This window comes from Enhydra lutris, unplaced genomic scaffold (assembly GCF_002288905.1).
Source record: "Enhydra lutris kenyoni isolate GAN:26980312 unplaced genomic scaffold, ASM228890v2 scaffoldscaffold27, whole genome shotgun sequence".
Taxonomy (NCBI): domain Eukaryota; kingdom Metazoa; phylum Chordata; class Mammalia; order Carnivora; family Mustelidae; genus Enhydra; species Enhydra lutris.
Window position 1 is genome coordinate 18,097,304 of NW_019154111.1, and position 144,179 is coordinate 18,241,482.

At 36.8% G+C, this 144,179-nt stretch overlaps 1 protein-coding gene and 1 pseudogene across 1 annotated transcript; both read left to right on the forward strand.

The window, feature by feature from the left end:
• Nucleotides 1-22,641: 22,641 nt before the first annotated feature.
• LOC111151994 (solute carrier family 13 member 1) lies at nt 22,642-111,365 on the forward strand. Its single transcript, XM_022510247.1, has 15 exons — nt 22,642-22,740; nt 44,584-44,712; nt 52,752-52,888; nt 55,567-55,754; nt 56,341-56,389; nt 56,471-56,519; nt 81,268-81,419; nt 93,875-93,994; nt 98,417-98,515; nt 98,926-99,027; nt 102,104-102,210; nt 104,775-104,884; nt 107,878-108,039; nt 109,426-109,563; nt 111,228-111,365. Exons 1-15 carry the CDS (start codon nt 22,642-22,644, stop codon nt 111,363-111,365), a joined length of 1,779 nt encoding a protein of 592 aa, XP_022365955.1.
• LOC111151995 lies at nt 85,757-86,853 on the forward strand (annotated as a pseudogene).
• Nucleotides 111,366-144,179: the final 32,814 nt, after the last annotated feature.

Sequence of the window (144,179 nt, forward strand, 5' to 3'; positions counted from 1 at the left end):
TTTTATTTAGAACAGCCAAAACTTGGCAATAATCCATTTGTCCACCAACTGATGGCTAGATAAACAAAACGTGGTATATGGTATATCCATAAATCAATTACTATTCAGAGGTTAAAAAAGAAGAAACTATTGATATATGCAAAATATGGATAAAGCCTCATTGACCAAATCAATATAATTTTTAGTCATAGAGTTTTTGAAAAACTGAACTTCATTCCTTTTTTTTTCTCCTCTAAACACTATCCTGTTCAGCTACTCTACATTTATTGCCAAAAAGAAAATACTATCATTGTCCTACTGGCATATGTTTACCTTATAAATACTTTTGGAAATATCTATATATGACTGAAATACTATTGTACTATCCAAGACGAGGAAAAAAAAATCTTGAATTTTGTCAACAGTAGGTTACTGTAGATTTTTTTTCATTCAACAGAGAATGCCTTCATGTAATACTTAGAAGTCATTATCTGTATTACAGCATTTCCTTACCACCCATATCTGATGTAAGAGTGGTCTTGTGTTGATATATACTTTCTTCTACCCCAATGACACACATTCATCTAACCATTCATTCAAAACGTTTTTTGAGTACTCTCTAAAATATTCAGTTCTATGCTAGATCCAGAGAATAAATCTTATTTCAAAGGCCTGAGCCTCCTGGCAAAGATAAGACATGCCAATACTTGATAAGGATATAATATAATTGTTGGTGTTTGTCAACTCTGACTTCATAATAGCATCATCAGGGAGACGTTTCAAGAAATGATGATACTGAGTTCCAACTGAGAGATTCTAGTTCAATTGGTCTGAGGGAGTGCCTGGACATCGGTATTTTTTTTTTCAACAACATATAAGTAAGTTTAGTAGTGTCTATAATGGAGGAAAGTACAGGGCACTGTGGGAGCATTTGGGAGTTACTTAGGATCCAAAATAAATATCTGGTGGAATTGCTTCACTCAATGAGAGAAAGAATATCTATTTAAATCAGTAGGAAGTTTCTCCTAACCAGGGGCATAAGAATGTGGCAAAACAGGAAGGCCCTTCATACAGCAAACACTTACTGAGTAATGTCCCTATCACAGGCACTGTCCAAACACCTAAGAAATAGGTCCCAGTAACCAAACAGAAGTCACTCCTGCTCTTACAGAAATTATAGTATGATGGTAAATACTGACATTTTACTATTAATTGTGGAATTGATAAATTACAATCCCGAAAAATGCTATTAAAACCCAGGATCTATGAGGGTTTAGCTAGATAGACTCAGTTCACCTGGGTGGCCAAGAAGATATCGAAGGACTGATATTTATGTTGAAATTTGAAGGATGGACAGATGGCGGTCAGCACTAATGGGAATGTAGAGAATTGCTAGCAGAGAAAGTAACTGTGAAAAGCCCTGATGTGGAATGCATGGTCAGTGGGTGGCCAAAGAACAGGATGAAATAGGGTTATGGAGGAGAGTATTTCTTCAGTGTGGCAGATTACCCAGGATTTAGTAGGCTATGCGGAGTCCTGAGTGTAACACATCCCTTCTGTTCCAGTGCAGCCTCAGCATCAGCAACACATCAGTGTGTGCGACTCTCAGCAGTTGACAAAATATTTCCACAAATATCTCATGTCCTCAGAACAGTCCTGTCTCTTAGATGATGTTCAAAGAAGCTAGTTGACTTGCTTAACTTCATATAGCTTAAAATCCATCTGTAGTACCCAAGGCTGGTGACTCCAAGCCTGAGCCTATTTCCATCACATCACAGCAAATATTTTTTTTTAAATAAATGATTTATATATATATATATATACACACACATATATATATATATATGTGTATATATATATATATATATATATATATATATATATATATATAGTAGGCAGCTAAGTAAGGATTGCTCTGGTAAGTTTCAAATCACTTGTCTAGATTTTACGACAGTACCAAGATGATGTCACGAGCACTTTGTGATTTGTTGTTTTTATAAGAATGATGGAATCAAAAGACAAAGGACAGATTTAACAGTAGCTAGGCAGACCTGTCTAGATGAAAGGAATTTATCAAGATAGATCTTTGTTCAGAGTTAGGAGGGCCTTATTTACTCAGTAACTGCTTTCAGGAAGAAGTGAATGCCTACACTCCCTAGGACTAAATATAAAGAAAAGAGAGGCTTCTCTCTGCCCAAATTCCACAGATGAAAGAGAAAGAGCTTTGGCTTGTCAGACAGAGATTCCAAGGAACCTGTGGGAGCTCTGAGGAAGGAGCCAACAGATATGGTCTTTGTACTGCTCTAGGGTGTTGGTCTGGCCAGGAGGGAAGCTATGACTGCCTAGGTTGCCTCCACATGGCCCAGGAACATGTTCACTGGCCTCCATTTAGATGATAGCAGTAGATCAGAGCCACCACCTCCCCAAAGTGACACTCCCAAGGAATTTACCTAGTGCCTTCCTGAGTGGAAAAGATTCATGGTAGACATGGAACAATCCAATACATCCTTCTTGGCACTTTTGTTTGTAGTCCAGACTGATTACATTGTAGTAGCTATTACCACAAAAAAGATTCAGAGAGAATCTGTAATGTCTGAGTAATTCAGACATTAAATTGGGACACAAACTATGTATTTAAATAAGTAAACCCCTACGTAGACAGAGCTAAATGCCAGAAAAAGTAACATCTGATAATTTGCTGACAATGTCAACTCTTCAATATTTGTCTCTGTATCCTAGATTTGCAAAAATTTAATACTTACATATTCCAGAGAATGGAAGTCAGGTAGTTTTGACTTTGGGTGGACATCTCAATTCCTTGAACATAACCAAATGTTTTATAAATACATGATTATCTTATTTGGTCAGTATTATTAGAAAGCAAAATATTTGAAAAGCAAATTTCTAGATTACTAAAAATAAGCTCTTCAAATATCAATATATATATTCCCCTATTTTTACTTTTTGCCATCCTTTAGTATAATTGCCCTTTGTTTTCCCCAGTTGTAAAGATGCGTATTTTCCCTGTCCCTCCATGCAGGCTCCCCGTGGCCCTTTATTTCTCCAGATCTCTTGTCCAACTTGTCTTCTGGTTTAATAGATTCCACCCCCTTAAAGTTTACATATTTAATCTTGGTTCCTCTTCCATTTCCACTGTTGGTGTCAAAGTTCATGTATGACCTGAACTACTGCAAAATGCTTTAAATTCTTCTCATGGTTGCCTGCTTCTAACTCTATTGTCATTAACTCTATTGTCAGGTAGATGGCTAACTGCCATGACAAAGCAGCACCTTGGGGCCAGGCTTGGTGTGCTTGGAGCATTTCCAACATTTTACAATCAGCCTTCCCAAGGTAAATCCCAGAAATCTACTTTTCTCTGGCTTCTTGGTAGCAAGAACACAGGTATGAGACCTGGCTCCTTTACTTAGGTTCATCCATGCAACACTTGGATTCCGAAGTGTGTAAATGGAGAAAGGAAGTGCTACATATATTTCATTTTGCTGGCAATTGTGGCAGGAAGTCTGGTTATGGAAACAGAATCACTGTAGCATTCAGTGGCAATAGCATCTCAGATGGCGATGTCCAATGGAGCCAGTCCTGCGCATGATTTGGGGTGTCATTCTTCTAAGTAGTCTAGAGTCTAGTTCTTTAGTTCTCCCAGAGGTTCCATGAATCACCCCAGTATTCTTTCAATAAAGTCCATTCTTTTTCTTACCCCTTATAAGCCCAGAGTAATCTTTCTGAAAGGTGAACCCAGTCATTGCCCTCCCCTACTGCCTACAGAATGAAGTCCAGATTCTTTACCTTGGAATTCCAGGTTCATCACCATTTAGGTTCCACCAGCTTTTCCAGCCTCTTATTCTGCCATTCTCCCCACACAGACACTGATCCAGGCACATCAAACAATATACAAGATCCCCTGTGTGGCGTTGTTTTTAGGTCTATACCATTTGATTGGAATGTTCCTAATTCCACTTCTGTCTGTCCAGTAAACACCATCCCTTTCCTTCATGTCTTAATTCACCGTGACCTTTATTCCCTACAATCCCCTTGACAGAGTTGTTCATTTCCCCTCTTTATTTCAAGTTGTGTCCTTCGTATCTCTGTTTTAATACTCATCACATTGCAGAAATTGTTTAGACATTGGTCTTACCTACCCAGGCTGTATGCCTTTTAAAGGTAAAAATTAGGTGCTATTTATCCGTGTATACCTACTTCCAGCATAGTCCCTAATGCTTGATATGAGCTTTATATATCATGCATGAGTAGATCATGAATTTACCTAGTCCTTTTTTTTTAATCATTTTTTAAATTTATTTTCAGCATAACAGTATTCATTGTTTTTGTACCATACCCAGTGCTCCATGCAATCCGTGCCCTCTCTAATACCCACCACCTGGTTCCCCCAACCTCCTACCGCCCGACCTCTTCAAACCCTTTAGATTGTTTTTCAGAGTCCATAGTCTCTCATTGTTCACCTCCCCTTCCAATTTCCCCCAACTCCCTTACCTAGTCCTTTTAATTCATCCAGCTTCACCTCTTGCAATACCTGACCCACACCCCACCCACTCCAGCCAGGTGCTTTCCTAAGCATCTCTACTACTGGGGGCACCTGACATCTTTGTTGCTTTCTGCAAAATCCTTCCTTTCAATGTTCTCTGGGAAACATTTACAGTTAACAAACCTGTTCAGTTATTTCATTTATAGTAAGCATTTCTAGCCCCTTTTCTAATCCCCCAATAGACTGAACACTCCCTCTTATGTGTTTAAACTGTCCCCTGAGAGGTTTTCATCAGAGTCTCTAAAATACTTTCTTGCCTTTATTCACAAATCTGTTTCTCTTTACTATGCTGTAAGCTTTTGGAGGACAGGGATGACATCTTCTTAATCTTCATATCCCAGATGAAGAACAAAATACCTGGTAAATGAAAGAAGCTTAATAAAACTTTGACAAATTCCTTGAATGTTGTTACCATGTATTTTCTAGTGAAAGATGTATTTTGGCCTTTCTTTTTCTTGGTCTTCCATCTCTTTCTTTTCTCTTGTTTTTCCCCTACTACTCTTTTACTAAAAAGTTATGTTTCCTAAGGAAGTGGGATTTAAGATTTAGTTTTAGGGAATGGATGCATGGATGGATGGATGGGTGGTTGGATAGATGGATGGAAACATAGATACATAGATAGATGGACGAATAGATTGACACATAGATAGGATAACATAATAGACAAAAAAATATTATTTTAAAAATTACAAGACACTGAAAGTTAATGACTGGTGAAATTAAAACCAGCAGTTAAGAAATTAGAAAATTCAACAATTAAAATTTTAAAAGTATAAGACCCTATCCTAACTCATCCTAAAACCTGTGGCCAAAATTGGCAATCTTAAATGCTCATCTCTTTAAGTTCTTTTTATGCTTTAAATCTTCCAATGACCCAAATCTTAGCAAAACCTATAGGAGTTTAAGTATAAGGAGTTTAAGTGCCTCTCTTCAAACCTGGGGAGCTGATAAGGGGATGATTCTTTTCAATCAAAAGTAGCAAGCACTCACAGTTTTCGTTGCAAAGTATGCCCTAGAGGCAGGATATGTGGGATTTGGCTGGAGGTACTCGGGTATGGGATGCGCAAAGGGAAGAGGCACAGTCGGTGGAGATGGAGACAAGCAATCCTAGTAGCCACACATGGAGAATGAGAGAAGGTATGGGTGAAATGCAGCCACAAAAGCTGGGTGGGAAGGAACCAGAACTGAAATGTGAGTTCAACAGTTTACAGAAGTATGTGGTGAATGGGGATCTACTTAGTCATTGGAAAATTCAAGATTGGTGAAAGGGAAAAAAGTTAAGGCCCACTGCCACTTGCAGACTTCCAGTGGCCCTCAGAGGAGTTCCAGTACCCCCTACGGCAAGTGGGGAACTAAGAGAGAGCATGCAGTCATCTGTTGTTAGAAGGCAGTTAATATCTTACCCACAGATCAAATGAACTAAAGAATGCCACCAGTGAAAAGAGAAAGGTAAAGAAATGCATTAGAAATGACAAAGTGGGGCGCCTGGGTGGCTCAGTGGGTTAAAGCCTCTGCCTTCGGCTCAGGTCATGATCCCAGGGTCCTGGGATCGAGCCCCGCATTGGGCTCTCTGCTCAGCGGGGAGCCTGCTTCCCTCTCTCTCTCTGCCTGCCTCTCTGCCTGCTTGTGATCTCTGTCAAATAAATAAATAAAATCTTTAAAAAAAAAAAAAAGAAATGACAAAGCAAATAACACACATTAGATGAAATAAAAGCAACAGAAATTCAATCAACAGACACAGATTAAAGCAAACAAACAAACATGTTTTAAAAAGTTTTAAATTGAGTTGACCGTTTACTGGTCTCTCCTCCCTCTGTCTTTGCTTTGGAGAGTGTACCTGTCCTGTGCCAAAGCAGTTGATTCCTGTAGCAACCATTTCCTTGGGCTGATAAGTTGTCTACTGTGGGTCCTTCTAGCAGAAGCAACACTAACAGGCACCAGAGCTCACTGCCAGGTGCCCTCAGCTGGGCTGCACACGGGGTGAGGGTCAGAGGGCCTTGTCGCAAACCACCATTGCCGGGCTTTTTGGGTTCCAATTTCTACAGTGGTGTTTTTGCAGAGTTCTAAAGACAGCCCCCAAAGAGTTCATTTGGGCATCTGCTAAGATTTCAGTCTAAAATCAGTCAAGGTAAATGATTCTATAGCTGGGATTTCAGTTTATGTTCTCCCTTATCTCCCCCTTCCTCCTTTCTCTTTTTGTTAAGCTGAGTGACTTAGGCATTGATCTTTCCTCTCTCTAAAGCTGCTGGTGAGATGGTGATTTCATAGATCACCTCATTCAGATTCTCCCACAGGGGCCAGTTTCAAAGCACTGACCCTGATCTATAATCAAATTCACTGTGTGAGTCTGTCTCCTTGAAGTAGCAGAATCCTGCTGATACTATAGTAAATACTGCCCCTCTGGAAGGGAACATTGTGTTTTAGGTCCTGAATTGTCCCATAGAAGTTGTCAGGATGGCAAACATTGGGCAAGATCAGCACTGAAAATTTTTCCCTACGAAAAAGTAGATTATTTTGTTACTCTTCACTCTCGTTCTTAGCCAAAAGGCTGAAAAGTGATTGTTACTTGTAATGCATATTATTTATACTCTAAATGTATATTATTTGTCAGTAAGGAATGGACATAGGATATACTGTCAGACTGTTTGTATCTTACATTATAATGAGATGTTAAATTACAGTGGGATGGAGGGTGACAAAAGCATTATCTTAGCATGACCATGGTTTGAGTCAGCTTTTATCCATTAAGCTCAGTTGCTCATCTTGGATATAAGGATTTGAACTAGAAGACTCAACTGTCCCAACTTCAGTTTGGCTTCTGTATGTTTAACTGCTGGAATAATAAATGCATCTGCTAGTGCATTCCCAAGCATAACTCATGGTAAGCTCATTTTATATTCCCCAGGTTGCTTAGCAACGATATACAATAAACTGTGCTTCTCTTGGGATACAAGGATGACATTGACCTCTCAATTAGACCTGACTTTGACTTTCTTTCTTAATTAATGGTGACAGTTTTTTCTCTGAGTCATCCACACTCTGGGATATGTGGCTAGCTAGGTGTAGATCTATCCTAAGGGTCATAGGACAGAGTTTTTAGTTGGAGGAACTATAAACAGGATTATATTCATGCTTCAAATTCTCTGAGTAGCATACTGAATCAGTTGCCCACATTTAGGTATCAGGAAATTTCACATAAAGGTTTATGTTACTGAAGTGTTTTGTTTTGTTTTTTTAATCAGAGAAATCTGATAGCCTGGGACCTGTAGCATTTCATGCCCACAGACTGGCCCTGAGGATGGCTGCTCCTCCAGTGGGCCATCTACTTTTGATTTTACCAAAGTTCTCTGCTTGCTCTTCCCTTTCATATTTGACGGTCTTGAACCCAAAGGCATTTGAGTTTGCAGTCCCTGCTTAAGGGAAGGACACTCTGCTTTATTAAGGTAATTCCTCCTCTGTGATGTAGGAGGCATGAATTTCCCAGTTACTTTCACCACAACTGCACTTTATTTTCTTAATGAGATGAAGCTCTGTGGCCAGTGAATCAGCAAGTCTGTCAGAATCATAAGTAAAATCTCTCTCTAACAGAGACCATCTTGGCACTCCAACTATTTTCTGACGCTCAAAAATAGATTACTTTAAGGGTTTAAAATTCTTAGTGAAATTTTCAGTTAATCTTAAGATTCTGAGAGCTCTCAGGATTTCTAAAATCCTCTGTACCACGAACGAATCGACTCAGGTCAATCTCCATTCCTTGTGTCACATCATTCATTCCCTTTGACCAGAACCCTCTCCCCAGACCCTGCAAAGATCCTAAATCTTTGTTTTTAGACTCCACTTAACTCTCAGTTTGTGCCATGGTTAAGGGCACCACATGATGCAATTTTTCTGGGACATCTCCAGAATGGCATCCCTTTTATTCTCAAAAGTGTCCAGATTTGAGCAATAAAATAGATAGCTACCCCAGCTACCTCAATCCATAATATCTGTATTGGTGATTATTGTAACACAGAATGGTCCATGTCTAGGATTTAACAATTATAATTTTCTTTTTTAATAGTAGTCTTCTCTGAGTGTGAAGAGTTATTTTTATCAACATCAAATTGAATGGACACCGCTAACTACCTACCTCCCATAGAAGGCAAATTTCTTTCTAATAACAATAATTTACCTCATATTTGTTTAGTTCATCACTTCTGAGAATGTACTTTGGGGACTCCTGTGAGTCTACAAAATTATTTTCATAATCAAACAAAGACATTATTTGCTTTTTCTTCTCTCACCAATATACAGTGTCATTTTCCAGAGGCAACATGACATGATATGGCAATAGATCGAATGTGGAGTCCAACTGTTTTCAGTCTTTAAAGAGGTTTGCAAAAATGTGAGACAATACCATTATTCTCATAGTTTTTTTGAAGAGGAAATTTAGGCTTCTTTTTTTTTTTTTTGAAGATTTTTTTATTTATTTGACAGACAGAGATCACAAGTATGCAGAGAGGCAGGGAGAGAGAGAGGAGGAAGCAGGCTCCCCGCCAAGCAGAGAGCCCAATGCAGAGCTCCATCCCAGGACCCTGGGATCATGACCTGAGCCAAAGGCAGAGGCTTAAACCCACTGAACCACCCAGGCGCCCCTGAAATTTAGGCTTCTTAAAATATATATTGATGTTCGCCCTTAATGGGGTTTTTATTTTGGGTTTTAAACAAATTGCTAAACATTAAAATTTTTCTCAGCATGTCTCAGTTTTATTTTCTGATGGCATATGAGGAACTGTTTAGGTAAACGTATAGAGGAGCTCTGAGACTGAATGTTTGAGAACTGCTGACAAAGTGCTTTTGTACTTTTCAAACAATTTCACATTTATTAAGTAATTTTGAGTCATTTTGTCTTTTCTTAAATTGAGATGTGATTTCACATGCTGTAATACTCACTCCTAAAGTGTGCAGTTCAGTGGTTTTTCGTATATTCACAAGTTGTGCAGTTATCACCACTATCTGATTTCAGCATATTTTCATAACCAAAAGAGAAACCCCAGACCCATTCATAATTAATCCCAATTCTCTCCTTCCCCTAGCCCCTGGCAACCAGTTATCTACTTTCTGTTTCTATGAATTTGCCTATCCTAGGCATTTCATCTATATGTTACTGTGTAATATGTAGCCTTTTATGTCTAGCTTCTTTTATTTAGCATGTTATTCAGGTTTATCCATGTTGTAGCGTGTATCAGGATTTCATTCTATTTTATGGCTTAATAATATTCCATTTTATGGATATACCAATTTTGTTTATCCATTCATCATTTGGTGGATATTTAGAATGTCTCCATTTTTAAAAAATCCTGTTAAAAAATGCTCTTGTAGACATTCATATATGAGTTTTTGTGTGCAGACATGTTTTTGTTTCACTAGGGTATACACCTCAATGTGGAATTGGTAAATCATATGACAAATCCATGTTTAAAATCTGAGGAACTTCCAAACTGTTTTTCAAAGCTGTTGCACAATTTTACATTCACACCAATCATGTATAGGGTTCAGTTCCTCTATATCCTTGCCAACATTTGTTATTATCTGCCTTTTTAAATTGTAGACACCCTAGTGAGTTTGAAGTAATATTCCATTTTGGTTTGATTTGCATTTCTTTGGTGGCCAGTAATCTTGAACAGCTTTTCATATGCATATTGGCCATTTGTGTATCTTCTTTATAGAAATGTCTGTTGAAATCTCTTGCCCATTTTAAATTGTATTATTTGTGTTTTTATTATTGAATTGTAATTTAAAAAATATATTCTAGGTACTGTGCCCTTATCAGATATATGATTTTTAAATGTTTTCTCTCATTTTGTGTGCTGTGTTTTCACTTTCTTGATAGTGTCTTTGGAGCACAGAATTTTTAATTTTGATGAAATCCAGTTTGTCTAGTTTTTCTTTGGTTACTTGTGGTTTTGATATCAAGTCTAAAGAAAACAATGCCAGATGTGTTAGTGAAAAGATACAAATTTCCAGTTATAAAACAAATAAGCCATGAGCATGTTATGCACTGCATTGTGACTATAGTTAATAATACTATATTGTACATTTAAAAGTTACTAAGAGAATAGTTCTTAAAAGTTCTCATCACAAGGAAGAAAAAAAATTGTAACTGTGTGGTGTTGGATTTTAACTAGATTCCTAGTGCTATTTCTCAACAGATACAAATATTCCAAACCATTATGCTATACACCTGAAGCCAACGTAATAGGTCAATTACATCTCAATTAAAAGAATAAACTAGATAAAGCCAACAACAACAACACAATTGAATGAATGAGTAAATGAATGAAAATAAATAAACCAATGCCAAATCTAAGGTCACAAATTTTTAAATCAATGTTTCTTCTAAGAGTTTTATAGTTTTAGCTCTTACATTTAGTTCTTTGATCTATTTTAAATTAATTTTTGTATATAGTGTCAGGCAGGGGTGCAACTTCATTTTTTTGCGTATGGATATACAGTTTTCCCAGCATTTACTGAAATGACTCTTCTTTCCCCATTGAATTATCGTCCTCACCTTCATCAAAGTAGTTTTACCTTTACCTCAATTTTTATTACTTTTAAGTCAGTCTTAACTAATTGTGCCTTTCACTCAAGTTCAAAGTGCACATTCCCCGACAGAGCACTGGCTGCCAGATAATTAGTGAAAACATGTGACAATGAAGTGAATCCTGAGAGACAGTTTACTCAATGTCTATGAAACATCTTCCAGGATGAGTGAGCACAGAAAGCTGCTGGGTCTATGAAAAGATGAATGTAAAATCCTCTTGGTGTTTCCTTTATATTATACAGATTGGGTTTCTTGAAGTTCTATATAGCAGTAGGTTTGCTCAAAGCTGTTTTAGGTAGCAAATCTCTTGGCTATTTTTTTGGATTGACTTGCATAGTTTCTTTGATATAGTTAAAAGTTGTTTTTTTTTTTTCACTTTTAGGAGAAGCAGCATCAAAAGTGAAAATCTGTAAATTATTCTAGAAAGTTTTGAGAATTCTACATTTTTGAAAGAAAAATTTTTACATACATACTGAAAAGAAATTCTTTGACTATAAATCAGTTCTAGAAATATAGAATGTAAGACCTGTGAGTTCATATAAATCCTTGATTTTTAAAGGGAGAATAATGAAGCCTACAAAGCAAATTTATTTATTTGGGAAATGTCTACAGAGAAGTATTAAGGCAATAAGGAAAGATGGTAGGAGACTATAGCAAAGGGTTTGAAGAAGTTGGAAAATGGAAGGAACTTTAAAACTTGCAGTAATAATCCAGATACAATACATATTTGATAGAATCTATCTACTTAGTAAACAACTGGAGTGCTTCTCCCAGTGTAAAAGAGTTGACCTATCAGCCATCATAATAATACATTTACTAAGCCAACAGAAATAGGCGGCAAGGTTAAGATGATAAGAGTTACCATGAGGCTGTCAGACTAAGGGAGTATCACAGTAAGAGATGAAAATCAAGTAATTGTTTTCTAAGAAAGTATGGTATGAGAGAATAGCAGAGAATTACCCTGAATGTTTTAGATATGGAGAGAGTCTTGAGGTTGAGGGTGATTAAATTGGCCATTGACAGACAAATTTTATACATGGCCAAATCTTAGAATAATGCTCTAAGTTGAATAAAAATAAGATACAGAGAATATGGGTTTTGGATAGAGGATACCCTTTCCCCTCTGGCAACCACCAGTTTATTCTCCATATTGATGAGCCTGTTTCTATTCCTTGTTTGTTTGTTCATTTGTTTTTTTTTTGTTTTTTTTTTTAGATTCTACATGTAAGTGAAATCACATGGTATTTGTCTTTTTCTGACTTATTTCACTTACCATAATACCCTCCAGATTCCTCCATGTTGTTGCAAATGGTAAGATCTCATTCTTTTTTCATGGTTGAGTAATAGTCCATTGTATATATGTATAAATATATAAATATAGATATGTGTGTGTGTGTATATATATATATACACACACACACACCACATCTTCCTTATTCACTCATCTGTCAGTGAAAATTTAGGTTGCTGCCATATGTTGGCTATTGTAAATATAATGCTATAATAAACATGGGGTACATACTATCTTTTCAAATTAGTGTTCACATTTTCTTTGGGTAAATAGCAAGTAGTAGAATTACTGGATTATATAGTATTTCTATTTTTAATTTTTTTGAGGTACCTGCTTGGGTCTTTATAATTTCAGGTGATGCCTCCTTCCCCTGAGGGGAAGGTCTGAGATCCATTCACTCTCTTAACCTTGGTCCTTCCCATTCCTGACCCTCTCCTTCTCCAGGGGCCTCTGCCAAGACCCCCAGGTGGCTGATAGCGACCCGGGAGATAACATCCTGATAAAAGAAAAGAGAGGAAGGAGTAGCCATGAGGAAAAATGCTAGTGGTTTCTAACACTGCTAATTGTATCAATTCCACATGGGCTCTCTTGGAGTTTATAGAATCATATACATTCACACATATATAATACTAATAACTTTCTTTTCTAGAAAATATGAACATTTCTAATATTTGAGTAATTAGATGGATAGTCCTTCTTTCTTTGAAGAAAACCATGATATAATAAGAATAATTACTAATACTTCTTATCCAGACAAAAGCATATTTCAAAGTATAAAGGATGAACTGTTTAGTGAAGCTGAGAGTAATTTATGCCTTAGAAAAAATGGTTTATGTCCTTTTTGGCATTTATGCTAGCCAAGGAGTGGAGGGTAGACATAATCGGATGTGTAACAGAAACTTCTGGAAAGGTAGATTTCAAAATACTTTAAAGAACTGTGGATTTGTGCTTAAAGATAGGAGACAGGACAATACCATCCTGATTGTCAACAAGGCAAAAGACGTTGCTATTAAGTGTACACCAGTTAGTGAGATGTCAGTCTTGGGAGAGGTTCTAGAATGGACTATATTTTACTAGAAGTACATGTCTACTAAAAGAAGACAGTTCAGTAGACCTGAGTAAATGAGTATCCAAGAGCTGCTTTCTAATGCAAGAATGTCAACTTAGTATTGGAGAAAGGAATCTGTTGAATACACTATTGATAATTTTAGATAAAAATATGGAGGGTACTGTCATTAAATATGCATATAGCATGTATGTGATGAATGACAGAAATCATGGCAAATCAAAACGTGTAAAAAATCTAACAAGATAGAAATTCATAGGGAAATTTTTCCATGTTTTTTAGTGTGACAACATAGGGATTCCTAAGCTATAGCTCACAGAAAAATATTTTGAACATTCATTGGATAGTAAGCTCAACGTGTTTCAGCAATGTAATAGGGCAATGCAAAACAAACTCTGCAGGGCAGCTTGCATTTCTGTAAGAACCACATGAGAACTGTTCCTCTCTGCTCAACAGCGTCTGCAGTAGAGCTACAGGTAATAGAGTTCAGTACCTCTATCGGTCAGGGAGAGAGAAAAAACTAGTTCATGTTTTAATCTGAGATGAGTGCCCAGGATAGTGGAAAGACTTAAAGTTTGAGACCTGAGGAACAGTAGAAGCGAATGGACAAAAGAAGACTTCAAAAATATAAAGACTGTCATTTGCAAGAGTAGCAGATTTCCACCTCCCCAACTCCAGCCCAACAATCCCAAAAAGCAATATTTAAAAAGTAGATGGAAGGTACAGGAAGACAGATTTTGGCTTAATCTCAGGGAAATCTCAGGGGGAAAAAAATCCAACAGAGAAGTGAGGGGTTATTTAAATATGGAATGAGGGATGACTTATCCATGGTTAGAGCCCCTCAAGAATAGGTTAGGGGTGCCTGGCTGGCTCAGTCAGAAGAGCTTGTGACTCTTGCTCTCAGGGTTGTGAGTTTGAGCCCCACGTTGGACATAGAGATTACATACATACATACATAAATTAGGAAAAAAAAGAGAAAGGGCTAAAAAACCAAACAAATGGTGTTTTCAGCACCAATGTGTCACAGGGGCCTAAACAACTTTCCCAAACCAGAGATACTGTGAGGAAAACCACATTAGGTCAAGACTCCTGCTGTAAGAATTTCTAATCAGTTATTTTAGGGATTATGAACATGGAGATTGTTGTGAAAGATAACAGAGCCTTAGAATTAGTTCCCCTCCCACAGCTCATGTCTTATGCTCTAAGCCATGAGGAGTTCTTGGTCACGTGCGTGGCATCTTCCCCATTTGATGGTTAGCTCTCTTGTGGAGGTACCGTATCTTATTCGCATCAATTGCCTCACTTAGAAGGATCCATTTTATTAGCCTCATTTCTTTTAAAATCTCCCAGAATTTAAACTACTCACTACTGTCATTTTATATCATGTTTATCCAGGCCAAAAGTATAAATTAAGCTGTGTCCTCATGGTCTGTAAATTAATATGGTTTAACTGCACAATCATATAAATCAAGAAGAAAATACTGTTCTGAAAATGTACCCCTGTGAATCTGTAGTTGAAGAAAATGGATGAAAATGTAAGCATAAATAACTTGTCAGAATAAATGTTGGTATGTTTTTTCGTAAGGTCTTAAGTTGTCACAAGGCACACATTAACTTCTTATAAACAATGAGTTTCCTCTAGAAGAGACCATTTTGAGCCCAAAGCTGCCAAACTCAAATAATAAAAGCCATGTGGTGAAGAACAGAGAATGCTGTAGCTATGCCAACAGAAAATTACTGCAAGAGGGCAGACTGGCTAACTTCCTGTTCATGTTAATGACATATTGTGAAATATTCTACACTTAGGTAAAAAATAACTTCCAAGGAGGATGGATCAGCTTGACAGTAAGCTGGATCATGTCAGTGCCACTTACTACACTTAAAATGAATCACTGTTAGGAACTATATTAACCTTTTCTCTCTTCACTGTCATCAAGGACAGGAGATGTTCCAAGCTCAAATGGGCAATATTTTTGGTGGTGAAATGGCAGGAGAAATACCAATGTTTTTTTCTGAGAGAGAAAAAACAGACATAATGGCTGTAAGCCATAGTGAATCCATAGCAGAACTGAGATTACGAGGGCAAAATTTTTACCTCACTGGTTTCTTTAAAGTGATCTCTGTGTCAATGCCCAAAAGCAGTTTCTGACTGCCTGCTTTGAACCATAGGAAATCCTGCCTTTACAAGAGGACTGAACCCTGGGATCAGCTGGGATCATGTGGTCTGTTTCTGTGGCTCCTCAGCTTCCATTGCTGGGATTCCTAGAATCGATCAAAAGCAATCATCTCTTTAACTAGAACCCCTTAAACTCTGGTCCGCTTTCCCATCCAGATGCTGGCAATACCTGCTGCCTCCAGGAGTCCTGGGTTCACGTCTGAATACCCTGTGGGTCATCACGAGGGTGACAACACTGTCTCGTGTGCAGATGGCTGGAACATGACTGTTAACGTAAGGTGATTGGGCAGGGGAGCGAGAGATGGGCAGGGAGCAGAAGTAAACAGAGTTCTAGACAATTCACCTTTCTTTTCTACTGGTACGCCAAGTATTCCAGAATGTCCTTTCTCCTCTTCGTATCTTCTCCACATTTCCTCTTCCTCCCTCGACCCTCAAATGTGTCTCTTTCATCTCCCAGAGAGCCCAAGATAAAGATATGGTCAGCCTCCGCCAAAGGGAAACATTCCTCCCACCCCAGTAGAGGGTGTGACCAGTTGTGTCTGGGCTGCAGGACTAAGGTGTTCCGGCAACTGCCTTTTTTTTTTTTTTTTTTTGCTGGAAATAGGTCCCCTTTTGGAATGTGCTTTGCTTCTCAGTTTGTGGGAGTTCGGGTCCTCACCTCATAGGACACAGTTCAATCCTCCCTGTTCAGTCAGCCGTTTACTTCATGGCATTGGAGGAATGATTACTGAAGTTGTGGTTAATAATCAGTGGACGAATTTAGGTGTTTAGGAGTTGTGGAGGAATATAGAATCTCCAGGGAAGATTTTCCTTCCCGCATAATCACTTAATCCTTTATATAAGGAAACAAAATTTAAACCTGATACAGTTCATTGGTATGGGCCTGGAAATTTTACTGTATACATCGTCTGTATGTTTCACTTTCATCAAGAGAACTCATCTTAAAGAATGGAAAAGTGGGCCAGAGGAAATAAAAAATTTTAAAAATTACTGAGGAAACTGACCACTAGTGCTAGTTAGGAGGGAAAAAATTATCTGAGTTTTCATAGTGTCTAACAAGGTTTGGGGGCACAGCTCACATTCAGCACTCAGAGAGTAAACCCTTCACAGTGCAATGTCTAGAAGTTATGGAATTTATAACGTAACCAGAATATATAAATGGAGATGCAGCATGAGTGAGTGTCAGAATTAGGGACTTGTCGAAGCTTAGAAACAAAGGAGAAAAATTTGAGGAGAAAAATCTGACTTCTAGTGTTTGACCCGGTGGTCTCAACAATAGTAATTGACTAAAATGCCATGCTCTTTGGACTCAAAAAATTCAAAAATAGGAACACACAGTAAAAAGCATTCCAACTTTTTATCCTAGTCAAAGTATATACTGAATATACACACCTTCTTATGTGAGTATTTATGGGCACATTTGCAATGGAGCAAATATCCCCCCATTAAACAAGCCACATCTCTCTGCAAACCTAATACTCTATTGAAGAACAGCTCTTATTTTTTTTCAAATTTAAATTCTTTTAGCCAACACATAGTACATCATCAGTTCTGGATGTAGTGTTCAACAGTTCATCAGTTCACCCAGTGCTCCTCTTGTCAACCATACTCTGTATGAGCAATGAGGCTAATTGGTTCCCATTTATATGTATTTGTAGGTAAGTTTAGAGAAAGGATTTTGTAGCTTTTTTTTTTTTTTAAGAACTGAATATGTGTACTTAGAAAATACAGGGGAAATATGTGGCCTCCTCTATAAAGCAAACTGAACCACAGATCTTGAATTGGAGAACAGAAGTGCCTATTTCCTACTTTTGTGATTCATCAGGGTGACTCCTTAATTTGGCCTCCTTACTCTATCAGTTAGAGATATTTTTCACAGAATGTTCACTTGTCCCTAGCACCTTGTTAGGGACATAAAATTGAGTAAATAATGTCCCCTATAGTCAGAGAGTTTGTAGTCTTACTGAAGATTTAAGATTGACATGTATTATTAAAATTGTAATTAGTGTAAATCAGTTTACTCCAGGCTGACTGTATCTTACAAATACCAAGTCAATGATTCTTAAATATTAGTATATATGAAAACTACATAGGGAGCCAACTAAACATGAAGCCGTGTTTTGACCCAACAGGGCAGGGAATCTGTACCTTCACCCAGCACTCCAGATTATTTGGATGTATTTGGCTCAATGAGACTCTTGGGTAGGTGTCTGGAAAGACAGGAATTGTCAATATGGATCTAAAGAAGACAGCAGATTTGAGATGAGTCTAGAAGTCACACTTCAAGGATTGGTGGGATTTAAATATAGAGAAGGGAAGCATATTCTTGGAAGAGGGAAAGGCCGGAAGAAAAGTACAAATTTGGGAGCAAACATGGCATAAGAAAGAGATATCCAGAAAACAACGCTGAGAGAAGCATGTGGAGAGCCACATAAAAGCTGGTTTCCACTCCCCTCCTGTTGATTGTCTTGTAATTGACTTAACCTGGACAGTCTAACTTCTTTATGAAGGTACTTAGAGTACATACAGAAGGAATCTTTCTTTTTCTTTATGCTTATGCTTGGACCCAAATTTCACGTTATGTTCAATCATAAGGCTCAAGGAACATAAAAAAGCAAACCCTAGAGCTTCAATTTCTAAGCCAACCAATTCATGTGTGTATATAAAAATTCTAGATCTGATGATTTAGTGTTTAGTGTCATATTCATAGTCATTATGGCAGACATATGGCATAGTACCAAAAAAAAATCATTGCCTTAGGAACCAGAAAGATAACAGATAACTTCAAAAATGAATTAACCCCAATCTTGGTCCAAGAGTTTCCACTTTAGAAGTGGGATATTTCTATGCTATGTATATCCTCTTCCAAAAGTCTCTTAGGACTTGGTGAGTTCCAAATATTTGTTCATAAATGGTTCCCCTGTAAGTTTAATGGACCAGGTACTTAATTTCCGAGTAAATAAGAGGAAATATTACAGAACATGCTTTGTACAATACAGCACCACTACTGAGGATGGCTTGGGGTTTTGTAATCGAAGGTTCCGACTTAAAGCAGAAATATGTGGCATAGATTGCCACAGCAAAGAAGTGTCCAATTAAAATGAGAGAGTTAGGAGACAGGACAGAAAGCAGCCCAACAGGACCAGCAACACATTCTCCACCAAGTTTGAAATAAAGAAAGAACCAGAAAGAACTGGGTTTGCATCATTATTATATCATGTAGTACCTGGGACATTTTACTTGGCCTCTTTGAATTTTAGTTTCCAAATTATAGAAGAGAAGTAATTATAACAATACTTATAATACCAATACCTTGTATTGGGTTTTGAAGCTTAAATGTGGTGGCGTCAACTCCCTGGCACATGGTGAATAACTGTGAATGAGTGACTAATGTTTCTAACACTTTTATATTTATAAAGGACATGTTTTAAGTGAGTTAACCCATGATTGTGCATTGGTGTAATTCATTTTAGGTCAAATATGTCAAACATAGCACAGCTGTGAGAGAGCTGTGAGAGAGCTGTAAGAGAGATTTATGTTTTTCTGTAGCAAGAAGAGGTGCACTCTGACCATTGTAGACCTGGTTAACAGTATGTTGTGATTTGAAGGACACCCTAAGATATGTTTCTAAGGGGCCCCAAATCTCCCATTGAGAGTGTCATTCTCTGGTGACCCTTGGAGAGGTATGCAGCTCACATCAGCCCTTCATGCTTAGCGTGTAGTAGCCTATCAGGTCTCTGCTCTATGTGACAGAGAAACAAGAGATTGGCTGGACATAAAGGAAAGGTGGGCCCATTTTGTAGTAAGGGGCACCCATAAAAAACTGAGCTAGCTAGAGCCTTGGGCCACAATAGGAGGGTCCTACAAGCCTTACTCTGGTGAGAAAAGTACCAGAACAGTGAAAACAGAGCAAAGAAAGGAGGCACCAACAAATGTCAGGAGTTTTCCCTTTAGTCTCTGTCCGGTTTGAGTGCCACTGTTCCCTCATTTCTGTTAAATGTCACACAAATGCCTTTTCATTTTGGGGGTCATCTCATAAAGTAAAATCCTCTAAGATAAGAAAGTGAGACTCAAATGGTCTCACCAGGCGGCCTAACGAAATTTAAGAACAGAAGTAGTTTCTTAAAAAAAAAAAAGTCATGCAATGAACTGTACAGAGTGTTGAAAGAAAGAACTATTGAAACAGTTTTGAGTAACTCTGTTTGTTTAGTGTGTGTGTGTGTGTGTGTGTGTGTGTGTGTGTGTGTGTGTTCAGAAAAGATTTATTTATTTATTTAAGTAGGGAAGGGGCAGAGGGAGAGAGAGAAACCTCAAAGAGACTCCAAGTTGAGTGTGGAGATCAACGCAAGGCTTCATCCCACCACCCTGAGATCATGACCTGAGCCAAAACCAACAGTCTGGCACTTAACTGACCAGGCCACCCAGGTTGTGCATTTACACCCTCATTAGCAAAGTATGAGAGTTCCTGTTGTACCACACCCTCAGCAATATTTCCTTGACAGATTTATTCTTTTTCATTTTAGGCTTTCTGGTGGAGGTGTTGTGGTATCTCTTTGAAGTTTTATATTCCTGAGAAGTAATTACGTTCCACACACTTCCATGTGCTTATTGGCCAGCTTGAGATCCTCTTTTGGGAAAGGGCTGTTAAAGGCATTTCCCCACTTCTTAAATCTCATACTCTGTCTTTTTAAGATTGACTTGTAGATATCCCATAAATATTTGTGACACAGGTCCTTTGTCGGACACATACCTTGTAAATATTGCCTCCTACTCTGTGATGTGTTTCTCATTCTTTAAATGAAGTCATCTGATGGACAGAAATTCTTGATTTAATTGAAGTCCAATGTACCACTGGTTTATATTTTTAGTTAGTGCCCATTGGGTCAAATTTCAGAAATTTTTGCCAAAGTTATGAAGATTTTCTTGTACATTTTCTTCTAGAAGCCTTAGTGTTTTTGCTTTCATAATTTCCCATCTCAGATTAAAGTTTATGTATAATATGAGATAGGAGGTCACTGCTCCTCTCCCCCCACGTTGATATCCTATTACTCCAGTACCGTTTATTGAGAGGATCATCATTTCTTGCCTGAATTGCATGGGTGCCTGCATGTGTAGGTCAGTTTCTATAATCTCTCTTCTGTTCCATTGGTTTATTTGTCTTTCTTTGCGCCAATACCAAAATGCCCCAATTAGTGACTTTTTGTAGTAAGTCTTGAAATCTGGTAATGGAAGTCCTGATTTTGTTCTTCAAGGTTGTGTGGACCATTCTTGGTCCTTTGCCCTTCCACATACTTTTTAGAAGCACTTTGTCAACTTACACAAAGACACACACACACACACACACACACACACACACACACACACCCCTGTTGGGATTAACTGGTATTGTGTTGAATCTGTAGATTAAGTTCGGGGAGAAGCATACCTTAACGATATTAAGCTTTCCTGTTTGTAATCACAGTGTATTAATGTGTTTTTTAATACTTTTTATTATTATTGCTCACTATTCATTACTATTGTTTGTAAGTACCCTTTCTTTTTTTTACCTAACAAATTCAAGATGTAATGTGCCTTTCTGGTTTGGAGACTTTTCTTTCTGCTTACTCTCCTGATTTTCCTGAGTCACTATCTGTGATGTATCTTTAGAAATTTAGACATTTAGAAGGAAAAAAAATGCTTTCTCATCTACATTAATAATACAGTGTGTTGGTGAAAGAATTATCTTCTTTTATAGGAAAAGAAAGCAGAGTTACATTAGTGTGGAATTAGAAATAAGGTCTAAATGCTAACAATAGATCACATCAAAGTAAGGTATTTATACCAAGAGAAATTGACTATAAATTATAGAAAGAAATGTGTTCTGTTTATACCTAGGGCTAGGTACTTAGTAGTTGTTTAGTTGAAGTATATTGGGTTATTAATTTATGAAGTAATGAGAAACAAACCAGTCTTTAGTGCTGAGCAATATTAAAATACATCCTCCATATAGAATCGTACCCATCTTCACACATGTGCTTACACACAGATACACACGCACCCACACACACACACACCCCTTAGATGGCCCCAGTGACTCATCTCTGTGCAGATTCCCTGTTGATTATCTAGTCAATATCAGCACAATAATATCAACTCAGTCCTGAAAGAGTGGAACAGGGGAGTGCTTATATAAGGCTTTATGATAATTTTTGGTTTTCTATCAAAATAAACTACAGGGTTCAAGAAACACACAGAACTTTGCTTTTAAACAGTAGATAAACCATTTTCAACTGAATATGGTACTGAGGAGAAAAATGCTGCTTGACCTCAGAAGTAGTATATATCTTTTGAATGAGTGCAGAGAATTCCTGAATGAGAGAGGTCAGGGGCTCTTCTCTGAGCCAAACTTCATGTAGGCGGTGTAGAGGGCTACCTCAACACATTATCTGAGAAGCCCTAGAAGAATCCATCTGTACCAAAACCCTTACCTTTCACATGTCCATACACTGAAATTCCTATTATTGGAATTGCTATTTCAATTCACACACTGAAAATGCACTTTCTTAGGAAGGGCATTGGAGGCATCCAGTAGAGATTGCCTGAGGCACCACCAAAGTATAGAGCCCAGAAGTCAGGGGACATCAGAAGGGGCAGAGGGGCCTCACTGTGGGCAAACTCAATGAACCTCACAATTTTGCCTTCTGCTAGATATGGCCAGTCAATAGTCTAGTTAATGTGAACAAATTAAATAGGGAAAGAACTGTTGTTATCTTTCAAAAGCTACAGTAGCAATTGGCATGTAATTTCTTGCAAACACTCTTGGGCTTATCTCTCCACGTTAATTGTGACAGTAAAACAATAAAAATCAAGATTTAATTTTAACTCATGTTGATCAGTCTGGGTCAGTAAATGATGATGATGGGCTGGAGAAATATTAATCCACATTGGTTATTTAACATCTGCCTTATTTTGAGGAGAGTACTTTCAAAGTCTCCTACTCAGGACAATGAAAGTCCTTACTTATATTTTAGTTTATCGCCAGTTTCTCCTTATAGTTTTCACTCTCTTGGTTTTACTGCCATTGCCAGTCATCGTTCGCACCAAGGTAAGTGAACCTGGAGAATAGGCTGGTGGGTTTCCTGATTTATTTAATTGTTCTTTATTGTTTCTATGTAATTGCCTTGTTCAGAGGTGTGTGTGGGGATGCCACTTTGAGTTGGAAATCAGGATGGTCATACATTGTGTTTTGTCCTTTTTTCTCCTTTTTAGTGGTTAATGTTGGTTGATTCTCAATGTGACTAACTAGAATAATTAAATAATGTATTCAGTCAGAATTGTTCTCTGTCTGGCAACTGGATGAGAGGAAGATCAAAGAAGTACAATCCTTGAGATCTTGTCATTCTGGTTAATCAGTCTCCAAGAAGGATCCTGGGTTAGCACAATCCCTTCTCCCAAGCCCATGCAGTGATATGTTACTGGGGGAAGAGCTACAAAAACAATTGGGAGACCCAGCGTCTAGCACAGACTAATTTACTTGTCAGTTCCATGGCTTGGTGTGGGCCACCAAGCCTCCTAGAAATATATTTTCCTTACGGGATGAGAAAGCATTGAAAGCATGAAGTAATTTTCCTTGGTTAATCAGGAAATTTTAAAAACTATTGCACCATGTTCTGATCATTTGAGATTTTATTTCATTTTGGTATACTTATAAGCATTTTTCTGTTTGCTTTTAAGTGTAGTCAGTTTACTAAGTCCAGAACATTAAACCCAGGACATTTTTAATCCCATGCTAAAATGATTTGAATCAGGAAACATTTAATGAGCACCTTCTTTATGTCAGGCGTGATGAGTGTCAGTTGGTAAGAGGACAACCACTAGAGTTAGACTTTCTGCTTTAGGTCCCAGGTATACCACTTATAAGCTGAGTGAGTTGGGCAAATTAGTGAACTTCTCTATGGTTCTATTTTGTCATGCGTAAGATTGGGATACTAACAGACTTGCTGTGAGAATTAAATGCATAAGCACTCATCAAACACTCTCTTGGAGCAGTGGCTGGCACACAGTAAGGAGGGCCGCAAGAGTCTCCCTAAATGTGTTGACCCACACCTGGTGCAATTCCCACCACCCCATGATGCCTTTCTGACGCTCTTCTATAGCAAGTATTAATCAAGGTTTTACCAGTCTGAGTTAAAATAGAATCACAGTAATTATGATAGGCTGGATCCTCAAAAGTCTGCCCTCAAAAGTCTGCCACTACCCTTGGAACCTCTGACAGAAATTCATGTGAGCTAATGAATAGTCCTTTTTGATTCTACCAAGGTCTCCTCTGCCTGCAACGCTGGAGAAGGGACTGACGTCTGCTGCCTCTGGCTATGGGTTGTCTGCTGCTGAGGCCAACCATCTAGCTCTAGCAGCTTCCCTGACTGGGGCTGTCCTCACACTGATGTTTCACAATTCCCTGTTGAGGAAGGAAAGGACTCCCCATCCTTTTTGTTGTCAAAGATTGTTCTGAACCCTCAAAGCCTTAAAGAATTTCTAGTGAAAACAATAGGCACAGTCCATTGTTTTGGTTTGGTTGGTGTTGTTTTTCAAATTTTGTGTGATTAATCTTTCCCTCTCCTCCTTTCCCCTCCCCCTCCAGCTACTTCCGAAGACTCCTACATGAGTCTCTGGTGGCCACTAGATGACAAATTTGAGTCACAGACACAGGGCTCTGATCTGAACGCTCAACCCAAAACCCCTTCAGAGACTTGTTACTGCATGATGGCCTTCTCTTTTAACTCCCCTGTTCCTGTGGGTTCCCTAGACCTGGCTGAATTCTACCATTCTACTATGAGTACATCCTAGTTCTTACCTGGAACTCTGCTATATTTTAATATTTCTGGGTTAGTTTCACCGTAAGTCCTTATTTACGGCAGAGAAAATCAGAAATTAAGCTAGTCAGTACAAACCTAGTCTCTGACCACATATCATCTGTGCTGCTCCTTTGATGCACATTTTAATGTCACTTGCATGACACTTTGATTATGTTCCATAATTTTCAGAGAAAGTTAATATAAATTCTTTGAAAGGAAGAACAACTAAATAAATAAAAAGCAGTGGTTTCAGTGCATGATTCATTAATCAGAAAGTGTATTCTTGCTAAGAAATGCAGTCATTGATTTTTTTCCCCCCCAAGGTGGTATGACAAGAGTACATTAGGTCTGTGGAGAAACCAGGGACCTGGCATCAAGTTGCATTTGATGAACTGTGTTCCTCTTTCCTTTTCCTCTAATCAACTCATTTGTTAAAACTCAATCAATGTTAATCTGAGGGGTTTTTTCCTAGTACAATAACATGATTTCATTTTTGGCTACTTCAAATGCATATTTAATCATTCAATCAACTGCTAAATAAACTCGAAGAATACTATTTTAACTCTTGCTTACAATGAAAGCAAAACTTTTTTTTTTTTTTTTTTTTCAAAGAATACGGGCCTTTGGAGGGTATGAACTTGAAGTAGAGTCTACTTTGACATGGTTCCAAATCAATCTATTGTAACTTTCAGGTTACTGAACTGGAGAACTCAATGCTTCTAAACACTCAGTAATAGAACAACTAAAGAATTCAAACAAAACAAAAAATCAATTTTGCTTTATAAAAACACAGTAAGTCTACATGATGTAGAATGAACAATGAATTATTGACTTTTTTTTTTCCATTTTTCTACTGATTTTTGAGTTGTTTCTATAGACTGGCTTTAACCCTTACTTTAATTCCATCTCAGTTCATAAATGTGATATCAATGATGAGAAACCCCCGGTGGTTTGCAATGTGATATGCAAAGTGAAGGAGAAGGGATTCCCTTTGCAGAGCAAACCCTCTGTTCTAGGCGTTCTGCCAGCTGCTTTATTCAAATGATCTTACTTAACCTTTAGTACAAACCATTAAGACAATCACACATGTTCCATCATTCGCATTTTACATTTGAAAATTGATGCTCAAAGATATATGACCCAACAAAGATCACATAGGTGCTGCAGAAACTGGATTTAAACACAGATTCTGTCAGAACTCCAAATTCATGCTTTTTTTAAAAAAGATTTTATTTATTTATTTGACAGAGATCACAAGTAGGCAGAGAGGCAGGCAGAGAGGGAGAGAGGAGGAAGCAGACTCGCTGCTGAGCAGAGAGCCACATGCGGGCCTCAATCCCAGAACCCTGAGATCATGACCCGAGCTGAAGGCAGAGGCTTTAACCCACTGAGCCACCCAGGCACCCCCAGATTCATACTTCAACAGCAGTTATGTTTTAGTCTTTTCTATATCTGTGTTTTTGAAAATTTATCCTCTATTTTGAAGCAGTATATAAAGTGTAGCTTGATAGTCATTATCAACAACTCAGGTATTTCTCTTTGTGAAAAAACTTTAGACAGGTCAAACCACAGATGAGGTGCATCTTAATCATTTCCTCAGTTGACCTCGTGCTATTCAATGTCTTCAAGGCAGAACACTGCAATGATTCTAACCACTGGGGACAGGCCTGTGAGGACTGAAGTAGCAGTCTTACATGTCATTTGCTGAATGTCCCAGAATCCCAGCTATACAAGTAGGTCATGTCAGCTTGTCAAAATATGCTGCCCCTTCCCTTCACAACTGTGCCCAGATGTTCACCTAGAGCCACAGCATCAGGTTGGCATCTTAATATCTTCTAGTTGGAAGAAATTTTAAGACTGTGTTTTTCAATGGTTTTATGGAAATTTTATAGCAAAGAATATGTCAAACAGAAGCTCAAATTTAATTTTATGAATTAGGTATAATTATTAGTCCAATTTTGCAGATTAGAAACAGAGACAAACAGCAAATAGCTTACCAAAATGCGGCTGTATAGATGTTTCCAATCAACATCTGACTCTAGAGCTGTGATTTCAACCACAACTGAATATCTGTGTCTTTATAGCTTCCACAGTATTATAATAAGTATACTCCTAATACATTGGGATAAATGTCACTTTACTAAAGGAATCCTATTTTTATTATTACTTGACTCTGAAACATTAGAAATGCTGTCTTTTTAACTGTCACATAAACAAAGAGGTATTCTTAGTCTTTCTCCAATTAGTAATTAGTGATCAATAAAACAAGCCTGTAACATAATTCCTACTTATGTAAATATTTGCATGTAATTAATAATTACACTGAATTTTCTCATTTCCATATCTCAGAGAGGAAATTTATTAAATATTCCCAGATAAAAAATTAAAATTGGGCACATGCCATAGTTCCAGTGATAGCCTCTGTGCAACTTTGTTCTTTTATTACTATTTCTAATATCTTGTTAATTTTTACTTTTCTCATTACTCTGTACTATTTCCTTACTCATTTTTCCAATTCTTGACTTTTCTTTGTATTTCTGTTAATAAAACAAAGAGACAAAAAGAAGGCCAGAGTGTTTTAAGGAGCAGTAAGTGGAGAAAATTGAGCAATAATATTTTCTCTGTGTGGAGTGCATTTCTTCTAGGTACATCTCACTCTGTCTAGCTTATTTCTAGTTTATGTCTAATTAGAATCCCCCTTTTGTTTTAGATTTTCTTTTATTTTTTTATTTATTTGAGAAAGAGAGCACACATGTGAGGATAACTGAGGGGAGAAGGGGAGGAAGAGAGAGAGGGAGAGAAAATCTGAAGCAGACTCTGCCCTGAGAGTAGAGCCCCACACCCAGTCTATTTCATGACCTTGAAATCTTGACCTGAGCCAAAAGTAAGAGTCCCACAATTAACCGGCTTAACTGACTGAGCCACTCAGATGCCTTTTTGAGATAAGGAGAAGGGAAATAGACACACAGATATTGAGCAGCATGCCCTAGTTGATTGGTTGCAAAACCAAAACCAGATTTCAGTTATCTCTCAGATACTTCAGGGTTTCTCCGCAAAATATTTTGCACCAAGAAAGACTTGAAGAGCAAAGAGATTGGGAGAGTCAACAGAGCAGAGCAGAGTGTGCTGGCACAGCACAGGTTAGGGAGGGAGGAACTACAGCATTAAGGACCAGCTGTATTTCTGCAGCTGTCATGTTCTACCTATGCTTCCTTCACAATATATTCATCTGCTATACCATGAGTTTCAAAGTTATGATAGAAATTATAATAAATAGAAGAAATGATATGTAATGAGAGACTTGTGGTGCCAAATCATAAAAAAAAAAATACAGGAGAAATATCATGCTCATAAAGAAATGCAACCTTATAAGTGATAAAGAATGTGCTAGAAGAAGGGAGGTGGTATGTTGGGAAGTTTCATAAAGAAAATGAAAATGAAGGGGGAAGAATTTAAAATGACTACAATTAAAAGAAGAGGAAAGGGAGGAATTCCAAGAAAACATAATGAACTTTGAAAGGGACAAGTCAAATAAACATATTAATAGAAATAATTGATATTGTTTTAAATGGTTTAAAATATGGTAGAGATTTAAGATAAGGGGGGAAATACTGTAAACTCCAAGAAAGTAAGCATTTTAGTCACAAAAGAGTATCAGAATGATGGAGGGCAAAAAAGAAAAAAGAAAAAATAGAAATCATGCTGATAATAATGTGGTAGATGAACTAAACCAGGAAATCCAAATTTGATATATATTCCTTCATGAGTATTTTATGAGATGAGAACTTGCTTAGCCCAAACTATTGTGCTCAATGAACTGTGGGATTCAAACGTAAGTTTAAGTTAACATTTCTGCTGTCAAGTAGCTTGCACAGTTTCTGAAAAGTCAGTATACACTGTCGCAAACATTAATCACAAAATAAGGTTGTATATAAATAAGTGCCAAATGGTTTAAGCAAATCATTTGTGTCTAGACATGTAATTAAAAGGTAGATAAATCTCTGGGGATTCATCTATCTCCAGTCCCTCCATGCCCGCAATGACACACAGTCCCATTGGCCCACCATCTGCCTCTCCTACTTTCTTTGTCTCAGAGAACCTGCTAGCCTTCACCCCATTCCTAGCCTGAAACCTGTGTGTCATCTCAGATACTGCAAATCATCAGGCTATGTTGCCTCACCTCCTAAATCCCACCCCCCCCCATCTGCTTCTTCATCTCCATTCCTGGCACTGCTTCCCTTGATGCTGTCCCATCTCTCTTTCCCATGGACCATTTCACAGTCTTTTTTCCCTAAAGTCTCCTGCCAGAGCACTATTTTTAAAATGCCAACCTGGTCCTATTGTACCCCTGGTCAGACTTCTCCAGTGATTCTTTTTTGCCTACAGGGGGAAAATATCTATATAAAACATGTATACACTGATGGATCTTCAAGATTTTGCCATTTATTTTTCCTAAAAGCCCTCCCCCAAGCTCCCAGTACCTGTCTCCCACATTCATGGTTTCCACATTAGCGATATTTCACCATTTGCAGTCCCTGGGTTACTATTGACTATTCATGGCTATTCTTGCCTCTCGGTCTCGGCACATGCTGTACCCTTGTCCTGGAATTCTCTCTCCTCTTGCTCTGCCCTTCTTGAGAAAGGCAGTTCCGGCAGTGACACAAACTGAGGATCCTCCTCAATGCCCTCATTGCATCATGGATACCTCAGTCTGCATTATAGTGTGTATTCCATTTTGCTTTCATGATTCCCCACTCCGGACACAAAAGCCTTAAGAACATACTGCCAGGGCGCCTGGGTGGCTCAGTGGTTAAAGCCTTTGCCTTTGGCTCAGGTCATGATCTCAGGGTCCTGGGATCGAGTCCCGCATCGGGCTCTCTGCTCAGCAGGGAGCCTGCCTCCTTCTCCTGTCTCTCTCTGCCTGCCTCTCTGCCTACTTGTGATCTGTCTGTCAAATTAAAAAAAAAAAAAAAATCTTAAAAAAAAAAAAAGAACATACTGCCAGTCACACAGAAGATAGTTGATAACTATGCTGAATGAATGACTGATGATTTCCCATGGCAGAAGGAAGGTGGGGGGCTTAAGCCAGATCTTGGAGGAAAGATAGGATGTGGGAGAAAGAAGATGATGATAGGAAAGAACTTCAGATAGAGTGACAAGTGTGGCAAAAGGACAGAACAAGAACACTGGTGTAAGAGAAGGGTGTCTCTTTTTTTCCTTCCATGGTACATTTTTATACCTAGCTTGATAACAACAAGGATGTGAATATCCACTGTTAGCTTCATAGCAACCATTAGAAATACTCAGTATCATCCCCATCTTACAGATGAACAAACAGAGACTTAATGAAAGAGGTTAAGCAATTTGCCCAATCACACAGTCTATAAAGGGAGTAAGAGGATTTACATGCAAGTCCATCTGAGGGGCGCCTGCATGGCACAGTGAGTTAAACCATTGCCTTCGGCTCTGGTCGTGGTCTAAGGGTCCTGGGATCGAGCCCCGCATCAGGCTCTCTGCTCAGCAGGGAGCCTGCTTCCCCCTCTCTCTCTGCCTGCCTCTCTGCCTACTTGTGACTTGCTCTCTGTCAAATAAAAAAACAAAAAAATCTTAAAAAAAAAAAAAGGAAGTCCATCTAACTCCCACGCCCATTGAGGACACAGCTTCTTTAATGGTATTTATATCAGATCCTTAAAAGCTTGCTCACAGTTTGCCTTACTCCATTGTTTCTGGGTTTTTGGTTACAAAAGCATAAGTTGAGGTGAAGTTTCCATCTGCCTGGATTGCAGGGTAGCTGTGACCCATGGTAGACAGATAGTAGGAGCAAGCCAGACTTCGGTTGTCTAAGCTGCTGAGATTTAGGGACTTTTAGCCACAGCATAGCCTCAGCTGCCCCGATTTCTCTTGCATATTCGGAAAAACTCCCTCAGTGATGCTGTCATGCTACCCCTCGCCTATTTCCCCATCTGCAAGGTTAACAAGACTCTTATCAAGAGTTTTAAATGTTACCTGGGGATTGGCTGCCCCAGATTCACCTGAGCTGCTTGTTTAAAATCCCCAGCTCTGGATGTGAAGCCCAAGACCGTGCACACTGAACAGACTCCTCATGATTCTGAAGCAAATAAACCACAGACTGCATTTTGATCACCCTCTAATGTTCTCAGGTTGGAGAACTAGGTGAACTCTGGGGTCATTTCTAGTTCCGCTGTGTGCACAGGGGGTAAAGCACTGTGTGCTAATTAGTTGCAGAGATTAAATGGAAAGAAGGAGTTAAATGTTCTCAGGTAATTGGCATAGTGGCTCCACCAGTTGCCTTTCCCTGCTATCCATTTGGGCTAAAAACTAATGAGAAATACTAGTCATTTTTCCTTGACTTTGTAAGTTGAGCTCCTCCTTACTCTTTCTCTTCTGAAAGGAGAATATTTCTAATCATTTTAAGCCTTGCAATTAATATGGATTGAGTCTTGAGAAATCACTGCAGCAGAAGGGGTAGGTGTATCACAAACTCTGCAAAGCCCTTTACAGGCTCTGTCAAATAATAATAGTGTTTTTCTTGTAGCACCCAGATTTAAAATGCATGATTTTTCTCCTTTCTTAATTGCTCTGCGTTCTCTTTAGAAAATCAATTGCAGTGAGTGAGGTCTGTGATTGGTCCTGCTTTTCTCAAGCTGTGCTGAGAGATCATACCCACATGCGTACTAATTCATCTGCCAAATTACTCCCTAATATCAGTCAGAGTGTCATTAAAAAATGGAGGGAAGGGGTAAAAAAACTATATTTTACAGCCTAATTTTTATTTCAATTCCATCTGGAGGTATAATTTGAAAGAGAACCAAGGTGATTTTTAAATATAATCAGCCATACTTCCCAAGACAATTTGACAGTCGGAATTTGTGGGGGAGAAGCTATTATCCAAATTGCCTAGTCATAGCTTCATTTGCCTTCCTACCTCTGCAGCAAGTACCCTGGCTGCACTTGGTTGAGGTGGTTAAGACAAGATATGACGGTGTTATTGTTAAATGGGGCCTGGGGGAGTATGAAAGTGTCAACTGTGAGGAAGTAATCGATGCAGGAAAAGTTTTAGCTCCAATTCTTGTTTACTGGCAACAGAGATGAGAGCTCCAGGAAAATTGGAGAGACATTCACCCACTGGGGTGAGGGTTCAGATATCCAGTACCAGCAAGTAGAAGAGAAAACAGAAGAGAAAACAAGGCAAAGAAAAGAGGTTCCTATGCTGAAGAATTTTATGTTTAGGATAGCGATTAAGACTTTTGTATAGGGATCAAGACATAAATAGAAACAACTGTAGGAATAACACTGAAAAACTGTGAGAAGAAAACAGTTATTCAACAAATGTTACTGAGTGCTTACTACGTGCCAGGTGGCTGCTTTAAGTGCTGGGAATAGAGCAGTAAATAACAAAATATATGCTTTCATGGCATTTTTGCTTGGATTGAAGGCCGGCTCTACCACATACTAGCAATGTGATCATCGATCTCTACTTGAACATGGAATTATAATACCCACCTAGATGAATGTTGGTGTAGACTAAAAAGGATAAGTCATGTAGAACACCAAGTATTGTATCTGGTGTGTAGTAGACATTCATAAATGTTATTTTCCCATCCTTTTACTTATTTATAAGTCAGAAAAACAGATTTGTCTATTTATTTGTTAGATTTCTTCACCTTTTAAATAAGTTCTTCTATCTATAAGGTTTATGATTAGCAGTATAGATGAAGTTCAAACAATTAGGATACTTCTACCCTAAACGTTCTCCACTTTAAACACAAAGCAAATATATGTTTCTGTAGGCCAGAATGGGTCAGACAAGCAAATAAGGGCAGTGAAGGTGAGAACCTATGCTTGAAAATTCTCCCACCTCATCCTGAGGTCAGTCAGATTCAATGACCCAAATAAGGGCGAGAGAGTAGTTTTCTTGCTACAAAAAAGAAAAAGCTACAGACAACTGTCGGTGGTAATATTCATCAAGATAGGCACTTTCCAGACTCTCCACCAGGACCTGACTCAAGCTAATGGATCCAGCTAGATGATTGGATTTGCACTGTCCTGGTAGGACAGGACCTCAGGCTACCAAGATAAGACATTCCAGATGGGAAGCTAGGGCAACTGTAAAGCTTCTAGATGAGGAATAAAGAATACAGAAAGAACAAACACAAAAATAAAACAACTACCACTCAATCTCAACATGCAAGAAGATAATTAAGAAAGACTGAAAATAGTGAAACTATGGAAAGAGCCCACATGTCCATCAACACATGAATGGATAAGAAAGATGCCATACACACACACACACACACACACACACACACATCCATGCATACAATGGAATACATCTCAGCCATCAAAAAAATGAAATCTTGCTTTTGCAACAACCTGGATGGAACTAGAGGGTATTATGCTAAGTGAACTAAGACAGTCAGAGAAAGACAACTATCATATTTCTCACTCATTTGTGGAATTTAAGAAACAAAACAGAGGATAATAGGGGAAGGGAGGGAAAAACAAAACAAGACAAAATCAGAGAAGGAGACAAACCATACGAGACTCTTAATCATAGGAAACAAACAGGGTTGCTGCAGGGGAGGTGGGTGTAGGGATGGTGTAACTGGGTGATGGACATTAAGGAAGACACGTGATTAATGAGCACTCGGTATTATATAAGACTGATGTGGGGCGCCTGGGTGGCTCAGTTGGTTAAGTGTCTGCTTTCTGCTCAGGTCATGATCCCAGAGTCCTGGGATCGAGTTCCACATCAGGCTCCTGGCTGTCTAGGGAGCCTGCTTCTCCCTCTGCCTGCCGCTCTCCCTGCTTCTCCTCTCTCTCTGACAAATGAATAAAAACTTAAAAAAACAAAAACTGATGAATCACTGAACTTTACCTCTGAAACTAATAATACACTATATGTTAATTAAATTTAACTCTAAAAAAGAAAGAAAAGTTTAATAATACTAAAAAAGAAAGAAAGACTGAGAATGGAAACAACACAGAGATGAAAGCACTACAAATAGAGTAAAAACAATAAGAAAATCAAGGCACGTTTGAGAGACTTGAGCTACAGATTGCGGAATTTGTTGAAAAGCTATAATAATTAAAAGAGTTTAATAATTTTGCAAGAAGTGATTTTTAAAAGGTGACCATGATTGAGGGACAAAATAAAGAGCCCAGAAACACATGTGCCTGCATTTGTAAAAAAAAAACAAAAAAACAAAAAAACAAAACAACAACAACAAAAAAACAAACTGGCATAGGAAATATAGAGCAACAGGAATTATGGGGAGGAGATGGACTATCCAATTTAAAAAGCCAGGGCATTCTGGCTACACATTTAGGAAAAATAAGGTATCAATTTCCTATACAAATAAATCAAGGCCCTACACTTGAAAATTTTTAAATTTTAGAAAAAAACATGGAAGTATATAATACAGGAAGAATTTTTCATACAAGGTAGTAAAAACAAAAAAATAACAAAAAGAATTTTAAAATAACTGCAGTAAAATCTTTTCAACCAAAAATAGAATAAAGCAAATTACAGAGATCAGAGATTAAGAAAAATATTTGTAAGTATTTAACTTATAAAGAAATATTAAAAATCTAAAAGTAACCACAAATTCATGAAAAAGAGAAGCAAACAAGCAACAGAAAAATGGTAAGAGGCTATAAATAAGGTAAGAGAAACAATTATGTTCAATGACCATGAAAAAATACTTCAGTGGTATTCAAGCTGATACAAATTGAATTAAGAAGAACTTCTCATACCATCAGATTGTCAAATAAACTAGCCCAATATACCAATGGTTGGTAAAATGGAACTTTCTCACATTGTTAGTACTGATATAAACGGATACAACCATCTTGGATAGCAACTGGCAATACCCACTACAGTTAGACTCCACCTCTTTCATTCAGAATTTCACTACTACTTTTATACTCTAGCTTAGAAAATCTCTTTCCTCTATCTACATAAAGGTAGGTAAAAAGATGTTAATAGCCTAATAATAATGAAAAATTGAAGGGAAAGAGCCTTCAGTAGAAAAATGGACAAATGAATTGTAATACACTCATAAAAGAAATGCCATGTCCATTTAAAATGAATTAATAGGTCTAAATGTATCAACATGAATGTATGTGACATACATAAGTAAAATGATAGAGTAAAAAGTCATTCTTTATGTGAGTGAAAAAACAAGTTGAAAAATAATATATGCAGTAAACCTTATTTAATTTTAAACCAAATGTTGTTTATTAATGATAGAGATGTAGTGAAAAGAAGGGGCCCATGTACCTCAGTGTTCCTAGCAGCAATGTCCACAGTTGCCAAACTGTGGAAGGAGCCAAGATGTTCTTCAACAGATGAGTGAAGAAAGAAGATGTGGTACGTATACACAATGGAATATTACTTAGCCATCAGAAAGAATGAATACCCAACTTTTGCATCAAATGGATGGGACTGGAGGAAATTATGCCAAGTGAAATAAGTCAAGCAGAGAAAGACAATTATTGTATGGTTTCACTCATATGTGGAACATAAGGACTAGGGCAGAGGACCACAGGGGAAAGGAGGGAAAACTGAATGGGGAAAAGATCAGAGGGAGACAAACCATGAGAGACTCTGGACTCCAGGAACTAAATGAGGGTTACAGAAGGGAGTGGGGTAGAGGGATGGGGTAACCAGGTGATGGATTTTAAGGAAGGCACATATTGTGATGAGTACTGGATGTTATATGCAACTAATGAATCATTGAACACTATCAAAAACTAATGATGTACTGCATGTTGGATAAATAAACATAATAAAAAATAAGGAAAAAAAGATATATTGCCAGAAGGTTTCTTTTTTTAAAAAAATATTTTATTCATTTATTTGACAGAGAGCGAGAGATCACAAGGAGGCAAAGAGGCAGGCAGAGAAAGAAGGGGAAGCAGGCTCCCCACTGAGCAGAGAGCCAGATGTGGGGCTCAATCCCAGGACCTTGAGATCATGACCTGAGTTGAAGGCAGAGGCTTAACCCACAGAGCCACCCAGGTGCCCCATGCTAGAAGGTTTCTAATACATTTTTCTATATTGTCAGAAAAAGGGATTTCCTATCCATATTGATAACCAGTCTGCACTTAATAGCTTCATCTCTCTGGCGGTATGAGAGAATCTTCACACAATAGAAAAGGTGGAGGTGGCCCTAAATGAGCCAGGGAGGCATACTGTACACAACACAGAGCAGGAAACCCTGCTTAAGGGACATTACATTTCATGCTATGTAATAGGATTTACAACATATGTATTCTGCACAACAGCCTGTCTGGCTGCATGTGGTTTGTTTGCTGAACTTACCATGTAATTTTTGGAAATTGTAGGGAATATATAAATTTTTGAACAGAAAATTTTATGCTTTTATTTTGAGGTATTTTTATTTGAGGAAGCCCTCTCAACTCCCCGCACCCTTTGTTTCGTGTAGTAGTTTGGGAATAAATCATGATTTTTAAAAAAATCTGTTTTATAAAATCAGTCTTGGTCAGAATTTTAAATCTTTTTTTCTTTCTATATTTTCCATCACAACAAACAAAAAAGAAGTAGACATTATTGTGTTGCTCTAATTCAGCTCAAGAACTCATGTACCAAAGTGCTTTGCTATTTCTAGAACAAAATTTTATTCAAATTATTACTTGTTATGGTTGCAGAGTTCATTTTAATAAAGATAACAGCGACTTCCACTAGACTTGAGAGGAATTGAAAGAGAGGGGGAAACAATTCACCCACAATCTAACTGACTTGACGGCTGGCCTTTCTTTGTTGTTGCTTTATTGTTTGCTCACGGTAGTAGGAGTAGTGGTTGTGATGGCTAGTGGCGGTAATGGGGGAGTGGCTGTACTTTAAGAGTAGGGGGATTGATGATAAGGTAGAGAGAGGGAAGAGAAAAAAAATTAAAGGGATCAACAGGAAACAGAGATGATATAGCTAGAGATAATGGGTCAGTCTCTGGATTTTTACTGACAAAATGAAGGGATTTTTTCCCGACCCCAGAGCTGGTTCTGTGAATCAGATATCCAGGACACACTTTGAGTGGCAGCACACACAACTGTTCAGTTTTCTTCTTCATCAGAAGAGCCTGTTCACCAAAAATTACTCACCCTAATATCAGTTTTTTTTTAAATGTATATGAATAATGGAAAACAATGAAAGGTTTTCCTCTATCTTTTGTTCCTTCTTCTTAACAAGAATGTTCATAGATCTTTGGTTTTAAAAATAATTCTATATATTTTAATATTAGATTCTTAAAAGAAAATGCTTGACACTGTATCTGGATTAACTTTCTGTTGTTAAATACCTGAAAGGTATTGATGGAAAAGAACACTTTCTTGCCCATGACTCCAAGCCTGACCAAGAAAGATCACATAATAGAAAACAGGAATTGGAAGGAGGTATTCCTGGGATGGTGGACCCATCAATAGGATAGCTGTGTAATTTATTAATGAGGGACACGAGAATGGAAAGGGTTCCTAATCAGAAAGGCAATAGGTGTAAACCAGCACTATCCCAAGAAAATGGAGACAGATTGCCATCCTACCACCCAGCTCTAGCCCTCTGGATAATTCTGCATTCCTCCTTTTTAGACTTAAAGCTTTCATTAAGTTAAGAAAAATGGGGCATTTCCCATAGATTCTGGGAAGGCAACTCTTAGGAACAATGCAAATATGGTGCCTTAGCCAGCTGTAATTACAACCTCCTGGGATTCATACGCAAACATATAAAATGCACATGAGTGTTTGGGGGAGGCTCCATAGACAAGACATAAATTTGAACCTTAACACTGAAGGATGGGGAACTTTATAAAATATGTTCTGAATCTGGAGATGAAACTTGGGCAGAACATTACCTGAAAGCGAGTGTCCAGTTTCTCTCTCACAAGCTCTTGGGTCATGCTGATGCTGCTGGTCCACGGACCACACTAGGGGTGAGGCAGAGAAATTCAAACAAATGGTCCAAGTGTTAATTCTGAAATGGTAAAACAAGATTTATTTGCAAGGCAGCATGTCTGGGTAGCATTTTTATTACCAGAGATTTTACTGAGATGCTAACAAAGGTCAAGCAGGTAAGAGAATAAAGTGAAAAGGTGTAGTGCTATGCAGAACTGAAAAGCACAAGTCTGTCTTTGAAGGGTAAGCTCTCCTTGAGTCTGAACAATTGTTGACATGGAAGAATATGATCCCAATATTACCAAATTCCTTAGTTTTTCAAGGAAAGCCAGAAATTCAGATTTTATTTTTCACATGAAATGTGTTGGTTTATAAATCATGATTCAAATGAAACTCACACACATATATATCATCATGAGTCAAATAAAATATATGTTCTTGTTAGTCTTGGTAGTTAGCTTGCTGCTTCGTCTCAATAGTCAGACTGGGTCAAAGAGTCCAAGAGTCCAGAGTCCAGAGTATAGTTAGAGGCAGTTAGAAACTGTCCCTTAAGGGCATCTGGGGAATTACCAGTTTGACGACTTGGCTGAATGCAATGTATTAAAGTTCAGAAAGAGGTTGCATGATAAGGAGCAGGGATCAGAATGCAAACATCAAGAAGACATGTAAATGAGCTCTTTAGAACTAGAGATAAGATGTCAGGAAGTATTCAGGCAAGTCAAGTAAATCTTATTACAGTTAGAGTGAAGATGGCATCGCATACAAGATGAGGATTTTAGATTATTTCCAATAAATACCTGAAAATCACTGACTTGATTTTAAGTCAGGGCTGGGCAGTAAAAATATGAATGTTGTTAGGGAAATTAATAATTTAGCACTTAAATTTTGCTTTTTATCGTGTTTTAAAAGTTGCCACTTCTGAGTAGATCCTGATGTCTAGCTTGAAGTAGGCCCATGTTGAGATGAAACAGGGGTTATGTTAGCTAGCACCGGATTTATTTTTCTGTTTTGAGCAGTCCCTTATGGGTTGGTGCTCCAAACAGTTGTCAGGGTGACTAATCCTTTAATCTGGCTTTATGCAAGGGAATGACAAAAATCAAAGCAGCTCCTTGGAAGACCGTGTGGTTGTGGAACAGCCTAGCCAGCAGTGGAGGAAGTGGGGTGGAGGCTGAGGGGCAGATCTGAGAGAGAAAATGACAGGGATAGATAGAGGATCTGATTGTGGGGAAAAGAGCAAGGCAGTAATGGGGTTCATTTATCTTTGAAATCTGTGTTCCTGCAAGTATTAGAAAACAAAGTGGTATTCATGTGTTCTCACCAAAACACAGGCCTGGTCGTTCTCATGCATTGGTATTTTAAATTAAGCTAGTATTGGGGAGCCTGGGTGCCTCTGTTGGTTGAGCATCTGACTCTTGATTTCAGCTCAGGTCATAATCTCAGGGTCATGAGATTGAGCCCCACACTGAACTCTATGCTCGGGGCAGAGTCTGTTGGAGACTCTCTCCTTCTCCCTCTGCCCCTCCCCCTGTTCACACTCTCTCTGTCTCTAAATAAGATCTTTTAAAATTAATTAATTAATTAAGCTAAGTATTCACAAATCCTCTCCAGAGCAAATTAGGAAGTTTTTTAGTTAAGGCCCGGCTATATTTCATTGTTTTATTGTCAAGATTATAGAGGCAGACTGGCTATAAAACCGTTAACATCCAAGCAGCTTTATTCTATCTCCTGAAAAGATAACATGGTGAAGGCATAACATAGTCCTAGTTTATTAAGGATTTCTTAGTCCCTCCCACTGAAAGTGCAGGGACGCTAGGTGGCCAAACACCAAGCTCAAAGGATTTACCCTGACGTGGGGGAATCAGAGGGCAGCAGAGCTAGAAATTTTATTGCCCAGGGAGAACCTAAATGAAATACCTCATTAAATACAGACAGCAGTTTTTACAAATTTTTTCACACACAACACAGATTTTGCAGAGATTAAGCCTTGTGAGAGCAAAACAAAGCCATATAATAGATGCTAACTTTTGTCGATCACTTATGACACCCCAGGTGATTGCATTTCAACATTTTTTATATAAGCCAAGTATAATAATACATTTCAGCCACTTTTTATTGAATATAATCAATATCCAGTGTTCTGTTAGTTTCAGGTATAATGAAACATAATGATTCCACATTTGTATACATTGTGAAATGATCACCATAGTAATTTTAGTTACCATCTGCAACCCAAGTTACCATTTCTTTTATGATAGGAACTTTTAAGATTTTCTTAGCATCTTGCAAGTTTGAAATGCAATATTATTGACTAGTCACCATGCTGTGCATACATCCTTATGACTTCTTTATTCTATAACTGGAATTTTGTACCTTTTGAACCTCTTCAACCCATTTTGTCTACCTTCCTCAACACCTTCCCCTCTGGCAACTGCCACTCTGTTCTGAGTTTGGCTTGGTCTGATTTTGTTTATTCATGTGTTTATTAGATTCAAAATATAAGTAAAATCATGCAGTATTTCTCTTTCTCTGTGTAACTTATTTCACTTAGCATAATAACCTTAAGGGCCATCCATGTTGCCACAAATGACAACATTTTATTATTTTTTTTTATGGCTAAGAGGTAGTCCATGTGTGTGTGACATCTTTCTCTCTCACACCACATCTTCTTTATCCATTAATCCATCAGTGGACACTTAGGTTGTTTCCATACCTTGGCTATTCTAATAATGCTGCAATGAACATAAGGGTGCGTGTGTCTTTTCAAATTAGTGTTTTCATATTCTTCAGATAAATACCCAGTGATGGAATTATTGAATCATAGGGTAGTTCTATTTTTAATTTTTTGAAGGACCTCCACACTGTTTTCCTTTGTGCCTATACCCAGTTACGTTCCCAGCAACAGTGCACGAGGGTTCCCCTTTTCCCCACATCCTTGCCAGCACTTCTTATTCCTTTCATTTTCATCATTTTCATAATAGCCATTTGGACAGGTGTGGGTTGATCTCATTGTGGTTTTGATTTGCATCCCCTGATGATGAGTGATTCTGAGCATCCTTCATGTGCTTGTTGACCATCTGTATGTCTTCTTTAGAAATGTCTATCTGGACCCTCTGCCTATTTTTTTAATTGATTTTGTTACTGAATTTTATGGATTATTTATATATTGGGGGTATAAACTCCTTACCAGATACATAATTTGCAGGTATTTTCTCTCATTCCTTAGGCTGACTTTTATTTAGTTGATAGTTTCCTTCTCCATGCATAAGCTTTACAGTTTGATGCAGTCACATTTATTTTTGCTTTTATTGTTTTTGCCTTTTGGGTCAGATCCAAAAATATATATATATCATCAAGACCAATGTCAAGGAGCTTACTGCCTATGTTTTCTTCAGTAATTTTATAAATTCTGGTCTTGCATCCAAGCCTTTAATCTATTTTGAGTTACTTTTTGTATATGATATAAGATAGTGGTCTAGTTTCATTCTTTTGCATGGGGCTATCCAGTTTTGCAAATAGTATTTATTGAAGGGCTTGTCCTTTCTCCATTGCTTACTTTTGGCTCCTTTGTCATAAATTAATTGACCATATATATGTGGGTTTATTTGTGAGCTCTATTCTATCCCATTGATCTATGAATCTGTTTTTATGTCAATACCGTACTATTTTGATTATTACAGTTTTATAATATAGTTTGAAAGCAGGGTGCATGATGCCTCTAACTTTGTTTTCTTTCTCGAGATTGCTTGGTTATTCACACTTTTTCCTCCATACAATTTTAGCATTGATTGTTCAAATTTTATGAAAAATCTCACTGAAACTTTGATAGGCATTTCATTGAATCTATTGATTGCTTTGAGTAATATGGACATTTTAACAACATTAAGTCTTTCAAACCATGAGCACAAAATATTTTTCCATTTATTTGTGTCTTCTTTGGTTTCTTTCATCAATGTCTTACAATGTCTAATATACAGGTAGGTCTTTCACCTCCTGGTTGAATTTATTCCCAGATGTTTTATACCTTTTGATGCAGTTGTGAATGGGATTGTTTCCTTAATTTTTTTTTCTTACAGTTCATTGTTACTGTATAAAGTGCAACAGATTTTGTGTACTGATTTTATATCCTACAATTTTACTGTATTTGTTTATTAGTTCCAATAGTTTTTTGGTGGAGTATTTTAAGATTTTCTCTATGTAGTATTATGTCATCTGCAAATAGTGACAGCTTTATTTCTTCCTTCTAATTTGGAAGTCTTTTATTTCTTTTTATTGCCTAATTATTCTGGCTAGAACTTCCAGTACTATGTTGAGTAAAAATAGTGAGAATGGGCACACTTGTCTTGTTCCTGATCTTAAAGGAAGGCTTTCAGCTTTTTACCATTGAGTGTGATGATAGCTATGGGTTTGTCATATATGCTTTTATTATATTGAGGTACAGTCTATCTATACTCACCTGTTGAGAGTTTTTATCTGAAATGGATGTTGAATTTTGTCAGGTGTGTTTCTGCATCTAATGAGATGATCCTATGAATTTTGTCCTTCATTAGTGCGGTGTATCACCTTGATAGATTTGTGGATGTTGAACCATTCTTGCATCCGTGGAATAAATCTCGCTTGATCATGATGCATGATCCTTTTGACATACCGTTGACTTCAATTACCTAACATTTTGTTGAGGATTTTGCATCTATATTCTTTAGGGATATTGGCCTGTAATTTTCTTTCTGTGTGTCCTTTTCTAAGTTTGGTACCAGGGTGAGGCTGGCCTCATAAAATGAGTTTGGGAGCATTCCCATCTCTTCAATTTGTGGACAAGTTTGAGAATGAGAAGTACCAAATCTTTGACTGTTTTGGTAGAATTCACTGGTGAAGCTCTCTGGTCCTGGACTTTGGTTTGTTGGGGGTGTTTGATGACTCGACTCAATCTCCTTATTAGTAATTTTTATTTTCAGATTTTCTATTTCTTCATTATTCTGTCCTAGAAGATTGTATTTTTCTAGGAATTTTTCTATTTCTTCTAGTTCGTCCAATTTGTACAATTTTTCATAGTAGTCTTTTATGATTTTTTCTTTGTATTATTATTTGTTACTATAATTATTTGTATTATTTGTATTTCTTTGGTGTCAGGTGTAACTTATCTGATAACATTCTGATTTTATTTATTTAAAGCCTCTCTCTTTTTTCCTTAGTAAGTCTAGCTAAAGGTTTTTCAGTTTTATTTATCTTTTCAAAGAACCAGATCTTAGTTTCATGGATCTTTTCTATTGTCTTTTTAGTCTCTATTTCATTTATTTCCACTCTGATCTTTATTTTCCTCCTTCTACTAACTTTGAAATTAATTGTCCTTTTGCTGGTTCCTTTAGGTGCGAGGTTAGTTTGTTTGAGATTTTTCTTGTTTCTTGAAGTGGGCCTGCCAACAACTATCTCTCCAATTGTTTCAGATTTCTAGGGCTTGGAGATGCTATCCTCTCGGTCAACAGAGGCAGGCACTCAAGGGGCAACTCCTGTGTTGGCTCTACTTGCCTGCTGGCTTTGGCAGGGCTGTGAGTGCAGCGCATTCAGCTTCCCAGCTCTGGCAGGGATGCAGGGGCAGTATAGGAGTGGGGCACACCCGCTAGTGTTAGCAAGGTAAATGAAGAATGCAAAAATGGCACCAACTTCTATCCATGGACAGATCCTAAAGGGCTCTGCCCCTCTGTGAGACACTTTTAAGATTAACAAATGACTCTTCTTCATGTACAATCTAGGCAATTTTCAAACTGCCGATTTTGTGCTGAGTTACAGGGTGGATGAGTTTGTACATGAGCTCTTAAAGAGTAAAATCTCCAGGGCGCCTGGGTGGCTCAGTCACTTAAGCATCTGCCTTTGGCTCAATGACCTGGGATCCTGAGATTGAGCCCCATGTCGGGCTCCTTGCCTAGCGGGGAGCTTGCTTCTCCCTCTTCCTCTACTTGCCACTCCTCCTGCTTATGCTCTCTCTCTGTCAAATAAATAAATAAAATCTTTTTTTTTTTAAAGAGTAAAATTTCCATTCCCTACAAATTCATGGGTCTCCTGAACCTAAGCCTCATTGGTTTTCAAAGTCAGACTTTTTGGGAACTCCTCTCACTGGTGCAGATCCCAGGAGTTGAGGTGCCTGATATGGGGCACAAACGCCTCATCCTCAGGGAGAAACTCCATATTTTGAGATACCTCCCAATTGTGGGTCACCATACCACATCTGGGGATTTTGGTGAAACCACATTCCTATCTCTTACCTGTCTGGATGTGACTTTTATCCTTTGTTATGAAGGAAACTGTTCAGCTAGCTCTTGGGTTTATTTTTTGGAAGAAATTATGTCATGTGTAGCTGTAGACATGTTGCGTCTGTGGGAGGAGGTGAGTTCAGTTCTGCCATCTTGAACCCCAAATCTCAACCATTTCTTAACAATGCTCTAAAACAGAAACCCACAATTTTATACCTAGCAAAGCAACAGATTCTGTTCAGAATTTCATTTCTGTTGAGTCTCCCTGTGTTTCTTCAAGAGCTCAGTTGTCTCCAAAAAGCTAAGCAGGAGGTTCTTAACTTCTAGGTCCATGTTAGTTAGGAGCAGATTTAGTCTCATCCATGTCACATAACTTGGCACTGTCCTTCTTTCTCTGAAACATAGCACAACAAAAAGTTTTTTCCAGATTGATTTCTCTCTTTTGATAGGCGGGGAAGGCAGGTATACTCTGGTGCCAACCAATGGGCACCAGGGAATGCAATTCAAGTCACGTATGTCTTGTCCCAGGGAAAAGGCAGTAACTTGATTATTTATGCACTCCAGAAGAACTGGAAGTGCATTTTATAACCAAATAAAGGTGAGCACAAGCATTCATACACACTAAAAGGAGGACAAAAAAATGGACTATACACTGTTACCTGTTTTGAAGGAAACGTGAAAGAAACTTCATGAAGGAGGATGTTTTTGTTTTGTTTTGTTTTTTCATGTATACTAAATTTTGGCTCTTAGAATCCCTAAGAAATAACTATTTACTGCCCAACTCAAAGGTGCAGAGGTCTTCAAGTTTCTTCTTGCTTTCTCAGTGACACAGCTCCATTCAGCAAATGTGGTTATGATTTAAATGATGATTTCCCAGTCTCATTATTTCACCTTGCATTTTTCCTTTGTTCTTGCCAGGAAGCAGAATGTGCCTACACACTCTTTGTCATTGCCATATTTTGGCTTACAGAAGCTTTGCCTCTGTCAATAACAGCTTTACTGCCTGGTTTAATGTTTCCACTTTTTGGGATCATGACTTCTAAGAAGGTAAGTCCTCTTGCAAATGTTTGTCATAATTAGGTTCCTAATTTTGTGCTGATACTGCCATTGAGAAAAGCTGTATTGAAAGGGAACAAGAGGGGCACCTGGGTGGTCAGGTAGTTGAGGGACTAACTCTTTGATTTCAGCTCAGGTCATGATCTTGGGTTCATGAGATCAAGCCCCGTGTGAGGCTCCACCCTCAGTCGGGAGTCAGCTCTAGAGTCTCTCCCTCTGCCCCTCTTTCTGCTCTCTCTCTCTCTCTCTCTCTCAAAATAAGTAAATCTTTTTTTTTTTTTTTTAAGAGAAAAATAATCCTGTTGAGAAATGCATGTCTTGCCTTTCCAGGCTGATGTCTATGCCTGGTGACTCCCTCCCAACAAAAGGACCAACCTTTCACATCCTGCATTAGCTTTTTCTTTTCAGCAGAATTCGGTCTCGCACAGTGTTAGAAAAGCAATTTTTGTTTTTAATGAAGAAAAAGCTACCCTGTTTTCTTTTCCAGAAACCTGCCATTTCAAAAGATAAAGTCAAATTAACTTTCATGTGTATTTCTGTTTTGTTCTTGCTGAGAGGAGTTTATTCATGCTGAGCAGTGTTTTTTACCTTTATACAATCTGAGGGTACCCGTCTGAGGAAAATGGATTCAGTTTCTCATTAAAAGCATGAAATGCATTGAAATCAGAATATCTATCTTCATGCAGTCTCCAGCTACCCAGCACACAACTGCCTAAACCACAGCTGAAGAAGTCTCAGGAAAGATGCCAAGTTCAAGATGCCAGTCCCTGCAATTTATCACTTTTGGACTTCTATCTTCTGCCAGAGTCCATACTGCTATCTTGAGGTTCATCTGTCTTGTAATGTGGGTGGAGATTTTTCCAACTAACTAACCCATGATACCAGGTTTTTTTGTTCTGTGTGAGAAAGTATTCTTTTCCTTCTCTTCATATCATTCTTCCTCATTTTGTAGTTCAAACTATCTTTTTGCATTTCAGATCCATTTTGCTCCTCTTTTCTTTCTGCATTTTTCCTTCCCTTGTAATCTTGACTCTTTTCTTTCCCACTGATTGGGAAGAGAGAGTAGCCAGGGCTGACACTCAGTCCCAGTATCTGGGCTCTATAACTGAAGAAGTTTTTCAAATGCTCCAATAGGCTACATGGATCTTAGTAAAGGAATTTTTATTTTATTTTTTTAAAAGATTTTATTTATTTATTTGATAGGCAGAGATCACAGGTAGGCAGAGAGAGAGGAAGGGAAGCAGGCTCCCTGCTGAGCAGAGAGCCTGATGTGGGGCTCCATCCCAGGACCCTGGGATCATGACCTGAGCTGAAGGCAGAGGCTTTAACCCACTGAGCCACCCAGGCGCCCCAGTAAAGGAAATTTTAAAAGAAAGGATTGGAAGATGTGGTCCATATACACTATGGAGTATTATGCCTCCATCAGAAAGGATGAATACCCAACTTTTGTAGCAACATGGATGGGACTGGAAGAGATTATGCTGAGTGAAATAAGTCAAGCAGAGAGAGTCAATTATCATATGGTTTCACTTATTTGTGGAGCATAACAAATAGCATGGAGGACAAGGGGAGTTAGAGAGGAGAAGGGAGTTGAGGGAAATTGGAAGGGGAGGTGAACCATGAGAGACTATGGACTCTGAAAAACAACCTGAGGGTTTTGAAGGGACGGGGGGTGGGAGGTTGGGGGAACCAGGTGGTGGGTATTGGAGAGGGCACGGATTACATGGAGCACTGGGTGTGGTGCAAAAACAATGAATACTGTTATACTGAAAATAAATTAAAAAAATTAAAAAAAAAAAAGAAAGGATTGGCAAGTTCTCAAAAATAATGTGTCAAGTTATTAACCCCTGTTCTGCTGGCTTAGGTGGTTTTACCTCCAAAGATAATTCAGTTCAACAGTGACATATTTGTCTCTTATGATTTAATAACAATAAAATTGACTTTTTAATAGAGGCTGAGATAGAAGCAAGATTAACTAGAATTGCGGTGTTTCTGTAGCAAACAGGCTAGAGGAAGACAGGAGAAAAAGGGTACCTAGGAAAGCCTGGCTTTGTGAGAACTGCCAAACCTTTGCCTCTTTATAGGATGTGGACCCCCAACTAGAGGCAGCAAAATTCTAAGTACCTTCAGCAGTTGCATGACTCAAACTGCTGGTACCTGTCCAAGAGTCCTTCATCCCCCAGAAGTGTCGGCCTCAGACTAAATTAACAGTAATAGAATCTTAGACTTTAGAAGCACATTCTTCTGGTCATTTTGTCCTAGGGCAGATTCCTCCTCCCAATATTTCTTATAGATGAGATCACTCAGGAAATGATTAAAGACTTCCTGTGTATGGGCCCAGAAAGCCGCACAAGGAAATAAGAATCATTTTTGAGAACTTTTAATACTTAAGTTTAATACTTTTACTGAGCACCTTGTTGTATTAAAGAATATCAACAAATATTGAATATCTCTCATATCCATTGAATAAAATCTGAAATGTTAAATATTTAGTGTGCTCAATTAGATATTCCAAAACAAATATCATTATTATTATTGTCATTGAAAATATGTTTATGTGTAAATTTTACACATATAAATGTGGAGGTACACATATGTATATGCAGATGTTATAGTACATATTTACGCAGTCATTCCATAAATATTTATGTTCTAGGACTCTGCTAGGCTCTTGGGAATATATCAGTGAATAAATACAGACAAAAGTCCTTGTCTTCTTAGGAGAAAAGAGACAATAAACAACCTTAATGTCTAGGTAAGTTACAGTGAGTTAGGAGGTAATTGGTGTTATGCAAAAATGCAACAGGATAATGAAGATCAGGAGAGAGTTGCAGTTTAAACAGGATGATCAGAGTAGACCTCAATGAGCTGTCAATACCTGAACAAAGACTTACAGGAAATGGGGGAGTTAGTCCTGTGGCTATCTGGAGAACAACCATTGCTGAGGGGCAAATACCCACCACAAAGACTTCAAGGGAGTTATATGTCTGCAGTGTGACTAAAGCAAAGTGAAGGGGAGAATGACAGAAGGTGATGTCAGGGAGATAATTTGTAGAGGGACTAGACCATCTAGGGCCAAAGTAGGCCACTGTAAAGTTTTAACTGTCAATGAAATGAGACCCTCTAGAGATTTTTGAGTAGAAAAGTGACATGATCAATTTGATTTTTATTTAAAAGGATAATTGGGACTGCTGTGCTGAGAAACAAAGCAGAAAGAAGGAAATGGGTAGCAGGTTATTGCTATAACCCAGTGGAGAGGCCATTGCAATTCAGACCAGGGATAGTAATGGGGATATGGAATATATTGTTAATGTATTTTTAAGATAAAATGAACAAAATTTCCTATATGATTTTATATGGCATATGATGGGGGGTAAGTGGGAGGATTCAAGGATGCCTCAGAACTTTTTGACCTGGCAGCTGGAAAAATGGAGTTGCCATCAGTTGAGATGGGGAAAACTATGGGCAGAGTAGGCTTGTTGCAAAGGAGAGGCTGACACTGGGAGTACAAAGTTTGACACTACGTTTGAAATAACTATTTGATATCTAAGTGAAGGTGTTGACTAGGCAGTTAAGTACAAATGAGTCCAGATCTCACGAGATAGAGCTGAGCTGGAAATATCGGTTTGAGGATCATCAGCAGATGGGTGGTATTGAAAGCTCTAAAATGTGATGAGGTGATTTAGAGAGTGAGTGAAGATTTAAAACAACAACAACACTACAAAGAAGACAAAGAAATGTGCTCTGGAAAAGGACAACATTCAGGGATTGGTCAGAAGAGAAAGCACTAGCGAAGAAGAATGAGAAGGATAGGTTATTGAGGTAGGAGGAAGGCCAGGAGAGTGTGGGATCCTGGAATCCAAGTTTAGAAATGTTTTAAGGATGAAGCAATGATCAAATGTGTCTAATCTACTAATAGGTCAATTAGTGTGAAAACTGGGAATCAACCATTGGAATTAGCAATGAAACATAAATATTTTTAAAACAACAAAATATATATGATATAATTCTAATCATGTGCATTATAACTGACTTTTCTAAAAAATCTCATTTGATTCACAAGCTTGATGTGAAGTATTATTGAACTTTAATGGATAAATGTATTGACTTAAAGAAAGGTTGTGAACTGGTACATTTTATAGCTAAGAGAGAACCCAGGCACTCTGATTGCACAAGTGCATGTTTTTTGATGAAATCCCATTTTGAAACAGAAATATGACTTCAAATTTCATTAGGAATTTTGTTTGACATGCTTATTTTGCCTCAAAAATAGTTATAATTATCAGTGTTATTTATAAACCAGTACCATTTTTCTCTTATTATCTCCTATGTACATAAGCTATAAACAAACACATATGGTTCTGACTAATGTGCTACAAATATACTAACTCTGATGAAACCCAAAGAATAGGTACTACAATGGGAAACAAAGAATGTGAAAATTCCTCCTTAGGTTTATAATTGATTTCATTTAGAGAGTTGGGCTGCAGGCCATTTTTTGTTTACATAGTCCATTAAGAGACTGGCAAACTATGAATCTGAGAGCCAAATCTAGCCGGCTACCCAATTTTTAAAATAAAGTTTAATTAGAAACATACAAAGCCATGGTCATTCATTTACATACTGTCTTTGGCTACTTTTTATGCTACAAAGACAAGTTGAATAGTTGCAATGGAAACAATAAGGCTCACAAAGTCTAAAACATTTATTATCTGACCTTTTTACAAAATCTGCCAACTGCAAACATAATCTGAAGAGATTACAACAAGAATGTCTCATGGTCCTGGACTTCTTCTGTGTTTAATCACTTACTAATAATTGCTTGCTTCTATGCATTCCTTTGCATTTTTTAAAAAAAGCTTTTATTTATTTATTTGGGAGAGAGAGAGAGAGCATGAGAGGGGAGAGGTCAGTGGGAGAAGCAGACTCCTTGCCAAGCAGGGAGCCTGATGTGGGACTTGATTCCAGGACTCCAGGTTCACAACCCGAGCTGAAGGCAGTCACTTAACCAACTGAGCCACCCAGGTGCCCCTGAAAAAATATTTCTCACACACCCATGATACCTTACTGCAGTCTTTATTAACTTGTTTTTTGCATGTAATAACCTGTAAGCCCCTTGAGTCGAGGGACTTACTAATTCAGTATCTAATGCATGCGAGTATGTGCCAGGAATGTGCTAAATCCATAAATACAATGATCAGTAAGACACACCTCTGCCTTCAAAATATGTCTTATCCAATAAAGGGGATAATTAAGTAAATAAATGATCTCTATATAGATGAGGATGTGCTCTCACAAAAGGAGAACAAAGTGGACAATTTAAAATATATAGGGAAACAGGACGTCTGGGTGGTTCAACGGGTTAAGCATATGACTTGGGCTCAGGTCATGATCCTGGAGTCCTAGGATCAAGTCCCCCATCAGGATCCTTGCTCAGCGGGGAGCCTCCTGCTTCTCCCTCTGCCTGCAGCTCCCTCTGCCGCCTCCTTGTTTTCTCTCTCTCTCTGACAAATAAAGAAATAAAATCTTTAAAAATAAAATAAAATAAAATATATGGGGGAACTAGAGAAAATAGGACTTTGTGACTAATCCACACATACTGGAAGTGAGAAAGGAAGCATAGCTGACTCTTAGCTTTCTAACTTGGGCAACTAAGTAGATGGAAAATTTCATTTGCCACAAAAAAGAATATGTTGAATGTTTAGATGTTTGTGGGAAATTCAAATGGAAATGTCCAGCTGGATATACCAGACTAACCTGTTTGGATACAAAGATTTTAGTGTCTTCAGCTTTCATTCAGCAAATACGTATTGAATGCCCACTGTGTGCCAAACATTATTTTAGTCACATAGAGTTAGAAATTGAATCTGTAAGATTCAATCTTCAGGTGCACAAAACAAGAAGATTGGAGACAAAACCCTGTAGAATACCAACATTTCAGAAAAGGGCAGAGGAAAAATAATTTTCAATGTAGACCAAGAAGAAAAATTTGGAGAGGCGGTGATAGACCTAGGGAGGAAAAAAAAAGTAGTTCATAAGTCTGTAAACACTAGTAAACTAATAATTTGAAATAATACTTACACTGAAAGTAATGATCGAGAGAGTTAGGAAGAAGAAGTTTGGGAACAGAGTGTAGACAATTCATATTTGTGATCTCTCTACTGATTTAGGAGCTCAAAGACCATAGCTTATTCATTGAGTCCCTTCCTCCCTCTCTCATTCATCCAGATTTATTTACTGAGCTCCTCTTCTGTACCAGGACTGTACTAGGTGCCAAATATGCAATGACTAGCAAAACAGATTCCTGGCTCTCTTAGAATGTATAGTACATTACAAAAGACATGCAACAAGCTGATAAGCGCACTATTTACATATTATAACATTCTACAAAGGACACCAAGAGGGCTCTATAATATAGAAAAATAGTAGAAACTATTTTAAAAATCTGGATATTTGAGAATTGAAGAGGTGTGAAGAGGGAAACACATGTCAGGTGTTTATCATCGCATTGTCTGTTCATATAACAGTTTCAGTGCATGTTTAATACTTACCCAGTGTTAGAGTAATTAATAAGAGAAATAATAAGGAAATTGATAGAATTATTTTCTATTATGCAGTACCATAAAATGTAAAGAAGTAAATACAAACTGTGAAAAACAAAATAAATTAACTTTTCATAAAACATAATGAAGAGATCCACTTGTCCACTTTTAATTCCAAAGCTAATTTTTACTTTCTTTTTAAACCAAGCCAAGTTTAGTAAACTATATTAAAAATGCTAATACAATTTAAAATAACAAAATTATTATGAGAACTGATTTTTCTTTTTTTTTTTCCCCTAAGATTTTATTTATTTATTTAACAGAGAAAGAGATCACAAGTAGGCAGAGAAGCAGGCAGAGAAAGAGGGGGAAGCAGGCTCCCTGCTGAGCAGAGAGCCCATTGCCCGGGGCTCAATCCCAAGACCCTGAGATCATGACCTGGGCGGAAGGCAGAGCCTTAACCACTGAGCCACCCAGGTGCCCCAGAGAACTGATTTTTCTACTCCTTTGTGATTTCATATTGGAATAGTTACTTCTCAACTCTTCCATTCCTTTAACCAGATTTTTTTTTTTTTTAAGAGATATTTCCTCTTATAATACACTCTTTTCAGCACAGCCTCGTGATTCAGTTTAGGTTCTGAAGTCAGGTCTCTTAAATATCAGTCTCCTAAAGTACTATACCTAAACAATTAAAAATAAGGTTTCTGTGGTTAGATAATTTTGAAAAATGTGGTATGTGAAATTCTACTCTGTGAGTGGCAATGCCTGTTCATATTTAAAGGTTTTGAGGAGACCTATAGGAAAGAAAATTCTAGTATTTCAAGACTCTATGCTTTGTAAACTTACTTGACCACAAAATGTTGTTGTTGTTGTTTAAGAAAAAGATTATGTACCTAACATACTTCAGAGCATTCTTTGGTAAATAGATTGATCCAAAGTGTCTGTACACTCTACTAATCTCTGAATGGTGTTAGCTAAAAATGGCTTAAAACATTGGCTCCTATTCAAGGGTATTTATTTTAATAGGAAATAATTTTGAAGGTAAAGCCATTTGAAGTATTTAGGAGTGACACTACATTTGGGCAAAATAGATGGTAACAAAGACACTGGCGGTTTGGAGACTCAACTTGGACTTTCCCAAATCACAGTCACTGCTGTTCTACCGCAACAGCATATACCAGTTAACCCTGGTTTGGAGATGGAAAAATTAAGGCATTGAAGGCACTTGCCTGACGTTACACAGCTATTTCAAAACCCAATATGTTGTGTACTTTTTTTTGGTATGTATTTTCCCTTAACACTCCTATTTCCGGGTAAACACATAGAACAAAGTTAAATTTGTATTGTTCATATATCTACATTTTTCTTAATAGAAAGATTAAGTAGTTTAAAGGTCAAAGTTAAGAGTAGCAAAATAATGCTTTCTGGGGCAATATTATTTTTCCCCCCACCAACATAAGTAATCATGGGTTTAATCATAAATTTCAGGTGGCATCTGCTTATTTCAAAGATTTTCATCTACTGTTAATTGGAGTCATCTGTTTAGCAACATCAATAGAAAAATGGAATTTGCACAAAAGGATTGCCCTGAGAATGGTGATGACGGTGGGTGTGAACCCAGCATGGTAAGTACTCCATTTACTCTTCCAGGTTTACTTTCCAAACAGATCATATTTTTGCAGAGCAAATATCTAAATAAGTAAGGCACATCCAGGCAAGCATTCACATCACAGTAAAATTCATGCTTTTCTTTCCTTTGCAAATATGAAAAGGCTATAAAGTGCACTGGAGTTGTAGGAAGAAACAACAACTTTCGGGTCTAATTACAGGTAGATTGGAATAAGTGCACACACATCTTTCATGCACAGTAGGAGCCAAAGCTGAGAGAAGTCTCGAACCCCAACAGACAAGATGCTAGACTTCAGAGTAGATTTCAGTTGTATCTGGTTTATTTGGCTGATTACACATTCAAGACTTGTTCAAGAGCATTCTTCATCATGCGGAGGATGTTAAGAACCAAAGACAAAGACATTACTGACAAAATACAAACGTGTGCAGAAACATTCCAAGGTGAACATTTTTCTTTTTAAATGAACTGTTGCAAACTGAAGCAATTGGTTAAGAGATTTCATCTACAGAATGCGACATCACTCAGTTGACTAACTTTCCCCACTGAAATAAATGCTTTTTTCCATTACATTAATTGGCTACTTTAGTTTTAGATCTAACTCTTGTTAAGAACATAGATGTGAGCTAAAATATATATACATATATGTTTCCAGTGTCATAAACACTTACATGATAGTGTTAAGCTCTAAAGTATTAAGTGGTTCTTCCCTTCTCATTTTCTTTGAAAATAAGAAAATTTTACCGAATTATGTTGCATGATTCATTCTAGAGTATATCTACATCTGTGTTGATCATTTATGAATCAAATAGTTTCATTAAATACAAAGAATAACTCAGATGAGAAATTTTTAAAATATTTGCTACTTTAAATGTTTATAACATGAATGTGTTAAGGAAATTCTGCTCTTGAAATGAAATTGTATTCCATGCCCCTTGGGGTGCTATAGATATGTGTATCTTTTCCTTGACCATCTGCTCCTGACCACAGGGGATGGGATAGTAAACCATGCAGTGAAGCAAGAGTCCTGTCCTTTATATCACTGAGTGGCTTTGCAACTTAAGGCATTTTCACCACACAGAAAGTGTGCTCACTATCTTTTTTTTTATAGGACGATTTCATGTCTTGCCAATGCCTTAAATCAAAAGTATTTCTAGTTTACTTTTTTAAAAGCTTCTTTAATTTATTTTTCTCTTTTCTAGATTTTTTTAAATTTAATTTTATTTTTTAGTGTTCTAAGATTCATTGTTTATGCACCACACCCAGTGCTCCATGCAATACATGCCCTCCTTAATACCCACCACCAGGCTTGCCCATCCGCCCACCCCTCTCCCCTCTAAAACCCTCAGTTTGTTTCTCAGAGTCCACAGTCTCTCATGCTTCGTCTCCCCTTCTGATTTCCCCCCAATTCACTTTTCCTTTCCTTCTCCTAATGTTCACTTTTTCTTGACAATCATTTCCTGTTTAAACAGATATCTAAAGAGTTTTATTTTGTTTTACGTGTAGAAATTATTCACCCGATCTGAACTTGAAATTTATAGTGTAGAATTTTGTCTTGTAGATCTACTTTTTTTCTTTTCTTTTCTCTTCTTTCTTTTCTTTTCTTTTTTTTTTTTTTTTGTTATTTCCCTTTTTTTTTTTTTTTTTTTAGAAAGAGAGAGAGATCACAAGTAGGCAGAGAGGCAGGCAGAGAGAGGAGGAAGCAGGCTCACTGCTGAGCAGAGAGCCCGATACGGGGCTCGATCCCAGGACCCTGAGATCATGACTGGAGCCGAAGGCAGAGGCTTAACCCACTGAGCCACCCAGGCACCCCTGTAAATCCACTTTTAAAGGGAGTCATAGAATTTCATAAGTGGCTGCATATGGAAAGATGTGCTTCTGAATATTTTGGCATCTCCTACTCAAAAGAGATCAAATTTTTTTTTCCCGAGTATGATTTTTGAAAGCTTCTAGATATGGTTTAAAATCCTACAGTCTTAGGTGTTATTTTTAAGGGAGAAGAAGTACTTTATTTATAAGAGAAGACAATGTAATATATCTAGTCCTTGACCACAGGCAAGAATGTCAAATTCAGGAAAGCATAAATAATAGAACCTACAGAAAATTTTGAAACCTCATTTTTGCTAGTCATTTTAACCATTTCCTCCACCTACCATATATTGAACCAGAGGAGTCAACAGTAAAAAGTACATTTATAAATAATTTCTCTCCTTGCCCTCATGCCTCCTTGACCCACATACTAATAAACAGAGATGTGACCAAAAGATAAAAAAAAGAATAAGGGACCCTAAATTGAAAAACTGATTGCATTACATCTTACTAGTATTTCAAGGGATGCGTCATCTGTAAAGGGCATTCAAATATTGGTGTAATACTACAAGCTATTCTACCATCTACTGACTTGCAGTTTGGTAATACACGTCATCATTTTTCTGTTTTAAGTAAGATAGTTTACGGTTCCAGGGAAACAAATCTAATAAGAATACCACTCTTCCATGTGCTGCTCTGATTCCTATCTGGCTCTGACTGTCCTCAGGGTTCACCCTCAGAGAGGAACCCTAACTTAAGTGTGTTTTGAAAAAATTCCCAACTTACAAACAGCATTCTTTACAGTTAACTAATACAGAGCAGTTAAGCTGGAGAGCACAGCTCATATTAAAGGCCCTCTCATTTCAGGCTGACACTGGGGTTCATGAGCAGTACCGCCTTTTTATCCATGTGGCTTAGCAACACCTCCACGGCTGCCATGGTGATGCCCATCGTTGAGGCTGTGGCACAGCAGATCATCAGCGCCGAAGCCGAGGTCGAGGCCACTCAGATGACTCGTATCAGTGGATCAGTCAACCATGGACTGGAAATTGATGGTATCACATGTTGAGATGCTGCAGTGGGGTCTAATCATTTGGGCAGTAGGCAGAAACTCAAGAATTCTGGCTTATATTTTATTAACTGTCTATATGTGCATGACATGAATTTAACTCTCTCTTTTCTGTATTTCCCAATATTATACATCACCCAAATATTTAACCTTCAATTAATGGTCAAATCTACATTCTCTGGACAAAAAGGAATAATGCCCTTTCTAGCCTCTAGTCAGTCTGATGGAACTCTCTCTCTCTGTCCCTCTCAGTAAACCCGAGGTTACTCTTCCATACTGAACTAACATAATAATAGTGAAAATGGGCATAATAGTGGGAATCTTTAATTCCTACATTCTGTTTGGAAAGAGCATTACATTTGGCTGTGGTTATTTCTAGCTCTGATAAATTGCCTTGATGTAGTGGAAATGTTGGGGTGATATTTGAATTTATAACGTACTTTATTAAGATGAATGTTATGTCAGTTCAGGTGAATTTGTTTTCTGTTTCTAGTAATGTTTTCATCTTACACACACATATACACACACAGATAACCCTTTAAATTATTTTTCTTTTATTTAATGTTTTGCAGAAGTTGTTGAAACAAATGAGAAGAAAGAGAAACCAATACCAGTTCCAGGGTAAAGAATATTGACATTTTGATTAGGATTTTCTAAATTACATTTTAATACAATTATAAACTCGGTCAATTTATTTTTCAGATACAGTAATGATGCAGGAAAAATTTCAAGCAAGACAGAGCTAGAAAAGGTACATTAATGTGATTCTTTCTAAATAATTATACGTGAAATTATATTAGATCTTCAGTTAGAGATGTAGGCATTTTATTTTTTATTTTTTTATTTTTAGAGAGGGAGTGGGGAGGGGCAGAGGGGAAAGGAGAGAGACAATCCAAAGCAGGACCCAAGCTCAGTGCAGAGCCTTTCATGGGGCTCAATCTCATGACCCTCAGATCATGACCTGAGCTGAAATCAAGAGTGTGATGCTTAACAAACTGAGCCACCCAGGTGCCCTGAGAGGTATGCATTTTAAAATCTGTTACTTCCTTCCTTGTCTATAAATTATTTTGCTTGCCTAAGTCAAAGCACAGTGTAAAGGTTTAATAAGCCCTCATAAATAGACATAGGCTAAAATCAACATGCTGATAGAAAACTTTTTAGGCTTTGAAAATAAGCATTTTTTTTCTTCTATACTTAGTTCATGATGATGGGAGTTAGCATATGTAGTTCATGGTAATGGGAGTTAGCATATGTAGTTTAAAGAACTATAATTCCAGTCTCAGAACATTGTTTCATTTTCTTATTAAAATCTTATCAGCTCAATAGCCTGATTTTCATTAAGACTATTCTCATTCCTTTCAGGTTATAAACTTAGAGCAACTCTTATTCATGTAATTACAAACCAGTTATCTTTAGTGTCCCCACTAAAAAAATTCAGTGCAGAATTTATGAATCGCTACTGTCAAATACAGATGGAGGAGTTGTAGTCATTCTAGGTATTAAAGGAAGGAAGGAGACTTTTGTAAACCATCCCATAGAATTCATTTCCCCAGAATAAATCAACATAAAAATTCTATACTATATTGTATTGGGAGTAATAGATCTTGAGTTCACTGAAAAATAATCCTGCATAGAAATAGTTTTCCGGTAGCCATGGCATTAGGAATAGGAGAGTGGGGCATATGTTCCTTCCTCAGGCTATAATGCATTTACATGCAACTCAGTAGGAGAAAGAAAACCCTCTTGTTATTTACAGAAATCTTCAAGGAAAGAGTGACTTCTCTGTAAAGAGAAGACAAATAACAAAGATAAGTTTTAAGCTATTAGCTACAGGGTTTTAACAATGAGAATTGAGTATATTTTTCTGAAAACATTATCTTTAGGAATAGAAGTAATTCTTTTAAAACAGCATGTGAGGTATATTACAGAAGAACACATTAAAAATGAGCTTTAAAAATTCTGAAAATTGGCAAACATAAACAGAAAGAATATACTTGCACTCAGTAACTTTCTCATGGTCATATTTAGAAATCCAGTTTTCTGGCATGATACCTACATTTTGGGTCAAGCCCCTTCAAATCAATTTGACATCCAACACTATCCTCAGCATTATAGGAAGATCCACTGATGAAAAGACCTGCTCCTTCCTGTAGGCAGCTAGAGTCTGGTGGGGAAGATGGGCTTCAAAAATGTGTGACATAAATCCTATAACGAAAGCAGGCACAGAGGCTCAGTCTTCCAAAGGTGGAGCAGGTAGCTCAACCAGGGCATGTTGCAGGAGAGGGTATGAGTGAAAGAGATTTGCGTTCGGGAGGAGAAAGCACACTCACTCAGCAGAGAGCCAACTCCATGCATGCAGGAACCAGGTCTACTTTGTTCACAATCTAATCCCCTGGCACACTTCATGGCCTAACACAGGGTAAGTATTCAGTAGATGTCTATCTTGATTAATTAATTAATGAGTGAAAAGATAAGAGGTAGTCTAATTAGAAAAAGCAATGCGTTCAAAGACCCAGATAGGCAGAGAGCAGGGCTTTTTCAGAAAATATCTCCACTGCAGGTGCTAGGGATGAATTGTGCTATGTGAAATGTCTAGATAGCCTGAGTCGTGTTAAAAATAGTTGGTCATGTCACGCCAAAGAGTTTAGAATTTATCTTAGAGAAAGTAGGAATCTTTGAAACTGGAGAGCAGCATGGTAAATTCTTCCCATTGAGAAACTTACTATGGCAACACTTTGAAGGGCAGAGATTGTAGGTCTAATTGGACTTCTTGATTAATCAGACTTTGAGGACGAGAGAGAGAAAGTATAGAAGATGCCTCCGCTAGACTAAAGTAGGTAAAGATAGGCTGTGATGCCACTGATGGAGATGGGGAACACAGAATGAGGATAAATTTTCAGTGGGGGAAAAGTAAAATAGATTTGGGTACATTTCAGGCAATAAAGATTGAGTTCTGAGTTTAGGAGAAAAGAACAAGCAAGGCCTTTGAACAATGATTCTGTGGTCTTTCTAGAACTCAGTATATAAAATTCAGCTTTGTGTAAAAGAAAAATTAAAGGATAACTATTTATATTGCAAACGTGTTCTTTATTGGAGAGCAGATCAAAGTCTTACTTGCTTTTGGTGTCACATTAAAAAGTGTTGTCAAGACCAATGTTGAGGAGTATTTGCCTGTGTTTTCTTCTTGGAGCTTTACAGTTTGGGGCCTTATGTTTAGGTCTTTAATCCATCTTGAGTCAATTTTTGTGAGCAGTGTAAGATAGAAGTCCAATTTTATTCTTCTGCATGTGGTTATCAAGTTTTCCCAGCACCAGTTATTGAAGAGGCGATCCTTTCCTCACTAAGTATCTTGACTCCTTGTCACATATTGGTTCGCTGTAAATATGAGGATTAATTCCGGGCTCTCAGTTCTGTTTCATTGGTCTATGTGTCTATTTTTAACTAATTCTAGATTGTTTTGATTATATACCTTAGTAATATAATCTGAAGCCAAGAAGTGTGATACCTTCAGCTTTGTTCTTCTTTCTCAGTATTGCTTTGGCTATTCATGGAAATTAATTTCATTTTTGGTGGAAAGAAAATAAGGGTTTGAAGCTGAAATGTATCAGCTCTAAAATTCTTGTTAATAAAACTGCAAATTTCTGATAGAGATGGTAATGATAGTTTTGCCATTGCTGCTGCTGCAGGTGGTGATGATTACATGTTGGTTTTGAAGATGGTGGATAGTCAGTAGTCCCTCAGACTCCAGAAACTGATTTAAGAGTATTCATATTCCAGTGCTTCCTACCTAAAAATAGATGCTTTCCATGACTTGCCAAGTTCTCTTCTTATTATAGACCATGACCCAAACATTAGCAGAGCTCCCATTTGTGTCCAGAATAAGAGTGGTGAGTAGGTACTTAGCCTGTAAAACTTGCATGACTCCAAAAGTAGTTAACATATTTTTTGAAAAGGAAAGGAACAAAAAGAATGGAATATCCTAAAGAGACAGTGGCAGTACAAGGAGAAATATATTTGTCAGTTTCCAGCATGAAGCTCCAGATGACTGAGAAAACAGTCATCATCACTCATATTACTTCCATAAAAAAATGAGTTCCAGATATCTGAAAATCATTTTTTACATGCCAAAAGAATAATCAAGTTGCTAGATTCTTCCCTTCCTCACAAGCACTATAGTATCATTCAAAGAGATATCCCAGATTTTTATACTAGCTCAATTTCTAAAACTCCAGCCATCTTCAAATGAAAGGAATTGGAAAACCAGTTTACTTTTAATGAAAGGTCTAAGGTAATTGTTTTCCATTCATCTTAGATAGTGTGTAGTTCTCCAAGGGGAAAAATTCAAAGGAAAAATGTCCTTGAACAAATTAAATCTTGTTTTTAATTAGTTACTTAGTTTGGGGGTAAAAATGCTTATTTTTGAAAACCAAAATCTGTAAGGAAACACTGTTTAATGTTCTCAAAGAATTGAAAGAACCATATTAACAGTAATAAGCACAGCTCATAATATTATGGTCTAGAGGCATTAATTCTGCCAAGTTAGGGGATATCAGTTCTAGAATATCTGGTGTCCAGATCAGACATAAACAAAAACTTGTTCTTGGTTGCTCTTCCATTCGATACTGGATGAAATTGGATGGCAAATCCAATTATTAGGGCTGTTCAGTCCTCACCTGACACAGCCTAGCTATCTTCTTTCACTCATTCAACCAAACCCTATAGTTTATAGAGAGATAATGATAGAAAAAGAGCAGCATCAAAGTATGAGAGATAACAAGTATTGGCAAGGATGTGGAGAAAGGGGAACCCCTGTGCACTGCTGGTGGCAATGTAAACTGCTTCAGCCACTACAGAAAACAGTAGAGAGGTTCATCAAAAAATTAAAAATGAAATTACTATATGATCCAGCAATCCCACTCTGGAACCTAAAGGAATCGAAAATGAGAGCACAGAGGGATATCTGCACTCCTGTGTTCATTGCAGCATTATTCACAATAGCCACAATATGGGAAAAGTGTCCACCCAAGGGCAAATGGATGAAGAAGAGTTGTTATGAATATACAGTGGACTATTATTCAGCCACAAAAAAGAAGGAAGTCCCGCCATTTGCAACAACGTGGATGAAATTTGAGGGCATTATGCTAAATGAAATAAGGCAGAAAAAAATAACAAACACTGTGGTATCACCTTATATGTGGAATCTAAAAAAATAAAAAGTAAAACTCAAGGGAACAAAGAGTAGAAAAGTGGTTGTCAAGGGCTGAGGGGTGGCATGAAAACTTTGGCTATAAGATGAATAAGGTCCAAGGGTATAATTAATGTAAAACATGGTGACTATACTTAACACTGTTGTATGGTTGAAATTGGTTAAGGTAGTGGTATTTGAATGTCTGACAAAAGAAAAGAAAGAAAAAAGGAAGTAAGGAAGGAAAGGAGGGAGGGAGGAAGGAAGGAAGGAAGGAAAAGGAAAGGAAGGAAGGAAAGGAGGGAGGGAAGGAAGGAAGGAAAGAAAGAAAGGAGGGAGGGAGGGAAAGAAAGAAAGGGAAGAAGGGAGAGAGAGAGAGAGTAAAAGAGGAAAGGAAGGAAGGAAGGGAAGAAGGAAAAGAAAAATAGATATGTGAGGTGATGGATATGTTGATTGGTCGGACTGGGGTAATCTTTTCATAATGTATGCTTGTGTCAGATCACCATAACTGTACACTTAAATATCCTATAATTTTATTTGTCAATTACATCTCAATAAAGTAGAAAACAATTGTGGGATATTTTAAGTGTATATCAATTTGATGTACATATTAACAGTGAAAGGGTTCCCTCCATCTAGTTTATTGGCACCTAGATGTTTATCCAGTTTAGGCACTTCGCTTTTTTTTATTATGTTCAATTAGCCAACATATAGTACATCAGTAGTTTTTGATATAGTGTTCACTTCACATATTTATCAAAAGATGTCTGGGTGTGTGTGTGTGTGTGTGAGACCACATTTGAGTTCTACATTCTTGACACATTTCAGTTGTGCAGTGCAGTATTGTCAACTTGCCAAATTTAGCATTTAATCTTTAGTCCTTTTTCATCTTATAGCTGAAACTTTGTACCCTTTAAAGATTTTATTTGACAGACAGAGATCACAAGTAGGCAGAGAGGCAGGTGGGGGTGGCGGGGTGGGGGGATGCAGGTTCCCTGCTGAGCAGGAGCCCGATGCCCGGCTTGATCCGAAGACTCTGAGATCATTACCTACGCCGAAGGCAGAGGCTTTAACCCACTGAGCCACCCAGGCACCCCATTTTGTACCCTTTATATGGTCTTTTTAACTGTATCAGTTTCTTATGCCTCTGGGAATAGGAGAAGTTGAACTTTTAAAAGAAATCATAACTATCTTATTTACTAAGCCAATTAGGAGAACACACCTCATTCAAGCATTTGGAAACCTCATTATCAGTGTTATTATATCAGAACTGGAGGAGATAATGCTGAGTGAAATCAGTCAAGCAGAGAAAGTCAATTATCACATGGTTTCACTTACTTATGGAACATAAGGAATAACATGGAGGACATAGGAGAAGGAAAGGAAAAGTGAATTGGGGGAAATTAGAGGGGGAGATGAATCGTGAGAAACTGTGGACTCTGAGAAACAAACTGAGGGTTTTAGAGGGGAGAGGGGTGGGTGGATGGGTGAGCCTGGTGGTGGGTATTAAGGAGGGCATGTATTGCATGGAGCACTGGATGTTATATCCAAACAGTGAATCTTGGAACCCTGCATCAAAAACTAATGATGTACTCTATGGTGACTTACATAACACAATAATAAATATATATTTATAATAATACGTATTATTATATATGTGTATATCTTTATTTAAATATATAATATGTATTTAATATATACTATATATAATATATATATAAATATATTATATAAATATATAATATAATATATAATAATATAATATAATATATAATAAATATATATTTATAATAATACGTATTATTATGTATGTGTATATTTTTATTTATATATCTTATACTTATTTATAAATATATATTTAATATAAATATATATTTATTTATGTATTATTCTATCAGAGCAAAAGATTAAATTTCTGATACATAATGGGGATCCAGTATCCTCCACAATCAGTATAGACTAGAGTGAAGTTAAATGTCTCCATGGATAAGTACGTAAAACCTAATTCATCTAAAATTACACCAGGTGTATTTTCTGATGAAAGAAGGGACTAATGGTATATGTTGGCTAATTTAACATAATAAAACAAAAAAAGAACTGGGTGGCAACAGTTGGTGAGGTAAATTCACTTCTGAATGAAGAACTTTTTTTAACATTTATTTTAAAAAAGAGAAAGAAATCACAGCAGCAACCTGTGAATATGCCCTCACTACAGATTTTAATTTTTATTTCAGTCAAAGCCCTAGCTCCATTGCTATCTGTACTTAGCTGTGTTTCTGCAAAACATTTTGTTGTTAAAGAAATGATTGGCTGTTGATAATAGCTTTTGTCCCATATATCTTTCACTTTGGAATCACCAAAATGTAGTTCTTCACATTTGAAGTTATTGATATATCATCTAGAAAATAACATAAGGTCAGCCATGTTAGAAGCATCTGTACTTTCCTCTAAGTGTATGGTAAGCCTCCCACACTATAATTTATTCTAATACTGTATTTTGTTTTTTAAAATCCTCAGTAGTGTTTTTCTATGCATCTTCCAGTAGGATTTCCTAACAGAGGAACACATTTATTTTACTTAATCCCCAATTTGTTTTTATGTACTTGATTATGAAGTATTTTATACATACACATATTTTTTAAAGATCTTATTTACTTACTTGACAGAGAGAGAGATCACAAGTAGGCAGAGGCAGGCAGAGAGAATCGGGGAAGCAGGCTTCCCGCTGAGCAGAGAGCCTGATGTGGGGCTCGATCCCAGGACCCTGAGATCATGACCTGAGCCAAAGGCAGAGGCTTAACCCACTAAGCCACCCAGGTGCCCCTATACATACACATATTTATGAAATATAACAGAAAAATTTAAAGAATATTAAAATGCATAAAATGATATATTTCACATCCCAGCTTAATAAATTTCAAAAAATCTCCATGAGCTCTTCTCTGATTCCATCTCCTTTCCTCACATCGCATATCCTTCTCTTTGCCAAGACAGCCACAGTCCAAAATGTTGTGTTAATCATTCTCTTGTTTTCTTTTCAGTGTTTCCACTTGTATTAGTTAACTTGTTCATCACAACAAAGACCCCAAATAGCAATAGTTTTAACAAGGTAGAGATAAGCTGGTACAGTGGCTCCACAAACACCATGACCCTGATTCTTTCTATCTCAGTTCTGCCATTCTCAGCACTTGACTTCTGCCTCATGGTACAATATGGCTGCCTCATCTCCCTTAATCCATTCTCTACTCCAGCTAGCAGGCCAAAGAGAGAGCAGAAGGCATATATATTTAGAAATTACTCTATTACTTTTCTGGCTTTAGGATTATTCATATTTTCTATTTTTTTCCTTGAGTTGTAATTTTGGGAACTTATGCATTCCATCTCAAATTTACTAGCATGTGGTTGTTTATAATATCCACCAAGACCAATTTAATTTCTAAAGCATTTTTAGTTAAAGTGTTTGTCATTACTAATATTTCTACTTGTGCTTTTAAACTTTTTTTTGAATAGTCTTTCAAAAATTTATCTTTTTTATTAGTCTTACAAGTCTTGTCAAAGAACTGACTTTTGGCTCTTTGATCATATTTTATATGTATCCTAATTTATTCATTTCCTCTTAATTATTTTGTCCTATCTTTGAATTCATTCTGTTGATCATTTACTTTTTAAGTTAGACAGTTACATTATGAAATTTGAGATTTTCTTCTCTTCCATAGTAAGAATTTAAGGAGATGAATTTTCTTCCATTAATTTAGCTATACCACATATTTTTCAGTTTTTCTGTCTTCTGGATTTCTATTATATTATCATCTTTCATTCATGAATTGCTTAGAAGTGTATTTTAAATATTTTATTTATTTATTTATTTATTTATTTATTTATTTATTTATTTATTTGACAGAGGGAGAGAGATCACAAGTAGGCAGAGCAGCAGGCAGAGAGAGAGGGGGAAGCAGGCTCCCCGCCAGCAGAGAGCCCTATGCAGGGCTTGATCCCAGGACCCTGAGACCATGACCTGAGCGGAAGGCAGAAGCTTAACCCATTGAGCCACCCAGGCACCCCTAGAAGTATATTTTAAAATTTGAAATAAATGAGGCTTTTGTAACTACTTTTTAAAAAATTTTCTGACTTAATTTTACTGTGCTCAGAAATTGGTTCGGGGGCGCCTGGGTGACTCAGTGGGTTAAGCCTCTGCCTTCAGCTCAGGTCATGATCCCAGGCTCCTGGGATGGAGCCCCACATCAGGCTCTCTGCTCAGCAGGGAGCCCGCTTCCCACCTCTCTCTCTACCTGCCTCTCTGCCCACTTGTGATCTCTCTCTGTGTCAAATAAATAAATAAAATCTTAAAAAAAAAAAAAAAAGAAAAGAAATTGGTTTGTATGACCTCAGTTCTAAACTTGTTGAGGCCAAATTGTAGGCTAGCACGTGGTCAATTGTGATAAATATTTCACTGTGCTTATAAAGAATTGTTTATTCTCAACGTACCAGTGCAGTATTTTCCAAAAGTCTGTTAGATCAGTTTCCAAGTTGTTTTTCAAATCGTCTGTGACCTAATTTTTTGTCTACTTAACCCAGCAATTAATGAAACTCTTTGGTTAAAATCTCCTTCTAGAACATGAATATGTCTATTTTTCCTGCTAGTTCTATCAGTTTTGGCTTCTATATGTTTTTCGATTATTTAGATTATGTTATTGTGTCCCTACCAGTTTAGAATGTTTATATATTCCTGGTTAATTAATGCTTTTACCATTGTGCGGTGCCCCTTTCAATGTATAATCATGTTTTTGGAGTCTTAGAGTTTATTTGTGTGATGCTAATGCTGCAATTCCTTTTTTAATTTATTTTACTTTATTTTAAGCTAGTATAGTTAATATACAGTGTTATATTAGTTTCAGGTGTACAATATAGTGATTCAACAATTCTATATATTAGTCAGTTTTCATCATGATAGGTGTCCTCTTAATTCCCTTCATCTATTTCATCTATCCCTTCACCTACCTCCCCCATTGTAATCATTAGTTTGTTTTCTATAGTTGACTCTATTTTTTTGGTTTGTCTCTTTTTCTTTGTTCATTTGTTTTATTTCTTAAGTTCCACGTGAGTGAAATTGTATGATGTTTGTCTGTCTCTGATTGACTTATTTCACTTAGCGTTATACCCTTTAGATCCATCCATGTTCTTGCAAATGGCAAGGTTTCATTCTTTTTTTGGCTTAGTAATATTCCAGTGTATGTATCTGTATATATATATGTACATGGTTATATGATCTCTATCACATCTTTGTCCATTCATCTACCAATGAACACTTGGGCTGATTCCATAATTTGGCTAATATAAATAATGCTTCAATAAACATAGCAGTTAGTATCTTTTTTAATTACAGTCTTCATATTTTCTGGGTAACTGCCCAGTAGTGGAATTATTGAATCATATGGTAATTCTATTTTTAATTTTTTGGGGAACCTCTATAGTATGGACATTTTAACAGTATTTGTTCTTCCATCCATGAGAACAGAATATCTCCCCATTTGTTTCTATCATCTTCAATTTCTTTCATCAATGTTTTACAGTTTTCAGAGAACCAGTCTTTCACCTCCTTGGTTAAATTTATTCCTAGGTATTTTATTATTTTGGTGCAATTGTAAATGGGATTGTTTTCTTAATTTCCCTTTCTGCTGTTTCATTATTAGTATATAGAAATGCAAAGTATTTCTGAATATTGATTTTGTGTCCTACAACCTGATTTAATTCATGTACCAGTTCTAATAGATTTTTGGTGGTCTTTGGGTTTTCTATATATAGTATCATGTTATTTGCAAATAGTGAGAATTTTACTTTTTTCCTTACCATTTGCATGCCTTTTATTTCTTTTTGGTTATCAGATTGCTGTGTCTAGGACTTGTAGTACTGTGTTGAATAAAAGTGGTGAGAGTGGACATCCTTATCTTCTTCCTGATCTTAGGGGATAAGTTCTCAACATTTTTCACCACTGAATATGATGTTAGCTGTGGGTTTTTCCATATATGGTGTTTATTATGTTGAGATATATTCCCTTTCTAAACCTACTTTATTGAGAGTTTTTGTAATGAATGGATACTGTACTTTGTCAAATGCTTTTTTGTGTGTGTGTGTGTCTGTTGAAATGACCATACAGTTTTTATCCTTTCTCTTATTGATGTCATGTATCATGTTGATTGACTTGCAAATATTAACTACACTTGCATATGGTGAATATTTTTTAATGGATTGTTGAATTCAGTTTATTAATATTTTGTTGAGGATTTTGCATCTATGTTTGTCACACACATTGGCCTCTACTTCTCTTTTTTTGGCCTCTAATTCTCTTTTTTGTAGTGTCTTACTCTAGTTTTGGTATGAGACTATGCTGGCTTCATAGAATGAATCCAGAAGCTTTCCTTCCTCTTCTATTTTTTGGAATAGTTTGAGAAGGATGAGTATTAACTCTTCTTTAAATGTTTCGTAGAATTCACCTGTGAAGCCTTCGGGTCCTAGACTTTGTTTGTTGGGAGTATTTTGGTTACTAACTCAATTGCCTTTCTGGTAATTGGTCTGTTCAAATTTTCTGTGTCTTCTTGATTCAGTTTTGGGAGGTTATATGTTTCTAGGAACTTATCCATTTCTTCTAGGTTGTCCAATTTGTTGGCATATAAATTTTCATAATATTCTTTTATAATCCTTTGTATTTCTGTGGGATCTGTTGTTATTTCTTCTCTTTCATTCCTGAATTTGTTTATTTGCATCCCCCCTTTGTTGTTGTTGTTGATGATGAGTCTGACTAAAGCTTTATCAATTTTGTTAGTCTTTTCAAAGAACCAGCTTCTGGTTTCATTGATCTGTCCTACTGTTTTTTCGTTTTTATTTTTTGTTTTGTTTTTTTTAGTTTCTATTTTGTTTATTTCTGCTCTAATCTTAGTTATTTCCTTTCTTCTACTGGTTTTGGATTTTGTTTGTTGTTCTTTTTCTAGCTCCTTTGGGTGTAATTTGAGAATTTTCGAGGATATCCGAGAATTTTCTTGCTTCTTGAGGTAGCTATATATATTGCTATATACTTCCCCCTTTGCACACCTTTTGCTGCATCCCAAAGATTTTGGACCATTGTGCTTTCATTGTAATTTGTCTCCATGTATTTTTAAATTTTCTCTTTCATTTCTTGGTTGACCATTCAGTATTGCATAGTGTGTTATTTAACCTCCATGTATTTGTACTCTTTCCAGATGTGTGTGTGTGTATGTGTGGGAGGGGGTTGATTTTGAGTTTCATAGTGTTGTGGTTGGAAAAGATGCATGGCCTGATTTCAATCTTTTTGAATTTGTTAAGACTTATTTTGTGGTCTAATATGTGATCTATTCTGGAAAATGTTCCATGTGCACTTGAAAAGAATGTACACTGGCTGTTTTAGAATGGAATGTTATGAATATATCCGTTAGGTCCTTCTGGTCCAATATGCCATACAAAGCCACTGTTTCTCCTTGTTGATTTTCTGTTTGGATGATCTCTCCATTAATGTAAGCAGGATGTTAAAATCCCCTACTATTGTATTACTATTTACTACTTCCTTTGTGTTTACAGTTATTTTCTTTTTGTTCTTTATTTTTTAAAAGATTTTATTTATTTATTTGTCAGAGGCAGGCAGAGGGAGAAGCAAGCTCCCCACTGAGCAAGAAGCCTGATGTGGGACTCAATCCCAGGATACTGGGATCATGACCTGAGCCAAAGGCAGACACTTAACCAACCGAACTACCCAGATGTCCCTTTTTTTGGTTCTTTTTTGAGTTCATCCTACACACACACACACACACACACACACACACTGATATTTTATGCTCTGGACCTTTTCATTGTAAACTCTCAGTTTTGTTTTATATAGAGATCTTTATAATTCCTGAAATACATTTTTGTGGTTATAGATTTCTAGATTGATCATTATTTTTTCTTCACACATTGAGATGTAATTTTACTGTTTTTTTACTTCTAGTGGTCATTTACATTACCATTCCTTTAATAAATAGTCCTTTCTCTTTGGTTACTTTAAAGATATGTGTGTGTCTATGTGCATGTGTGTTGGATCTTTTCCAATAATCCTTTAGAATTCTCAGCCATTATTTTCTCTGGTCTCCAGTTAAACACACGTTAAACCTTCTCATTCTGTCTTTCAGGCTTTTTAATACCTCTTTATTTCCCTTCTGTATCTTACTGTACTACATTAAGAATATCTTCAGATTGTTCTCCCAGTTCAGAAATTCTCCCTTTGGCTATGTCTATTTTGTTGTTTAACCCATTTACTGAGTTTTTAAATTCAGTTATTTAAGTTTTAATTTCTATAAATTCTCTTTGTCTCTCTTTAAGATTTCCTTGGTGTTGGGTGCCTGGGTGGCTCAATGGGTTAAGCCTCTGTCTTCACCTCAGGTCATGATCTCAGGGTGCTGGGATTGAGTCCTGCCTTGGGCTTTCTGCTCAGCGGGGAGCCTGCTTCCCCTCTCTCTCTGCCTGTCTCTCTGCCTATTTGTGATCTCTCACATTCTGTCAAATAAATAAATAAAATCTTTAGAAAAAAAAGATTTCATTGGTAATTTTTATGGTCTCTTTCTCTTTACTCATATTTTCCATCTCTTCTCTAATTTTGTTAATCATAAATTAATTTACTTATATGTCTAATAACTCTAGTGGTTGAAATCCTGTAAATCTCTCTTTGGCCTGTTTTGTTTTCTGCTGGTTCTCACTTTTGTTGCCTTATCTATGTGTGTGTGTGCGTGTGTGTGTGTGTTGAGAAGGGGGGTGTACTTTTTTTTTTTCCAATTTTTTACTTAAATTCCAGTTAACATACAGTGTGATATTAGTTTCAGGTGTAGAATTCAGTGAGTCATCACTTACATACGTCACGTAGTGCTTATCACAAGTGCCCTCCTTAATCCCCATCATCTATTTAACATATTCCCCCACCCACCTCCCCTCCAGTAACCCTCAAATTGTCTGGTATAGTTAGGAATCTGTTTTCTGGTTTGCCTCCCTTTTTTCCCTCTCTGTGTTCATCTGTTTTGTTTCTTAAATTCCACATATGAATGAAGTCATATGGTATTTGTCTTTCTCTGACTGACTTATATTGCTTAACATAACACTCTGTAGCTCAATCTATATCATTGCAAATGGCAAGATTTCATTCTTTTTTATGGATGAATAATATTCCATTATATATATAGAGAGAGATAGATATAAATAGAGAGATTTATATCTATCTCTCTCTTATACATTTATATAAGAGAGATATAAGATATATATAGAGATATATATCTCTATCTCTCTCTCTCTATATATATATATAATGGAATATTACTCAGTATATAGATATATCTATATCTATATATTTATATATCTCACATCTTCTTTATCCATTCATCATTTTTTGGACATTGGGCTCTTTTCATAGATTGGCTATTGTACTATAAACATTGGGAGGCATTTAACCCTTTGAATCAGTATTTTTGTATCCTTTGGGTAAATACCTGGTAGTGCAATTGCTGGGGCATAGGTTAGCTCTATTTTTAACTTTTTGAGGAACCTCCATACTGTTTTCTAGAGTGGCTGCAACCAGTTTGCATTCCCACCAACAGTGTAAGAGGGTTCCCATTTCTCTGCATCCTCACCAACACCTGTCATTTCCTGAGTTGTTAGTTTTAGCCATTCTGACAAGTGTGGGATCTCATTGTAATTTGATTTGTATTTCCCTGATGATGAGTGATGTTAATCATCTTTTCATGTGTCTGGTAGCCATATGTATATCTTCTTTGGAAAATGTCTATTATTGTCTTCTGTCCATTTTTAAACTGGATTATTTGTTTTTTATTGTTGAGTTTTATTAGTATTGAAATGCTGGTTTTCCTTGAAACTTCTCTGGGAATTCCTTAAGTCCTGGGTTGCAGCTGCATGGAAGAGCTTTTGTAGTGTTGTTCTTATTTTAACCAGCAATTGGTTAACACCAATTTATTGGTAACACCAATTTAGGCTAACAATTTAGGTCACAATAATTGGTAACACCAATTTAGGCTAAAAATGCTCATAATTAGGAGGTTTTGGGTGACATTATGTTTTCCTTTAAGTCAGCATGAGTTTTCCTTGCTATCTACTTTTGCAAAGGATCCCAGCTTTATGAATGTTTTCCCATATAAGTCTCCATAGAGGATGGGCTTTAGGCATTATCTGCTATACCCAGCTCTTTCTGGAAAAAAAAAAAATTGAAATCCTCAGATCAAAAAGCTGTGTAGTCACTCACTTAAGATTCCCACTTTCACTTCATTTAGGGTTAAGGCAAATTCTTTACTTTTGTATTGCTTTGTAATGCAGTTTTAAGGTTCTTTTTCAATATTTTAAACAGCATTTTGTTTAACAGGAAATCTGATTTTTCATGTTGCTGACAAGAAAAAGCTACTATATTATTTATATATTGTGTCAGTCATATTTACTGCTATAGAAAGAAAAAGATGTTTTCCAATACATATATATATATATATATATATATATATATATATATAGGATATTCACAATTAAATTACAAAGGAAGCTTCTAAATATTTAACATTTAGGATAAAAACATTTTATAAAATAAATCTTGGATTTAATTATAATTTTCAATATTGCTGAAAAAAGAATTTTTACAAAGAGTTTTCAAGTCTTAAGCGCTAAATTTTAAATATCTTTCTATTCATCATACTACTACTATTTTTTTTAAAGATTTTGTTTATTTATTTGACAGACAGAGATCACAAGTAGGCAGAGAGGCAGAGAGAGAGGAAGGGAAGCAGGCTCCCCGATGAGCAGAGAGCCCGATGCGGGGCTTGATCCCAGGACCCTGGGATCATGACCTGAGCTGAAGGCAGAGGCTTTAACCCACTGAGCCACCCAGGTGCCCCTATTACCATTTAAAGTAATACTCTAATTCACAATATGCAACATAATTCTTTATGAACTAGAGTAGATATAAATCATATTTCCAGGAGTCTTATTGATACCTTCAATTCTGTTACCAGATGCTCTGATTTGTTCAGATTATAACAGAATAGATTCTTATCAGAACTTCGTGAAGACTTCATATCAGGAGTAGGAGAAGGAATACCTCTCATATTTTCTTGCTGTTCACTTATGTGTTATCTTTATTGTGGGATTTCTTTACATAAGTAATTTCCTATAGAAATCATTTAAAGCCACATGCACATCATGAAAGGGCTATTTTAATTAAAACTAGGAAGCATAATCTGTTATCCACTTAACCAAGCACATGTAAACTCAATATGCTGAGAGCAAACAAAGGAGACAGGGCCCCACTGTCATTCCCTCTTCACACAATGGAGCTTTTACTTACCCCCACGATCTTTCACCTGTATCATTCACCACTGTATGGACCATGAAATGACCAAGGTCAATCTGTGAAATAATTATTAGTTAAGATTCATTTATTTATCTTTTAATGTAAAAAAAAGAAATATCGCATCTACCAGTAAGAGGCCAGATTGAATAAGCCCATTTACCTTCACTCTCTCCTAAATCTCCATTAAAACAAGAACAAATAGACCTTTTAAGTCATAAGTCTCAATTATATAAATGTCAAGAAAAGAGATGACAGCGAAATCATTTTGGACGCTGGAAAGTAAAAGGATGGGTAGGAAATGACTCAGTTATCTCATAAAAGTGGAATCCTAAATCAACAGTGAGGAAAGACAATAAACAATCCAGGTTATATAGCAGCACCCTTCAAAGTTCTTAAAATGTTGAAAATCAGGGACTAAGTAAAAAATTGTTTATGAAAAGAACTGAATTCCCAAATTTTCCCTCAACTCGACAAAGATGCAGCTGCTTCTCCACCAAACAGAAGTGTCATGTTAGACTGGTAAGTCAGAGGGTAAAGAGAACCAGACACAGTTCATGCCGCGGAAGGGTTTCACAACGAAAATGGGCATGTGAGAGGCAGTTCATCTGCTGAATGGTGAGAACCTTGCCTTCTACTCAGCTGGTCCCAGGAGCCAGGCCTCTACTCTCCAGGTGTCAGCACACAGGAGACCAGGAAGTCCTTCCCTGGGGAATGTAATCAACACAAAGAAAAGGTGAGTGTGCGTGCCACTGGATTTTCTCAGAAGAAGAAGAGGCCCAGTCAGAGGACAGTGCAGGGAAACCTACAGTCAATAACAACTCCCAAAGCACGTGTACCAAGCTTCCAAACAGCTTTTCACTGTCTTCTATATGAGCAAACGATGAGAAAGTTCTAGATATCTGAAGATAACCTCCAGCATGAAAGAGAGTTCCAAAGAAGCAAAAAGGAAGCAGAAAGTTGCGGGAAACAGAGACTAATCAAGAAGAAGAAAACACAAGAAAATAAACTATCGTTGATATAGTCGGAGAGGCAAACAAAGGAATTGCATTCATGAACTATGAATGGTATCCTTTTTTTCCTACCACATAGATACACTTATTGTTTTATTTTTGCTTCTTATTTACAAACATTGCATACAATCTATGTTGTCTTGCACCTTCCTTTTTTTAAGTTTTATTTTTAAATAAATTTATACCTACCTCACCTATTTATCTGTCTCCCTAACCCCCTGCCTTTGGCAACTACCAATCTGTTGTCTGCATCTTTGAGCTTTTTCTTTTGTGTGTTTTTGTATTTGTGGGTTCTTTTTTAAGATTCCACTTGTAAGAGAGGTCATATGATATTTGTCTTTCTCTGACTTATTTTACCTAACACAATGCGCTTGATTTCTATCTGTGTTTTCCCAAATGGCAAGATTTTATTCATTTTTTATAGCTGAGTAATATTCAACTGTGTACATATACCATAATTTCTTTATCCAGTTATCCATCAATGGACACTTAGGTTGTTTCAGTATCGTTGCTACTGTAAATAATGTTGCAATGAACATAGGCACACATATTTCTTTTTGAGTTAGTGTTTTGATTTTCTTTTGATAAATACCCCAGTGTAGAATTGCTGCATCACATTGTAGTTCTGTTTTAATTTTTTGAGGAACTTCCATACTGTTTTCCATTGTGGCTATACCAATTTACATTCTTACCAACACTGCACAAGGGTTCCTTTTTTTCCACATCCTTACCAACACTTATTATTTCTTGTCCCTTTGATAATAGTTACATTAACAGGTATGAAGTGATAGCTCATTTGTATATCCTTGGTTCCTATGGTTAATGATGCTGAGCATCTTTTCATGTGCCTGTTGGCCACCTGTATGTCTTCTTTGAGAAAAAGTCTATTCAGACCTTCTGCCCATTTTTAAATCAAATTATTCGGGTTTTTTGCTATGGAGCTGTATGAGGTCTATAGGTATCTTGGATATTAGCCCTTTATCAGAAATATGATTTGAAAATATTTTATCTCATATTGTAGGTTGTCTTTTCATTTTGTTGATGGTTTTCTTTGTTGTGCAGAAGCTTTTTAGTATGATGTAGCCCCATTTGTTTATTTTTGCTTTTGGTGTCAGATTCAAAAATCATCAGCAAGACCTATGTCAAAGAGCTAACTATGTTTTCTTCTAGGAGTTTTATGGTTTCAGGTTATATATTCAAGTCTTTAACCCATTTTGAGTTAATTTTTGTGTATCCTGTAAGATTGTGGTAAAATTTCATTGTTTTGCATGTGGCTGGCCAGTTTTTCAAACACCATTCATTGAAGAATATGTCCTTTTTCCATTGTATACTCTTGGTTCCGTTGCCATAAATTAATTGACTGTATCTATGGGGCTTTATTTTGGGGCTGTCTATTCTGTCCCATTGACCTATGTGTCTATTTTTATGCAAATAGCATACCATTTTAATTCTGGTAGATTTTTAATAAAGTTATAAATCAGGCAGCATGATGCCTCTAGCTTTGTTCTTCTTTTTCAAGATTACTTTGGTATTCAAGGGTTTTAGTGGTTCCATACAAATTTTAGGATTGTTTACTCTATTTTTGTGAAAAATGCCATTGAAATTTTGTTATCAAATTTGCATCATATCTGTAGATTGCTTTGGGTAGTTTGGGTACTATTGCTTTTGAGTAATATCAATTTTAATAGTATTGAGTCTTCTCATCCACAAACATGGAGTATCTTTCCATATATTGGTATCTTCTTCAATTTCTTTAATTAATATCTTATGTTTTCAGTATACAGGTCTTTCACATCCTTGATTAAATTTATTTCTGGATTTTTGTTTTGGTCCAATTTATAAATGAGATAATTTCCTTTTTTTTCTCTTTCCGGCAGTTCATTTTAGTGTATAGAAATGCAACAGGTTTTTGCATATGGATTTTGTATCCTGCAACATTACTGAATTTTCTTATTAGCTCAAACAATTTTTTGATAAAGACTTTAGGGTTTTCTATATATAATACCATTTCATCTACAAATAGTGATAGTTTTACTTCTGCTTTTCCAATTTGGATGCCTTTTTTTTTTTTTTCCTTGCCTAATTGTTCTAGCTAGGACTTCTAATACTGTGTTCAATAGAAGTGGTGAGAGTGAGCATGCTTGCTTTATTCCTGATCTTAGGAGAAAAACTGTAAGCTTTTCACCATTGAGTATGATGTTAGCCATGAACTTGTCATATATGGCCTTTTGTATGTTGAGATATATTTCCTCTGTACTTTCTTTATCATAAATGGATGTTGAATTTTGTTAAACACTTTTCCTACATTTATTGCTACGATAATATTATTTTTCCTTCATTTTGTTAATGAGGTATATCACATTGACAATCTGTAGAAGTTGAATTATCCTTGAATCACTGGAATAAATTTCACTTCATAATGGTGTATGATCCTTTCAATGTATTCTTGAATTTGGCTTGCTACAATTTTGTTGAGGATTTTTGCATCTATGTTCATCAGGGATAGTGATGTGTAATTATCTTTTTTTTTAATTATCCTTTTTTGTGGTGTCCTTGAATGGTCTTGGTATTAGAGTAATGCTGGCCTCATAAAATGAGTTTGGAAGAGTCCCTCCTCTTCCTTTTTTTTGGAAGTTTGAGAAAGATTGGTATTAATTATTCTTTGAATATTTTATAGAATTCACCAATGAAGCCATCTAATCCTGGATTCTCTTTGTTGAGAGATTTTGGATTACTTATTCAATTTCCTTACTAGTAATCTATCTGTTCACATTTTCTATTTCATCATGATTAAGTATTGGTACAATGTATATCTCTAAGAATTTATTCTTGAATGGCATTTTTTAAAAGAGGAACAAGGAGGCAAAAAATAAAGTATGAACATAAATAAAATATAAAATAAGTGTGTAAAATGTAATTAAAAGATATAAAACATATCATAAATGGTAAATTTAGGAAAAATGGAAAGAAACAAGAGAATAATAAGGAAATTTCAGAAAAAGTATAGAGAAAACTGAGGAGACTATATCAAAAATTGAAGAAATTTTCCATAGTGGAAGAATATAATCCCACTGGGTGTCAGCCAAGAGATGAAACACACATTGAGAAGGGTATTGATAGTTCAGAATATATGAGAAAAAAGAATATCCTAAAAGTTTTCAGAAAACAAGAAAAACTGACTCATTAAAAAGATAAAAAGTATGAATGGCTGAAGACTTCTCTACAGCAACACTGGAAATTCAGTCAGGGAAAAAAATGCCCCCAACATTCTGCATAACATTTATTTTCAATCTTGAAATCAATATCCAGTCAAACTATCAATGAAGTGAGAAGATAGATTAAAGTCGAGGTAGATCTTTGTGGGTCTAGAGAGAAAAATGATTAGAGATTAGGAAGGAGCACCCTGGAAAAGGTGCTCTAAGACAGTGAAGTTGGCAGAATATTTGATGTAGATTAAGTATCTTATCATTTGATTGATCTTCTCAAAGAAGATTTAAACAACCATGGAATAGTTTGGAGCCATTTAGTGGTTACTTAGAAAATTAAGCAAAACTTGGGAAACTAAGTAAGCAAAGAGGGGTAGAGAAGGAGTACAAACAGGAAAAGTAAGATAGACCATATTGCTCAGATGTTCATGGATCTCTACTCTAGACAACATTCTGAACATTGAACTCTGCTTGAAGTAAAATTATCATGTCGCCATAAGTGGGAAGATGATAGGGATATTTAAAGTCTGTGTTCAGTGGTCAAGTCTATGAAAAAAAGCTAAATTCTCATCACCTAACATAGGAGAAATTTAATTATAATGCCTACAACTGAGAAATCAATACATGATGTTATATTGATCTTATGCAAATAAATATCCAAAAAGAACTAGAAGATTTTAAACTGTCTTTGGCAAGCAGAAAATGATTAGCCAGAACTAATATTTTGTACAATTAACCTTGCATTGTTATTTAAATATAAATAGAAACCCTAACATTGTCATGCCACTCTAACCCCAGTGAATTATTTTGTACATAACTGGAGGCTACTGTTTAGCTCATGCTGATTCTTGTATGCATTTTTAGTAACCAATGTTGGAAATGTTCAATATGTCCCTGGAATCTGCAGTCATAGCCACCAGGTGGCAATAGTGAGTTATATCTGGACCTGCAAGATTCCTGTTCTGAAATGTCCCTTGAGCACCACCTATGTGATGATGTCATGGGATTCTGCATTTGATCATGTCCTAGACAAAATTCATCATTCAATCGGAGGAATTTATAAAAGGCATATCCACACAATCTTAGATGTCCTATATCTGTGTGAAATAACAAGCATAGAATTGGGATTAAATAAAAACAATAGGTTATAATTGCTATGTTAAAAACAATATGAAATGTAATTGTGAAGTCTTAGATGTAGGCTTAAAAACACATAAATAAAAAATGTTCTGGAATGTAAAATGGTACAAAGGAAATCACTGACTGGAAACTCAGATACATGGATTCTGGTTTCAGCTCTGCAGTGACCACCTAGGTCATATTTGAGACTCATTTTGGTCTTCTGAACAATGAAGTCTTTGTACCACATTAATTTCTAAATACTTGCCTGCACTAAGAGTCCACAATTCTTTTATACATTGGAAAAACTTTTTTATAACTGTGGGAGATACAGAAAGTATCAAGAAAACCAAAGATATCCTAATCCCATTGTTAATATTGTTAATATTTTGACATATTTCATTTTAGTCTATTCCTGAGCACTATATGTGTATGGATATATATTTATTACAAAAATTACCTCATTCTGTGTATTTAATTTCACATAAGTCTCCCATCATGAAACATTATAAAACAAGCACTTTCCCATTCAGTGTGTCCATTAGCAATGTCCTTCAGTCACCTCAGCGTGGGAGGTTCCCTCTGGCCGTGTCATCCCCAGCTGTCTCCAGCTTCACCCCTCTAGATGCTTTGCTTCTCCTCCCTTCTTTGCATAGGAATCTTTTTTCTCTCCCAAACTCTTACGAGAAAGTACAGCACATACACCCACACCAGATTCCTCCTCCACCTATGGAGAAATGTCATGCTTACTTTGTTGTCCTGATATCTGCAAACACATGCTCTTAGCTTTCTATTCCAAATCCTTTTGGGCCAGGGTCAAACCCCTTGATCTCAGGTTGAAACCACTGTCATAGGCAAAAGACTAATCTGCTGAGGATCCTCCCTTCCCTTGTTTTGGTAGTTTCTGTACTAATATTTGGCTCAATTAATGGCTCACTCAGCCTTTCTTAAGAGCTCTATGTTTCTGCACATTATCCTCCACTACTGTCACTTTGGTCTTCAAACTTTACCCCTTACCTCAGCATCGTCTCTTCAATCAGCACAGCAATCACATGCCTTAAGCAAACAAAACAAAAGAGTAGAGCTGACTGTGAGGGGTTCATGTTGACCAGCTAGATAAAACAAGCGTTGCACCCCATCCCACCTCCCAACATCTGCATTTAACCCTTAATATGTATTATATTAGCATTACAATTTACTGCAGAATTTAAATTTACCTTGAATTTTTAATGCATTTCTAAAATTGTCTGTGATATTTGCATAAATATCACCTAATGTATTTTTTTTAAGTCTATACATAGGAAAAAGTATGGGAAATCCATAAAGGATGAAACATGGCAAACCTATTTTGATTTTTAAATTTTGTATCTACCCATGCATTTTAATCATTATGTTTTATACACACAGATATATATCTATATATGCATATATTTGCAGTTAAGAAAGTTTTAATGTGGCGATGAGAACTTTATATACATTACGTCTTTAAGTTTCCATTCTTATTAATAGGCCATTAATTATCCCATCCCAATATTAATATTCCATTCTAATTAATATCCAAATTATATATCACTTTCTGATATTTGGGTTTTTTTTCTATTTTAAAATAGTTAATATTTGGGACGCCTGGGTGGTTCAGTTGGTTAAGCAGCTGCCTTCGGCTCAGGTCATGATCCCAGCGTCCTGGGATCAAGTCCCACATTGGGCTCCTTGCTTGGCGGGGAGCCTGCATCTCCCTCTGCCTCTGCCTGCCATTCTGTCTGCCTGTGCTTGCTCTCTCTCCCTCTCTCTCTGACAAATAAATTAAAAATCTTAAAAAAAATTAAATTAAAATAGTTAATATTTAAGCCCTAAATTTCAGTTGTCACTTTATACTCCTACAAGCAATTTTAAGTTTATTTTGCTATTTTATTTACATACCATTTGTTTTTCAAGTTTTCAATGGAAACTACTATCATGGAAAATATGAAACATTACCATGTAGGAAATATTAGACAAAAGGAGACATTTATAAATTAATTTATTTTTGATGAAGAGTAGAGAGCCAAGGGGGCTAACTTTTAAATTAATTAGAAAGTAAAAGGCAAATTACAATTCAATGCATCTGACCCTACTATACTAAGTCATTCCCACATCCATGATGACTTTCGGTGAATAGAAAATATTTCTTTTCCATGATTTCTCTACAAGACCTCTCAGTGCATATTGTGGAGGGCACATATTGCATGGAGCACTGGGTGTGGTACATAAGCAATGAATTTTGGAACACTGAAAAAAAAAAACACCTCAGGGCACATGTCACAGGCAGCATCCTATCTCTATGAAATAGGGTGATTCTTCTATTTGTACACTTTTAAAATATATCTGTATTTTTTTTAAGGCTACAATGTGTAGAACAGGTCTGACATAGGCAAGAACTGATACACAGAGACCCATAACGAGGCTATTACAATAACCCAAATCAGAGATGATGTTGATTTATTCCAAAGTGATAGCAGTGGAGATAAACACGAAAGAGTCCAGACATATTTAAGTAAATAAAATTTACATAATTTGGTGGGAAGGAAGAAACTGTTTTCAAGGAGGACAAGCAGTAGAGTATAGTGGCTGAGGGTTTGAATTCTAAAGCAAGACTACATGATTTCAAAATCCAGGTCAGCCATTTCCAGACTCTGTTACCTTGAGCAAGTCACTTAACTTTACTCTGTCTCATGTCTTCATGTGTAAAATGGGATACAGTGCTAATGTGGATTAAATTGTTTATTTAATTTTAATTTAGAACAGTGTTTATTATATATTGAGCACATGATGAGTGTCTGTAATTATAATGATAATGCTATTAGCTTATGTAGATTATCCTGAAGAAGAACTACATTTGAGGGAGGAAATAGTGGGTTTGGTCTTGAACATTTTGGGATTGGAGTTTTATTTAACACATTCAAATTATATTAAACAGTTAATTGGATATATATAGGTCTAAAAGGAGAAATCTGGGCTGAAGACCAGAGTTGGTGGTGTAGTGTATGTATATTCATTAAATCAGTGAAAATGTATGAGATTTCCTAAGGATAAATGTTACAGAGAAAAGAGACTGGTGCCCATGACAAAGCTTCAAGAAATTCCAGTTTTAAGATAAGATAAAGGAAAATAAATTGGCAAGGGAGATAGAGAAACAAGCAGAGGTGTTAGAGAAAAACTTACATATCACAGAAGAGTGAGATATCACAGAAGCCCCAAGAAGAGTTTTCCAGCCGGAACAAGTGGTTAACTCTTTCGGGTACTGTAAAGAGGTCTACAAAACTGAGACTAGAAAGTATGTGTTGGGTTAACTAATACACAGATTATTGATAATCATAGCAAATGCAGTTGGGGTGGAGTGAAGGGACGGAAGTCAGGTTGGAGCGATTAAAGGAACGGAGTCAGTGAGTGTAGACAACTCTTTTGAGTCATTTGGCTGTGAAAATGGTGGTGAGGTTGGGCAGTAGTTTAATTGAGAAGAAAGACTTGTAAAGACTTGAAAATGATTAAATATTGGTGGCTTGGAAACCAAATATCAAGCAAAAGACCACGTGATGTGAAACGTTTTTCTTGTTGAACAGAACTCAGGCGGGGGAACCAAGTATCGAACAGAGAGGGACCACATGATGTGTAAACTTATGTGCTTGTGTATTGCTTACTCTTCTACCATTGGAGGATTGACAACCATCACCGGCACTTCTACCAACTTGATCTTTGCTGAGCATTTCAATATGTAAGTAAAGTTATTGGATTGTTGATTTAATAAATAGCATGTAACTTACAAGGATTATTCTTAACTGATTCAGAGAATTCAGGAATGGAAATTGCTATACTGAGCTAATTCTCCTTTGTTTTTCATCAGGACATCTATAGTTCTAGAGACCTTCCCTTCTACTAAGAGTTAAATATGGAGGAAATAGTGAATTAACAGGTGCCTAAAGGTTCCCTAAGGCAGCTCAGAAGAGATAACTCCTGGCTGACCATTCTAATCAAATGGGGGAAACATTTCTCATTACAAATAATACCGCAAATGATAGTTAACTAAAGTGAATAGGGATTATTTGCATAGGAAAATCTATGTAGGGTTTGGGAACTAGCATTTGAACTTAAAAGATGAGTGGTGCACAAAGTTGCTAATTACAGAAATCTTACCTAGAATTCAGAAAGATTTGAAGGATTGGGCAATTGCAAGAAATGGCAGTAATAAAGTATCCTAAGGACAGATAAATGACTCTAAATATAAGTTTGTAACTGTGATCTTAATCCATTGGAGAACATGGGGAATCTGTGGGTAGAGTCAGATAACTTGGGTTAAAAATTCCACAGTTTTCAGACACTTACTTTGTGAATTCAAATAATAAAAAGTGCATTATTCTCCCAAGATTTTAAAATTTTCCTATCTAAAATAATCATAGTTCAGATTATTATTGTGAGGATTAAATGAAGTAAACTATTTAAGAGAACTCTTGTAAGAACTATTGAAAATATGGTTTGAAAGTCCATGCTTTTACGTGGGGGCTCAAACTGATGGTGCACCTGAGATGTATTTTCAAGTATTAATAAGACAGATCATTGTCAGAGTTCCAGCAAGGTGGGCAGCATTAAGGACTCTCTGGAATAGGATTTACATCTTTTCGCAGAAAAATTAGGGTTCAGAATCAGGAAAACTACATTCTTCAGAGCAGAAAAACAGATTTTATGAACTTTCTTGAAATTATTTGCAAAATGTTATGCATGCATAGCTTTTCCAAGAAATGTCTCACTCAAAAAATGTCACAGTCCATTCTGAAAAGAACAAGAACTGTGTGCAAAGAACAGTGAGTGGTAGAGGGGTTTAGGACAATCTAACACAGACCGCTGCGTTTATTGATTTTTTTCTGTGATTATGCATCCATCCTGAATATTCCAACAGACAATTTAGAAAGGAACCTTAAAAAGGCATCTGGTTTATAAGTGGGAGACTTCTGAAATTCACTGTGTCAGAGAGGATATCTCCAATGTATCTTTTAATTAAAGACAGGAAATGTACCTGACCTCTTTCTAAAGGCTAGACTTCTATCCTTTTTTGTGAATTGCCCAAGAAAAAAGATTCCACATTTCGGTCTTCTTGGTAAATCTTATTCTAAAATTTATACCAAAATTTTATTGTGTTATTTTTAGCTTTAGACAACTTCTGGTTTCTACCATTCCCATGAGATTGATGTTGTTAAAGTAATCCATATTGAGTTTGCCCTCAGTCTGCATTCTTGTACAATGTACCAACCAAATTTTCTTTCTTTTATTTAACTGTTCCCACTTTAGATGCAGTAATCCATTTGCAATGACAGATTGGGAGAACTATAGCACTTTAAGAGAAGTGTTTTAATAACTGTTTTCCCTAATTATCCTTTCTTCTAATTCTCCTAATCATGGGAACTTGGCCAAATATTCTTTAAATTTAGAAAATGTTTAACATGTACTTTGAAATTTGGTGAAGTTTTTTCTTCAAAAGTTTGCTTTAATATTAGGAATTATACACAAACAGAAAGAAACTCAAAGTATCACTTCTTGATAGAAAATACTAGAATAGAGTAGGAAAACAACCTTATGTGAAAAAATATAATTGATGTTATTAAACCAGCCAGATCTTTAACTCACTTTTTCTTAAATATTGGCCCTAAAATACAACATTTCAAAGCAACAATGGAATGAGATACATTCAGTTTTATTGGGAAAAGTGCCAAAAACTTAAAACTGTAGGGGAAAAAAAAGACTTATATTTTTGTCCAGATGTTTGGAGCTGGAGAGAAATTGCTCTTTCTTTTCAAATATTCTACAATAATGCCACCTTTTCCTCTTGACACGCTTGCTGTCTATTCTAAAGCAATATCAACAGCCATTTTATATAATTTCATTTTGGATCTTGCCCAGCTCCATGGGTTCAGGAATCCTAACAATCAATGATATCCCACCATTGACATCTAGAGAAAGGTGCTATCTTACAAACCAACAATGGGAGGAAGAGAATGGATAACACATTTTAAAGCCTTTGTTTACCCATCTATCCACCTATCACTTATAGATATAAAATATATTTATATGTAAATATATATTGTCTTTGTTCTCTTTTTTGCACAAAGAATGTAAGAACAATGAATTATGAGAAAAGCTAAATTTTATTCAGTGCAAAGAAAAACAAACATTTATCCATACACTCAGTCAGTCAACAAACATTTGTTTAAGACTGATGATGTACACGGTACTGTTTTGAATTTTTTTGGAGAATGCAAAAAATAAAACTTGCCAGGAAGCTTTGAGATTCTATCGGGTTTTCTAGATAAAATATATGTATGTGAAAACCATTAAAATTTTAAAAATATAATAACATTTGGTTTTTGACATGTAGGAGAGAAGTAAGGTGATATGTATTGAACTCTTGCCAGAAATTTTACATGTATTTTAGTCCACACATATTCTATATACCCTTGCTGTAAAGGTGGCATATAAAGGTGAATAAAGCATAGGCTCTGGGCTTAAAATGCCTGTGTTGAAATCCCAGCTCTTCCATTTACAAACTGGATGATCTTAGATTACTTTGAGCTTTAAGATTACTTAAGTAATCTAAGATCTTAGATTACTTTAAGCTCTCTTAAAGCTTATTAACTTTGCAAGAAAAATGGAAAAATTAAAGTTTTACCAAAAAATAATAGTACTTTAAAAAATATCTAGTGCAGAGCATATGCTCAGTAAATGTTGATTATTACCATTAGAGTTGAGAAAGTTGATATTCAGCCTAACAGACTGAGATCCAAACCATGGTCATTCAAACCTCAAGTCTGTCTCCCTAAAAAATCACCTCCCTAGAAACATTATTGAGCATGCATCCTAAAAGAAGACCATAGCTGTGTGCAGTACCCCTCGATCACCGGAGAAAACTTATCTGTACAATATGGCCCAATTTAAAAGAGGTAAACACAATATTTATGGAGAAAATGAAGGCAGATAATTCATAAAATCAAAGCACAAAAAGTTTGTAATTTTTTTTTTTAGAATAGTAATGTGCAGATTGATTGGCACCCTAAAAGTCTGGGGACGGGAGACCAATTAGGAGTCTGTTACCAAAGTGCTGACAAATGATAAGGGGAGAACTAAACTAGTTACGAAGTGATAGGATTAGACTCAAGACACTGTACAAGCAGAAAATGGTGAGCAATTAGGTGTGAGGATTTAAGGGCAATGAGGGGTTAGGGCAAGTCTGGGAATTTTTGCCAATATGGTTCAATAACTAGTGATGCCATGAACTTCTAGGTTCATTGGAGAAATTAACAAATTTGATTTTAGGTATATTAGAAAGGCCTGCTAAGACCCTATCCATAAGAGTTCCAGTAGGCATTTGCAAATGCATTGTTGAAGTTAGTGAAAAATTTGAGGGCTATATGTATATATAAACACAGAAATTAGCATCTTGAATGCAGAAATGCTCACATGGGGAGAAAAAAGTTAGAAGAATCAAGACAAGGTTGGACCCTTGGGAAATACTGACAAGAAAGGAGATGAGAAAAGTTTATCAAAGTAGGTGGAGAAACAGGAGCATGGGTATTTTGAAAGCTAAGAAAGACCATTTTCAAAATGGAGGATGAATCAGGAACAAGTGTGGCAGAGGGTCAAGTAGGATGATGGCTAAGAAAAGGCTTGGTTCTTATCAGTGTCCTCCAACAAAACAGTGGGAGGTGGGGCAGAATTTAGACTGGAAAGAGTTAAGATGTAAGTATTAGCAGGGAGGGGAAAGCAGCTAATTTAAATGATTTTTCAAGTTTGACAAAGTAAAGAAGAAAAGAAGAAATATGTTGTGACCAGAGACAGAGTTCTCCTGGAACAAGGAAGATGCCAGGTTTGTTTTACACTCAGGAAGGAAACTGTAAGAGAGATGTGACATTTTGAAAAAGAAAGAAAGAGAAAGAGAGAAGAATATTGATTGGCTGGGTGTCAGGTAGAAGAAGAATGAAATTAGAAACAAGAGTAGAAATATAAGCTTCTACCCGTGGACGCCGCCAAGTAAGCATCGTTAAAGTCTCCCCTCCCACCGCCATCATGTCTAAGTCAGAGTCTCCCAAAGAGCCTGAACAGCTGCGGAAGCTCTTTATCGGAGGTCTGAGCTTTGAAACAACTGATGAGAGTCTGAGGAGCAATTTTGAACAATGGGGAACACTTACGGACTGTGTGGTAATGAGAGACCCAAACACCAAGCGCTCCAGAGGCTTTGGGTTTGTCACATATGCCACTGTGGAGGAGGTGGATGCAGCCATGAATGCAAGGCCACACAAGGTGGATGGAAGAGTTGTGGAACCAAAGAGGGCTGTCTCAAGAGAAGATTCTCAAAGACCTGGTGCCCACTTAACTGTGAAAAAGATTTTTGTTGGTGGCATTAAAGAAGACACTGAAGAACATCATCTAAGAGATTATTTCAAAAAGTATGGGAAAATTGAAGTGATTGACATCATGACTGACCGAGGCAGTGGCAAAAAGAGGGGTTTTGCTTTTGTAACATTTGATGACCATGATTCTGTAGACAAGATTGTCATTCAAAAATACCATACTGTGAATGGCCACAACTGTGAAGTAAGAAAAGTGCTCTCTAAGCAAGAGATGGCTAGTGCTTCATCCAGAAGCATCCTCTTCGACCAAAGAGGTTGAAGTGGTTCTGGAAACTTTGGTGGTGGTCGTGGAGGTGGTTTTGGTGGGAATGACAACTTTGGTCACAAAGGAAACTTCAGTGGTTGAGGTGGCTTTGGTGGCAGTTGAGGTGGTAGTGGATATGGTGGCAGTGGGGATGGCTATAACGGATTTGGTAATGATGGAAGCAACTTTGGAGGTGGCGGAAGCTATAATGATTTTGGCAATTACAACAATCAGTCCTCAAATTTTGGACCCATGAAAGGAGGCAATTTTGGAGGCAGAAGCTCTGGCCCTTATGGTGGTGGAGGCCAGTACTTCGCCAAACCACGAAACCAAGGTGGCTATGGTGGTTCCAGCAGCAGCAGCAGCTACGGCAGTGGCAGTGGCAGAAGGTTTTAATTACTGCCAGGAAACAAAGCTTAACAGGAGAGGAGAGCCAGAGAAGTGACAGGGAAGCTACAGGTTACAACAGATTTGTGAACTCAGACAAGCACAGTGGTGGCAGGGCCTAGCTGCTACAAAGAAGACATGTTTTAGACAATACTCATGTGTATGGGCAAAAAAACTCGAGGACTGTATTTGTGACTAATTGTATAACAGGTTATTTTAGTTTCTGTTCTGTGGAAAGTGTAAAGCATTCCAACAAAGGGTTTTAATGTAGATTTTTTTTTTGCACCCATGCTGTTGATTGCTAAATGTAATAGTCTGATCATGATGCTGAATAAATGTGTCTTTAAAAAAAAAAGAGTAGAAATATAAGTGTTGGTAAAGAAGGACATTTCATCATGAGTAATAATGAGCAAGTAGAGAAAAAGTGAAGACAGAAATTTCAGATCATGTATACAATTCCCTCATTTCACAGATGAGGAAACTGAGGCTCAGAGACTTTAAAGATATATTTATTTAGTTTAGAGTGGGGGGGAGATCACAAGTGGGAAGGGCAGAGGGAGAGGGAATCTGAAGCAGATTCTGCACTGAACATGGAGCCTGACTTGGGGCTCGATCTCATGAGCCTGAGATCATGACCTGAGCCCAAACCAAGAGTCAGACACTTAACCTACTATACCACCTAGGTGCCCCAAGGCTCAGACACTTTAAATGTTGAACACTAGTCAATGGAGGAACTGCCAGATAAAGTCAGATGGCCTGAGTCCCAGTGCTCTTTCCACCCCACAGCCTCTCTGTCTCACAGACCATATATGAGGGTGCCAACTTGGCAAAGTTCTAAAAAAGGTAAGTTTGCTGCCAGTGACAAGAAGGTCTACTTCAGTATTCACATTCATGGGTTGTATTTTCTTTCTATAAAATGTAAGCATGCAAACATGACAAATGTCTTTTGAAATAGTTACAAAGCTAAGTGTGTGGCTAGTTAGACTGAACCATCCCCTCGTTGTCATGAGCTGATATATAGTTTGGAAGGAGATTTTTTTGAATAATATAAGATGGAGCTAATTATCTGACTCAACTATAAAGCACAAAATTTCCCATATTCTTAATCTTTGAATCTAGCACCAGGAGTACCTAAATTCTGATTCATCTGTGATTAACTGATCATTAGCCTTAACTAATCCTTAGAATAGAACATTCTAGAAATATTTTTTTTGTTCTACCCACCTCCTGTTAAAACCTTACAGGTTTGTTAGATTTTTATTGCCTCCTCTATTAGGTTAATCCTGCTGGGTCAGTGCTCTCTACCTCACCCTTACTCCATCCTGCTCCACTGATAATACTTCCAATCATCGCCCAATCTCCTCCCTTCCTGACAATATTGCTAATAAATACCACCTTGCAGTTAACCCATTTCTTCCTACTCTGGTTCTTGAAAGAACTGCCAACGCTGTCCACTTCTTTCTCCACTTGGGTGGATGCTGTTTCATCGGAGATTCTGTTCAGTTAGTCCTATACCACCATTCCCATCTCTTATCATAAACTACATTCACATTTCTATAAACCTGTCTCATCCACACTCATGCAGGCCGTCACCCATGATGATTTGCAATCTTGCAGAGTCTGCATGAATCACTAATTCTTTAACACACCAGGGGCATAGGTAGATGCTCAGTAAACGTTGGCTGAGATGAACTGTACCAAGACATAAATGAAGTGCTTATTGTTCTTGGGAACCGGAACCATCTAAATAACGAAATAATCTTTTGACATTAAGATTATGCTAGTAAGGGAAATATTATTAGAGACAATGACTGCTTTCATAGCAGAGTAGTTTTGGTGCCTCAGTATTATTTAACAGCTAGAATAGCTATTAGTGAAGCCCCAAAATCAAATCTACCAGATTAAAGTGGAAGATTATCACAAGTAATATTTCATAGCCTGCTAATTATCGAAGTATATTATTCAGCTTGTGGGTGTCAGCTGTGAAATATGTGGGTATACAAAGAGCATGGAAGGTAGTTTTATTATCAATAATGAGCACAGTCACTCTTACTAATTATGTGTTAAATTATAACTACTCTGGGTTCACAAACTAATAAATGGTAAAATAAATGTGCTCATAGATGCCCTATGTTCAAAGCCCACCTTCCTAACCTTTCTTCTTGGCTAATTATGCAAGGAGAAGGTAAGCCAGTTACCTAGCAATAGCTATCTTCAAAAGTTACCATGATTTTCCTCTGGAAAGATGAGCAATTATTATTTCTCAGAAATAATTTCTCTGGCAAATACTATAGAAGAAATTTGAGTATTGCAGAGTTTGGACTCAGACCTTGGCTCAGATTTCAGTCTTTCCAATTATTAGCTTAACTTCTGTGAACATCAGTTCCTTCATCTGCAAAATGGGGCAATACTAGAACTATTATTGTGAGGATTAAATGGGATAATGCACGCATGGCTCTTAGAGAGAGGACCTGGCACCTAGGAAATTGTCAGTCACGCTAGCTGCTGTTGCTGCTGATCCTGTTTTTGCTATTGCTATTAAAAATATAAGCTTGGCTCATGAACAACAAGTAGTTAATATTTGAAAAGAAACGTCTGCAAATACACAAATACAAAACCGAAAAGTGGCTTTGACTCAGAAATATCAAGGCAGTCATTAATCAAAAGGACTATAATCAGTGTGGACACAGCTTAGAGTGCTCTCAAGGCCAAGACTGATTTCAAATCTGTAAATTTCCACAACTACATAAATTCTTTTAAGGCCACTTCTGAGTATTTCATTAGTATCAGTGCTATCATCATTTTGTTGTTGGGCATAAGAACTCTAACAAGACTATCTTCCTGAGCTTCAATAATGACAGGGCCCACATGCTTCAGGTCAAAGCATGTCTGGAGTATGGTGAAATCATTTCAATAGTGTTCTAAAATGTCTTTTTTTTTTTTTTGTACCTGACTTATGGATATTTTGTACCCTGTCTTATGGATATTTCACAATATACATGGAACTTTCTATTTTCATCTGGGGACCAGAGTTGAGGACACCGGGCTTTAATGAAAAGACATTGTATTTTAAATACTCCTCCTGGGGTAAAAATTGCGCTTGAATTGTACAATCTGTGACCTTGAACAATCCATTTAACCTTCTGAGACTTCGTATCTTCCTGTGTAAAATGGAAATATAATGCTTTCCTCACAGGATTTGTGTTAGCATTAAAATTAAATGTGCTTAGCTCATCTGCTCATACCTAAACCTCTGCCTGACCTCTAAAACTTAGATGCCCCAGGGTGCACTCCCTTTTCCTCTTATCTCCATTTTCTCCTAAAATTTTCACACCCATTTCTGTGGTTTATAATATCACCAAATGTTGGTAACTACCAAATGTTGGTAACTACCTATGTACCTAGTTACAGTGTTGGTAACTACCTATAGTTGTTGGTAACAACTCTAACCTGCTGTCTGCTCTCAATTCCAAACTCACTTATCTAACTGCCTGTCCAGCATGACCACTTGGAAACCTAAGGGACATCTCAGGTTAACACGCCCTTTGCAGTGTTTTGACCCACCACTCTCTTACCAGTCTTCCAACCTGTTCTTCCCTCAAACTTCATTTCAATAAGTGGCACTTAGCCCCCCATTTCTCCACATTTTGTCCCCAAAATATTTAAAATCAATAGTCCTCTCTTCATCTTCACTGCTACCAATCTGACTTCAGCTAAAATTTACTCTACTTCCTACTCTATTCTACCCCCACTCCTCTGCCAAACTTCGTCTTCTAATAAATCTCCTTGTGTATTTGTTTTATATTACTGCTTTACAAATTACCATTAACTTAGTGGCTTTAAAACAGCATGAATTTATGACCTCATAATTTCCGTGGGTCAGGATTTCTTGACCAAGCTTATCTGAGTCCCTTGCTTAGGATCTTACCAGGCTGAAATCAAGGTGGCACCTGGCCTTCAGATCTCCACAGAAAGTCTGTGCCCTATTCCAAGATCACTCGGGTTGTTGAATTCAGTTACCTGTGGTTGAATTACCAAGGTGCCCATTTTATTGCCCAGGGAATCATCCTCAGCTTCTAGAGGCTATGCCTAGATCCTTGTTACTTAGCCCCTTCTCTGGCTACATGAAAGCTCACTTCTTTAGGCCAGCAGGAAAGGCTGCCATTTAAAGGCTCACCTGATTAACTCAGATTTATCCAACTCTCCCTTTTAAATAACTCAAATTCTATTATAATGGGGACCTTGGTGACCGCTGCAAAGTCCCTTCACTTTTTCCATAAAAGAACTTCATCACAGGATTGAAATCTCACCATATTCACAAATTCTACCCACACAGAAGGAGAGAGGATTATACAAGAAATGTATACCAGGGGCAGAAAATAAGGGGTCATCTTGGAATTCTGTCTATCACCCCTTGGCTTCTGCTCTTGTTGCCTTCAATCCTAAGGATCCATCTAAGCAGTATGTTTTATGTAAATCACAAATTTATGTAGACTTTAAATTAGATCATATCACTAACTTATTTACTATGTTCCAGTTACCTGTAATTGCATTTGTACAAAATTCAAATTCCTTCTGATGGCCTACAAGTTTTTATATGATCTGACCCTTACTGGCTACTTCTTAGACTTTATTTCAAGTCACTAACTTTAGCTCACTACCCACAGACACACTGGCCTTCTTATCCTCAAACATTCTACACTTACTCCTACCCCAGGGCCTTTGTACTTGCCACTTCCTCTGGAATGCTGTTTCCCAGTTATTTACATGACCTATTCCTTCTTGCCATTTAGATCTCATTTCCAATATTATCCTCTTTAACCACACTCTAAAATTTCTCCTTTGTTCTAGTAACTTTCTATTACATTATTTTGTTATATTTTCTGATTCTGATTCTTTTTATGCTTACCTATTTACTGCCTGTGCTCCTCATTTAAAAGTAAACTTTATGAGAGCCTGGGCCACATCCATCTAATTCACCACTATATCCTCAATATCTAGAAGAGTGCCTGATACATGGTAGACATCCAAAAATACACTGTTGGGTGAAAGAAAAGATTCTATCAGAATTAATTGTACTTAACATGGTTCATGATGGAATAATTCTATATTTACTTTAGGAAGATACTTGTAGTAACTTCACTTATACAGGGTATGAGGAAGTGGGGGAAAAAACAGTGAAACTAATACCTCACAGTATGCCGTTCATTCCATTATCATTTGAAATATTCACACAGACACAAGTATAAAGGTTATGATCATGGAGGCCACTGTCCTATGTGGTATTCACATCCTTGCTAAAGAAAGAAACAAAAACAAAACAGAATTTTGCTTTTTCAGGCTTTCATTTTTCTAAATGAACTATTCCTCCAGGCAAAAATTCTAAGAAACCCTTCTTCAGTTAAACAAATTTTACAGGATTGGGTGGAAAGAACAACACAGCCTGATCTCAAGGTATGAGTCACAGATGGTGAAAAATGAAATTGGACTTAGGGTACTGTTTTGACCCTACTTCTAGTAACATTTCTAAATGCCGTTAGGTTGAACAGAGTAACACACGTCATCAACCTGTAGTCCAAGTCTAATAACTTGATGGGAAGTAAGCTTAAGCCTTTCCTCCCTATTGCATTTTCCAACTGAAAACAACAAACTTTTTTTTTTTTTTTTTAAGTGAGCAACTCTCAGTAGAAGCTCATGGGCATGATAAAGCATTTTTCCATTCATCAATTCTCTGTATTCTCAAGCACATCTTATTTATCATTTGTCATTTCTAATTGCATAATATGTAAGCTAAGCTTTGGATCTTCTTGTGGTAGATAATAATCATCCTCAACTTGCTAATGATAACTCTAGTACCCACAACTTCTTATAACCTCAAGGAAATTTGTAGAAAACATTAGAAATCTAGAGTTTTAAAAACCCATTACTTTTTAAAACTCTTTGCATTACTTAGCAACCATCCTAAAATAGAAGGAGAAACAATTTATAAAGTATAAAAATGTGGCTTATGTTGATGCATGTAGCATGAAACATTTTGTTTATTTACATTGATTGTAAATATAAATTCAAATAGATTTTCAAATGTAAATTCAAAAATAAATTTGAATGTAATTTCAAATAGAACAAGAATTTAAAATCTATCATTTCTATAAATTTCTTTATATTTTGTAATTTCAAAAATAATTAAAATATGTTAATGTTGTTTTATTGCTTCTGTGTATTTTCTGAACTTTCCAAAGTTCCAGCTCTGTCTTTGTGTCATTGTGTGAAGAAAAAAACAAGGACAAATGTTTTTCAAGTTTCCTGTTTTTCCCTCTTCTGTCATAAAATAGATAACTATATGAGAATTTATTTGGAATTTATACTACATTTTGGAAACATAAATGTGAGGTCACCAGAAAAAACCTATTTGTCTCTGACCACCGCCCCCCAATTTTTTTGTTATTGTTTTGTGATTATGTGGGCTAAAAACCTGAAAATAACTAGGAGAAAAACTTTTAATTGTTTTTATCTGGTCCAGATTTGTTCCATTTGACTGATCCCCAAAGCACTGTCTAATTCTAAGAAGAAAAGGCTAGCATATGCCTGGTAAGATGGGTTACAGTTTCTTCAAGGCAGAGGAAACAGCGGGTAAACAACTATAGGAGACAATATGGATGGATCAGAGTCCCTTCCCAAGTGCCTGCAGTGCCAGCCACCATTGTGAAGTGGTAGCCGACATTCAGGTCCGTGAAGTTCATTTTCATCTGCTCCCATGTCCGCTCGGCTCACCCCACTCACATACTGATACTTTGAGAGCTAACAAGAGGCACGCATACCCATGCACTCCCACTTCTGGTGCATTCAGTGAGTGTCAGGCACTGTGCTAGCTTTCCCAAGCTCTTCCTTACAGATCAAACAAAGGAACAAAAATCACAGCAGACTCACTCTTGCGTGGATGGGAAGCAGCAACCATTATTAGTTACAGAATCAGGACAAAAGGTAAGAGGTAAAGCCAAATGCTATACTTAATGATGAGAAGGTCCCACATCTTCCCTGTTGCCTGGGAGCCCCTGGAAGGACGTGAACTATTGCTTCCCAAGGACTGACAGGAGGGATTACACTTGTACGCTCCCAAGCACCTTTTTCTGTCTTTTTGCACAGGCGCTACCCTGACTGTCATTGCATTAACTTTGGATCATGGTTCATGCTTTCCTTCCCGGCTGCTATTATTATTCTGTTATTGTCCTGGATCTGGCTTCAGTGGCTTTTCCTAGGATTCAAGTAAGTAAATATTGCATGTTAATCAGATAAATAAAGGTGTTTTGGTTCCCACTTCTCAGCTGCTCACCCACTGCTCTTTGACCTGTTTCACGCACATGGAGTTTCTGCATTTCTGTTCCTCACGAAACTGCCACACATGAGCACATATTTTAAGGATAAGCTAGAATATCATCTAAACAATGTGGGCTGTGGAGCAGAGTTTGTAAAAAGCAAATCCATCTCATTCTCCTTTGAGTCCTAAGCTAATAATTTATTGATCAGCCAGAAGGGCATAAGGAACTTATTATAATAAGGACCCAGTCCAGCTTGTTAAAGTGGAATTTCAAGAGGTTTTGCCCCTCCTCTTGGTTGTATGTGGGAATTTCGTCTGGTTATCTAGTTACTTTAAACTGTAACAGGCAAGATTCTTGCTTCATCCTACACCGAAACTGGTGTGTCCTTGAAAAAAATCACATGAAGACGTGAGAGTGTGCCCTGTAGGAAGAATGTTGGACTAGGAATCAGAAGACCAGGGACAAAGTTGTAGCTTCTCACAATGAGTGGTCTTTCTCAGTCTTGGTGTTTTCAACTGTAAAATGATGGAATTTAACTGGAAGATCAGTCAGATCCCTTCCAGTGCTGTAACTCGAATACATATGTGTCCAAGCTGAAAAACACTGGATATATGGATTCAAGGAGAATTTGCGAATATTACCTTGGCTGAGACAGAAGCAGGCAGCTCGTAAGTGCCGATGAGCTGCTTAAATGATATAAATGACAGCCAGCATTTAAAATTACGAAGGGCTCCACAGCAAAATCTAAAATGCACCTTTATATATTTTGGATAACAGTACTCTAAAAAGAAAGGGGAAATGACTATCACTCAAACCCTGAGGATCTGTTCCTGAAAAAAACAAATTCAAATTCATCTTTATTGGCTTTTAGTTAAATAATTTCAAGGACCTACGAACAAAACAACAGGAGATCTACTAAGCAGGTGAGATTGAAGTCAGCTACATGTACTTCCTTAGAAAAGCAAAGCACTGGGAGCAGGTGGCATTCCATGCCCAGGCCCCAATTTTCCATGCCGAGTCATTTAAGGACTGGTATTCTTCCCTCTCCATTCCTCTTCCTGGTTTTTCTCCAAAACCGCCACAGTCTTGTTAGTAGTGGGAAGATGGTACTGATGATTTAAAAAAAAAAAAAAAAAAATCCATTCGTCCAGATTGTGGGAGCAGCATGTGGCAGTCCTCCTGCTGAAGCAAATGTGTGGGATGTCACTGACTTCGGCAGGTGGCCATCAGTGGGGAGAGGCCAGCTGCATACTAAATGCCCCTTCCTGGAAATCCAGGCCTCGGGGGGTCTATTCAGTTGCACAGGTAGCAATGCAGGATGCAAAGGACAAGAATCCCAGCTAAGGGAGGGAGCATCCAGTCACAGACCCGTAGCAGTTTCCTTCTTTGTCACCACATATAATGACTTATAAAAAATGTCTGCAACCATTGTCATTATTTTGAAATGGCCCACCATGTATAAAGGAGAAATTAAGAAAATAAAGGCCAGATGGATTGAAAGGTGTCTATAAGATCAAAAAGCCTGCCAAGTGCATACATTAGATAAATCCATAAATCATGATCAGTGGCATAGTTAAATAGTCCCGTTGTGTGGGCAATCGGTTAGATTGGTTACATAGCTTCCCACTCTGGCTAATTTTTCAGTGTCCATTTCAGCCAGTCAGGGTCTTCACCTCCAGAGGTTTTAGATCAACACACAGAAATTATCAGCCACTCCCCTGGCAGGCGGCCATACATTCTGGTTAGTGTGTTGGCTGTTAACACAGTTAACTCACCCATTGTAAACGACCCCAACATACCTGGAGGGAGAAGCTCATCTATCAGCGCCACTGAACTTGTTTAAATGAAGAGCTAGATGCGTTTTCATATGCTTCATCGGTTCCTTTGTGAGGGCATTAACCTTCATTTGTAGCAAAGCCAGCATAGCTTTCGATTTAACTATTTATCATCCCCAACCAAAGAGACCAGGTACATGTGCAGTCTACCAGGTGGAAAACATTTTTTAAGGAGGAAGAAGGAGCAGGGGGAGGGGGCAGCAGGAGAGAAAGAATCTTCAGCAGGCTCCACAAGCAGCACAGAGCCCAATATGGGGCTCGATCTCATGATCCTGAGATCATGACCCAAGAGTCAGATGCTAAACCTATTGAGCCACCCAGGTGCCCCAAGACTCACCTATTTTTTTAATTCTACTTTTCTGTTCTACAGTAGGATCTCAAAGTAGTCCATGGCTCAGTTTCTTATAATACTAGTATTTATATTGTGACAAGGGGTAAAATTTCAAGACTGGCACTAGCCAGTATTTTAGTTGAGATTACAAAAATTAAATATTACTTCAAGGATCCTAAATATAACAACATACATCTAATGTTCAGTGGTTGGAGTGTGCACAGGAGAATGATTTTGAATGTGTAGGATGGATGACTTAAGAATTGGGGAAACTCTGTTCCTTTGAACAAGTCTGTGTAGCAGAGCTACAGAAAAAATAAGTAAATAAAATGTCTTTGTGGGATAGCTACATTCATACCATCTTAGTCTTCCTATTTTCTCCCTCATATATATCCATGTTTAGTCCAGCAATTTTACATGACAGCATTATCCTGCACTCTTTCTTTTTCTAAAACTGCTTTTATTGATGTATTACTGGCATACAAAAAGCCATAGATATTTAATGTATACAACTTAATGTGTTTGGAGATACATATACGCTCATGAACCATCATCCATGGCCATCAACCAAGGCCATCAACTTTTCCATCACCTTCCAAGTTTCCTCTTGCCCCTTTTGCTTTTTGAGGGTTTTTTTTTCCTTTTATGGTAAAAGCACTTATCATAGGACCAACCCTCTGAGTAAATTTTTAAGTATACAATACACTGTTGTTAATCACAGGCCTTATTTTAGGCAATAGATTTCCAGAACTCGCTTATTTTTCATAACTGGAACTTTGTACTCTTTGATAAACACCTCCCCATTTCCATCTCCTTCCATTTCCTGGGAAACAACTGTTTTACTCTCTGTTTTCATGTGTTTGATTATTTTAGACTCTACGTATAAGATCTTACAATATTTGTTTTCCTGTGTCTGGTTTATGTCATTTAGCATAATGTCCTCCAAGTCCATCTGTGTTGTTATACACAGCAGGATTTCCTGCTTCTTTAAGGCCGAGTTATTGCCCATTGTATGTATTTATTACCTTTTCTTTTCTTTCTGTGCCACTTTTTCTTTATCCACTTGTTTGTCAGTGAGCATCTGTGTTGTTTCCGTATCTTGGCTACTGCGAATCATGTTGCAGTAGACATGTGAGTGCAGTTATCTCTTCAGATCCAGATTTCAGTTCCTTAGGATATACACTCAGAAATGCCTTCCTTACCCACACATAAAGTAATCTGAATGAGCTACTTATAGACATTCCAAAAGATAGAACATAAGAATTGAACCATTTGCTCATTTGTTTATTCCCCTGGAGGGATTTTTTTAAAATCTAATCCTAGAGCAGTACTTCACAAAAAAAAAAAAAAAATTTTTTTTTTTTTTTTTTTTTTTTAGACCCTGGACTTCAGGAAAGAAAAGTTAGTCACAAGGGAAAGGTGTAACTGAAAGCAGCCTCTGAAAGAAAGAGAGACTGGCAGTTAGTATTGACAGTAGATGGAAAACTATCTAGTGGATTCTATTAGGGCATAAGGGATAAAGAAATTGAAGAAAAAAATGTTATAGAGTTGGTTTTCGTTCTAAGAGATCTAGCGTAGACTCCGCTCACAAGCAGTGTACGTGAATTCTCTGCTCCAGTGACCACTCTGCCTAGTGGCTTGAGTCCTGTGTATTCTGGGCAGACTGATGGATCCGACAACCAGCTGTCTCTTCAATCTGAGCAAGGTACTATGGAGTTGATGAGTCACATATTTCTAGTATGTGCCCGTGTTGAGAGTTACTGTGCCAGAGCAAATATCGGGGACTCTGCCCTGCCGTCCAGTAATTCATTATCTAACTAGCAAGAGAAAACTTACACATGGGTAGCAATTGACTATCAAGATAGACAATAAAGAAATGAACATCTGTAACAATCAGGTATATAGCAAAGTGTTCAATTGGAGATGAGCCACACGTGGCAAAATTCCAATAGTGTGAACAGACTTGGAAGACATCAGGGTAAGAGGTGTGAAAATATGGAACAAAAATTAACCCTTGAAAATTGAGCAAACCAGGCCAAACAGGAAAAAGGAGAGAGGACATTCGAAGAAGGGGATGGAAGTATAGGCATTATGCACAGATTGCTGTTACTGGCAAGGAGGTTAGTATTTTATAAAGCTTTCACGCAAATCTCTTCTATAAAGGGAGACTTCTTTGCTTAACAGTCTCCATTATTCTTTTCAGTTTTAAGGAGATGTTCAAATGTGGCAAGACCAAAACCGCCAAACAAAAAGCTTGTGCTGAGGTGATTAAACAAGAATACCAAAAACTTGGCCCACTGAGGTAAGACACACATGCACGCAGGTGCACAGGCAAACACACCCGCGCACGGATACATGCTGCTTATACTGCAAGTATCTGTTTAAAGCTAAACATGCACGTAATCATCTGTAGTGTATTTAGAACACCTGGTAAGGGCCTTGAACATGCTGACTGTTGTAGATATAACTCAGCATAACAAAATGTGTACTTTCGTCTAACTAAAATTTACCAGATAGAATGAAAAGCAGCCAAAGACCCACAGAGGAGTCAAGTCTTTTTCTAGCTGTGCAGATTCTCTCAAATTACTGACATAGAATCATCTGGTTTTTAGTGTTTAGTGTTCTGCTAAGATTGCTCTGCCAGTAGCTTAGGGAGTTTGTACAAATACCCTGACTGAGAAGATAAACAAAAGGATTGGAATTTTCCCACAGGTATCAGGAAATTGTGACCTTGGTGCTCTTCGTTGTAATGGCTCTGCTGTGGTTTAGCCGAGATCCTGGGTTTATTTCTGGTTGGTCTGCACTTTTTCCCAAGTAAGCATTCCGTATTTTCAACCCTTCCTGTTTTATTCTGTTTCTCTCCTTGGTGGTTCCTATAACTCTGAAAGATTGTATGGGATTCTTTTCCTTTATTTCCATTGAAAAGTATGTTTAATTGTAATCTTCCCAGGAAGGAAAATGGTAAAGAATGAAATCCAGGGTAGGACTGCAGATAAGATAATCATATACACTGTAACTAAAAGTCAGGCTCCTTTAGACAATGCTGTTTCCATCCTTACATAATTAGGAATGCAATCAGAAAGCCGTGTTCTGTGCTTGGGTTGGCTCTTCCACTTTGGGCAAGTCACTTGCCGATCAGTTTCTTCATCTGTAAGATGAAGCAAATAATGGCACTTAACAATGGTGCTGCCATTCTCCCTACCTAAGTGTAATATAAATGTTTATTATGTGAGATAAATCCCACTCCATCCTTGTTAATAACCTGATATGGATTCACGTTCTTTGGTTTTTGCCAACTTATTTTTTTATTCAGTTCACTATCTTGTGTTTTTTATTCTAATTATGTTCATTTTTATGCTAGTTCACTATAAATCTATCCCTACCCCTACTTTGTAAATAAGGAATTCCCGAGTAAGTAATAAGACTGATTGTACAAACTAATCTTAGAAGCTGGGTTGAGTTAATTTTATCTCACAGTGTCTTCTAGACCAGCAGTCATGCTGAGTCATATAAAGTGAGGGGGATGATGATAGTGTGATTTTTCTAAATTAAGGACCATCCTACATATCAATATAAATACTTTGGTTTTGAAATTTGTATTGTTAATCCATTTTTCACTGAAGTACTCGAGTTCCTAGATTGAGCAGATCTCTGATGATGACTTCCTGTCTCACATCCCACAGTAAGAATCCATGTTTGTGGGGACAGAAACCAAAATTGTTTGGGTTCAAAGTATTCTGCCTACAGGGAATAAAGAATTCCCTCTCTTCTTGAACCGGGGCCTCATGGCTATGTAGGCATTGCCAACATTTTTTTAAAGGTGCAAAGTCTGTGTGCAAATTCCTGGTGAAACACAAGTGCACCAACGCGATATGGTAGCATGTTTCAAAGGATCGGCTTCAGTTGATCAACTTTTTGTTTGGAACTAGGACTTTTCCCTTTGAAAAGTCTAAATAAAACGCAGCATCCAGTTATTCAATGCAAACTATTCATAGCCAACTATCATTTAACAATTTGAGTGTTACTTTTTAGTTTTGTAATAGGTTCTAAACCAACGTAAAGTAATTATTTTCCTTTTTAAAATCCCACTCCAATTATGTTAGGTAGGGAGAGCATTCTCTAAACACCAGTGTGTAAAAACCAATGAAATCAGACAGTAGCTAATAAAAACTAGGAAGAAAGCCCAGTAGGAAATTCAATATAATCAGTTTCTAATTTCTATTCCTTACAGAAGGAAAGTGTAATTCAGGAGATATTTCGCTTGCAGTAGAACAGAGTATGTTTGCTATAGGCGGGTGCTTGTGTTACCTAGAATTCTGAGAGAAAACAATGGGAGAAGGAACAAAGGTTTAAGAGAAGTGGTTTGAGGATACAAATCTGATCAACTTTGATTCATAAATTGCCAGAGCAAATAAAATTTGTGTAACCTTAATATTTTGTAATAGTGAGACAGCCTTTGTTCATAATAAACTAAAAATAAAATGAAAATAAACTAATAATAAAATAATTATGGTTTTAAAAGTCTTTGGAACAAAATTACTTCAGCATTTATGGCTTGATTTTATTTAAAGTGTCTTCTGTAGAATATATTTGTAATACAGAGATTCTAAGCATTTAGAATTTCCAAAACTAGAATGATATATCAAGATTTATAACTACCACCTAATGTTTTCATCCCATCTGTTTGAACCTGGACTGAATTCAATGTGTCTTTTCATATAAAACAAAATCAGATTACATGATCCCTGACCTAATTTGGCAAAAATACCATAAAAAAATTACAGCTCAAATAAAAGCAATAAGGAGCAATAAAATAATAAATATTGGTTAAGTTTGTTGAATAAATTATACCAAGACAGATTTTTCCTCAGCAAAAAATAAATAAAATCCATATTTAAGGAAAACAAACTCGTTTATAAAGTTGTCAGATTGAATAAAATAATACACTTCCTTGATTATTTAGACTGCTCAAGTAAATCACAGAAGTAGAGAGTAGTGTCTATAGTATGTACCCATTACTGAGTTACAAGGGAGCAAAATAACCTCTAGGGTGTACACATGCATCTCAGACTACAAAGATTCTAGTTAATATTGCTGAATCTTAAAACTGAGTTCTAATTATTTATGTCTGTTTCATTCATAGCTGGTTTCCAGGTGCTTCTTAACTGTTGAGGCTTCTGGGAGCCTGTCTTACTTGCTGAAATGGCCTGGTGATTCTAAGACCCCATCTGTTCCTGAATCACTCTTAATTTGTATAGCAATCATTTATGAGCATCTCATAAACCATTCTAATAATTAATATTCTTGATTGAGTTTCATAGGGTGCAAAGCATTAAATGGGTTGATTTCATTTATATGATATGGCTGGGCCCTATAATCACAGTAGCAGATGTTATATCTTAAAAAAACAGATCAATTTCTTTTCATAATTTAGAGAAGAGTTTTAGAGGACTCCAGAAACACGCTTTCCTTGCCACAATTCAATAGTAGGATGTTACACAACAATTATTTAGGGCTTTGCCTAGTCTAGTAATTGTTTTTGTCTCAGTTCTCTGCCAGTATAATGAAAGGAAATAATACAAAGAAAAAATTGTTTACCAAATCCTTAAGCTTTACCTAAAAAGAAATTTGCCTGTAGGACTAGTATGTCAGTATATGTATTCATGGTTTTGAAAATAAGAAGACATATATGGAAACAACGGGAACATGGTCTGAGATTTTTGGCTTGGTTGGAAATTTGGTTGAAAATCCATAGATTTTAGGACAGATTATCCAGAATAACTAACCTTTACCATAACTACTACTTATAGGCCAATAGCATAGTCAATTGCTGTTCAGCTCATACAAATTTTGATGCCATTTTTTAATGTACACATCTGTCCTTTTTCAGGTATCCTGGTTTTGCTACAGATTCAACTGTTGCCTTACTTATAGGAATCCTATTCTTTCTTATCCCAGCTAAGAAATTGACTAAAACTACACCTACAGGAGAAATTGGTTGAGTATTATTTATAATTCTGAATCAATTTGACAGAATTACAAAAATTCTGCAAAAATTACAAAATTCAGTTAGTTTTAGTTAGCACTTAGAACAGGAGGAATGGACATGCTCACATAGCCCCTGACTTAGGATGCCCTGTGTGCACACTACAACCCTTATTCAACTAGCACATGTCCTCCCCCTACAAGAAGGATCATCTTACTTGGCAGAAGTGAGAAGTAGATTTCATTATGCACCATGGTTAGAATTCCACTTCGAGTGACACTATGTGGTCCACAATAAGCCCACTTTCCCTGCCATAATCAGAATTAATCTTACTATTGGCAAACATAGGAATGAGAACTTGGAAGTCACACTTCATGATGAGCCCTTGGTAATAAATGCTAAGGATCTAAAAAGGTGAGGAGTTTCAAGGGAAAGAGCATTTACAGCGTCATAGTAATCCTGGAGAGAATGCAAATCAAGCCCACACTTAGCCAGAACCTAGTGTCACAAATGAGAGACAAGGTATTTCAGGGGGAGCATTCTTTGTCTTTGTAATACATGGACAAAAAATATGTTTATGTGAACATACCTTCCTTCTCCTAACACACACAAATTTTAAAACATAGGATTCATTTATATCTGTGCTTTATACTAATACAGCTTGTTTTGGGTAGTCAGATTCCTGTGCTGTTATTGTGGGACAAATAGTTTAAAATTGTTTAGAAATAGTCTAGTAGAGTTGTGGGTTTTTTTATTGTTGGGTTTTCTTTTATTTCTCTCTTTTCCTCCTTTTTTCACTTGGATGGAACTGGTATTCATGCAGTTGGGTTTCACACCTGACATCCTGAGTCCAAATTAATAAATGACTGAGTCAGATATCTAGGACATCACATATGTAAATAACATAACATTGATATAAATGCCATTTGTTCATTACTTGAAATTAGGATATCTCAAAGTATGTTATAAGGAGATATAAAAGTACAGAGAAATAATTTCTATGAGACTCTGAGGACATTGACCATTGCAGTCAAAGTCCTAAGGCCTGCCAATGGCAAGTGTTGAAGAACCAATTCTTGGCTTAAATTTCCTGGCTCCCACATCTGGATCCCCCTCTCAGAAAGAACTTTGATTTGTTGGGGAGAAAGAATTTTCTTTGCCCTTCAAGATCCTTCTTGCTGGACTAAGAATCAAGTTGACATAAGACAGATTAATGGTAGAAAGTCAAATATAGTAGTGTACATACAGGGAATCCACACAGACATGGAAATTCCAAAGACAATGAAGCAATATCACTCATATATGAGCTAAGAAGAGGGTTAAGGGTCTGAGGATACAAAGAGAAGAAAGACCATTAGTGGGAAGGCAAAAGGAGACATTTGGAAAACAAAGGGTGCCTAATTATGCAGTTAAGTTTCTTAGGTAAAGAGGAATCTTTATTAATCCCTCTCTCTTCCTGGTACAAGCAGGTAGTTGAGGGGTAGGCCCAGAGCTTTTTCTGAATCTTCTGGGTTTTGATTGCTTTTAACTCATAATAATGTTCATGCCAAAGTGGCCCATATTGGGGCAGCCTGCACTTGGACCCCATACCTCTATCCACCATTCTCTCTCTTCTCATTCTTCAACTCCTATTCTCCCTGATAAACTCATCCACACTAGGTTTAAAAATGAAAAATAAGACATTATATGTTAAATTTTACATGAGAGGTAGATTTCAGAGATGTTTGCATTTTAACAGGATGTATGCCTTAATTCAAGTAAGAAATAGCAAAATTTCCAACAATGGTGATTGTAGGTTTGGTTTAGGTTTGGGGGAAGGAAATAGAAAAAAATCTCATTAGTAACCCTAAAATCATACCATGTAGAAGGCTGCTTGTTACACACAAATGTTAAGTGGAAATAATATATTCATGGATGGCCTTTTTTCTCAATAAATCAAATGAGTCATTATGACCCAACTATCAAGAGAAATCTTTATGATAATTACTTTATAAGAATTTTAAGAGTTTTATGAATGATACTTAAATTATTTAATCTGAGCTTTGATTTTAAACTGAAATCCTGATGAATCTATTATGACCATCCTCATGATTTGGAAAAAAAGCAATATTCAAGTAAATATTAGTGAATAAAATTATAATATTATACTGATATTAGAACCAATGGCACATTACATTATGCATAGCAAAAAATAGTACAGTTCGACACACTGCATTGCCCATAGGAGGCAAAGATGTTAGTGCAATGAATGAAATGAATGAATGAGTGAATGAATGCTTGAATAAATGAATGAGTGGCATTAATAAATGACAATGTTATAATCTATCTAAATTTACTCTATTTTATGATCCAATGAATTTTTCCAAGTTATGACATTTTTAAAAACATTTTTGTAACACAGTGTTCCACCTCAGCCCGGTAGAAATTACTCAAAGTCTAAATCAAGTTCCCTATCTATAAACAATATAGGAATATTAAAAAATTCTTATGAGATGGTGATTTAGGATAATAGAGAAAAATGTCATATTGTCATATTTTAAGCAATGTATAAACTACAGGACTTGTGTTTTTGCAGTTGCTTTTGATTATTCACCACTGATTACTTGGAAAGAATTCCAGTCATTCATGCCCTGGGACATAGCCATTCTCGTTGGTGGAGGGTTTGCCTTGGCAGACGGCTGTGAGGTAATACTCTGTGCCTAAGACATTCAACAATTAACTAGACTTTTCAAAAGAACAGGAGATATTCAAGCTTTGGCATATTCAACTTTAGCCTGTCATTTTAATGATGCAGATTTCAATAGCCATGCATTAATTATACTACACAGATGAAGTGAGTTTAGTAATTTTTACAGGCTGTAGGCATAAACCATCATTTTTTTAATGCTGCCCCAATATGGCAAAAGGAATAAAGCAAAGAAGATTAGAATTCTCACACTGTTTTTTAAGAGACAGAGAGAAAGTAAGCGTGGGGTAGGCCAGGAGGAGCAGAGAGGGAGAGAGAGATTCTTAAGCAGCAATATGCTGAGTGCAGAGCCCGACCCTAAGATCATGACTGGAGCCAAAATCAAGAGTCAGACTGTTAACTGACTGAGACACCCAGATGCCCCAAAGATTAGAGCATTAGAATTCTTATTCCATAAAATAGTATTAGAAAATTAGCTAAGTAAGAAAAAAGATATAAAAATCATACGTACAATGATTCCTAGCAAAACATTTTGTTCATAACTTTATCCTTATTTCATAGTGAATTTTTTTTTAAGATTTTATTTATTCATTTGACAGGCAGAGATCACAAGTAAGCAGAGAGGCAGGTAGAGAGAGAGAGAGAGAGAGAGAGAGGTGGAAGCAGGCTCCCTGCTGAGCAGAGAGCCAGATGCAGGGCTCGATCCCAGGACCCTGGAACCATGACCTGAGCCGAAGGCAGAGGCTTTAACCTACTGAGCCACCCAGGCGCCTCTTTCATGATGAATTTGAGTAGGTCAGAGACCTACTCAATAGGTCTGCTTCAATATAGGATAGCCCTAAGGCTGTCAAAGAAAGAGAGTAAGAAAAAACAGTACTTTATTACTCACTTATTTATTACATATTAAGGGGGAGCCTGGGTGGCTCAGTCGTTAAGTGTCTGCCTTTGGCTCAGGTCATGATCCCGGGGTCCTGGGTTCAAGCTCCACATCAGGCTCCCTGCCCAGCAGGAAGCCTGCTTCTCCCTCTCCCACTCCCCATGCTTGTTCCCCCTCTTACTGTCTCTCTCTGTCAAATACCAAGGGGGGGAAAAAAAAAACCTCTGTTGCATATTAAGTACATTAAAGGTACTTTTTACATGTTTATTGAATGAAGTCCAGAGAGAATTTTACATAACTATGGCTAATATTATATTATGTCCAATTTTAGGAAGAAATAAAACCACCGTGAGGAATAAAGTTGCTATTTCTTTGGCTTATCCTCTATCCAGTTTACAAAAATGTCAAGTCTAGGGAGGCCTTTGTCACTTGAAGTCATTGTAGGACTCTTTAGAAGAAAAGTATCTTCTCAAAAAGTCCATGAAAATTTTTTACTCTTTGACTCATTAAAAACCTCTCATTTCTGTATTTCACAGCCTTCTGTGAAACACTTAAAGCTCATAGCTGTTCCATTTCCTTATTCAGTCATCAAAGTAAAAAGGATAGTGAGAGAGAGGTGTTGTGGTCCAGGCTTTTAGTTTCTGGAAAGTTAATTTTTTAGTTTTCTCAAGACAAATAACTATCCACTATCTTCGTAATAGCCTATAGGGAGACTTTTTTGCTTCTGACTTCATTGTCATTTTTTCTGTATGGTATTTGGACACTGAACTCTCAGCTATACGATTTAGTAAGGGGTGAAAATCTTTGAAATTGTCTCCATTCTGAGTGCCACTTACAATGTTGTTTTACATCAGATTCGGCTTGCCTCATAGACCACTCAAATGTAAATGATAGATATATAAGGCAAATAAACTCTTCTACTATTACAGCAAGAATGAGATCTGGTTTCTGAGAATCAATAACTTCCATTCTTTTGACTGATAATTTGAATTGTGAGGGAATAAGAATCAGCAATTTTGACATTGATATGAAATTTGTCAATCTCTGCTTCCCAGAATTTCTGTGTGAATTGGACTCCAGATACTCAAAGGGATTTTAAAAGCATTGGCCAGACCCTAGAATTGCAAAATCTAAGAAAATGAGAAGTCACAGACTTCTTCTGATACACTAGGCTCTCTCACTGGCAGAACTAGGAAAACCCTGGAGGGGAGTCTTGAAGTTCCTAATACATAGAATTGAATTTCTATGGGATATCTAGAATAACCCTACTCTTGAGTAGGTTTACTGAAGCCATGAGCTTCAAAAATGTGTTACAAAGATTTGGAGACATTAACTCTTCTAAAATTTTGTTTCAAACTGTAATTAGTTTGGCAAATGGCCATAACTAGATAACTCTTCTGTTTGGGAGAAGATAGCCGCTAGCTACTAAAGCATCAACTCTTTGTAATTCCCTGTCTCTTAAATGCCCTTTAACATAGTTTTAGCATAATCACAGTACACTAAGTGACTCAGGTATGAGTAATATTCATATACTCATAATGGCAAACTTTAAACATTGATTTAATTAAAAATGTTGATATATAAGTAAAAGAAATAAAGGGACAGGAAATATATGTATGGTAGATTGCGTAAGAAAGCTAAATCCTTATGTAACATGTTAGTCAGTAAATAATGTCTCAATTTGAAAATGAGGAAAAGGCATAATTTAAAAAGTAGCCATAAATAGCTAATAGGGGTTGAAAGTTGCCTCTGGAGAACACAACTTAGGAGATGTGAGAGGTAGACCAGAGGACTGCCATTTTCCTAAAGCCCTATAGTACCAAATGACTTGCCAAAATATCCATATATATTAATTGGATAAAACTTAATTGAAAAAATGTGGGAAGACTATTCAAATTTCCTAAAGCATATCAGTAATATTAAAATAAGAATAATTGAGAGCTCCTCCATGTCAAAGCGACCTAGATCTTCCAAACCATGAAAAAATATGGAAGATTAAACTTCAACTTTAGAAATGGAGTTCTTAGAGCAAGTGATAGAATTTATACATTTAAATTGTGTCTGCTTAAAATGAATTGCTAATGAATAATATTGCAATTTTTTTTCTTTTTTTAGGAGTCAGGACTATCTAAGTGGATAGGAAATAAATTATCTCCTCTAGGCTCCTTACCAGTATGGCTAATCATTCTAATATCTTCTTTGCTTGTCACATCTTTAACAGAGGTAGCCAGCAATCCAGCTACCATTACCCTTCTTCTCCCTATATTATCTCCATTGGTGAGTATCTCATTCATCTGCTTTTATACCCATCCAAAGAGTAGTGTTCTACTTTGCTGGTTTTCATATTGTAGTATAGAATCAATTTTTGGCATGTATGATCTTCCTATAAGTAACTTACAGAGTGATCTTTATTTGCATTAATACATTTTTAGGAGGCCTAACTCAGGAGAACTCTTTTCTTCCACATTCAAGCAGCAGGATCTTAAGAGAACCAAATACTTTCTCTCTGCCCAGATTTTTCATTCACACACAGTGGGAGGGTCTGCCTAGATCCTTTCCAACTGTAAGACTTTGGGAGTCCATGTTTCCCGGCAACTTCAGTATTTAGATCTCTAACACTGACACTTCCCCCTCCAGATTATTCCTCAATTTCGGAGAAGTGGTTCATATAAATGATTTGCAAGTGAATGAAGAGCTAGGCTTACATTTCAGGCTTTAAGCTTAAATATCTTAGATACAGTTTTCTACAGCCCAGGAAATAATTTTAAAAGATAAGTGAAAAGCAGATTTGTAAGGAGAGAGAGGAAAAGACAATCTTCCTTTTTTCTCCCCACCTAGCTAGCAATTACAAGAAATAGCTGAGGTAAAATGTGTTTCTTATTGGGACACCTGAGTGTGGTGAGAGGATAGCACTTTAAATTAAGAAGGATTGCCCTTCTGGAATTGTTCCTCTACAGCTCAAGGGGCATATGTTAGCATTCTTGAGCTGCTGCTTCATGTTAGAGAAGAAATGTAGACAGTTTATATGGGTAAAATATCTTTTACTTCTCAACATGGCACAGTTAGAAAATAATGTGATAAATTAAGAATAGTAGTAATTCTTCTTCTGTGATGATCCCTAAGCCAATTTTAAATTATATATGGCATAGAGGCAGAAAAGTTAATGGAATAATGAGAAGCTTTGGAGCCAGAGGGACCCACGACCCTTCATAAGTGTTCCTGCTTGCCAGCTTTGTGTTTGGATAAGTTACTTTAGCTTTTCTGGGCCTTAGTTTCTTCGTCTGTTATTTGGGGCTATAGTAGCCATCTTATGGGTCATTGGGAAAATTCAGTTACTTTACATAAATGCACACACACACAGAGCACCTAGCACTAGATAAATAATAAATTGTTTCTGTTTTTATTTAGTTCCTGGAATAAATGATACTTTATTTTCTAAATGATCTGTACTACTTAAATGGGCACCAATAACCGTATAAAAAAATAAGAGGAAGAGACATTTCTGAAAAATACTCTTCAAGTCATAACTGCATTTGTGTGTACAGTATTATGTTTAGATTTTAACCTGCTTCTGGGAAAGCTTATCATAATGATTTTGTTCATTTTGATACTTGGTGTCTACCTCAAAATTTTACTTAGACTCCTTTTTATCTTTTCCAACAGGCTGAAGCCATTCAAGTGAACCCTCTTTATATTTTGTTACCTTCTACTCTGTGTACTTCATTTGCATTCCTCCTTCCAGTAGCAAATCCGCCCAATGCTATTGTTTTTTCCTATGGCCATCTAAAAGTTATTGATATGGTGAGTGAGCTGAAAGATAGCAGTCAGATCCAGTAGACATTTTTATGTGTGATGTCTTGGGTTATCAATCCTTTTACACATTAATCAGCTGCCAGGAAAAGCCTGGCTTGAGTTCTGCTTCTAAAGGTGAGTACATGATTGGTCACAGAATTGTTTTTAAGAATGATAACCGAAGCAAACTTGCCATTTGAATTCACAGTCACAAATATAGAGATACTGAATGCGTCAGTAATGTCCTAAAAAAATGAAAAGAACATAGAATATGTTTAGCACAATGGCTTGAAACTTACATGTCAAGATCAGGATCCAGTTTGACATAGGCAAAAGGAAGAAATAGGATTAATGAAATTCGGCAATCATGCACTTTGGTTTTCTGTCACAAATATTTTGCAACCAATACTTGCTTCAAACAATACACCGGACTCAGTACCTGCCAATGAAAGTTCATCTTTCTTGTTTTGATTCTAATAGTGGCACCTAAATAATGGGACATTTAAGTGATAAAACATAGGCATTTTTGCCAATACAAAAGTCATGGTAGTCCAGGACTAGCTTGAGAATAGTCTAGTCTACCACCAATCTTGATTACCAACTTCCAAACCAAACAAGAATATAACGAAGTAAATTCAGTGAGCTTACATGCAAATGCAGTTCCAAGTAAGTCCCAGTTCTCTCCTTCCACACACAATGCTGTCCCTACCCCCCTGCAATGTGAAAACTCTGGAAAGGTCTCTATGCAGAAGTCACATAATATCCTTTTGAAAAAAAAGTTGTGCATAAGATAATATAACCAGTGTCCAGTGTATGTGAACTTAAAAAAGTAGAGCCAGGATTCCAGAATAAATGAGTGGCTTACGTGGATAATAAAGGGGGCCTCTGTAATAATCATTGCTAGGTATCCCCTTTTGCTTTGGGGCTCTATGTTTTAATACAGAGAATGCAGAGATAAGCAAGCTTTCTCTGGAAAGAGAAAATAAATATTTGACACTCTGGGCCATATGCTCTCTGTCACAACGACTCAGTTCTGCCATTGTATCATGAATACAGCCAACAACAATATGGAATCACCATGGGTGTGGTGGCATAAAACTTAATTTACCAAAACAGGTCATGAGCAGTAGTTTGCCGACCTCTGTTTTAATGGATAGAAAGCAAATTTGAAATTTTTAGTGGATGCCAGGGTGATGATATAAGAACCAGAAAAATGAGAACTCTAAGGAAGATGAATAGAAGTGGCATTTTTATTAAATCTCAGTAAGAGAATACTGAAGGCTAAACTAATAATAGTATTGAGTGAATATGAAGGATCCAGTTATCATATAGTGACCTGAACCTTATCCACTGAAATACAAGACCTCAAAACTCATATTCGGATTTAACATGCAATGACAAATTTTTAAAGGGATTTTTTTTTTTTTTTGTATCATAATGACTCCATTATATTCCTAAGAGGGACCTCCTAGAATCTCCAACTAAATGTCATTTAGTTGGGGACAGAGTCTCTTTTGACATGAATGGAAGAACTCATTGTTTCATGAAATGACAATTTATACTAATCATTTATGATGCATATAAATCTGACATATACTTTCTGCTATAGTATTCTGATTCTCCTATAAGTTTTCTCTTCAGAAAACTGATATTTATGCTTTTTCCTGTTCAAGGTTAAAGCTGGACTTGGTGTTAACATTGTGGGTGTTGCTGTGGTGATGCTGGGCATGTCCACCTGGATTGGGGCTATGTTTGACCTCTCTACTTACCCTTCCTGGGCTCCACCAATCAGTAATGAGACTATGCCATGACAAGCATGAATCCTATGACTGACTGTTGTACGGTGAGTTTTGAGAACCATTGAGAATTCACTGCAGACTTGGCATTGGAAAATTGATGACACATCTAAGTTAGTCGTTATGTCACTACTGTGGTTCCAGGAAACACCCAAAACCTCATAACCCAGAGTTCACAATCCCTTTGAGATGCAACCAAACAGCATCTACATGCCTTTACCAAGAAGCCCACAGCTGAGATTTTGCTCATGGACCATATGCATCCTACTTCAACATAAGAGTAATCTATTACATGACCTTCAAAGAGATTAGGTGATTTGCTTCATTTTACAGTTTGGGTTTGATGTAGCATTTCAAACATCAATTTATTATTTTAGAAACTTCCCATAGAAATAGGAAATAAAATATACCGATTAATTAGGTACTTGTATAAATCATTTCTTTAGTGTTGTTGAAGGGAATTTGTTGAAAAACCCAAAACTGTGGCCAGCTGGTGGTGCAGAAAAAAGGTTTAATCTGATTGAAATACACATTCTCTCATTTTAAAAAGTACCAGATTATTCTTGATGTATGCATATAGTATGAAAATTAAAATTGAATTAGTAGTTTCAAAATTATAGTTGAATTCACTAAACAAAAGAAAACTCATGGATAAAGATTAATTTCTACTTAGCCCTATGTTAGATTAATATAATTCACATCTTTAATATCTCAATGCACTAAGAAATGCATTTTGTAGAGCTGTGAATAATGCTTGCTATGATTTTCATCGTTAACACAGTATAGTTATAAAAGAAAGCTAAACACTATAAAACTATTAACACATTTATGTGTATGTATAACAGTTTTGCTTAAGTATTTATCTTACTTCAGAAATATATAAAGTCAGGGGCATCCGAGTGACTCATTCAGTTAAGCATCTAACTCAATTTCAACTCACGTCATAGTCTTAGAGACGTGAGATCGAGCCCCATGGCAGGCTCCACGCTGGGCCTGGAGCTTCCTTAAGATTCTCTCTCCCTCTCCCTTTACTGTTGCCCCCACCTCAAAAAATAAAAAATAAATAAATTTTAAAAAATTAAAAAATAGAAATACATAGTGTCATATGTAAAAAGAGGAGATTCAGGGGCACCTGAGTAGCTCAGAGAGTTAAGCCTCTGCCTTCGGCTCGGGTCATGATCTCAGGGTCCTGAGATCGAGCCCCATGTCGGGCTCTCTGCTCAGCAGGGAGCGTGCTTCCCCCCTCTCTCTGCCTGCCTCTCTGCCTACTTGTGATCTCTCTCTCTGTCAAATAAATAAATAAAATCTTAAAAAAAAAAAAAAAAGGAGATTCAGAAATTTAAATGAATTTTCACTATGTATAGAGACAAGAAAAGTCATGTAACTCCATTATTACCAACATTGAGGTGAAATAGCAGATAGAAAATAAGAATAAAAATTTACAAAAGAAAAAATAAATTATTCATGGGCAAACAAAAAGGAAAGGAAAAGAGATCTGAACATTCAAACAACAGTGGAAAGAGACTAGTCTCCTAATACTCAGGATGTGAAGAGGAATAAGGTCTATTGACATTCCAAAATCAGACTTACAGGGAGAAAAATGACAATCAAAAACAAAATATTGCATGTGCAGTCAGGAAAAGAGGGAGAAGTTAAAACATAACAATTCTCACACTAAAAATAAAAAGGAAGACAGAACAAGAAAATACCTTTGGTATTTTTAAACTTTGCAGAAATAATCAGGCCTGGTTTGGGTTTTTTTGCAAAGGATAGTATTTATAAAGTTGTTCTTAAAAATAAAATATAATAAAAAGTCTCTTAAAAAGGAAGACATTTCTTTAAAAAACTATATGATAGATTGTCCATTATTTGTTTATTAATTAGTGCAAAATTTATAATTTTTTAAAAAGTTGTCCATTTAAACCTTAAAATACAGTGCTTCTTTATGTATATCTTCTAAGTTCCCTCTGTTCACTTGTTTCTTTCCTTATCATATGTTGCACATTTACTTATGATCAATAGTATTTCTTTTTGGCTTTTTTCCGTCATTCAATTTATCACTGCTGAATTATATTGTGTGATGAATACATTTTAATTATGAAAAATGAAATGACTTTTCAAATTAGAATGAGTAAGTTTGCTCTCAAGAAAATAATATAAGCATTTCAACTTAAATCATTTTAATGAATTACTTCCAACAGCTGTCAGTACAGGAAAAATAATACTTAGTCAAAATTTGTTTAAGGGGGCACCTGGGTGGCTCAGTGGGTTAAAGCCTCTGCCTTCGGCTCAGGTCATGATCCCAGGGTCCTGGGATTGAGTCCCGTATCGGGCTCTCTGCTCAGCGGGGAGCCTGCTTCCCCCTCTCTCTCTGCCTGCCTCTCTGCCTACTTGTGATCGCTCTCTCTCTGTGTCAAATAAGTAAATAAAATCTTTTTTTAAGAAAGGCTATTTCTTGTTTTGTCTTTCTTTTTTTCCCTTTATTTTATTTTTATGTTTCTTAAATTCCACATACGAGTGAAATCATGAGGTATCTCTGTCTTTCTCTGACTGACTTATTTCCCTTAGCATGATACTCTCTGGCTCCATCCATGTTGTTGCCAATGGCAAGATTTTGTTCTTTTTTATGGCTGAATAATATGCCATTGTATGTATATAAAAGTCTATTTCTTGGGGCACCTGGGTGGCTCAGTGGGTTAAAGCCTCTGCCTTCGGCTCAGGTCATGATCCCAGGGTCCTGGGATCGAGCCCCGCATCGGACTCTCTGCTCAGCGGGGAGACTGCTTCCTCCTCTCTCTCTGCCTGCCTTTCTGCCTACTTGTGATTTCTGTCAAATAAAAAAAAAAAAATAAAAAAAAATTTTAAGTGCGCGGTATCATTCTCTTGCTACATCTTTCTGTTTCGTTGCTGTATCAAAAATGACTTAAGTCATCCATTTCACATTTGCCCTATTTACATCAAAGTTCTCAAACTACTTTAGTTTGAACGTTGTATATTGTCTTTGAAAGTTTCCAAAAGGGAATCTGAACAGATGATCAAACAAACCTCTGTCCTCCCACTCTATGGTAGATAGTGTTTTTGTTATTATCCTGATTCTTACTTAAAGGTTAACTAGAAATCTTTGTCACTTTAAATCCCAGTGTCTTACTTAGGATTGGATCTTTCTAGATAATAGTAGCAATTTCATTAAGTGCCTATTTACTGTCTGTTCATACAAGTGCTTGGAAGACTCCACTGGCTTATGTGTATCCTTCACTCCCCTCAACCGCCTCTGAACATGTCAGCATCTCTAGAATTCAGCCTTCCTTCTTTTCAAGTGACTGCACTCTTTCCACCTTACTTGGTATCCAAGGCTTTGTTCTTCTTTTCAGCCTGGGAGGTCGGGAAGTACACCTTTAGCCAATGGCACTAATTAACCCTATTAAATAACCCTATTACATAACCCTACTAACTAACCCTATTAAAATCCTATTTTAAATTACTAAAACAATATCCCAATGCCTTAACTATTTCTTCACATGTGTACTACATGGTATTATATTTTAAAGATTTATTATTAGATGTATTATTTTGTCTCTGCCATGGCTAAATATATTGGTAAGGACCTTTGCGATCCTTTTGTTCAAAGTTTTATTGATTTAGTTAATGAATGACTGTCTTTGCTTGACTATGTGGATTTTAGCAAATTAAATGTTTTTGTTTTTGTTTTTTTTACTTTTAGGAGGGGGAGGGTTGTACTAATAATGAAAAAATAAACCGAAACAAACTGGATCAGTTTTAGTACTCTGACATTATCTGAAAAGGAAAAGTTAAAATTGTTACTGTAGGACACCATTAGCCATGTTACTCAGAAATGAAGCAATTTAATCAAAGTAAAAATTTACTAGGCAAGTTTTGTAATGCAGATATCAAAACCACAGGACCCCATTGTAGAAGTGAAGACCAGAATAGCCGAAGGATAAATGGTAAAACAGCATATAACTAAAGCAGAAATTAAAGGTTTTTTTTTTTTTTCAAATACGGGGATCTTCATTTGCCTAGGAAAAAAAGATACAGCATTTAAAATAGAAATAAAGGGGATTTTCTTACTTATAGTATACTTGTATAGATACTAGAGGCAGTTTTGGGGGGAGTAAATCTTAAAGCCAAATAATAAAAAATATTGTATGACATACATTCCTGTGTCAGTAAGAATATAATGTAAGTCTTCAAAAGAAAAAGATGATGGAGCATCAGCAAGAACCCAGACACTTAAAAAAGGATTAGCAGTGGCAACTTCTAATCCCTAGAGATCTCAAAATTTTCTTTCAATAGGCACACAGGGAACAACGGATGGAAGACAAAACGAGGACCCAAGCAAGTTGTGGGTTGAGTGGAAAACTACATAATATGAGGATCTCAAAGGACTATTCTCTGAGAAAATGTGAACCAGGAGGAAAAAAGTCCCATCCTACAAAGGGAAACATCAAGAGGACCTTAATGTTTTGGTCTATGCACTGGGTAGAAGGGTAAAATCTCCCTTGAGAATTCGTAATTGTGTGGGTTATGGGCCTAAAGTCTGAATACCAGTGTATGTGGGGGGAAAAAAAACCCTAATCTCAAACTTTAAAACAATCCTGGGTTGGTAATGTGCCTAAGTACCTGGCAAAAGAAGGTTTAACACCTTCTTCAACCTGGGGCTCGAAGAATTACTAAAGTTAAATCTCCATGAGAAATTGTAATCAAAATTTGTGAAGTCTGCCAAGACATAAAATATACTGTTCAAGAGCCACATAAACAAAAGAGACAATCCAAAGTACAGACAACAGATATTCTAATTGTCAAATACAGAATATAAAATGAGGAAGTGTGTTTGAAAATATAAAAGAGGGTATTGGAAATATAGTAATAGTGGTAGGCAAAATTCTAAAAATGTCTCCCTAAGATTTCTGTCTCCTGATTATTCAGTCAAACACTAATCTAGGTACTGCTGTGAGGGGATTTTGCAGGTATAATTAAGACTATTAGTCAGCTAGTCTGAAAATATGCAGATTATGCTGGATTATCCAGGTGGTGCTAATGTGATCCTTATGAGCCTTTAAAAGCCAAAAGAGGAAGGTGGAAGAGTCAAGTGGGTAAGATGAGGCAATGGGAAATCAGAGAGTTTCAAAGCATGAGAAGGACTAGACTCATCATTGGTGGTTTTGAAGACAAAAGGAGTTTTAAGCCAGAGAATGCAGAAAGTCTCTAGAAGCTGAGAATGACCCCTGATTGAAACCCAACAAGAAAACAGAGGCCTCAGTCCTGCAGGTACATGGAACTGAAGTATGCCAACTACATGGGAAGCCTAGAAGTAGATTCTCCTTAAGACCCTCCAATCAGGAACACAGCCTGGCAGACACCTTGATCTTAGTCCTATGAGACTTGTTTTGGACAGGTCTGTTCATCTACAGAATTTTAAAATAATAATGACTGCTGTTTTAAGCACTAAATTTTTATGTTTTGACAACAATAGAAATAAAATATAATAAGGAATGAGAGACTATGAAAAGTGACCAGATAGATCTGAAAAAGTATCGAATAGAAATTTCAGGGGCACCTGGGTGGCTCAGTGGGTTAAAGCCTCTGCCTTCGGCTCAGGCCATGATCCCAGGGTCCTGGGATCGAGCCCTGCATTGGGCTCTCTGCTCAGCAAGGAGCCTGCTTCCTCCTCTCTCTCTCTCTGCCTGCCTCTCTACTTGTGATCTCTGTCTGTCAAATAAATAAATTAAATATTTTTAAAAAAGAAATTTTAGATATGAAAAGTATAATATTCTAATTTTGCTCTCAGGTCCCCATTTTTCTTGGCAGTACAATACTTAATCTAATTAAATCCAAGTCAAATTCTCCATTTCAGTGCTTTAACTGATTTCAGAGTTTAACTTAGTCAACTTAGTTTTTGTTTTTTAGAGCTTCTCTCTTATTTCCTTCAGTGTAGGGTTTTATCTAAGTTTTATAGACCGTACATATGAAACTCTTAACTCTTAACTGGGCAGCTAAGATGCATCTAGTCTCTGCATTTAGACTGGCTTCCACTGAGAGGTACAGTCCTCTGAAGTGTACAATTCCCATTGGTTTCATCATTCACTTCTGATTTGAAGATCTACTTACGCAACTCACATCATCCCTGAAATCAACATCTCTTCATCACAACCACAAGCCGTATTGATCCACCACTGCAAGAGCTTACAGGACTTTGGATGCTCTCTGCTTCTCTTTGGAGTCCAAGCAGTCTTAGGAGGAAGGTGTGTCTAAGCCCCAGCTGTGCTTAGATCCTCCTTGCCATTAGCCCGACTCTTCTGCAGGACTCCCGGTTAAGTGCAAGGGAGAGAGGCCTAAAGCTCACATCTTATACCCAGAAGAGTCAGTATATTAATTAATTCATGGCACAAATAATGAATGTAACCTATAACCACAGAACAGAGCACATCAGCCTAGCTCAAATACAGACCAAAACCATCGCTTGTCTAAAGCAGTGTTTATGATCATAGGATCTGGAGTGTGACTGGCAGGACTGAATTCCTGTTCTACCACTCACCCATCTCATCCTCAGATATGTTAGTTAACCTCTGTATGCTGCACTTTCCTTATCTGAAAATGGGCCTCTGGAGGCAGAAAGATATTTTCATAGAGTTATAAGGATTAAAGGAGTTAATACACAGAGAACACTTAGAGCAGTAACTGGCCATAGTACAAGCTCAATATTAGATTGCATTCTTATTAATGTATCATTTTTATTCCTTATGACATCACCCAGAAGTAATTGCACTCATCTAATCACAGCCTTGGTCAAACTCCTTCTTCAGAAGACCCTTGGCCAGGATCTCATTGAAACCTTAGATTTAAGATAGAAAAGTTACTCCTAGCTTATAACACCTAAGTGGAGATTTCCAGAGAATCTTTTAATTTTTACCCAATTGGTCCTTGGTTGAGAGAACACTGGAGGTAAAACAGTGAAAAAAGTATGTAGTTATTTAAATCAATCTCCATTTATACAATTCAGCACACAAAGAAAATACAGGAAAATTAGGCACTGTATACAATACTACAAACCAAGTTCAATAACTCTTTGAAATAATGTGGCATGTTGGTATTGAATGAGCCTCTCACTCCATTAAATGACTCTCATTATTAGTTTTCACTTCAGGGATTTTCAAATAGTTCAAACCCCTCCCTACAACCCCACCTCCGCGTTGCCAGTGCTCCCTGGAGCCGTGTATACAGGGTTGTTGATGAATCCTGACAGCTGTAGTTCTGCACACCTGCTGAGCTGAGCGTAGCCTCTGACCTCCCCGCAGCAGCACATCTACGGCTGGGCCACTGAGTCAGACGCTATGCCTTTGTGGATATCATTCTGTAAAAAGTATGCAGTGAAGATTACCAAAATACCAGAAATGTCACGTAGCTTCCTCCTTCATTCCAAGAAAATTTATGTGCTTTTGCATCCATGTGTAATAGCCAGCATTGCCATTATTTTTCCTTATTTATTCTAATTGCTTCATTCTATCCTTTTTTATTTAGCATACCTTTCTTTCTTGACACATTGTCTTTCTTTTTTTTTAAGGCAAATGTGTTTGGACTTCTCAGAAAGTCAGATACTGTGTTTGTTATAATCTCAAGGATAGTGCTCTCTTACAGTGCTTCTACACAAAGAAATTAGAAATATACATCTACTCCAAGTTAAATTATGGCCTTTGAATTAATTTTCAAATAAAGCATGAAAATGACATACCTTATATTTTGTGCAATGACTTTCAAACTTCAAGTCATCTTGATAGAGAGTGGGGGAAATTTTTGGTAGAAACGCTTAGGGAAGAAGAGATGTTTTTGAATAAAGAAAGTTTGATTTATCTTAAAATGACTGCCATGAAATTGGCTTCTGGTTTGAAGAAAGACTTTAATTCCTCAAACAATTCTGTTTCTGTTAGATGTTGGCCTTCCAGACCAGTTTCCTTCCTTCCTTAACACTTCTTGATGGAGTTTAGGGATTTTCATCACCTTAGACAATTAAAATAAGCTGTGTACCAGAAGGAAAATTTTTTGAGACTAGAACAGGAACCCAATGAACTCTAGTCATAACAGATAAATCCACTTAGGAAGAATTGACATCTTAAAAATTTTGAGTCTCCTGATCCATGAACACATTGCATCTCTCTATTTATTTAAGTATTCTTTAATTTCCCTGAGCACTGTTATAGAGTTTTCAATGTACAGTCTTATTCATCTTTAAACACATTTATCCCTAGGTGTATCATATTTTTGATATTACTGTATTTCATTTTTTATGCTATTGTAAGTGGTCTTGTTTTTTTATCTTCATTTTCTGATTAGTAGTTGCCAGGATTTAGAAATGCCATATATTTTTATAAATTGATTCACTAAGCTAATTTATTATTTCTAGTTGGGTTTTTTAAATAGATTTCATAAAATTGTGTACATAATGATATCATCTGTGAATAAACTCAGTGATATTTCATCCTTTCCAACCTGGATACTTTTATTTCACATTTTACTTTAAGGTATCCTTGTCTTTTTTTCTGGGAAACCTGGGTGGTACAGTCAGTTAAGTGTCTGACTCTTGGTTCAGGCTCAGGTTGTGATCTCAGGGTTGTGGGATCAAGCCCCATGTTGGGCTCCACAACATGTGTGGAGTCTGCTTGGGTTTCTCTTTCCCCCTCCCTCTGCCCCTCCCCACTGCAACCTCTCTCTCTCTCAAATAAATAAATAAATCTTTTAAAAAAGGATGTCCTTGCCTTTTTTCTTGTCTTAGTAGCAAAGCATTTTTTTTCTCCCATCAGTTAGGAATGTTGACTGTAGAATTTTCAGAGCCTCTTTACCAGATTGAGGAAACATCTATTGCTAGTTTACTAAGAGTTTTTGTTTGTTTTTAAATCAGGAATGGATATTAGGATTTGCCAAATGCTTTTGCTACGTCTTTGGAGTTGATCTTATGATTTTCTTTTTTAGTCTGTTAATGTGCTAAATTACATTGAATTAAACAAACCTTGAACATGATACTTTGTATTTTTTATATATTGTTAGGTTTTACTCACTAATATTTTGTTAAGAATTTTTGCACCAGTGTTCAGAAGGGACATTTTATAGTTTTCTTACTTTGTTGTTGTTGTTGTTGTTGTTGTTGTGTTAGGGTAATGTTTGCTTCAGAGAATGAGTTAGAAAGCATTTTCTTCTCTTCAATTGTCTGCAAGTGTTGTAGAATTTAAATCCTTTTAAACTTACTGAGATTTGTTTATGAAAGAAAATTATTTATCTTGATAAATATTCTGCCTTTGTTGGGCAGAGTCTTCTAAAGTGTCAATTGGGTCAACTTGGTTGCTACTTTTTTCATATTCCATATTCTTACTGATTTTTTTCCTACTTGTTCTATCAGTTATATATTGAGAGAAGAATGTTGAAATCTTTGCCAATAATTGTGGATTTGTCAATTCTTCATGCATTTTTATCAGGTTTTGCTTTATGTTTTTCAAAGCTCTATTTTTTTGTTGTTGGTGGTGGTGTGCCAATATTTAAAATTGCTGGGTGCCTGGGTGGCTCAGTGGGTTAAGCCTCTGCCTTCAGCTCAGGTCATGATCTCAGGGTCCTGGAATCAAGTCCTGCATCGGGCTCTCTGCTCAGCAGGGAGCCTGCTTCTCCCTCCATTTCTCTCTGCCTGCCTCTCTGCCTACTTGTGATCTCTCTCTGTCAAATAAATAAAATCTTAAAAAAAATTAAAATGTAAAATTGCTATGTACTCTATGCCTTTATCACTATATAATGCTCTTTTTATCAATGTTGATATTCTTTACTCTGAAATATATTGATACTAATATAAGTGTTACAACTTTTAAAATTAGTTTTAGCATAGATTATTTTTCTCCAGCCTTTTTTTTAATGTTCAATTAGCCAACATACAGTACATCATTAGTGGTCGATGTAATGTTCAGCGATTCATTAGTTGCATACAACACTCAGTGCTCATCATCACATGTGTCCTCCTTAATACCCATCATCTGGTTAACCCATCCCCTGAATCCCTCCCTTCTGTAATCCTCAGTTTGGTCCTTGGATTCCGGAGTCTCTCGTGGTTTGTCTCCCTCTCTGATTTCTTCCCATTCAGTTTTCCCTCCCTTCCCCTGTGGTCCTCCACACTATTTCTTATGTTCCACATCTGAGTGAAACCATACAATAATTGCCTTTCTCTGCTTGACTTATCTCATTTAGCATAATCCCCTCCAGTTCCATCCATGTTGATCCAAATGGTGGGTATTCATCCTTTCTGATGGCTGAGTAATATTCCATTGTATATATGAAACACATCTTCTTTAATCTACTTGTATGTTTATATTTAAAGTGAGTTTCTTATAGGAAATATAATTAAATCTTATTTTCTTATGTTTTAACCAAATATGACAGATTCTTTTAATTTAGGTGCTTTGACCATTTATATTTAATGTGATTACTGGTATAATTTAAATCTACCATTTTGCTATTTTTTCTATATTATTTGTCCTATGCTTTATTTTCCTCTTATACTGCCCCCCTTTGTATTAATTGACTGCTTTTTATTATTTAATTTTATTTCATTTCTTGACTTATTTAATGTGATTTTTACAGTTACTTGAAGATTTACTTATCTTTAACTTATCGCAATTTACTTTAAGTAATATGTTATTACTTCATGTATAATATTCTTAGAAGAATTTATACTATAGCCCCCCCTTACCACTTTGTGTACTGTTGTCCTACATTCTATTTCTATATGTATCATAAACTCAAAAATGCATTGCTCCTATTTTTTGTCTAAGCAGTCATATAGGGGCACCTGGGTGGCTCAGTTGGTTAAGTGTCTGCCTTTGGCTAAGGTCGTGATCCCAGGGATCTGGGATCGAGCCTCATGTCAGGCTCTCTGCTCATCAGGGAGCCTGCTTCTCCCTCTCCCTCTGCCTGCCACTCCTCCTGCTTGTGCTGTCTCTCAATCTGCTAAATAAATAAATAAAATCTTTTTAAAAATAAATAAAAAGTAGTCAAATATCTTTTGAAAATATCAAAAATTATTTTATATTTCCCCACATTCTTCATTCCTTTTATATAGTCTTGTTATTTCAATTTCTACCAGATATAATTTTTATTCTTTTAGCTTTTGTTTAAGTCTGAAAAAATATCTATTAGTTTCATTTTTGAAGGACATTTTCATTTGGAATAGAATTTTAGATTGAGAATATTTCCCTCTCAGGAATTTAAAGATGTACCACAGTCTTCCAGTTTATATTCTTTTTGCTGAGAAGTGTACTTTAATTCATAAATCTATTCTTCTGTATGTAATGTGTATTTTTTTCTCTTCTGGCTGCTTTCAAGGTGTTTCTTCATTACTGCTTTTATGTGATCTAATTGTGAGGTACCTTAATATAATTTTCTTTGTTTCTAATGTTCAGGGTTCAATAGGCTTCAAAATATTTAAAAAGCTTTTTTAAAATCAAATCTAGAAAACCTTCATGTGCTATTCCTTAGAATATTCTCTCTACCCTTTTTTGTCAAGGACTATAATTACAAACGTATTTGGTCACTTGAAATTATCTCAAAGTACACTGAATCTCTGTTTTTGCTTTTTGTTTTTTCTGTCATGTTCTCTGTAGCCTTTTGGGCAGTTTCTATTGCTACCTCTTTCGGTTCACCAATTATTTCCTGATAATTCCATCAAGTATGTTTTCCATCGCAAACATTGTAATTTTCAAGTTGAAAAATTTGATATGGGTCTTTTATATTTTTCCTGTCATTACTGAGTATACTCATATTTTTCTCTACCTTCTTGAACATATATAATTTTAATAACTTTTGATGTTCTTGTCTAGTAATTCTATCATATATGTCATTTCTGCTTCTATACCTATTGCTTGATTTTTCTCTATTTTAAAAGTCAGATTTTCCTGCCTTTCCTACCTGGTAATTTTTTTTCAAATGAAAAAAAGACATTGCTTATTTTACTTTGTTTAATATCAGACATATTTTTATTCCTATATGCTTGAGTGTTATTCTGGGGCACAGTTGCATTATTTAAAAACAGTTTGATCCTTTTGATGTTTGTTCTTAAGATTTTTGGGGTGAGACCAGAAAACACTTTAGTCTACAGCTACATTTGTCTCACTACTAAGGCAATACCCTTTTGAGTATTACACTTGATGTTCCATTAATTTTAAGGTTTTCCATTCTAGCTGGTGGAAACACGAAATTATTTCCAGCTCTGTGTTAGTTTCTGGAATTGTCCCAGCTAATAATTTTGATTAGTTCTTTCTTCACCCTGAGGTTGTTTCCTAAGAGACTTGTGTTGATCAGTAGTCAGCAGAATAGCAGACAGGATTCCTGGAGATCTCTCTGCACATGTCTGTGCATGTTTCTCCCTTCTGATACTCTGCCTGAAAACTGTAGCCACCAGTCCTCTTCAGACTCCCAGCTCCATCTCTTCAACACATGATCACCAGTATCTGCCTGGATTCCCCCTTTCTTGAACTGCTGCCTGGAAACTCTCCCCTTGTTGTAAGTTGGAATAATGATCGGACGCAACTATTTCCTCTCCTGTGTTCACTGAGATCTCATCCTGAGATCACTGTCCTGTGTTGCGTGATGTCAAATGTCTGAAAACTGCTGTTTCATATCGTTTTTCCTCTTTTAGTTGTTTCAGACAGAGGTAAATCCTGTTCCTCATGCTGCATTTTGCCAAAAGTAGAAGTATCTAGAAGAGTCAGATTTAATTATAATTTTTTTTCCCTAGTAATGTTGGAATCAGAACAAGTTGAGTTAACTGGATGGCTCTGAAGTCTCCAATTTTAATCACTGGTGTATAATGCAGCTCTTAGATCAGAAAGTAAATACTGGATGAGGAGCCTCTATGGTGGTATTGGGAAGCAGAGGGTGACTTTATGAATACAATTTTGAATTTTTTGAGTTTGAGATTTATTTACTACTTATTTATTACTACATGAAGAAATAACTAATGTGCACTTAAATAATCCGAATGTGAGATGGAGGACAATGGTCAGATCTGCATTCTGGTTTAAAATTTAAGATGAAGGGAGTCTAGAGCATAGAAAAAATGTGTAAGAACCCCCTTTCTGCTTTTTATTCATTTCAATACTCTGATAGCTATCTAAAATTAATGTCCTAAATTGTTTGCTATAGTTTTAATTGTTATTTTAATTCCAAACTGAAGATGTTTTAGCCATACTTGAAAGGATGCTAGGACACATATAACTCATTTTGTAATTGTTGTTTACATGTAAAAATAATTAAGGGATAAGCAAGTTTAAAATCTAGGGGAAGTTGCTCAGAGAATAATTCAGCCCCAAGTTAAGTTCAATCTGAGACAGTTCTCTGACAGAGGTTGTAATCTGACAAGAATATTTTATCTTCACAGCCACAGGGCTTTTTGGGTAGATCATTTAAAATTGTTAAGTGAATAATAAATAATGACAGGTAATTCCTCGGGGTCTGGGAATTCATTCTTGGCTACAGTCCTTGATATCGTTCTCCATTTATGTTCTCCATAAACTTTTAGTCTCCATCTCAGCTGTGAAAGTAATTGTTTTCGGTCAGAGCTGGGGGTCCACAGAGAGCAAGCATTCCTCTCCTCAGAGAATCCAGTAGGTTCCTTTGACATGCCCTCATCCTCCTCCATACAGAACCTATTCATGGGCCCTCCTTAGAATTTGAACAGGGCCAGAATCCATCATCAGAACTGGAATTTGAATTCTTTTATTGCATCTGTAGTCAGGACTATATGTGGATTTAATGTGCTAGATATTTTATACTTTGAGTTAAAAGCAGTTTTATAGTTAATCTATTATTGAAAGCTACTGTTACTTGTATTTACTTTTTTTTTTTTTTTTTTTTTTTTTGGTAAAGCCAGAACTCTGAAGGTTATAAAGAACCTCAGTCTTCCCATGGAGACAGAAGTCCCACTGACCACTATGCACATTCCATCTCCTGTATCCATCTTCTTTATCTTCATAGATTCATTTGACTAAAGAATGTAAACAAAGAAACACAACTATATACAATTCCCTAAAGCACATTTTGAACATTTCTAGTGGCTTGCTTTTTAAAATCTATCATTAGCCAAGTACTTTACAAAATATAAAACAAGGTTCCAAGAAAGAGCATTTTTAACTGGTAATCCTGGACGGGTTTTCCTGGGAAAACCTATACGGAAAGCAGAGACAATAACTCCACACGCAAGTACTAGTGGCTATGATAGTACTATTGCATCTGATGCATTCTCCTCTGAATCCATTATCCAAAGATTATGGACATTGAATCAGTTGTAAAGTGGCTCATATATCCAGTGAGAATATTCAAAGAAATGTAAAATAGACTTTATATTTATATATTTTTTTAAAGATTTTATTTATTTATTTGACAGAGAGAGATCACAAGTAGACGGAGAGGCAGGCAGAGAGAGAGAGAGAGAGAGGGAAGCAGGCTCCCTGATGAGCAGATAGCCCGACTCGGGGCTCGATCCCAGTACCCTGGGATCATGACCCTAGCCGAAGGCAGCAGCTTAACCCACTGAGCCACCCAGGCACCCTATATTTAGATTTTTGAGCGTCACAACAGAGCCAGACTAGATAATTTACCCAACTTCAAGACTTACTATTTGGATATAGTAATCAAGACTACATGGTATTGGGAAAGACATGGGTATATACAGTTGGCACAGAATAAAAACACATAAGTAGTTCCACATAAATATGCTTATTTTTTAAAATTTTTTAAAAATTTTTTAAAAATTTTAAAAAAAAATTTTTTAATTTTATTTATTTATTTATTTGACAGAGAGAGAGATAGTGAGAGAGCGAACACAAGCAAGGGGAGTGTGAGAGGAAGAAACAAGCTTCCCACTGAGCAGGGAGCCCGATGTGGGGCTTGATCCCAGGACCCTGGGATCATGACCTGAACCGAAGGCAGATGCTTAACAGCTAAGCCACCCAGGGGCCCCAAATGTGATTTTTGACAAAGGTACAAAAGCAATTTAATGGAAGAAAGATAGCCTTTCCAGCAAATGGTGCTGGAGAAGTGAACACCCAAAGACAAAAACAGAAAACAAAACAAACAAAACTTTGACCTAAGCTTCATACTTTGTATGAAAATTAGCTCAAGATTGATCATGAACTTAAATGCATAAATGTAAAATTCTAAATGTAAAGTGTATAAAATTCTAAAACATTTAGGGGAAAACATGGAAGATAATCTTCATGGAATTAGGACTTAGCAAAGAGTTCTTAGACTTTTTTAAAAAAATTGTTTTATTTATTTATTTATTTATTTGAGAGAGAGAGCACAAACAGGGGAAAGGGAAGAGGCAAAGAGAGAAGCAGACTCCCCGCTGAGCTGGAAGCCTGATGCAGGACTTGATCCCAGGACCTTGGGATCATGACCTCAGATGAAGGCAGATGCTTAACCACGCAGGTGCCCCAAAGAGTTCTTGTGCTTAACACCAAAACTATAATCCATGAAAGCAAAAGTTAATAAATGGACATCAAAATTTAAAATTTATATTTGTTCAACAAATATCCAATTAAGAGAATGAAGAAACAAACCATGAAATGAGAGAAGATATTTGCAAACCACAAAGAATAATACTGATAATGGGTGAAGAACACTTAAAACTTAGTAAACAAACAATCCAATTAGAAAGTGGGCAAATGATACGAAGATAACACTTCACAGAAGAGACTATACAGATGTTAAATAAGCACATGAAAAGATGTTCAACATCATCATCCATTAGGTAAATGCAAATTAAAAACACAGTGAGATATTCCTACACCCATGTCAGAATGGCTAAAATAAAGAATAATGACAGCACCAAATGCTGGTAAGGATGTGGAGAAACTCAATCACTCATACACTCAGACAGTGTGTGGGAATACAAGTAGTACAGCCAGTCTGGAAAACAAATTGACGACTTCTTAACAAAAGATTGTACACCAAACTGCCGTATGACCCAGCAACTGCAATCCTGAACATTTACTTCAGAGAAATGAAAATGTACGTTCATACAGAAATCTACATACAAATGACTAGTCAAAGTCAAAACTTGGAAACAACCTAGCTGTTCCTCAAAGTGTGAATGGTTAAGCAAACTGTGACACATCCATACCACAAAACATCACTCAGCATTAAAAAAGAACAAACTTGGGGTACCTGGGTGGCTGAGCTCAGGTCATGATCCCAGGGTCCTGGGATCCAGCCCTGCATCAGGCTTCCTGCTTTGCAGGGAGCCTGTTTCTCCCTCTCCCACTCCCCACTGCTTGTGTTCCCTCTCTTGCTGTCTCTCTCTCTGTGTCAAATAAATAAATAAATAAATCTTTAAGAAAAACAAAAACAAAAAAACTTTGCTTTGTGCTGAATTAGGTCCCTCTAAGGTCCAGTGAAATTCCTAACATGTCTTTGGCCACAGAAGGTGGCAAGCTGTGCCTTGAGCCCCTCTGCAGTGTCCATGATGTTGCACTTACTGAAGTGGTAAAGAGTTTTGTGGGAGTAGTTATAAATATTTATTACTGGCATCGTTCTGAGCCCTACTCAAACAGTAATTTGCGATGAACAATAAATATGGAGATGGAGGTTGGAATGGAAGGTGCTGCTGACAGATTGACTGTTACAAGTACAGACATCACTTCTCAGCTGCACCTGAACTTGGGCGAACTGAAGAGAGGAATGCAACACGGCACATTCAGGAGCCGTATGGAGCCTCATTTTCCTCCTCTTGTTTTTATTCTTCACAATCCGTCTGTTTTTCATTCTTACTGTCTGAGTGACTGATAGAGTACCTTTTTACAAAGCACTCAGAATGTCTGTGTGAATCGAAATATGCATCACACCATAATTTCACATTTTCAGAGATTTTTCACCTTGTTCCTTCTTAGGAGAGTCTGATTAAGTGCTCCTAAGAAGCAAAGCAACAATATCTGAACTATCAAAGCAATCATCAGTGCATCTTCTAACTCTTCTCCATGAAAAAATGTCAGCTTGTGAATTAGACTTTCCAAAATTTTCTTACTGACATTTTCTAATCCCCTCTTTAAAAAATTCCCTTAGGAAAAAAATATGACAAATGCTGATTTAATGGTGCCCTCTGTCTCCCAAGTTTCGTTCTTAATGCCTATCAGCGTATGTACAAACATTCTAGGAAGAGTTGGAAAATCAGCTTCACCCCCGCACCACTGCCACTCCCATTTAGAGGGAGATTCCCATTAGAATTAGTTGGGGGCTGATTCAGCCTGTTGTACAGAGCATTATTTTAAAGCAAGACCTTGTGAGGGGTTCTAAGAATTCTCTGTGAAAATGTATCATTGTCATAAATATTTCTGTCACTCATAGGGGAAAAAAATCAGTTATTTTTCTGGAAGAGAACATTTAACCCACATTTTCATGTTTTGGATAAATGTGGGTGCTCAAAGATCTTTTTTTATATGAAAAGCTCATTGATAGGTTGATTTTAAAGAAGGTATGACCAAATTCTTTTGAATGAGTGAGTGGGATATGAAAGCCTGAGGTGGGAGGATAAAAGAATATAATATAAACGTGTTTATACAATATTATTGAAATATGATCGAGGGGTGTCTGGGTGGCTCAGTAGGTTAAGTATTCAACTCTTGATTTCGGCTCAAGTCATGATCTCAGGGAGTCTGCTTGAAGATTCTCTCCCTTCGCCCCTCCTCCTGCTCACTAACATTTTACTCTACTTGTTTCATTGCATGTCTGTCCATCTCTCCATCCCTCTGCCCAACTAGATTTTTGGTTAGTAAATAGATTTAATTCTGCTTTGTTGTTACAAATCAATTCAGATTTTTAAAATTTTGTTATGAATGACTTCTACCTTAGTTTTCAATATTATTGGAATAAATTTTTCAATATGATCCTGTTATTTTGTCTACTATATTTGTAACTGTGTCCAACTCTCCAGTATTTTTTTTTACAAATTGATCATGAACTATTTCACAAAACATCTCAATAAACTACAACAAATCAATCGTAGACAATGCTTCATGATGACAATGTAATATAATTAGTAAACAAAAAAAAGATAGTTTAAAATAACACCATATGTTTACAAGTTTTAAAAACATTTCTAGTAATTGGTAATACAATGTGAACCATATATTGTTGTTACATATGTTCTAGATATTACTTGCCAGTAACATCTCTATGTTGTCAGCATTTATTGCTACCAACTGATTTGTGGTTATATTCAATTTGCATTTTCTTTTGTACTACATTTTTTCAGATCCTGTTTTATGTGCTTTAATAAGAGTCTACAGTCTTATTTTTATAGGTCACTTGGTGATTTTATATTTCTGATGTTATCATCAGAACAAATACTTTTTCCCTGAGCTACTTTTCCTGTGGAATTCCATATGATCTTTAACTGATTCACTATAATCAGTACATGCTTCCCTTTACCTGTTTCAAAATGGCTGAAAGATGTCATCTCATCTGTTCTTGCGAGGAGATGGCATGTGTCACTGATTTTTCTTACTCATATTTTTGTTCCTATCCAGATTACTTAATCTTTTCCTGACTCAGAAAAGGGGTTGCTTGAATAACATTTGCTAGACACAACGAATGACAATTGTGCACTTGTTGTTCCTGGTCCTGGTATCTCCAGGTTTCCCCCAGATATTTCCCCATGATGTTCAGCACCGGTCATATGAGAACTTCTGGACTAGACCACCGCACTTACACTGTCTTCACTCAGCTAGTCACAACCGCACTTACACTGTCTTCACTCAGCTAGTCACAAGACACTTACTAGGCTTGAAGCTGTCTTTGGGGCCCAGCATTAATAAAAAGAGTAGCTCACACATTTTACGGAGCAGGCACGGTTCTGGGGGATTTCCATGTGCTTACTCACGTATTTTGGATGCAGAGATTTTATTCAGAGTAGTCATAAAAACATTTTTAACCTTCCTACGGTGAGATATATTTGACGTTTGCCTCACCAGTTTGTTAAAGGTGGAAAATTAATTTAATTCAGATTCAGCGGCAGCAGGATTAGTTAGAAACAAGTTTTCAGCATTTTCCTCTTGCCCTTATGGTTAAGATTAAGTTAAGATTGTCACAACAGATTAGATTAGCATAATTTCAGTTATTATTTGCATAGCCTATGGAAAAATATGCAAAGGCAGGCAAACATAATTTATTATTTGGGCTTTAATACACTTAAAATCACACCAGTGACTGTAGAAGATTACAAATGATCCTCGCAGGATTTTTTTTTATTATTTTTTTCCTTCTTCATTCATTGGGTGTTATTTACTAAAGCTACACTCACTGCTTTTGCATCTTTATCGGATGGTTTTTGTTTGTGCTCAAATAGATAACAGAAAGTACATCTACAGTCCCCAGGCCCTCCATGGAGGGAGGATCTGACCCTGAGTTTTCCTGGGAGCTGAGCCACTTCCTAATGTTGCTGCCTGCCTGTGTGCGGCTCCTTTGTTAGCTGTGTGATGTATCTCTGGTTTGCAGGGCCAAAGAATTCAGAGTTTTCATTCCCTTTTGAGTCAAATTCTTAGTCTTCTCTATTCTAGGCAAAAACTCCTCCTTTCTAATCACTATGGAGGTGAGTGTCTGCCCTGAGCCCAGCTCTGCCCCACTTCCCATTCCTTAAAACACAGGGAAGAGGACAACGGCACTTCTGCCAAACTTACGGGGGGAAGGAAGTAAAACAAACAAAGAAAACATGCAGCCCTTCCATGTGCATTGACATCTCTCATTCTGGGAGATTCTGATTTCTGTTACACATTCGCTCGATGGGGAGAACTAGTTTACTAGTTGGTCTTTGAATGTCTTTCCTTCTCCCTGCAGTATAGAACAGGGTTTCCCAACAACATAACTACGACATCATAGTCCAGGTAAGTCTTTTATGTGCAGAGCTGTCCTGTGCTTGCAGGATGTGTAGCAGCTTTTCTGGCCTCTACCCTCTAGATGCCAGGAGCAGACGTCCTCCATTTGTGACAACCGTCGTTACCTCTGGACTATGTCAAATATGCCCTGGGGGGCAGAATTACTCCAGTTAAGGACCACTGATATATATTACACTTAACTGTAATTATAGATACCATTAATCTAATTTACAGAAGATAAATAATTACAGAAAACAAGGGTGGCTACTGTGACAAAATACCTTTTGAAATTTTACATTTAAAAAAGCAAGTAGAATATATTTTTTAAATTGATCAGATTGACAAAAATGTTTAATAATTCAGTAGATGGGAATAATGTTAAAATGATGAAGAGTCTTGCATTAGAGCCCACCAAGACTTAACAGCTAGCTGTCAGGCATTTAGATGATAGTGACCGAAATGCACTTCTCATGCTTTCCTTCAGCAATATTGGAATGATTGCTCTAGAAATTGTGCAGAGGACTGGGGTTACAGAAATGAAAATGAAACAAAACAGTCCTTGTCTTCAAACATTGTTTGACAAAAATCATTTTTCTCAAGATAGAATCTTAATAAATTCAAGGAATCTAGACAGTATGAACTTGAATGAAATTTAATTCTAAATTTTGTCATTTTCTCAGTATTTGCCAAACTACTTTTGCCCGTGTCAATAAAATAAAATTTTGCTAATTTTTATCAGCGAAAGAAAGATCATTGTGAATTGTCAAAAACTATTTAATGAAACTTTTAAAAAATTTTCTATTGTTACTCAAATTACATCAACTAAAACATTGCCATAATCATTTTAGGGATCTGTTTTCATGATGAGGTAAATAAGACTTAAAATTGACTTCTCATTTGTTTATCTTCATACTTCCTTCTTCAGTATATATATTTCCTTTAATATATATTCAAAACATGACATGATAGCATATTTCATTGGTTTATAATGAATGTAGAAAATACCTTTTTAAGAATAGTCCATGAAGCATTTGCCTTTCCTCTACCGATATACACTGAGATCGTTGGCAATGATTCATTATTATAATTGGGTGATTGGGCATTAAGGAGGGCACATGATGTGATGAGCACTGGGTGTTATATGCAATTGACAAATTATTGAACACTACATCTGAAACTAATGATGTGCTGCATGTCGGCTAATTGAATTTAAATAAAAAATTAAAAAAAATAAAATCATCACCTCAGCTTTCAAAAAAAGGCAGTTTAAACAAAACAAATTGATACTGCAATGAAAAACCTTCTTCATGCCCCCTTGTGCACTTCTTTTTTCTTTTTTTAAGATTTAATTAATTTACTTGACAGAGAGAGACATAGTGAGGGAGGGAAAACAAGCAAGTGGAGTGAGAGAGGGAGAAACAGGCTCCCCACCCAGCAGGGAACGCGAAGCAGGGCTCAACTCTAGGACCCTGGGAACAGGACCTGAGCCCAAGGCAGACACCTAACAACGGAGCCACCCAGGTGCCCCCCCTCCCGCCATGCACTTTTGTGAGAACTTCTGTACAGTAGGCACCTTGTCTTTGCACACATCTGCACCGTCACTGTGTTTTGCCAAGTGATCCTTGAAAGTGGCTACACTAATTTCCACACCACCGAAAGTATGGATTGTTTTCACTTACCCCCAATTCATATTTGCAATTTGCTTATACTCTCAGCCAATTTGATGAATGGATAATTAGTATTTGATGATTTAAATTTGCATTTCCCTGATTGATGAGAATAAATATTTTAAATTTCTTTTTCTATGAATTGCTTGCTCATATATTTTCCTACTGGGTTTTTGGCTTCTATTTATTAAACTATAGGATTTCCTTATACGTTCTTTACATTCTTGTTTGTTATCCTTTGACATTTGTAGTTGCATATATCTTGTCCTGGTGAATGACCATCCTTTGCCTTTATTTTGTTTTTTTAATTGTGTTGAAGATTTTAGATTTAAACCCTCATTAAATTAGCTTTTAATCCTCATTAATTTTTACCAAATTAATGTTTCCTTTGTGTTTTATTCCATATGTATCTCATTTAAGAAAAACCTTCTCTATGCCATTTATAAAGTTATTCCCTATAATTTCTTTTAAAATATTTGTTTTGCCTTTAACATTTGTTTTTAATCCATTTAAAATGTATTTTTGTAAATACTGAGAATAAGCATCTATGTTTAAGTTTTCAGTGTGAATAAACCTATCGCCCTGGTAATATAAGGTGAGAAGTCTAATATCTTCCCCATCGATTTTTAAGACTGTCTTTTCACATACCAGACTCCCTTAGAAGAAGAATTCTGGTGTGGGGACTTTAATCTCTTTTATTGACCCATTGGTCCCAGGTGTTTTTAAATAAAGTTTTAACACAGTTTTTAAATAAGATCTATTTTTAGAATAATTTTAGATTTATAGAAAATCGCAAAGACAATATAATATTTGTGTTGTGCACCCAGTGTCCCCTATCATTTACTCCTTAATTAGTATGGTATGTTACAATTAATGAACCAATATAGATACATTATTATTAACTTAAGTACATTCTTTAATCGCATTTCCTAGTTTTACCTAATGTCCTGTTTCTGTTCCAGGATAAGACCACATTAAGTTGTCATATCTCCTTGGGCTCTGCTAACAATTTCTCAGACTTTCTTTGTTTTAACGATCTTGACTGTGTTGAGAGGTACTGGTCAGGTAGTTTGTAGAATGTCACTTTATTGGGATTTGTCTAATGTTTTTTTCTCCTTATTAGACTGGGCTTCTAGGTTTTTTGATCTGCTTGGGTGCCTGCCCTGCTCTCCTCAGAAAGCTTCATTATGTGAGTAATACAACTTTTCATACGCTCTTGGTGCTTGTGTGGCTTATCAGCCTGACATAGGAACTAAATTTGAGGAGGAGGGAGACAGTCAATCCTGACCCCATAGGGTGGCCACAACAGTTACATTGTTCATTAAAACAAATGAATATCTTTGAATTGAGGCCCTAAACTGTGTTCTAGTGAATGTTTACAGAGCAACTAAATATTCTGTTAAACTTCTCACCAGGATATCAATTATGAACCTGTGGTGATAGATTTTGTGTTGCATCTGTCTGAATTCCCCTGTGGATCAACATGATGGTCTCTCTGAGATCATAGTCATTCTCTGATATTAAAAAAAAAAAATGCTCTAAATCTTTGCTTCTAATATTTTGGTATTTAATATAGATTTGAATTTATTTTATGCTGCTATAAGAAAAAGATATAATTTTTTTTTTCTATATAAATGATCAATTATTCCAGTACCGTTTGTTGAATGCCCTTATCTTTCCCCACTGGTTTGAAAGACTCTGTCATATAAGAACATTTCCCGGGATGCCTGGTTGGCTCAGTCATTAAGTGTCTGCCTTTGGCAGCTCAGGTCATGATCCCAGGGTCCTGGGTTCGAACCCACATCAGGCTTTCTGCTCAGGGGGAATCCCGCTTCTCCCTCTCCCACTCCCCCTGCTTGTGTTCCCTTTCTTGCTGTCTCTTTCTTTGTCAAATAAATAAGTCTTAAAAAAAAAATTTCCTTATATGTTCCTCATATGTTTGTACAATACCACAGACTTCAAGAAGGGGAGCCTTTAGCTTAGGGCCCATGCTTCAAAGGGTCTTCTTTTGTCCCCCTCCAGCCACATCCCTTCCTTTTTTTTTTTTTTAAGATTTTATTTATTTATTTGACAGATAGAGATCACAAGTAGGCTGAGAGACAGGCAGAGAGAGAGAGAGGAAGAAGCAGGCTCCCTGCTGAGCAGAGAGCCTGATGTGGAGCTCGATCCCAGGACCCTGGGATCATGATCTGAGCCAAAGGCAGAGGCTTTAACCCACTGAGCCACCCAGGTGCCCCCAGCCACATCCCTTCCTAAGGTAAGAGGAGACAGCAAGGAAAGATACTGACCCACCCAGAGCCCATGTCACAGTTTTAAACCTAGCTAGTGGTAGAGACCCTGGATCCCAGAATTCCATGCCCAAACAACTCTGGGCCCACTTACACGGCCTGCACAATGTGCTTCTCCCAAGGGCAGACCATACCACAATAAGCCTGAGGGCTGGCCAAGTGATGCTGTGTTGGCAGATTTGTGGAAAGAGTTTGGATGTACAGGCTGGGGTCCTGATGTCCATACATGGGTGTGCATGAGACCTTTGGGAATGGGAAGAGAATAGGATTAGGCTGAGATTCTGGAGCTGGAGTCTGAGGCTTGCACCTCCTATACCACCACATTCTGAGATGGAACTCTAGGAGTCCCAGAATTATAAATTCCAATTTTGCCTTCCAAGTATGTATACATATAAATGTGTATATGTCAAATTAGAAAGATAAAATATATTTCACTTAATTGTTTACTCGCTTAATTAAATGACATATGGGTTTCCATTGCACGGTTGCACTAGATCCTACAAATGTTAAGGGACGTCTTGTGTCTGTGTATGTTTCTAGATTCTTGATCATGTTCCATTGGGCTATTTGCCTATTCCTATTTCAATAGCACCCGGCCATAATTAATATAATAATTAATCAAAAGGGCACTTCCCCTGCCAATTTTGTTCAAAATTATCTTAGTCATTTTTGTCCTTTTTTCCTCCACTATAAATTTGGGGGATCAACATATCAAGTTTTAAAGTCTCCTTTAAGCTATCACTTTGAAAAAAAAAAACTTTTATTCTCTTTTTAATTTAAAAGCTCCCTTTTAGCCTAATTTATGAATTTTCTCGTATTTTAACTCCCTGCCATTGATTCTGTCTTAACCTCTAAACTGGTGGTTTGCCCTCCAGGGGACATTTGACAATGTCTGGAGACATTTTTGGTTGTCACAGCTGAAGCGAGGGGTACCACTAGCCTGTAGTGGGTAGACATGCTGCGAGATGTCCTACGATGCCCAGAACACCCCCGCAACAAATTGTCTGACCCAACATGCCAACAGTGCCAAGGCTGAGAACCCAGATGACTTAGGAACATGTAGAACACATTATGATGCATATGTACACGTAAGTGTACCTCAGAAGTGTGTGTACTTGTCTGCACACATATGAATGTATTGTCATCAGTGCTTCGCTAACTACTTTCTCACCCACTGCCCTGCCTCTGGGATTCGCCAAGCAATTTACCAACATTATCTTGTTAGTCCTCATCCAATGCTCTAGAAATAGGTGACAACATGATTACACTTGTTTTATTAATTCAGAGACACAGATCAAGTGTCTTATCGGTATTCCTCACAAAAGAAAAACATATTTCATGAAGTCCCCTGTTTCAGCTATTATGTGATAGGTGATAGTTTCTTCCTTTCTTCTATTAATAAAAGTTGGATGACTTTTCTTCAGGCAACAATACACTTCCTACTTTTCAACATGCTATTTAAGTCTAAGTACCTAATTCTTAACATAGAAAGGAACCTAATCTTAATGCACATTTTAAACTTTTATCTAGGTGGGTAGAAATATTTTCATACTTGAAGAAAAAAATCTGAGGAAAACTTTTATAGAAGGTTGTAATGGGTTAGTGATTAAGAATCTGAGAAGAGCTAATGCTATCAAGGAATTAACTGAACTAATGAGGAGAAGCCGTGCCATTAGGTTTTCACTTCATTTGTAAGTTTAATGTTTAAAAGCAAACTGATCTTCAGTAATTCTGAAGGGATTATTACTAGACACACTGATTCTTATGGAATCGTAAATCTGGATGTGGCTATAAAAGAATAGTTCAAGCTGAAGGCACAGATCATAAGGGCAAGCACATCCTTCTTGCTCCCATAGCTGGTGGAATTATATTTAAGTATGTGTGATATTAATTTTATGTGTCAGCTTGGCTGGGCCATGGTGTCCAGATATGTGTTCAGACATTATTCAGGATAATTCTGTGGTAATTATTGTTTTGGATGAGATTAGCATTGAAAGTAGTAACTTAGAATAAAGCTGATTAGCCCCTTCAATGTGGATGGGTCTCATCAGGAGAATTCCTGAGAACCGTAGCCTGACCTCCTCCTAGTCAGAGGGAATTCTGCAGCAGATGGCCCGTGCACTTGAAGTACAGCGTTGGCTCTTTCTGGATCTCCAGCCTGCCAGCCCAACCTGCAGATTTGGGATTTGCCAGCCTCAATAATCATGAGTCAATTCCTTAAAATAGGTATCTCTCCATACATAGACACATACCCTATTGGTTCTGTTTCTCTAGAGAACTGTGAGCAATACAGTATGTAATGAAATTCTTTTAAAAAAATTATTTATCATGATCAACGATATGTAGAAAGATGGATTGAGAAACAGATACTTTAAACTAAAAAGGATTATACACAGTATCAAGTAGCCAGTTGTGTCTTCTTTCAGTTAGACAATTGGTTTATATACTTTTCCATCTTTCTCTGCTGTCAAATCCCATCAATGTGCTGTGAGTATTATAAATATACTGAGATAAATACTACATATCCAGTTCTCCTGTCCTTGAACACATGGGAAAATAAATTTCCTAGGTGATCTTGCATTTAGGCAGGCCCATGGGACTAGTCTTGGCTAAAGAAATGTGAATGGAAATCACCTGTGTCACTTCCAGGTTGAGGCAGGAGAAATTTTCCTGTGCACTTAACCAGAACCCTTCAGTGATTCTGGGGAGCAGAGCCGGCCTCTGCCTGGCTTTGATACAGAAATAAGCCTTTATTGTCTTTAACCACTGAAATTCATGACTGTTTTACCACGGCACAACCTGGCCTATCCAAACCAATACACAAGGCAATGCTTCCTTGCTGGCATATATAAATACTGGAAGAAAAGTTAACCGCAAGTATATCCTTAAGAAACATGGTCATATTCTCTAAAAGAATAACAAGGTGCAACCAGAATTAATACAATATAATCAAGAATTAATTAATAAAGTTGTAAAATTAACATTACCATGTTGTCTGATACTTGGACTAAATTCGAATGTATTTAAATCAGTTTATGTGTATATCAGTTTATGTCTCACAGTTTCTCTGACATTGTTCAAATCATCTCAATTCCCTCTTCCACCATTTCCTTACCACAATGTTATAAAAATTAGGAAGATGAATAGTTTTTTAACATTGTAAGCTTCTTGGAGAAATGCATTTAACAAATAACAGCACAAGTTTTATTTGAGGCCAACATTCCAGGGCACATACAAATCAAAGAATAATGATCACATAATTTTAGTCCCATTGATGTATCATAACGAGATATAAATTGACATTGTGTACCTGACTAAGTTCTCTCTTCTACTTCCTCTCCTTCAAGAAGTGATGAAACATAGATACCACAGTGTTTTTCTGGTTCCTGAGCTAGACTTCCCACCTACACGGAAGGAAGATTTGCTTCTCAGGAAAAAAAAGAAGAAAAATACTTAAAGCTCAAACTTATCTCAGCAGCAACAGGCACTGGGTCCTAGTCATTTGCCCTGCCGGAGTAAATGGCTTTTCAGATCTAAAAGTCTGAGGAGGGTACTTGATTGGCCTTACTTTCTGTGTGCAAGACCTGGACCTAAACGTTACTCTCTTGTGATGCTGAACTAATCATTTAATTAAACTTATACTCAATTTTCTCAATTCAAAAATACGTTTATAAATATGTAGCTCATATTGGTATATCTGGTGCTTAGTAACTACTCAAAATTATTGATTGAATAAATACAAGAATGGATGGGTGGGTGGTAACTATGAAGTTCATAGATTGAGATAATGCTTGTGAATATATTTTCTAAATGATTAAGAGTTTTAATGATATATCTAATGATATAAGATATTATCAGTAAAAAAGTGTTTTAAAAACATTATCTCTAATATTTATTAGGTGTAAGTCTGCAGCCTGTTAGGTTAACAAAGTAGAATTCTTATGGATTCTGTAAGCACTTAGTGGATTCCTCAGAAACTGGGAGGTTCCCTCTGTAGCAACCTGGATGGGGGCTTCCAGGCTGGAAACATATGTTAACAGCATGTTTGAACTTCACAGTGGACATGGAGTTTATGCACCAGGAAGCTGAAGTCTGGCCTTTCTAAAAACAATGATTCAGAAGTAGTTGGAAAGGGACCACAGAGGGGATGCCTTTACACCTCAAACTTGTACACTCATCTCTCAGAGAAGATAGGCCCTTGGGGGTGGGGGGTGGATACCCATTGCAGTGATGCCCCTAAGAAAGAACTTCCTCCAAAACAATGAATAATACATGTGAAAGACTTTTGACCTTGAAGCCGTGCAGAAATTAGATTTATTCTGCTATATAGTTTAGGGTCTTGAAATCATAGGAACCTCCAAAAGGTAAAGCAACTGCTTCAGACCAGATCTTCAAAGAAAACCTCTGACTGATGTGAAGCTGCAATACTTCAAAATGGTTACAGACTCTGACATCTGAGTTCTTCAAAAGATCAACTTATGTCTGGTTCTGATTTGCTATTGATTTGGAGAAAACTATTTTCTTTGGGCATCAAAGTTTGTTTTTGTCATAAGCAAGAGCCTCTCCTATCTACCTTCCCCCAGACCCAGCTCATTGCAGAATTCTCAAAGGATTTCATCACCAGTAGAGACTGACTTTAACTCAGGAGATTTACTTAGAACTTCAGAGTGTTAGGCAATTTGCTAGTTATCTGTGAAATCCATCTTTGACATATAAATAAAGCTATTAAATTTGCTATTACCGTTTCTAAGAGAGTAGGACAGCCTAATTAGGTAATGGCTGGTGATGACAATTATACCATCTTTATTTTTTTAATATTATTATTCTAGACTTCACTCCTCTCCCCACACCACTGCCATTATTATCACCACCACAATCAAACTCCTTTTTCATTGGTTTAATCATATTCTGCTGGGGATGGTTTGTAAGACAAACAATCACAAAAAGTCTCAAGAAACAGGAAGTTTAATTATATTTAACATTTCCCCAACTCTTTAATTTTTAAAGAATTTCTAAGAGCTCCATTCATAATGGACAGCCACCAGATATCTACAAATGGTTGTAATCTTCTCAAAGTCCAAAGGTGTTTTCCAAGAACAATACTCCTTAGGGTCACTACCTTAAGTCTGAAGCAATTAACATGAGAGCAGCAAGCTCCTCGAAAGCGCCCTCTGGTTTGTGGCTTTCTTTGTTATGGTCCCTGATATTTGTTTTCGGGGTTTCAGTAAGTCTAGACAGATGTCTTCTAAGTATGCAAGAATGAGGGCGTACAAACATAGCTCACTCCCTTGCTCTCTTTCTTTCTCTCTTTCTCTCCAACAATCCATAGGATATAGGGGGTATAAACACTCTTCCCTACTCCAGCCAATAACATTCCTGAAAGGAAACAAAACAAAACAGAAGGAATTATTAACACCAGAGATTGTCAAACTACTGGTGATAAAATAGCTACACAAATTATGAAATGTAATTTATAATTTTGTTCTATTATTTTCATTAAGATTGAGTAGACAAAGCGGTAGAGACCTACCACTACATGCAAATCAATTCTTTTTTCATCCAGGCCTGCCCTCATCCTCTGCCAAAACCCTTCTAGTCACACTAACTATATCAAGCAGCTCATCGGGACAGTAGAGGCTTTCATGCCCACGACAGATAATCACATTTGGGTGTCCAAGCAAAAATTCCACCAGTCAAAGTTAAATAAGTAAGGAAGATTTTATGCAAAGCAATTGCAACAGGAGAGCAAGGCCAGAATTGCGTTTGAATTCATGTTCGTTGAAATCAACGGCAGAAGAGTTTGCCAGCACTGGGGTGAGCTTGTGGAAGAGTATTGGAGGATCCTAGGAAGTAAGGTTGGTCAGTGTGTGAAGCCACAGAGTTACTCCTAAGCCTGCGAATGTTCTTCTCTGTGATTAGGCCCTCCGTGTTTGCTCCTGTGCACATGCACAGAACTACACAGTTAGCCTCCTCTTCTCCCACAGACACTGTGGCCCTGTCTCCTTGATGATTACATTTTAAAGAAATAACTCCCAGCTCCTGGAGAAAGACATTTCTGGGTTTAATACTGGCAAAAGGCTTCTAAAAGGTTTATATCTCAAAGGGGCAGAGAAAGAATTTACATGTTTTCTAAAGCAGATGCTCTGAGGAAAGGGACATCAGGAGCCTGGAATGAGGAGGAAGTCTGTCTGAAGTCAGGCAAGCTGAGAGGAATGTTAAGGCTGTCCTAGTCATGGGGTCATTTTGGTTACTGCTGAGCTAGAGTCTTTCCATAGTATGACATTCTACAAAATAAAATTTGGTGGAAAATGGGCTTATTTTAACTACATACAAGAAGGGTTAGCCACAGAGTAGCCTCAATGGGAGAAGTTTCTCCTCTAAGTCATATTTCCACATCAGTAATCATTGAAAACTACATGATGTCAGTATGTTTTTCCAGTATGCTCTTACTGACTATTGTGATCAAAATACAAAACTGGTTTTCAAATGCAACCAAGTCATCATATGGTTCAAGGGACCTGAAGAAAGGCAGTTACTTTCTGGGTACTTGCTTTATGCTCAGACATGAAGGAGAAGTCCTTAAAAACTTTTATTCTTTTTAATGATATACAATGATAGAACTGCCAGTTTGCTCCCCATTTCCATACATCACAGAATGAGCTTTCTTACCAAAATCCAAGCACTTTGATTTTCACTCCTACCTCAAACCCTCCCCAGTTCCCACCCCTGGTACTTTTTGGTTTTTTGTTTGTTTGTTTGGAAGTTGAGAAGCTTGCTTACGACGTTGCTCTTAGAATGTAATTTGAGTTATGTTTCTCTAGGCACCCAGAAGCCAGAACACATCACATAAATAAAATCAACTGCATTTTTGAACCAGGCTCTAAGCTTGTTCATGGAAACCGAGATGAATTGCTTCCGAATGGACATCAAAACTCATCCTTGCAATTGGAACACCTGTCCCAACAAATAAAAGAACTGGTGCTTCAAGAATAATTTTCTGTGTGTAAGTTTCTCTGTATATTTCTCATCATACATATCGTCATATAAACAAAGTGTAAGCTAGAAAGGAACTCACTTTCCAATAGTTGCATCTTCATTTCCTAACATTCATCCACAGTCTCTGCTGGCTTTACTCACCCATACCTGTGTACATTGTTCCCACCATATGTTTTTGCCTCTACCAGCAGCCATCAAAAATGATGCAGCCTCTGGGTGAGGATACTGCCCTAATTGCTATTTCTCTAAGGTGTTTACAGCCAATCACTCATAAATAGCTTTTTTCTAAGGGATGTGATTTCTTAGTATTCCCCAGTGTTTTCTTTTTTCTTTGTCTAGCTTTATTGAGATAGAGATGATGTATTGTATAAAAGGTGTACAACATGGTGATATGATATATGTATATATTGTCAAATGATTAACACAATAAAATTAGTTGACACCTCCATTACCTCATGTAGTTATCTCTGTGTGTATGGTGAGAACATTTAAGATCTCTTCTCTCAACAGCTCTCAAGGATATACTATAATATTGTTAACTATAGTCATCAAGCTGCACCTTAGGCCACAAGAACTTATTTATCTTATAAGTGAAAGTTTGTACCCTTTGATCGACATCACCCCTTTCCCCCCACACCCCATGTATTTCCTTAGGGCCTTCCTACATGTTGGGCTATTTAAATGAGTTAACTGCACACAGATTGCAACTTTTTAAAAAAAATTCTGATTGCCCACATTCACCCTTACTTCAAGTCTTAACATTTCTATAATAATTATGCTAATGACCGTCTAATCAGAAGAAAATACTTCAATGTCACCACGGTAGGGCATCTGTTTGGGCGGCTTTGGTTAACATCAGATTATTGACCATCTTACTTGGTTTTGATGACACAAACTTAAATGGGAGAGAACACTGAAGATTTTAGATATAGTGCAAAATCATGACATGGAGTCACTTTAACAAAATTTGGATGTTTTCAATCCCTTGAAGTAATATGATAAATACTTCGTGGGAAAAAATACCTTATTGAATATTAATGTTAATAAGAAAATTAGAAGGAAGAAGGATGGATGGAGGTGTGGATGGTGGATCAAAAGGGCTGTGGGCTACAGAATTGGTAAAATACAGCTTTCTTTTCAGAACAACATGATTCTTATTCATTTTGTCATGTTTGTCATGTTAAGTTATTTAATCAATATTCAATAACTAGACACATACTATGTATTCTTCCTTATTATAAAGCCTTCTGCAGTAAACTTTCATAAATACATTTAGCATGCATCTGAATGACAAGTACCAGACCCAGCACAGCATTTATTGGAGAAAACTAGCCAGGACAGAGCAATCAAGGGCAGGTACACAGTTCCCTGTTGCCCATCGCACCTAGACTCAGGGCTCAGAGATAAAGCAGGACCAGAGAGAAGCCCTGGAGAGTTCAAAGGCATGCAGTGCTTTCCCTTCCCCTAGTCTAACCTGTATGGTTCCAGCAGTATATGGCAAAACTCTGGCCTCCTGCTCTAGTCTACCCTCTCTGGATTCCTGGTTGATGAACATGAAGGAAGAACCTAAATAGAGGACAGAATTTAGAAAACATGATGGATGGGGGAAATTTTTTAATGTTTAGGCAACGTCTTGCCTAAACTGCCCAACTTACTTCATTTTCAATTTTATTGCTCTGTTTTAATTTTTTCATCACAATTATTTTTACCCTGAAATATTTTGTTTTATTATTTGCTCATTTAGAGCAAATTTGCTCACCCCAGACTTGAAGATGGATTTCATGACAGGAGGGACCCTGTCTGACTTACATTCCTGGCATGCAAAATAGTATCTGCATCATTGTGAGAACTCTGAATATTTGCTGGGAAAAAAAGAAATGAATAAATAAATTCTATTACCTTGAAAATCACCTGTACTTTAGACAAATACTATGTAATATAATCTTTTTTTAAAAAATTTTA

Excerpts from the sequence above, each read along its gene's own strand:
- LOC111151994 (XM_022510247.1), top strand. The coding sequence starts at position 22,642 with ATGAAAGTCCTTACTTATATTTTAGTTTATCGCCAGTTTCTCCTTATA. Across the intron at positions 98,516-98,925 it reads CAAAAACTTGGCCCACTGAG|GTATCAGGAAATTGTGACCT; the intron begins GTAAGACACACA and ends ATTTTCCCACAG. Across the intron at positions 109,564-111,227 it reads ATCTAAAAGTTATTGATATG|GTTAAAGCTGGACTTGGTGT; the intron begins GTGAGTGAGCTG and ends TTCCTGTTCAAG.